The 144,179-nt window shown below is 33.9% G+C and overlaps 5 protein-coding genes and 2 long non-coding RNA genes across 23 annotated transcripts in view; 4 read left to right on the forward strand and 3 right to left on the reverse strand.

The window, feature by feature from the left end:
- Positions 1 to 1,091: 1,091 nt before the first annotated feature.
- LOC105327229 (echinoderm microtubule-associated protein-like 2) lies at positions 1,092 to 28,857 on the reverse strand. 8 transcript variants are annotated; one of them, XM_066089224.1, is made up of 23 exons: positions 28,707 to 28,857; positions 22,011 to 22,160; positions 20,906 to 21,131; positions 20,636 to 20,779; positions 18,696 to 18,719; positions 16,659 to 16,684; positions 15,834 to 15,960; positions 14,756 to 14,905; positions 14,301 to 14,373; positions 13,644 to 13,691; positions 12,999 to 13,100; positions 12,315 to 12,416; positions 10,663 to 10,797; positions 10,465 to 10,564; positions 10,189 to 10,346; positions 9,161 to 9,286; positions 8,701 to 8,832; positions 8,266 to 8,422; positions 3,266 to 3,363; positions 3,018 to 3,105; positions 2,820 to 2,915; positions 2,599 to 2,729; positions 1,092 to 2,486 (listed from the first exon to the last, which is right to left on the reverse strand). In XM_066089224.1, exons 1-23 carry the CDS (start codon positions 28,756 to 28,758, stop codon positions 2,361 to 2,363), a joined length of 2,571 nt encoding a protein of 856 aa, XP_065945296.1. In that variant the 5' UTR covers positions 28,759 to 28,857; the 3' UTR covers positions 1,092 to 2,360. The 8 variants fall into 8 exon arrangements, with proteins under 8 accessions (XP_065945296.1, XP_065945293.1, XP_065945294.1 ...); XM_066089221.1 differs by lacking the exon at positions 28,707 to 28,857 and adding an exon at positions 23,521 to 24,628; XM_066089222.1 differs by lacking the exons at positions 18,696 to 18,719; positions 28,707 to 28,857 and adding an exon at positions 23,521 to 24,626.
- Positions 22,067 to 45,012, forward strand: LOC105327228 (uncharacterized). Of its 2 annotated transcripts, none has more exons than XM_011427567.4 (14): positions 22,067 to 22,207; positions 29,380 to 29,550; positions 31,037 to 31,203; positions 31,281 to 31,365; positions 31,933 to 32,080; positions 32,243 to 32,277; positions 32,850 to 33,096; positions 33,212 to 33,285; positions 33,408 to 33,521; positions 33,785 to 34,271; positions 37,027 to 37,138; positions 43,516 to 43,635; positions 43,922 to 44,011; positions 44,457 to 45,012. In XM_011427567.4, the coding sequence occupies exons 2-14, from the start codon at positions 29,425 to 29,427 to the stop codon at positions 44,557 to 44,559; spliced, it is 1,908 nt and encodes a 635-aa protein (XP_011425869.3). In that variant the 5' UTR covers positions 22,067 to 22,207; positions 29,380 to 29,424; the 3' UTR covers positions 44,560 to 45,012. The 2 variants fall into 2 exon arrangements, with proteins under 2 accessions (XP_011425869.3, XP_011425870.3); XM_011427568.4 differs by lacking the exon at positions 22,067 to 22,207 and adding an exon at positions 28,987 to 29,066.
- Positions 45,013 to 49,580: 4,568 nt separating this feature from the next.
- On the forward strand, positions 49,581 to 99,961 carry LOC105331810 (alpha-mannosidase 2). 7 transcript variants are annotated; one of them, XM_034470509.2, is made up of 5 exons: positions 49,581 to 49,692; positions 60,412 to 60,537; positions 83,186 to 83,309; positions 94,851 to 95,461; positions 95,851 to 99,961. In XM_034470509.2, exons 4-5 carry the CDS (start codon positions 94,919 to 94,921, stop codon positions 98,620 to 98,622), a joined length of 3,315 nt encoding a protein of 1,104 aa, XP_034326400.2. In that variant the 5' UTR covers positions 49,581 to 49,692; positions 60,412 to 60,537; positions 83,186 to 83,309; positions 94,851 to 94,918; the 3' UTR covers positions 98,623 to 99,961. The 7 variants fall into 7 exon arrangements, with proteins under 7 accessions (XP_034326400.2, XP_034326398.2, XP_034326401.2 ...); XM_034470507.2 differs by having other exon boundaries at positions 83,186 to 83,295; XM_034470510.2 differs by lacking the exon at positions 83,186 to 83,309.
- Positions 99,962 to 101,432: 1,471 nt separating this feature from the next.
- On the forward strand, positions 101,433 to 111,801 carry LOC117689426 (uncharacterized). Its single transcript, XR_010714490.1, has 2 exons — positions 101,433 to 101,483; positions 111,467 to 111,801. It is a non-coding gene; the product is annotated as an uncharacterized lncRNA (long non-coding RNA).
- On the reverse strand, positions 104,188 to 107,668 carry LOC105331811 (uncharacterized). 3 transcript variants are annotated; one of them, XM_034470511.2, is made up of 2 exons: positions 107,540 to 107,668; positions 104,188 to 106,580 (listed from the first exon to the last, which is right to left on the reverse strand). In XM_034470511.2, exon 2 carries the CDS (start codon positions 106,571 to 106,573, stop codon positions 104,369 to 104,371), a length of 2,205 nt encoding a protein of 734 aa, XP_034326402.2. In that variant the 5' UTR covers positions 106,574 to 106,580; positions 107,540 to 107,668; the 3' UTR covers positions 104,188 to 104,368. The 3 variants fall into 3 exon arrangements, with proteins under 3 accessions (XP_034326402.2, XP_011432451.3, XP_065942634.1); XM_011434149.4 differs by having other exon boundaries at positions 104,188 to 106,573; positions 107,540 to 107,635; XM_066086562.1 differs by lacking the exon at positions 107,540 to 107,668 and having other exon boundaries at positions 104,188 to 106,091; positions 106,184 to 106,303.
- A 12,936-nt stretch (positions 111,802 to 124,737) lies between the features above and the next one.
- LOC136276499 (uncharacterized) lies at positions 124,738 to 130,432 on the forward strand. The gene is made up of 4 exons (XR_010714973.1): positions 124,738 to 124,871; positions 125,987 to 126,072; positions 127,015 to 127,110; positions 127,842 to 130,432. It is a non-coding gene; the product is annotated as an uncharacterized lncRNA (long non-coding RNA).
- Positions 130,433 to 134,082: 3,650 nt separating this feature from the next.
- Positions 134,083 to 144,179, reverse strand: part of LOC105332228 (aldehyde dehydrogenase) — a 14,581-nt gene continuing 4,484 nt past the window's right edge. Inside the window, exons 7-14 of the mRNA XM_034470505.2 lie at positions 141,464 to 141,577; positions 141,047 to 141,149; positions 138,785 to 138,969; positions 138,344 to 138,508; positions 138,047 to 138,204; positions 137,812 to 137,886; positions 137,610 to 137,649; positions 134,083 to 134,963 (exon numbers count right to left, since the gene is read on the reverse strand). Coding sequence (XP_034326396.2) covers positions 134,931 to 134,963; positions 137,610 to 137,649; positions 137,812 to 137,886; positions 138,047 to 138,204; positions 138,344 to 138,508; positions 138,785 to 138,969; positions 141,047 to 141,149; positions 141,464 to 141,577 — 873 coding nt within the window. The 3' untranslated portion in view covers positions 134,083 to 134,930. The remainder of the gene's footprint in view (positions 134,964 to 137,609; positions 137,650 to 137,811; positions 137,887 to 138,046; positions 138,205 to 138,343; positions 138,509 to 138,784; positions 138,970 to 141,046; positions 141,150 to 141,463; positions 141,578 to 144,179) is intronic.

Consider the following 144,179-nt stretch of genomic DNA (forward strand, 5'->3'; position numbering starts at 1 on the left):
GACTTCGAACACAAATTTACAGACCTGTATTATTTTTGTAAAACGTTCATTTGTGTGATACAAAATGACATTTTTTAAGTAAAGTCGGTTATCTCTGCACATTTTTGTTGATTAATATCAATTCTATATCCTTTAAACCTTATATAGACTATGACAAAAATATGGAGCTCAAACCCTCTCTACAAAAGAAAAGACATTGAAGTTCTCTAAAAATGACACATCTAGAGGTTTTGACACAAATACACCTGGCCAGTTTAAATCAACCTATTCCAAGTATTTAACATACTTAATTAAGGGTGATAAATCGATGTTATGATGAATATACATTATTTTAAATGAAATTTAGAAAAAAATGATCAGATTTGTTGATATTTTAATTTTATGGTGTCTTATCTATTCTCATATAGGCATTTTACACATCTTAATCACCCATCTTCTTTCGAAACTTAAAAGTCAAATTTTTATAAACATGTGTAACAGGATGGGAGAATTATTATGGACAGCAGAACCATGATTTGAACCTGCATGGGTCCCTTAAGTTGTTAAGTCTGATGAATACCAACTAGCTGAGCTATTTCTGGGACCAGAAATCAAACCAGTCTGAACATTATAGATAAAATTCAAAGGTTCTTATCCCCAGCAGAAGTTAAATTTTTAGTTCCAGGGGTTGGTCAAGGCACCAAATCCAAAAAGATTCGAACCCAGGTCCCCTGAATCTCTAGTTAGATCCTCTACAATCTGAACTATAGGTTGCTGGCAGTCTGACCATCAAATCATTAATGTGCAAGTAATATTTATTTATTTAATATTTTTTTATCTACAATAATTTATCAAATAATGGCCAGCAAATCACAGAATTGACATGTTACAAGTACTTTATCATCTCAATCTTCTAATATTCAATATGAACCCAAAGATAAATTCATATCCCAACATCAATAAGACAGCACATCTATCCACTGAGGAATTGTTTGGTATATGTTTGGCCTCATGTACACAGTACATCATACCTTTGTTTTACAAGATACCCACTACATGTACTCATGTACCGAATGGAATGGTAATTAACAAAAATAAAAACAGCAGACTGATGATGCAACCAAATCTTTTATTCAAGACAAAATTTGTGTATATGATTAATAAAGAGAACAAAATTATATACGTATAATCTGTACATTTGATATAAGACACTATAAAAAGAGGGAAAAGAAGTTAAAGATTCAAGAGACCACCAAATGACTTGATCTGTAAATTGCCTATCATCAGAACTATTACATGAATATATATAATCCTAATGTTTTGATTTTGTAACAAGTTATCAAATTCAAGCACTTAAAAAAAACACATTAATAAAAGTAAAATAGTACTAATTAGTGTATTGCACATTAAAGAATACATTAATTTTACACAGTATGTTTAAATTGTTTGAAGATTTTCATTAATACAATCATTTTTACCAACATGATTTGTCTTTTAATTTTGAGCTCTCCTAATACTGAGAAGGTTTTATTAATTCATTATCTTAATTTTAATCATTGTGAAAACTACACATAACCTACACAGGCAAAATTAAAAAAAATAAATCCGATAATGAAAGCAAAAAGAAAAAAAAACATTAAAATTTATCAAAAGTTGAGAATTAATTATTAATTCATGCACAAATTAAAAAAAAAATAAGCAAAATCACTAACCACACTTGTACAAATTTCTAATTGGTTAATTATTCAAAAAACTATTAAGTACATCAAATCTTATATGAATTTTTCTTAAATATCTTCTATAAATTTCCACACATACACACATTGAATACATGTACCTACAATGTACACTGACTATGATAAATGCTGAAACTCATAATCTACATCCTGATACACAACTGTAAATCAATACAATTAACTGTTCTAAAAATCAATCTAAAACCCTGTTTGCAAAGTCTTTTATATTACTTTTAAAAATTGCTCCACATCAAATACTGTCTTGTTCATATATGAAATAGAAAGAAAAAATAAACATATGCAAGAAAAAGGTCACCAGACACAGAATATACATTTACACATTCAGATACATACATATTAAGACTGTAACAATACAAAAAGGTAGAAAAAGTTTCCCTACATCACTACACCTTGAAATTACAAAATATATAACAATAACATAGACCTATATGTGAAAACAACTGTATAATGCCTAACTAGGAAGTTGATATACAGTGCAACTCTCATTTACAATGTATAACCTCAAGTTACCATGTAACCCAATAAACAGTAGAACTTGTTTTACACTGCACCAGAGTTACAACGTAATCCCACTAAACAATGTAATTTGGAGTAACAGTGTATCCTACTTTACAGTGTAACTGTTTACACGACCTGCCATTGCATGATTGACATGTCTCTTCCTCCCGTGGACAACAGGCGAGAATCGTCAAACAGGAAGCTGACGTTGGTCACATGACTGCTGTGTCCCTTGTAAACATGCTTCTTAGCCTGCAACAGTAACATTAACCACCAGGTTTAAAGAGTGATGAATAGCAATGTGTGCTTGTTTTATACAAGGCTATGAGTGTGAAATGACTGTATTGGGGTTTTTTTCTTATACCTTTGGTTGACAACATGGATACTGGTAGAGATTGACTTTCCCGAAGTCATCAGCACTGGCCAGGATCTTCTTGTTGTTGGAGCGGCAGACATTGTTCACATCCGTGCCATCAGCTCCTTCTGGCCAAACTCCTGGAAAGTTCAAAATTCCATAAAGTCTCTGTTTTTAGTGGATTAAACTAGTATGGTAGGCTTGAACAATCTAGAAGGTAAAAGACATACCTGCAGCATTGAAAGTTAGAGTACAATTTCCGGTGGCCCATTCAAGGTCCCTGACAGCAGAAATTGATGTTTCTTGTTTGCATGCTGGAACTTTCCCTAAAAGAAAAAAATGTACATGCAGCTATTATATTCAAAATTAAGCTCATTTACTTATCAAAGATGAGAAAAAGAGAGAGAGAGAGAGATGAACTGACTTACAGTACAAGACTTCATAGTCTCCTGAGTTACTGCACAAATATACACCATCGGTTGACCAGTCCAGGTGTGTTACAAAGCTGCTATGACCCTTTTAAAAATTATATCTAAATTTACACTAAGTCAAACAGTATCTTTTAAAGTTTAGTAGTAAGACAAATAATATGTGTGTGCAAGTAAATTTTTTCCTCATTTTCAGAATCAACAAAATTGTAGATTACAGATCATCTGAGATGAATATATATACTGACTGAGCATTTTCCAATCCTGGAATATTTCTTGCCTCCCTCTGTCACCTCATAAATATAGATATGGTTGTCTCGAGATCCAAGAGCTAAGTATTTCCCATCTGCAAAGTCCAAATTTACAAGATGTGTATAAATTATAAAGTATATAAAACTAAAAGTATAAAAAACATGATAAAAAAAATAAGCAGGGGCACCGCAAAGCAGAGCCTACCCTCGCAAAATGAAATATTGTGGGGGTAAATGCATTATTTAGGATCTTTGAATTAAAATATTTTGATTATTCCTATCTCCATGCATGCCTAGCAAAATGAAATATTGTGGGGGTAAATGCATTATTTAGGATCTTTGAATTAAAATATTTCGATTATTCCTATCTCCATGCATGCTCTGGGGTGTATCCATGGATGAGGGGGGTAACATTTACATGATTGTACAATTCCTCATATTACTAGCGAAAACACACCACAATGTTTTTTACTGAAGAAATATAATTTCATTCCCTTCATTCAGTGACATACATTACACATTAAGACAATTACTGGGGTAGTGTAGGTAAATTTAAGTTTCCTGATGACTATGAAACGAAGCTTAAGATCTAACTATGGGAAAATTCAAATTAACATGTCAGTTTCAACCCCAATTTTTTAAACAGAGTAATTTATCTACAACAATGAATATGAAATGAATTCACAGTTAATAATGTTGATGATATTCGTCAAAGTCTTTTCTGAATTAAGAACCATTGTTTAATAACACAGGAAATGTAGCTCAGACAGCTGCTTGTTTTGATTAAATTGGGATGAACTTCATCTCCAGCTCGCTTCAATTTATCACTGTAGACATCCTTCTAACTCCCCATTTGTAAAACAATGTTTGTTTCTTATCTGTATAATTCCCTAAGTTCAACAAAATATCAAGTTCTTGATTTGAAATGTTTACCTTCGTGAACAGAAATGTCTATTGTCTAATCGAAAATAAAATTTCTATTTTAAATGTTGTAATTTTAACAATATTTTAATAAATATTCAACAGAATTACTTGGAAATGAACAGGGTTTGTCCTTAACTATGCTTATTAAGTGTACTAAGTTTGATAAACATGCATGTGTGGGTTTTTTTAAAAGGATAACATAGGTAATCATAGATTACTAAGCTCACCGAGACGGAGCATCACCCTTAAGAGACATCACCTTCATAAGACCACCTTTATCATTTTATATGAAAATCATACTTTATGATCTTGGATATTCATGGATTCTGTTTTGACAAAATATCGTATATCATCTGATAAACTTTTTTATGATAATCATATGTTCATATGTTAATCAATACAATGATATAAAATTAAATATTGCATCATGTCATATTTCTAATATAATATATATCATATAATAAATAAAATACTGTAATAAACAATAATGAGATTTGATATTGTAACGTATGATATGACATTGTATTGTGTTATACCTTATTGTATTTGATCACATAATACAATATCATAAAATATAATACAATATAGTATCATATTACAATATCATATTACATAATACATCATAACACTGAAACATGATATTTTGTTATACTTTCATGTTAAATACTGAAATCTGATTGGTTAAGACGCAGTTAATAATATTTACTATTACCCTCAGCGTTAGCAACGCACTTGGCAACGGGTAACATTAAAAAATGTTACATGCGCGAAAATTATGCGCGTACGGTTCGCTGTAGAATTCACGTTATTCCTATATAAAAGAAGTAAAATGTTCTTAAAAATTTTAAAAAAGACATTCAGTATAACAAAATAAATAGTGCCTGTTTGGGAGGATAACAGTTGAAATTGACACCCCTCGAAAACCATTGTCAACCTCCGCTTCGCGTCGGTTGACAATGGTTTTCTCGGGGTGTCAATTTCAACTGTTACCCTCCCAAACAGGCACTATTTATATAATATTGTATAATATAGAATGATATTGTATTGAATGACACTGAAACATATTTGATACATTATATGATATTATATCATATAATACAATATAATTTGATTCCAACATTGTATCTTATCAAATGATACAATATTATGTGATATGGTAAAATATTATAAAATACATTATTATATTATACATATTGCATCATATGACACTATATAAATAGTGCCTGTTTGGGAGGGTAACAGTTGAAATTGACACCCCGAGAAAACCATTGTCAACCGACGCGAAGCGGAGGTTGACAATGGTTTTCGAGGGGTGTCAATTTCAACTGTTACCCTCCCAAACAGGCACTATTTATTTTGTTATACTGAATGTCTTTTTTAAAATTTTTAAGAAAATTTTACTGCTTTTATATAGGAATAACGTGAATTCTACAGCGAACCGTACGCGCATAATTTTCGCGCATGTAACATTTTTTAATGTTACCCGTTGCCAAGTGCGTTGCTAACGCTGAGGGTAATAGTAAATATTATTAACTGCATCTTAACCAATCAGATTTCAGTATTTAACATGAAAGTATAACAAAATAAAATATATTACAATATCATATAATACAATTTCATGTGATATGACAATATATCATATAAACCAATATCATATCATACAATATCGTATAATACAATATTATATAATATTACAATATCATATAATACAATTCCATGTGATATTATTCTATATTACTGAAACCAATATCATATTATACAATATTGTATGATACAATATTATAGAATATACAATATTGTATCATAGGATACAATATAATATTTTGCAATATCTTATGTAATTGTATCATGTGATAAAATAATAAATTAAAAATACAATATAATATTATACAATATTGTATCATAATATACAATACTATACATAACAATATCATGATACATAATCATATCATAAAATATAAAAAAATTGAAACAATATCATATCGTATCGTATAACTTTTTATAATATAACATATGATATCATATTGTATCATATCAAACAATATTGTTTCATATCATACAATACTTTATCATAGGAATCATGTTATATCATTTATCAACAAACACATCTATCTATCGAGCTGGTTTGAGTGAGGTAGGAGATTTCTTTAGCATCCTTGATAATGGAGATCAGGCTCTGCTTCTGAAGCAACCTCTGCATTTAATTTATAATAAAGTTAAATCAACTATGCAAGCTATCATCTATAAAACATGTGACCTGTTCCAAAAAACTAAACCTCATCCAGCATCCGAAACCTATGGCTCAGATTCAGCATTCAAGCCCATCAGGTGCATTTGTATCATAAGACGCATCATCCATGCAATTTTGGTGAAGTTTGGACCAGTAATAACTAAGATATCATCATCAGAGGCACTAGCAATTAAAACCTTAACTTCCTCCAGCATCCGCAACCTATGGCTCAGATTCAGCATTAATGCCTGTCAGGTGCATCTGTATCATAAGACACACCATCCATTCAAGTTTGGTGAAGTTAGGACCAGTAATAACTAAGATTTATTTTTTAGCATCCTTGATAATGGAGATCAAGCTCTGCATCTGAAGCTACCTCTGCGATTCATTCATATTACAGTTAAATCAACTATGCAAGTTTGAAATAGTACTATCATCTATTAAACATGTGACCTGTTCCTAAAAACTTAACTTTATCCAGCATCCGAAACCAGACTATGCATTCAAGCCTGTCAGGTGCATCAGTATCATAAGACACACCATCCATGGAAGTCTGGTGAAGTAAGGACAAGTAATAACTAAGATATCATCATCAGAGGGCACCTGTTTCAAAAACTTTATCTAACCAGCTCTTAAAACCTTAACCTCCTCCAGCATCCGAAACCTATTGCTCAGATTCAGCATTCAAGCTTGTCAGGTGCATCAGTATCATAAGACGCACCATCCATACAAGTTTGGTGAAGTTAGGACCAGTAATAACTAAGATATCATCATCAGAGGGCACCTGCAACAAAAACTTAACCAGCTCTAAAAACCTTAACCTCTTCCAGCATCCGAAATCTATTGCTCAGATTCAGCATTCAAGCTTGTCAGGTGCATCAGTATCATAAGACGCACCATCCATACAAGTTTGGTGAAGTTAGGACCAGTAGTAACTAAGATTAATCATCAGAGGGCACCTGCAACAAAAACTTTAACCAGCTCTAAAAACCTTAACCTCTTCCAGCATCCGAAACCTATTGCTCAGATTCAGCATTCAAGCTTGTCAGGTGCATCAGTATCATAACACGCATCATCCATACAAGTTTGGTGAAGTTAGGACCAGTAGTAACTTAGATATTGCTATCAATGGGCACCCGCAACAAAAACTTTAACCTGCTCCAAAAACCTTAACCTCCTCCAGCATCCGAAACCTATAGCTCAGATTCAGCACTCAAGCCTGTCTGGTGCATCAGTATCATAAGGCACACCATCCATGCAAGTTTGGTGAAGTACAGACCAGCAGTAACTAAGATACTGCTATCAAAGGGCACCTGCAACAAAAACTTTAACCTGGTCCAACAACCTTAACCTCCTCCAGCATCTGAAATTTAGGACCCAGATTCAGCATCCAAGTCTTTCAAGTCCATAAGTAGGTCCAGATGCATCATCCATGCAAGTTTGGTGAAGATAGGACAAGTAATAGCTTAGATACAGGACCTGCAACAAAAACTTTAACCAGGTCCGGACGCCGACGCCGACGCCGACGCCGACGCCACCGCCGACGCCGAGGGTATAGCATAAGCTCTCCTTGACTTCGTCTCGGTGAGCTAAAAATGGACGACCATACACACACAAGCACAGCAGCAATGCAACAAGTTGCACAAGGGAATAAAAATGGCAGAAATGCATTCAAGAGAAGAGGAAACAGGTGCATATAGTACACAGAAATAATTTTTACTTTTCCATTTACAGAAAATTTTACAAAGAGCACCTATTTTTTTTTTTAATTTGCCTCTAAATTAAGGCATGAGGTAAAAGCATCAAAATATAAAGATGCTGGGCAGAGGCTTCATGTACATACCTGGAGAATACAGAGCACACTCTATCTGTTCGTTACCATCTGTGTGACTGGTAACAATCTCATGAGTCTCACAATCCAGCACCAGCCATCTTCCAGTCTCTGTTCCTATGGCAACCACACTGGCATCTGGGTAAAAGCTACAGCTGTGGGCTGGGTCCTGTTGGACAAAAAAAACCTCAAACTGATTTTAAAATTACATTTTATTGTTTACTACCTGGTACATGTATTGATATTTTTCTTGTTGAAAAGTTGTCAAAACAGCAATGCATTTCAAATGGTATTTCTATCAGTTTGGATGCAACAGACAAACAGCTGGAAAAATATTTTTCATATTCTAATCCAATGAATCTGTTCTTTCTTGTTTTTTCTGACAATTGTAACAAGACATTTAAATTGACGGACATTTAGAGCCAAAGTAATAGACTCAGTACTCACCGAGAGTTCCTTGGACCAGACGACAGATCGACTCATGCTGTCCCACATGTGTACTTGTTTGTCGGAGCCACTGGTCATAAACTGGTGCTGACTGGGGTGAGAAGCTAGTCCCCACAACTCATCCATGTGACCCTAAAAAAAGAACAATTTATACAAGTACCTTGATAATAGGATGTTCCATCTGAAGTATGGACTTTTACTTTCCATTTCAGCAACAGTGTGAATATCACAAAGAAGTATTGAAAATTACTTGAAATGCCTTTTTCAACATATTTAAATACTTTTTCATGATTATTAGGATTACAGCAACAGAAAAGAGCAAAAACAATGCAATTCATTGATAATTCCATTCGAATAGGACATTTTACACTCTATCATTCTTGCAATGAGGTTTCCTTTATAAGGCTAGTAACACCATTTAAATCAACAGTACATAAGTTGATGGGGTTGAGATACTTACCTGTACAATGGGGTTGAGCTGTAGATCCACGGTCCCCTGGAGGATACAGTTCCTGGTGGTCCCTACAAGAACCATGCCTCCCTTACCCTGGTTAAGCATCCTCACCCCTCCAAAGTTCTCGGGGATCTTGAATAAAAAATATTGTAAATTAATTCGAGAGTCTTAAAAAATAAATTAACAACAAAATAAAATATTGTTACAACTCCTTTTAAAAATCAGAAAAAAACCCAAATCCTGGTACCATAGTAGCCAAGGGTGCTAATCCACTTCATCACCCAGAGACTAAATACTAATTAAATACAACCCACTTACGGAATTACATTAGGATCAATCTATTATGCTAAAACTAAAACTTTCAAAACTGCAGTCATTTCTGAAAACACCCCGCATTCATCTAAATGTATGCCAAAGTAACGTAAATGCACTTGCACTATCATACACTATAATTCTCATATTATTTGCACATTTTACAAATCATAAAACAAATTTTTGACAAAACTTGTAATTTGTAATTTGATATTGTTGACATTATTTTATGCTATTTCTAATACCTTTATAACATTTTCACATCCATTTCTCAATGATAACGTTCACACCTTACTTATAATGATGTTTTTCTTTTTAATTTTATCCATCTTATAATGATATACTTTGAACTTATAGGTAAAGATGGTTAAAATGTAAAGTCGATTGTGGCTAAATCGTCCAAGTTCAAGAAAGATAATAGGGGCCCCTTCTAAGTCACTTGAACCGAGAGAAAATGGCGGACTGTGAATGTTTACACCATCCCGGTGAAGTAGATTAGCACCCTTGGAAGCTGAATTATGCAAATACCGGGTACATTAATATTTATGACAGTTTTGTAAGTTTTTCATGAAGAATAATGGTTAAAAGACAATTTAACAGAGAAACAATAAAACTGAAAAGATTTTTCATTCACAGAATCAAATTTGTAATGATATGCTGCATGAATTTTTGTGTGAAGGGTGAGGAAGGAGGGATTCAATTCATTAGACATTCACAATCACCTCTGTCTCGACCCCGGTCTTGGTGTAGGAGCTGTCAAACTGGACAATCTTCCTGTCCTTTCCCCCTCCAGAGAGCAGGGTGCCATCCTTCATCACACACACAGAGAAAATCCCACCTTCATGGACTCCCTCAATAGCTTTAGATATTCTGTTGTTTCCTGTTGATAAAGTTTTCTCAAGCGTGTTGATAACAATAAAAGGGTACAAAGACACATATTGGGCACTTGTTTTATGTAATGAAAATTATACTTTAGAAACAAAATTTTCAAATCAAACCTTTGGGCCAAATAAAAATGTTTCCGTTTGAATCTCCAGATATAACGTCTCCATTCTCGGCAAATGCTACACACAGAACAAACTTTGGTTTATCATGTTTCTGTAAAATATAAAACATGACATTCACTTTACTGTCTCAAAAACCCCTTACCAGACAGAGAATAATGGGGCACTAAATGTAAGTAAAACTAGACTTACATCAAAGATGCCGGTCTTCTTGGCCAGTGAGCCTCCCTCAAGGGTCCAGAAGGAGATCTGACCTTTCCCACAGGTGATGATGTTGCCCTTTTCCAGGGGATGGAACTCTGCAGCCAGCACTGGCTCAGTGGAACTCTGAGGAACAAATCAGGCAGTAATAATCTATGAAATTAATATCTCACATGTTAAGACTCATCTTTTGATGCCTATAGGAAAAACAAGAGGCCCGTGGGCAACAATGCTTACCTGAACAACAATAGCCACAATAAAATCAGCTTTATGGAGTCACATACAAAATATCTTAACAATGTCGTATAATATATTCTGCATAAAAAAAATTCCCCTGCATATTCTTATGTATATTATTGACCCCCTTTGTATAAACAGGATGATTTTACAGTGATATTACATAGAGCAGTGCAGTCCTTGAGTTGATGATCAGACTTAAACAACTGTTTATATATAGATCGTAAAACTACATCAGACTTTGAACTACTTGTGAGGCCCAAGAATTGTCTAGGGGCCAGAGTCTAAATAATTTTAAAGAATCAGAACATTTAAGTTTTTGTGGATAATGTAAATACTTTCCTTTGTAAAATTGAAACCCCTCCCCCTCCCAATGGGGCCCAACCCTACTCCTGAAGATAATGATTTTGACAAATTTAAATCTATACTATCTAAACTGACTAAAGTTACAGCTTTTCTAGGCAAATTGGGTTTAAGAAAATGATATTTAAAGATTTTCCACTTATATTCCTATGTAAAAGTTTCACCCCCCCCCCCACCCATTGTGGCCCCACCCTACCCACAGGGATCATGATTTGGATAACTTGAATCTACACTACCTGAGGATGCTTCCATACAAGTTACAGCTTTTCTGGCTGATCAGTTTCAGAGAATATGATTGTTTTAAATTTACTCAATATATTCCTATGTAAAAAATTTGACCCCCCCCCCCCCCAATTGTGGCCCCATCCTACCCCTAGGGATCATGATTTAGACAACTTGAATCTTAACTACCTAAGGATGCTTCCACATAAGTTAAAGCTTTTCTGGCTGATCAGCAGGGTTGTCTCTATAACCCGGGGGGGGGGGGGGGGGGGGGGGTCAAGTCAAGTACAAAACTCTGTTTCTCCAAAGCTAAGTCTTTATCCTTAACAGCCTTGCACTGTCAATAACATTTTGTTTGACAAAACAATTAATACACATCAATATTCCCCTCTCCAGGCTGCTACCACTGCTGCTGAACGATTTTCCTAATCAGTGACTTGTAAATTCACTTGATGTCCTTCTAATGCCCTTGTTAGTTCTAGCAGAAGTCTCTTGCAATATCACTAGATGTAATTAGTTCTAGCAGAACTCTGAGCTTAAGATAGTTGACAAAGAGAGGAGACTATCAGTTAACATAGCCAAAGGGGAGAATTCTAAGCTCAGCTGAGGAAAATTGACAATTAGGGGAAAGTCCTGAGTTGTTCTAGCTATGAGACTTTCAGGCTCAGCTAAGGAGTAGTCAATTAGAAGGGAAGCATTTGGGGTGGGTTCTGAGTGGGACAATTCTAGACCCAGGGGACCCCCTGGGGTTAGGTTCTGTCGGGAACAATTCTAGACCCAGGAGGTCTCTGGGAGTGGGTGTTTCTGGCAGGGTCACTGACCTTGGTCTCGGTGATCTTCTTGGGGTGAGACTTGCTCAGGTCCCACACAGACATGACGTGGTCATTAGCGTCATCCACCACCACCAGCTGGTTCCCTCCGTCCTGTACGTCACAAAAAAAATACAGACTATTTCTCTTCTCAACGAGATTCAATCATAAAAATCACAAGAATTCTGGTCATCTTAAAAAAAAGATCAGATACAATTATAGATTCTCAGAATAGGTTTGTATTTGAAGTGTGTTTGTAGTTTTAATTAACCTGGATTTTCTGAGATAACGAAAATGGTCAATTTGTTTCTATAGCTTTTGTCAAGCAAACTTCAAAGACAAGACACCTGCAGCAAAGATTTATTTCCTATTTTTAACTCACTATTTTTGCCATACAAAGCTGATCCTAAATATGTTATTCTAACAGATTTATTGATTATTTATCGGCATGCAACCATGAGCATTTCTTCATATGAAAATGCTGTAAAAAAAATGAAAAGCTTGACACATCTATATCATCGGAGCAAACAAGATCTGTGAAGCGTATATAAAGTATGGTATCAAAAGTAAAAATGCTTCTGAGATATCAATAGCTCTTTAGGTACCACTGAAATATTCAGATATCTCTTGAGCCACAGGGATGTCTGTGGACCGCATTAGATACAGGTTTATACTCAATGTTCATTATTTTCTTACCAGCCTGGAGAAGGAGAGGCAGCTGACAGCCTTGTCGAAGTCTCCTATCCCGATCACATGGAGGGTGTTCAGGTTCATGGTGTCCCATATCCTCACATGGGGCTGTTCATACAGAAAGAGGGTCACAGAATGTCAGAATCAAAGTACTGACGATCACAACAGCTGTATGTTAATGTTATAAATTCGGATTGTGGTAGTAATTAGTCTACATTAAGGGTATAAGGAACTGAGTAATCATATTTCCGAATACTTTGAATAATTCATTGAGGTATATATATAACTACAAACGTATATGGGTAAACACATAAGGTAAAGTTAACGAATGATTAACATTTCCTTGCATCGTCATTTACAATACCGTACAATACAATCATGCAGTGAATATCGCAATATACATCCAATATATCAACACCTGCAAGCTTTCCAGGGGGAGAGTAATTAATTTAAATTCTTTATTCAATGCATTGTTTGCATCTTTTTAGCAAATGCAAAATTTTCACATCATTACAGCAAAATCAGTCCCAAATAAGCAATTAATTGCCAACAACTGATAATGCAATAAAGTGCATGACTGTGATCTGCAATGGGAATCCAAATGCATTATGCAACATGGCACACAACTGGATAGTTGTTAGCAAGTCTTACCCAATGATCTTTATCTGCATCAGGGATATCTTTTTTCCCAGCTTTTCTCTAATCATGCAACAGAGCACAAAAAGGACAGGTGAGAAAAAGAAAACAGTGAAATGTAAAACCAGGGCAACAAAAAAGGTCCAACTAAGCAAAGAAAATATAGAAGAATTACACCATTCCAATATCCACCATAGAATTAATTACAGAAAGTTAACATATGTACCAAATACGGAAGAATGTTAAATGTTTTAATATACATGTATCTTGCTATCATATAAATCAAGGTTTATATTATTTCTATAGTTATAGATATACAGTTCATGCATTATTACTTCCAGGTACACAAATGATAAGATAGTTACATATAATTTATAAATTTCCATTTAACAAACTTGAAGTTTGCACAACTCACTGTCAGGCCTACATTGATTAACAAAATACATGAAATACAACATAGACATTCAAAATTCAGTTAAGAAAAAAATTATGAACACATAAAATATTTTTTTAAAGATAAATGTACTAAGCAAATAGATGATAGAATCGATCTTTAATGAATATATGTGCAAGCAGACCACCAAGCAAATTGAAGATAAAATTTTTTTTACAAAACATTTTTTTATATCCTGACATTGTGATATTTATTGACATTGAACTTTGACCCCCTACCTTGCCCTCTTTCTGGTCATGACCTGCTACTTGACCTGTGGCAACTCTCACTTGGTCAGGATGAATGGCGAGACTACAAAGACATACATGTACATAGAGTGACATTAAATTAGTAAATTAAACCAACTGGTATTTGTATGTTTTAATGGTACTATCAAAATAAATCTTTGTTTATAAGCCTCATAAGTATATGAATAGTAACAAACTAACCATTAATAAACTCTGTATTAAAACATGTACTTGTATATTTATTAAAGAAAAAAGTCCAGCAGGGAAATATAAGAAATATTCAATTACTGTGTATTCCAAATCTGCATTAAGTTACAGAGTAAAATGCATTATAATTGAAATAAATGTAATACAATCCTTATAACAATGTTAGACTGCAACTTTTTCATTCAAAACTGGGTTAAGTCTTGCAGCATGAATGTGTATTAAAGCCAAAAGCGACTAACCACTTCACGTCGTCGGTGTGACCAAGGTAATGCCGTTGGGTATTCTCCTCCACATTGTGGAGAACAACTGCTGCTGCTGCAAAGTAGATGATTTCTCCAGTGGAAAGGTAGTACAAATTGGAGCGACAGTCTCTGCCTCGGTACCCATAGCTTGTTACAGTCAAGAACGCAAACAGTCAAATGTTCTCAAAATATTTACATATCCTTGATTTATATTCAAATGCAGTCTTAATTTAAGGACTATACTCTGTCCCAAAATATCCTCGATTCACATTTTGCTTAATTACTCAATATTTATAAATACCTCAGGGTTCAAATGACGTTCATTCCAAAGTATGAAAATGTATGAAGACTTCCAAGATTTCTCAGTTGAAACGCCCGTTAGCTTATCAGGTTTCAATACATGGCTAAAACATGTGATGTCAACGAGGATTTTGTATTGCAGCAGGCCCAAATGATAACATTGAAAAATTGCACGAGTGACTTCCAAATGGAGAAATGATGTAAACATTCCACATTATAAATCTCCGTAAGAAATCAGTTTTAGTTCCTGTCAATTTTTTCGAGTGAAAAATGATAATGTGTGAATGAAATTATCATGGAAATTTTCCCTTTCATCTATTTCAATTGTACTACTTTCACCGGTATGTATATTTTTATTAAAAAACCGTCCAAACGTGCAGCATAAATATCTTTACAAGGCAATATCACTGTTTATCATGTATTTGGCCTTTTTTTTTATACAGTTGTATATATATAAAACATACATTGCATTTTAAAGAGTTGGGGGCTAAAACATTTGTTTACTATACTATGGAATCATTAGAATTTTAGGAGGCTCACTATTTATAGAATTCGTGTATTAACATTCTCTACCTAATGTAAATCACAACCATTATTATTGATCAGTTTCAAATCCACAAAATTATGACCTCAAAACCTCCAAGAAGTTGATAATTCACCAAAAAAATAGGCCCCAAAATTTCAAATGACTACATCATGTACATAACAGCTTATCAAAAGCATCCAGAAAATATGCACTATATAATAAATGGTGAATATATATTGACAAGGATACACCCACTCCAGCTGCAGTTTCTCTGAGGGTGGATCAGCCACACTGGTCACATCCACATTCTCCACCGAGGTGGGGGCATATAAATTGATAGCTCGGCCCCTGAGGTAGATTTTCACATATCCTTCCTCTTAGAAAATGAAACCAGGAAACATAATAAACACATGGACTTGATACATACTTCAATTCATTTATATTCTGGATACTAAAATCATGATGACCTTGAGTTTTTGACATAGGTCAAGGTCAGTTAAGGACAGGAAACAGTGACACTTTCACTATGAAGAATGTAGTGTGATTATTGGTCTGTTAGTTCTAAATAGAAAGTTGAAGTCCTTATAAGATACACTCACACTGACCGACTTTTTTAAGTGTGCTGAGGTAAGTGAGGTTTGAAACAATTTCCATGAGTTTACTCTATTCTAAAATAAATACATTTTCAAAGATACTTTCAGTGACGCTTTGGATGAGTACAACAACAACACAATTCATTAGTCCCAAAAAGCCAGACCATAACTAACCTTTCAATTGTTCTGGAGTTTGAAAAACAGCAAAAATAGAAGAAAATATTCAGAGAGCTTTTCAGTGACATTTTTGGGTATTAAGGAGAGGAAATGTTGGAAAACTCTGTAGTTCCCAAAAAAAGTCCCCAAAAGCCACACTAAAACTGACCTTTCAATTGTGCTGAAGTTTGAAACAATTATATTTAAAAAATTCAACATCATTATCATTAACGGAGAAAAAAAGTTCATTGATTTTGTTTTTTTTTAAAAGAATTATTATTGATACTGTATTAAGGAATGAAATTTTATAATTTGATCAAATTACCTGCTCTCCACTCAGGATCTCGGCTGCTGCAATTAAAATAAATGAGAGAGATTAATCATTTGATGAAAAAATAATTTTTCTAGTCATTTCATGTGGAGGTAGTACAACACAAAATTCAAATGTAGTGACTACCTACTTCCTGAAAAAAATATTTCAATAACATACAACAACATAACATGAAAGAAAAAAGAAATTGATTTATCATTTATAAAAAAGAAAAATGTCAGCTAGGTTTTAGATGCTAAATTAGAAAGACTTTAGGGATTAACTCTTGTCATGTATATTGACTTATGTTTATTTGCAAAATGGTCTAAATGCAATTAGTTCTAAATTATGTAAATAGATTTAGCAGACATCATTGTCAGTTGTATTAGCATCTTGGGAGAAGTCAATGTATAGATTCCATTGTTATTGTTTCACTAGAACATGTACTCCCTTCCCTTTGAGGCATTGTGGATGCATTCTTTTAACAGTATAAGGCACGATTTGTTTTCTGGGTTTTTTAGGGGGGGGGGGGTGAAAAAGCAACACAGAAAAACTTAAATATAAACAAGTCTGTATCAAAAAAATTCAGAGTGTAGCATACATGAGCTTAAAATAGCTTGATTTCGCTTGAATTTGACAATGATATATTAATTTGGACAAGTTATATAACTGTACAAATTGACAAGAAGTTTAGCTGGTTTAGTGTGATAGGTGTAGTTATTATTCAGAGGCAGGCATGCAGGATACCGTAATTGTTTGTTTTTGGTTTTTTTGAGTGTGTGTAAATCTTATCTCTATCATGATTAATTACACGAAGAGAAACTAAAGATCATCCCTCCCCCAATTATGATGGATGTATGAATTGTAAGGTCTTGTAAAATTGCAACACAGCAAGCATAGAACGGCAGGTGTTGCCCATCAAAATCTTTACCGTAACAAAGGAATGTCCACAATATGTTACACACTGTCGCAAAGTTACATATATATATCTCAAAGAGACCTTTGTTGGTCCAGTTACCATGGCAATTTATTAATTTTGTAGCTCATTGATTTTTCAGTAGTTTGAGTGAGAGGATGGCTACCACAGCATTAGCCATCAATGGTATTGAATGCATAATTAATGCCTGATGCTTTAATAGATCTGGGTGAAAACAAATAACACCATTTGTCAAATGGGTTCTCTCACGTCAATGAAAAGGAAATTCCCTTTTTTTGTAAATTCAAGCTTTAATCCATATGTTCTCTATACCACTGCAGTAGAAATTAAGGAAAATAACAAAAAATAATTTAGGTTTGAATATTTAAAAGATATATACAGATACTATCACATATTGTAATATTTGAAACATTAAATCATATTGCTACTTTAAATCAACAAATAAAAAAGTCACAAAATGCACTTTATTCTAAAAAAGAAGCCTCAATACTGAAACGCTGATTGATACAAACCAGGACATATATATTATATGTAGAGCATGCATTTTTAAATGCTATATTGTACATTATATTAATTCATATGTAAATAAGATAAATAGAGCATTCTAATGAACTACGAGTAATTTGAATAAAACGATTGAAAAGATATTAAAATTAATGAATTAATGTACAATAAATACAGTATATACCAAAGATATTTTAGTAGACAGTTTATACATTGAACAAGCTATATATAGGGTTATTATCTACACCAATTCAGACTATCAGCGAAGAAAATGAGTCAGTATATCCTTTGTATGAACAAAAAACACAGTATGAAACAGAAAATTAAGATGCCCGAACAATTTCCTCATTCATAACAGATACATCCTTCATGTTAACATCATGCACAAAGACATGACTCCAAATGCATTGATAGAAAAGAAATGACCGATTGTCATAGTGCATATAATGCTGAAAATGAACTATTTAGAAAGTGTCCAGCTAGGTCAGCTCAATAGTTTCAAAACACAAAACTCTAGGCCACAAAAAAATAGTGTAGAGTGTAAATAATTCATGCATGAAACAAATAAAAGCAGAATTGTTTGGAGTAAATCAAACGAAATTTGTCTTTACCGTGGCTTGGACCCTCTCTTTCCTCTGGAAGCCATGAGTAACAATTTGTAACAGTATATTGATGGTTGATAAATACAAGGTCCCTGCCCACCTTCGATAACACTCCACTTATTATAGAATTACACACAGTTACACATGAATTAACGCACAGAATGTTACTATGTCAACAACAGTTCCGTAGCCCGAGAAAGCAATAAATATACATGTACATATATTGTGGTATATAAGGGCACCAGTCAAGCGTTACTGCTGGCAGTGTGATGTCCAGTCAGCTGACTGTCATGTGACTGATGAAGACGTTAGCAGGTTGTCAAGGAAACCATCAATAATTGATTTAACCTAATGCATTAATGTCCATCTCATCTCTGAATGACCTTCATCTTATTACTAAATATACAAAATAGTGCAATCTCCGACTTGAATTTACACTTTAATTGAAACAACTGACACTCAATACACAGATTATTTCCAAAAGTAAAACAGAACTAGCTGTTACATTTTAATTTTTCTTCCTTACGTCTCATTTCTTACAACCCACTTACACATACCAACACAAGCCTCGGTAGTAACACAGTGATGCATCTTCCTGCATACATGGAGTGGTTTCTTCCTATCACATTAACCAACTTTATAGTCTTGTTTTGGGTGAGTTGTTTTCTTTTAAATACATGTATTTCTTTCAAAGGCAATTATTTATTTTATGGTTGTGCAATAACTAAATAATAATTGGTAATGAATTATTTTCATGTCGTGTTTCTAAAAAATTCAGCTACGGGTAGTTTTCAAGAACAAAGTTTCGAGGTCACTCTACAGAAATGAAATGAGTGTCTTAACAATTAGGTTAATTTTATGTTTCAGAAATTGCTTGCTTTAATTTATTCAATTTACATTTAATCTACTGGTGGCAAGATGTAGTAACTGATAAAACAGAAAGCAAGCAAGCTGAAAAATATCTAGGACAATTTTTTTCTTACCCTGCAAATAATAGCACCTTGACTTCTTACTCTAACATTCTGAACACTAGGTCTAAATAAACAAAACTAAAAACCCACACAGCTAACCTAACCGCGCCTAGCTATGCAAGCGCATACATATACACTAGTATTTAATCAACTTTAGCAGACTCTTGCAATCTTCTAATGCAACTACACCTTTTCAATATGTATTATGTTTATCATACAGTCCTCTGTCAGATCTGATCAATCCTCTGCTGACCATTATGAATTCATGGTCTGTGTGAGCTTGATACCCTCACATTTAAGTCCTCTGCCATTGGACCCTGGAGACCTCTCTACTGATTTAACGCTTTCAATAACATTACATCACCGTTATTCTTGATTTGTTGCTGATTTGCTAGTTAATGGAGATCTAAATATATTCTCTGTCGATTAACCAGTTACTGAACAAGAGTTACAGCTTCAATTTGCAATCATAGATCTTTTTGAATCACTGTTATTTTAAGATATTCATGTATGAAACATTTTTTTTAAAAATAGAGAACCTTTTAAGTTCTCCAAATATTCCTCTATTTTACCATGTAATCTTTCATCAATTCTGTGATTTAAACCTTGAAATCACGTTGGATAATGATAACGCTATATCCTTCATCTCTCCTCTCATTTTCAATTTTTTTATGAACAAGCTAAAATTGTACAAGGTTTCACACCCACCCTGAACAGAAGCAGTGCACTGGCTCAATAATTAGAGATAGGCAAGATTTTTAAAAAGTTGAATGTGTTTGTTAATAAATAAAATATATACAAGGGAGCTAGCATTAAAAGTTATATTGTTAAGTTGGTTTTAACATTGTATAGAGGATTTTTAAACCTTTATAAAGAGCCATAACTCTAGACAAATTATTCTTCACTTTGATCAGCTACAATCCTCTATATAATGTATCAGTATAAAATTGGGTTTATATGGCTACCACCCAAATTTACCTCCGTTCATTAGAACTCTGTCTCTCAAAGCTTTTACTAGTACGTTTGGTTTCAACAGGTTTGCTAGATTTTGGTTCAACAGGTTTGCTAGATTTCGGTTCAACACCTTTGCTAGCTTTCAGTTCGACAGGTTTACTAGCCAGGCTAAATTTTTTTTTCCACAAATAAAAAAAACCAAAAGATACAAAAACAAAATTTAACAAAAAAAATAACCAGAAAATAAACTGTATAGCCAAAATAATTAAGTGTGTGTTTCAATGGATAACTTACCCGTCCCTATGGAGAGTAGAGGAATCCAGGGAGTTAGACATGGAAGACCACTTTTTACTGGGGGTGTTGGTCCGAGGGGAAGCAGCAGAGCGATGTGTGGGGGTAGTGGGTCGTTTGTTGGGGGTGATGTGGGCATTGTCCAAGGGACTGCTGTAGGCCTTCTCTGCCCTACGGGTCGGAGTCCCCCGGAAATTGGGTTTACTGGGCAGCGCTGAGGATGATTGTGCTGCAATAGAAAAGCAAATATATCACTACCTTTTCATTATTATTTATTACTTTGTTTTTAGAAAGTTTATCAATTCTTATAGAACATTCATTTTCATTTACAGAAAATTAATGCTAAAATGAGACATTGAATAAGTAAACCCAGGCATCCTTACCGAATACACTAAACAAACTATTATTTTCCAACAACTTTACTTAGCGATTTACCTGAGATGTGTTGGTTTGCGGTGACTTAATTTTGGGACCAAGCCTTATCCACACCTGGTTTTTTTTTTAACAACTATATGGCAAATACTGGTATGCGGCAAGAAATATTCACAGTAATGTGACTTTCGTGAACTTCATGAAAAATTCTCACACACGAATAAAAGTTGGTTTACAGTACCAAACTTATCTCTACACTTTTATAATATACATGTGAACAATTGGATCTTCCACTTTACTTTTTGTTAACTTCACATGATATCTATTGGCCCATATTCCTTTTTATAATTAGGCAAGTTGTCATGAGATCTTTCACTTTACCTTCAATGATCATTATCTTTATTTTTATATCATCCAGCTTACCTTTGGTGGCCTCCACATGACCCAGCCTGTGGACGACTATTAATGAGATCTTCCAGCCTGCTTACCTTTGGTGGCCTCCACATGGCCCGGCCAATGGACGGCTATCCCTGAGATCTTCCAGCCTGCTTACCTTTGGTAGCCTCCACATGGCCCAGCCTGTGGACAACTATTCCTGAGATCTTCCAGCTTACTTTTGGTGGCCTGCACATGGCCCGGCCTGTGGACAACTATTCCTGAGATCTTCCAGCTTACCTTTGGTGGCCTCCACATGACCCAGCCTGTAGATGACTATTCCCAAGATCTTCCAGCTTACCTTTGGTGGCCTCCACTTGGCCTAGCCTGCGGATGACATCGGCCAGTGCACTCTTCAGACAGATGATCTCATCCTCCTGCTGCTGGACCTTCTTCTCCAGACAAAGTACCCGCTGACACAGCTCTCCATGGTCCTGGCTCAACAGCCCATCTGTAACACCATCAAAGGATCAAAGAAATTACAAAGGCATCAAGCAGGTATCATAGAAATTTCAGTGTGGTAAATTTTGCAACAGAACAACATTTATATACACAGCTAAAACTACCTACATATCAAAAGTCCTTAAAATATCTATTATATCTATTAAAGTATCTATGTGGTAATCATGTTACATCATTGATAGCAATTGTATAAGGAGGATGCATACTTCTGTTGCACATGCAAAAATGGCAACTCTAATAATACAGAAAAACTGATTCGTGCGAAAAAAGGACTCTTTGGCCAATAAATGTTAACTTTCTGGCAACTCTGTCCAAAAATTATAACATGAAATTGTTTATGAAGAATGACCAGATGTCACAATTATTAAATAAAGTGAGGAGAGAAATCATTACTTAGCTTTCCATTCAAGTCTTATAATATTTCAGGCCAAAAACTTTGTTTACTTTCACCACAAAAAAAGGTATTCAATTGTGTTTCAAAAGATTAGAAAACCCTGGCACAAGTGTTTACACAATTATGAAGGACCTCTGAGGTATATGCCCCTGAACATCAATATAGTATGGGATCCCTGTATGTATACAGGTACACTGTATTTATATGAACATAGTACAGATCAGCAGTGTGTGTTGTATTTATTTGTGGTACATGTATTGATTTTTACCCCCATTAGCCATGGTCTGTACATAACCAAAACCACCAGTTACGGTTAATTTGGACATTCAGAGAAAACGCAGGCCCCACCAATCACCACAAATCCATTGTGACAATGCCCTGCATATAAATTGTCACTTGAACCCAAAGACAGGCATTGCACCGATGATAAAAAACTACCGACATTTGACACAAGACCGTCAAGCTTTGTCTATTCTGAAGGAACTGATAAAACACTGCATACTAACGATAGTCTACTAATGTGTGATAATTCAAACCTTATACATATTACTCAAGAGTTGATTTGGTCTTTGTTTATATATCCAGAGCTAGAAATTAACAGAACACACTGTGCATTGTAACATCTGTATACAGTTATTACCTTTATAAGAGTTTATTACATGTTGTTGAACATGCACATCATAGGCTTTTGCAATGTGTATATAATTATAATTCAAAGCTCCCTACAAAACAATTACTGCAACTGCTCTCAAATCTTGGGAGACTACTACAGCTAAATGCTTTTAAAGTAAGCAATTAATGATCATCTTGAAAGTGAAAGTAGCAACATGCCTGCCGCTTACTCATCGCCAACAGCCTTTCTCATAAATGAAATATTTAGCATGTGTTGTTTGTGGCAAACGTAAACACACATTTTATCAATTGGAGAAATCAATTAATTCAATTTTCAGCTCACCTAAAACATCTTTATCATCAGAAACATGAAATCCAAAATCAATACTGCTACATTCAGTGGAGCACACTTGCGTACTGGGCAGGCTGTCAAGACAACTAGCAGATAGGTGGTTCTCCATTTTTCAAAAAAAAAAATAAAAAATTCACGTTTCAATGAGAGAGGAGAGACACTAGCCTTGACAATGTGGGCATCTCTCATTCTATTCCCTAGCTCCTATATTTAGGCTATAAGCACAGGTATAGGATTAAGTCTTCATTTATGGAACACATTTGCTACCAATAAATCAATATCCTGTCTGAATGCACTTCTCTAGTAATACACAATGGTAGTATTCTTCTTCCAAACGATGACCTTGACAAGCTGCTTTCTTAGTCATACTTTGAACTGGCAACCCTAATCTTGCTTTTTCATCATGTAACACAAAATTTTCTTCATTCACTGATGAAAATAATGATTGGAACTTAATTAACGCTTGAGTAGCAATATTTGACAAAATCAACTACAGAGCCACTCCTATTATTTCTACTTCTCATCCATCACTCAAATTATTTTTTTTATTTCCCCCAAAAACCTTGTCATTTTAGGAACCATTCAAAAAAAAGTTCAAGTGTGTTACTACGAAAGCCTCTTTAAATCCACATGTGCTTTTTTCTTCTAAGAACAGTCAGTTGTAAAATTTTTCATTTCAAAAGTAAATATTCGACTCTTTGTCTGAAAAATGTGCTCATCTCATAAATCAACACTCCTGTCCCAAGATCTCCACAGTTTTATCGAGTCACCGCAAAAATGAGATTATTCAGGATATTACGTGATTTTACAATTATCAAGGAGATGATACCTGAACATAGAAAACGTGAATCAAATACACGAAAAAACAGACTTTAAACTTTGCTTGTAACAAGCATACTAACATTAACAGTTGAATTTATAAAAATATAGGCCTATCTACTTATCACTGCAGCAAGTTTGTATAGGATCTACATATTTTTCTCCTTGATAAAAAAAAGATACACATCCCCCAAAGTTCACAGATTTCCTATGGTTATCTCTCTACATGTACAAACACCTCACACCAGATATAATTATGAAATCCCGAAACAACCACTAGCTGAACTTCAGAACTCCATCAGCAATTTCAACAATCTTGAGCGCTAAGAATCTACCGTTTGCATACAAAACCCATAAAATCTCTGGTACATGTACTTGATATACTACACACATGTAATTCTTTATCTAGACTTCAGTGTATATTTTGTTGTATTTTGTTACACAACAGGGTCGATTGCTCACTGCAGGCACTGTTTTTGGCTCTCCAACAAGGAAACATCATCACTATATACAGATGTATCTGTTTAACATTAGATATTTACCCTAATATTATTTTCTACGCATAAAGAATCAGTTTACAAGCACATATAGCATTTTTTTCTGACCATCCTACATTTATAGCATCTGTAATAGGAAAAAACATGCATTGATCCATGAAATAATTAATAATACAGTTGTTCCCTTGTATATAGAGGTAACTCATAATTTATACACAAGTAATTAACAAGACTTTTACTGCCCAATGCAACAATCAGAGACGAGTTACTTCCCTTAAAGTTACTTCATTTCATAGAAAGCTTTAATGATATAAATTATTCTATTCATGAAAATAAAAACAGTTCTTTTTAGAGATCGGAGCCAGAGATTCTCATTTCATTGACAATTTCTCTCTTGCCCCTTTTAGCTATATACAATTTTTCACACACATCAACCAAGCACAATTACTTTAAATGTCTGGGAGGCATCTTCTCAGCTCCTTTCTTGCAATGAGAGAAAGAATTGGCTGCTTTGTTTTTGTTTGCTGGATGGTAAAGGGTAAAACTGGATAAAATACCCAACATTTAGTTAAGTACTAAAAATAAAAATCGAAAACTGCCTATTGCAAACTACTGGCTGACATTGAAACACTTTGTTCATGCAGCCTCAATATCAGTTGCATCTATTACTGCAATTTCTATAAAACCTTTACAATGGAGCCTTTTTCCTGCATTATTCGTGTAAATTTGATTGTGTAAAATAAAATTGATTTTAGATTGTTAGTAATGTAAATTTCATCAACCTGTTGTACAAATTCAGAACTACGTAAATTCATCAAACATAATCTTGCCAATCTAGCTATTGATAAGCATTCGTTTGGGCATTTAAATTTTTACTTTTTTGGGGGGCTGGTTTAACGATTTCCTTAAAAAGTCCTGGCAGTGTTTGTTGCATTATTCAAATAATGTTTTGTCATTAATATTCAAAGGTTTACATAAAGAACTACAGTGGAGCCTCAGTTATCCGGACGCTTTCGTTCCCAAGTCCAATCGTCCAGATAGGTGAAGCGTCCGGATATCTGAAATATGTCTATTGTTGTCATGAATTATAATGTATTTGTATACAACGGCTCTCAGTGTTGATACTAGTTTTTTGTTTTGCCTTTCATACCATATAGCAACACATACTAGAGGTGTCTGTTGATATGAACGTTTTTAGATATAAAGAACTCTGCTTTATTTTATTATTTTGTCATGAAATATTAACCGGACAATAATGATAACCGAATCTAGCTAAATTCTTTGTGTCCAAGTGTGATATGTGTGTGATACACTGTTGTTCGCAATTTTCCAATTTTTGAAAGTGATTTGGGAAGTCAGTGTGTTTATACAAGCTACTAATGAGGGTTTAGCACGTAAAAAAGGTGTGAAACTTAATTGACAGGGGTAATCTTTTGTACTGAGTAGGGTATCATCAAATTTAACCGTCTGGTTAAATGAAGCAAGACTAGTAGTAAATCAGCTTTTTGTAGTAAAAACAGGCCGTCCGGATCCGGAACGCGGAATTCCGGATAAATGAGACGAAATAACGTATATAAAAATCTGTTCCCAAATAAAATCGTCCGTAAACTGAAGCGTCCGGTTATCTGGCGTCCGGATATCTGAGGCCCCACTGTATATGCGATAAGGTTTAATTTCTGCCCCCGTGTTTTATAAATTTGAGAAAAACATATCATAAACAAAAAATTTAATATGCTAGTTACAGAAATCTAAAAGTTTTTCAACATCGATCATTCCTCATGCTTCTATGATGTCACATAAATGGGCCATTTCCCGCATTTTCTCAAAAGATGAAAATTTTATCAGTTTTCCTACTTAAGAATAGCTAGGAGTTATAGAGCGCAATGTTGCTCCAAAACCATTTTAACATATATTACTGTTCATATTATTTTGCATATCATATTTAAAAATGGTGTTGGAGCAAGCATGCACTCGATGTTTCCTTTTCAAAAAACTGATAGAAAATCCCGCATTTTTGGCTAACATATATACTTTTTGTGAACTTAGCTCATTACTAACATATCATATTATTTCTGTTACATTTAACTTTTAGATAATTTAAATTAGCTGAATTTTAAAACTTTAATGTAACAATTCTACTATGACTTCGATCAGACAATTTATCTTCTTAACTAGATATATATATTAACCTATCTTAACACAAATTTCTAAAGCTCCGTTGAAACTCATAACTTTCAATTTTGGGGCATAAAAACACTTTGTTTCGCACATAGCTCTTTATCAAATTTCCTAGCTGTTCTTTAACTCACTTTACTGATTTTAAATTTGCTCTTGAACAGAGTTAATGTCTAATAGTATCCTGTTTTTCCATCTTGTTTGTATTTGAATATTTCCATACACATCTAAAAGATCTTAAATTTACATATATTTTATCGACCTGTAAAGCAAATACTCTTACATACATATCTATAGTAAGAAAATATTGTTCAAGCAGTTGCAAGTGATTTTTGTTAAAAAGTCAAAAAGTGTAACATTCAAATACATCACAGGACACTATTGGTTCAATGGATTGGATCAACAAACCCCCTGAAATAATGCGTCTTTCTAATTTATCAGTTGACATGAACTGACTGACACGCATAACTCTTTAAATGCCACCTAAAATACAGTCTACTTTTTATCCTATCAGGGATAAACTAAAACATTAAAGGCCTGACCCTGCTTGACAGCAACCTTATATATTTCCTAGTTAGCAGGTTTAAGTCTTACTGTATAGTTCTTATCTATCATTGGCAGTTGTCCATTAATCCTTTCTAGACTAATTCATAATTTATTTATTTTTTTGATAATTGAAAAAAAAAATTCAAATGCCAAAAAATTATGTCATTCTATGTCTCATGGAGGACAGACTTTTGAAACATGCAGAAGATTGCAATTCACGCTGCATCGAATAGAAGCACACTTATTCATTGTAACCCGTTTGTTTTCTCATTTCTAATGGTGACTTTACAGGCATGTTTGGAATAGCTTGAAGCAAGGCATCTCAGGGGTAATAAATGACAGTAAAGTGTGTCTTTCCTCTATCTATGCAAGTAAAGTTATTGCATTTGAGACTTTTATGAATCCCCTGGTTTAAACATGATAATTTTATGTAGCCATGCATTCAGTGCAAGTTTTTTTTTTTATTAATTATATATTTAAGAAGTCGTATATTTTGTTTTAAATGCATTAATGCGATTTTAATTTAATTAGAAATATTTTAATCAGCATTTGTAAGATAATTCACAACTGATAAGCTGATAAGGATGTCTTCACATTTTATTTCTGTTGGAAAGTTACTTGAAGTATTCATTTTCTGGCACATCTTATGTTTCAAACCTAAACATCCCTGTCAGTTCTTCAAAAGTGCTATATTCATTGGAAGCAAGAAGCTAGAGCCCATCAATTAGATTTCCCTTTACTGTGTATATGCAAATATCAAAGATATCATTAAAAGAATTGAGAGGGTTCCAAAATACCTATAACTTTTTAATTTAAAAATTATGCACACTGTAGTAGTGAATTAACTTCACTTGTCAAAACATGCATATTAGGTTAGGCAACACAAGTTATCAAATCTTTAGAATATATGCATTAGAGTAATTATTCATGCGAGCAAGTTGGTCCAAATGACCGACAGTTACAAATTGATACTAGCAATTATGTACGGCACTGTAAAGTGAACATTGTGAAGTACATAAAGAACAACACCCAACTCAGCGGTCGGTTCTTCGGAAGCAGTTTTCAAGAATATCGAATGTTGGCTGAGGTGCAATGAATTAAATAAACATTTTGCTGTCTTACTTTAACATTATCACTCACCGACACTGTCCGAGAGCATGCCATTTGACAAGTCCGTGGCAGTACTGTCCATCTCTGAAACTTGCTAAACTGGTCACAGGTGTGAGAGGACCAGCTACAAGAATGGTGTAAAATTAGAACTTATTACAACGTGTATTTCATAGTTATCTCATATTTTTATTGTAATTAAAATGGCCACAACATAACATGTCTGAGATTTGTTTAATCGATGAACTATTAGTTAGTTTTATTGTAACTTTGTAAGCTAACATGCATTTAACCTCACGAAACATTTTACCACTTCCTGTCGCCATACTTTTTGAGGCGGGAAATCTTGAAACATTGACAGCGTGCAAAAAAGTTGATGTTTTCGTATAAAAAGTAAATATTACAGTATTTTTTGACATGTTTTGAATTTTTTATGAGGCATTTTATTTGAGAAATGATCTAAAAGGCTTAGTTTCTAAAGGGACAGAAGTCTTATATTGCTATGTGGGTCTTTAAAAAATATCTGATCCCGTATTGAGCGAATGAAATTATTTTATTTTTCAATTTTGTAAAGGTAAATAAGAACAATATGCATGTCTATAAAGAAACTAATGATGAAATTAAAAAATTACCAGAAACCTAATTTTTATTGAAAAATTATGCTGTAGTTTTATTTCCTATACACGTCTGTAAATTTATTCTACAGAATCCTAATTTGTTCATAAAAAAGGGATATCGTCACAAAAAATCGATGCTTCCATACCTCAGTAGAAGTTTACGAACAAATGAAGTCCAACTTTACAGCCATTCCCATGACTGTTTTGGATCAGTAAACCAATGCTTTTGTCAAGGAGATTCTTCTAATGACAACTCAATGGTAACCAATTAGCGTTTGAAGTTAAGAAATAAAATCTAGCAAACATTTTATAATATATATTACGGTAATTATTATCTGCATGTTAATCAATTTCCACAGAGCCCGAATAGTATACTTTCAGAATGAGATAACTATTATGTTATATTTACATTCAGTGTATATTTCCCCTCATGTTTGCATTGGAAGTCTGCGACATTCAATTTTCTATGATTACACTTTGCTAATTCATGCGCCATGAGCACAAATATGAACGTCTTCATGTGTTTTGAGTATATTAATTTTTGTAAGATTAAATGAAACTTTTAATCTTACATAACCATTTTGATACATATGTATGTCCTTTTGAAAAACAATCATTATACTCTGTCCCAAGATATCCTGGATTCACATTTGGCTTAATTGCTTGATATTTATAAATACCCCAGCTTTCAAACGATGTTCATTCAAAAGTATGAAAATTTTCCAAGATTTCTCAGTCGAAACGCACCTGTTAGCTTATCAGGTTTAAATACAATGCTAAAAAATGTTATGTCTACGGAGATTTTGTATTGCAGCAAGCCCGGATGATAACGTTGAAAAATTGCGCGATGTATTCCGAAGGGAGAAAAGATGTAAACATTCCCCATTATAAATCTCCGTAAAGAATCTGTTTTCGTTCCTGTGAATTTTTCCGGGTGAAAGATGATAATGTGTCATTGAAATTATCTTGGAAAATATCCCTTTCAACTATTTCAATTGCACTTCTTTCAGAGGTATGAGTATTTTTATTAAAAATCGCCCAAATGTGCTGCTTAAATATCTTGGGACAGACTATAATACTGTGGCATCATTAAATTTCGTGGGGGCCAATTTTCGTGGATCGCTTAAATTCTACAAGTTCGTGGGGACATAATTTCATGTATTCTGTTAAACTTACACAGGAAATATGACTTTATAACACTTATTTATTAATTCGTGGAGGATGTTAATTCGTGGATGAGAGGTATCCACGAATTCCATGAAAATTGAGCCACCACGAAATTTAATGATTCCACAGTATATATCTTCTACTTAAAAGAAAAGACTTTCTCCAAAATGTTTCCGGCACCATATTTTTTTTCGCGGAAGCTGACTAAATGTTAATATGGATGTTCCATGAAGTTTCCATCCCTGACTAAGATTTTAAATAATGGTTATATAGCAGCAATATACAATATTTCGTACAAATAGACATCAGTATGAGTATATAAATATAAGCATTGAATGCTTATTTTTAGATGTCGTTGGACCTATGACACACCAAATGGTTCAGACAAATTATCATACCGCGTTAACATAGGACCGACGACATCCAAAAATAATGTGCGGTATTCAATTTGAATACACACCGCTTGGTGTGTCATAGGACCAACGACATCCAAAAATAAGCATTCAATGCTTAAATCAATTAATTTTTTTTGCTATGAGTGATTTTATAACCTTCTGTTTTTCAAACTTTCATTTTAAGGGCTTTGTTAGTAACGAAAGTGGTGGACTTCCTAACACTGTGACTATACCGATGTCAAGTTCCATGTTATCGCCTGTCTCAGCTCAATCAAAACCACATAAACGGACAGGAGAGAAAACCCCCAAAACATTACTAAAAATGATGGAAAGACATAGAGAAAACGAAAGGTAAAAATTTAAATGATTTAGAATTGATTGACACAATTGTTGAATTAAAGGCTTATCTTTCATTAAATTTTTCTTAGGGTCCGGCATCATACACTAAATGAATCTATGAAGAAGGTCTGTGAACGTGTCCCAGGTTACTCTGATGTCATGAAAGAAACAAAGGTAATGGTACGTTAGGCCAAAAGAATATGATAAACAATACCTGGTAGTTTCTCACACCAAGATGTAATGTTGCAAGCAGGTGTCTCTTGCTGTATTAGAGTGGGAGTAACTCAAGTTTTATTTCTTATTAAAAATAAGTTTTTTCACTATTCCATCTGGCTATAAATACCGGTATATATTTCAATTATTAATGCAGCATCATTTGTCCTGGTCACTGGACCAAAGAACACTTATTTTTTTGACTTTATAAGATAAGTTATAAGATAAGTTATTATTAAGCAGAAACTTTTTAGATTTATAATTGCATACTGTAAATTCCTTATTTTACGCTAGTACATGTACTTAATTCCGCGATTCCGGTGTTTTGTATCAAATCGCGAGAATATAAAATCACGATCAGCAAATTTTTGTTATAATTTCCTGTAGTTCAAAACTATCTGAAAAATAAAAGCGAGATTTTAAAATCTGTGAGGGTTGCTTCTCGAGATTTTATGCGGAAATTAATTCCTCTCGTTAAATTAGGAATCTACAGCACTACTACGTTAATGTTTTTCTTTTATGTAATAGGTGGTAATGATGCAAAAAATCATTGCTTATGTTTGTTACCTGGAGAACACTGTCCATGACCTGTGTGAAAAACTTGACCTTAAAGTTGGCGATCTTCTGATGTCCACGGACTTCATCACTGAGCAACTGCGGACTAAAAAAGCTACTAGTACATCACATATGTTACTTCTTGTCATTCAGATTTTCCTGGCATCAAATTTGTAGGAGATAGCAAGTTTAAAAAAAAACGAAATATGGCTCAAAATTGAAAGATGTATGTTTCTTCATGTAAATTGTTATTTTATCAGCAGAGCATATTTTTTTTCATTAGCTTTAAAGAAGGATCCTCCTGTTCTGAGGCAAAAGGTAAGGGGGCACACTGTATAAAAGAAAAGACAATTTTGCTTTGTTCCAGTGCAGAATGTTTTGTGACTTTCAGGTTTGTTTGCATGGATACAATAAAAAAATAACTGGGGGAAAATTCAAAACTCAATAGTCACGTCAATTTTGTTTCCAATGAGGAGGATTAGGAAGATACAATCATGATAATTTCTCAATATGATTAAAATCAGATCCTTGATCCGCTCCTTGTTTTTCTATTGTCGCTACATGAGGATGTTTTTTTATTGTCGCTACATGAGGATGTTTTTCTATTGTCGCTACATGACGATGTTTTTCTATTGTCGCTACATGAGGATGTTTTTCTATTGTCGCTACATGAGGATGTTTTTTTATTGTCGCTACATGAGGATCTCCTCATGTAGAGACAATAGAAAAACAAGGAGCGGATCGACGATCTGATTTACCGGTAATATTCAGATTTTATGATTTCTATATAAACCTTGTTACTATGTGTGAAGTAGGAGAAATAAACCCAATTTTAGCAAGATATTAGATAGCTCTCAAGATTGATGCAGATCAATTTGACACTATTTCAGACCAAAATTAAGTCTGATCACAAGAAACATCAACTGGAGCAGAGAAGGCTGAAGATTTCCTCCCCGACCATAGACTCCACCACTGACCACCAGCTGGTGGAGGACTACGAGTCTTCCCAGGAGTCAGGGGTCGGGACCAGTGTGGGGATGCATTCCTTCCCCTACCTGAGGGACCACAAGTGGCTGACATCCCCCATTAAAAACCTGATGGACATATCTGTGTGTGGAGAGTCCAAAGATGATCCAGGTTATTAATTTTTTGAAAGCACTGCTTCTCATTTTTTATTTTCTTTCAGTTGTACAAGTTATTTTTTATCTTAATTGCTGAAATAGTTTTAAAATATTGTTGGTTTTTGTTAAAGATGAGGAAGGATTCTTTAGCCAGTCTACACAGGGTATTCTGAGCCAGTTAATAGACACTCCATCCAAACTGATAGTAAGTTAGAACTGTCTTATTCAACAAAGATATGTACAACATCAGATGTCTGACTCTTAAAAGTTTTTTGCCAGAAATACTGCAAAATTGACAGTGAGTTAATCAAATAATGTTGATAATAGTTTCAGAATGATGACTTCTTGCCTTCTTCATCCTGCCTTGACAATTTCCCAGATGCCTTTGATCTCATGTCTAGTCCTATTGGTAAACGGTCATCTCAGCTAAACAGTCCGAGGGTGAGGGTTTGTACTAGTATTTATTATGAAAAACACGAAACCACACACATAGAAAAAATCTAAAGCTTATAATAGGTTAAGTTGTTCCAAATGAAAACTTAGCTTATAATTAAGTCAATTGTTTGTGGAGCATTTTAGATTGCCTTAACTTTGAGTAATGTTTCCAAGTGCATCGCAGACGTATTTGATGTTATAACAGGAAAGAAAACAAAGTGTTGATTTACTACAATGAATTTCAAATATTCATATGTTTATCTATGAAGGAGAGAATATTGCTGAATTCCTCCTATGGGATCAAAAACGATGTACAAGACTATACTGAGGCTGCTGAGCACACAGATGGAGAGATGAGAACCATATCCCCCGAGAGTATACTGCAGACCAACGTATACAGGGAGGACGTCTTCTTATCCCAGGCATCCGAGCCCCTCAGTCAGCACAATACTTCAGGACTCTCCGATATTTCTGTCTTCCTGTCAAGTCCAGAGAGGCCAAGCATGCAGAATACTCCAGTGAAAAGTCCATACTGGCCAGGGAAGAACAAGCGAAAGCAGTACACCCCTAAAAGGTCACCATTTAATAACATCACAAACCTCAGGCTGCAGCCATCTGTATCAGAGGAGGAGGAGGAAGAGGATGAAGAAGAAGAAGAAGAAGAAGAAGAAGAGGTGGATGAAGATTATGAACCAGAACCAGCAGCAAAAAGATTCAAATCTGACTCCTGTGGAAAATTTTTGCGAAGAAGCCCAGGTGAAGTAAAGAATTCAGTATAGTAGGATGTTTGTTGTTATATGATAGTTGTACTTGTGGTAAAACAGTGCATGTACAAGCTAGTACATGTACTTAGTATACCTGGTAGTACAAAAAAAATATTAAGGGTACTGCTCTGGGAGGTGCCCTATAGTGATCAGTCTGTCAATTTGTTCATTGGACAACAATTGTTTAGAGCATATTTTCTCTCCCTCTTGCCCATTTGACTCATACATATTGTACTACATATGATGACATGAAGAATGCTTGTAGGTAATTCTAAAGGGTGTTCAGTTACATAAAACCAAGTTTCTAGGTCAATGGTAAATAAGGGCACCGCTAAGTGGAGCATCCCCTCGCTACATTACTTATTGTAGGGGGAAATGCATTAATTAGGAAAATACATGTAAATTTATCAGATCAAAATATATATGACACAAGTATTTCTCTATTTTATCCTAATCCCCAAGCTTTGTGATGTATAAATTGGGGGAGGTTTACATTTACGTAGTTGAAAAGTTTTCATATTCCTCGCAGAAACTCAACACATATGCTTTAAAGTTTAATAATTTTAATTCATTTAGTGAGATTCATTTTTATATATTTACATCTACCAAGCATAATTTCCTCTATTTCTTACAGAAACTTATAGTTAATTCATAGCTCTATAGAAACAGCCAGACTGAAATCTACAGTCGCCCTATTTATCGATAGGTCGAAATCTAAAACGGCTGAAAGTGACAGGAATGAAATTGACACGCCCTGTTTATCGATTGGTCAGAACCTACGGCGACCTTAGTAAAATCCCGGACTGCACGAAATAATCATGATGATGCCAGACTCAAAGTCTCACAGGAGACAATTTGGCTGTTTCTTTTAGCTAACGTACTTTTGTACATTAACAGTAAATTAGTGAATTTTACTAACTTTTCATAATCAGTTTATTAATTAGTTAAAGAAAGAAGTTAATATAAACAATAAAATGCTCTCTTTGATGATTCATGTGGGTTATGAAGGTAGCGATCATTGCAGGAAAAATTTACATAACCCGCTAACGCGGGTTATGTATTTTTCCTCCAATGTCGCTACCTTCACATCCCGAATAAATCACCAAAGAAAGCATTTTATTGTTTAAATAAGCATGTACATAAACGATCCATATACATTATGAAACGTAGTTGAAGATCTAGCGATCTGTAGTCTGCTTTGATGGACAATTCTAGTTGCTTGTCGTATGTAAACCAATAGTAGTAGATATGCAGCTATTATTAATCTGAAAAAATGTTTATGTGATAAATGTGCGATATCTGTCAAAGTCTCTTATGAATTTTTGACTAGTTGTACTATAAGTAATACGAGAAAATTTGTCCGAAAGTCGACTGCTTGTTTCTATGTAAATCAGATGACTTTAATCTCTTGCCCGCTTCAACCTTTAACTGTGGGCAAACTTCTAACCCTCTAATACTACAAACTGTTTGTTTATTTTTACCTTTACTAGATTTAATCCCAAAAAATGTCAAGTTCTTGATTTTAAGTGTATACGGTAGCGATTTACTTCAAGTCGTACTAAAATTACCGTACAAGAAATGTCGATTGTCAAGTCGTACATATATTCCTGTTTAAACTTCGTTTTTTACAATGATTTAAAAATTATTTAATCAATTGACTTGGAAGTTACATGTTATAGTGTTTGTCCTTTTAACATGCCAAGGAAGTGTACAAAGTTAAATGAATATTCATGAGAGGGTTTTCTTGGAATTTTGCTAAAGAGCTGACAATGGACACACACACACGCACAGCAGTGATGCTATATCCCCCTTGCAACAAGTTGCACGAGGGGACAATAAAGTATCAGATCTCTTCAAAAAATCATTTCTGGGGCCATATTTTCTCTCTCTTTGGCCAAATCTGGCCAAGACTTTACCAAAAGCCAGCTTGTAGGTAGAGAATGTGTAGTTGCCTTGAAGCAAGTTTCAAGGTCAAAGTCATAACAGACCTCTGAATATTACTTACTAGGTTTGTTACTGACCGTTTACTGGACTTTACCAACCCAACAAATTTCTGTAAACAGTCAGTAACAAACCTAATAAGTATTTTGTTTTGTCAAGGACCTTAAGTTTGGTATGTAAACAACAAATGATAATATATAACAATTAAATTCATAGCTTAATTCTCAAATTTTTTACCTTCCTTGTCAGTCGTCAGGGGAAACCTGGCCTGGATGCCATTGTAGGATCATAATATGACGTCACGGGCAAAGGGGGGTCAATCTAAATATTTCAGGGCTAAAAATTTAAAGGTATGGTTGAACCTTTGTGTAAAAAACCAGCTCGAATAACATTACGTCCGCCATGTTGCTGTATAAATTTTGACACTCGCCATGTAAAGAAATTTATAAGGCAATCAAGTGACACAATTCACCCAATGACGTCGAGACATTCTAGTCCGAGGCAAAACAGAAGTCCTTATTAAGACCCTATTTCTTTTTCTTTGTCCATATCTGTTTTATACTACACCCACAGAGTGTTTTTTTAATGAAAAGTGTATAGTGATATTGAAGTCAGTGGCTAAGATCACTAAAATGCTTTTGCGTTACAATAATGTCCTTCATGAAAGTGGGGCCCACCATCTCAGTGATATATGAGTTCTCATTATAGTAGTCACTATTAGTAAGTGATAAAGATACCTATTTTGGGAGGCATGGTGATGTGTTGAAGCAATTTCACAGTATATATTCAATGATTGTTAATTGTAGTTGATGAGGACTTTGTATCTTATGTTCCATACATTTGGAAGTTCCATAATACATCTCGATCTCGCCGACAGAAAGCAACACCTGTTCCAGAAAAATGTAGTCAGGACTCTCAGTAAGCCATCATTTCTTTCACCAGACCTTGTGCTTGTTGTTGTGATGCTCAATACTTAACTTTCCTTAAATACTCTCCAAACTGGACTTTTATTCTGCAACCACATCAACTTCTGACCAGGCTGGTCATTGTGATAGCTAATGTTACCTTTAATTTCATTGGTTAATATTCCCAATTCTCCTGTCAGAATCAGTCTTTCTCAAAGACTTCAAAATGGCCGGCCTTGTCAGAAGTCGACGTGGTTGCAGAATAAAAGTTCAGTTTGGAGAGTAGTTAAGGAATTTCATCAAAGTTGGAGGATGTAAGTAGCGTGCGTTTGATGCGAGATTTTAAAAAATTTGTGCGAATGCTTCTCAACTTGTCGAAAAGCTGTTGTTGTCATAGGCAAACATAGGTAATCACAGATTACAAAGCTCACCGAGACAAGACATCACCCTTATGAGACTTAACCTATGAGACCACCTTTATCATATTAAATGAAAATCATACTTTATGATCTTGGATATTCATGGATTCTGTTTTGACACAATATCATATATCATCTGTTAAAAAATTGTATGATGATCATATGTTCATATGTTAATCAATACAATAATATAAAATCAAATATTGCATCCTATCATATTTACAACATATATCATATAATACAATAAAATACCATAATAAACAATGATGATATGATATTGTAATGTATGATATGACATTGTATTGGTTATACGTTATTGTATTTGATCACATAATACAATATCATAATATATAAAACAATATAGTATTATATTATAATATCATATTACATAATACATCATAACATTAAAACATATGATATTATATTGTATAATATAGTATGATATTGTATGATACTGTATCATTTTTGATACATGATATGATATTGTATCATATGATACAATATAAGTTGATACAACATTGTATCATATCAAATGATATTATGTGATAAAGTAAAATATTGTAGAATACAATATTATATTATACATATCGTATCATATGATAAAATAATATATTTTACAATATCATACAATTTCATGTGATGTGATATAAATATATCATATTATAAACCAATATCATATTATACAATATCGTATGATACGATATTATATAATATTACAGTATCATATTATACAATCTCATGTGATATAATTCTATATTACAGAAACTAATATCATATTTTACAATATCGTATGATACAATATTATAGAATATACAATATTGTAACATAGGATACAATACTATATTTTGCAATATCTTATGGAGTAGTATCATGTGATAAAATAATAAATTAATAATACAATATAATATTGTATCATAATATACAATACTATACATAACGATATCATGATACAATATCATAACATAAAATATAAAAAAAAATGATACAATATCATATCGTATCATATAACTTTTTATAATATTACATATGATATTATACTGTATCATATTAAACAATATTGTTTCATACCATACAATACTATATCATAGGAATCATGTTATATCATTTATCAACAAACACATCTATCTATCGAGCAGGTTTGAGTGAGGTAGGAGATTTCTTTCGCATCCTTGATAATGGAGATCAGGCTCTGCATCTGAAGCAACCTCTGCGTTTCATTTATGATATAGTTAAATCAACTATGCAAGCTATCATCTATAAAACATGTGACCTGCTCCAAAAAAACTTAACCTCATTCAGCATCCGAAACCTATGGCTCAGATTCAGCATTCAAGCCTGTCAGGTGCATCAGTATACATAAGACGCACCATCCATGCAAGTTTGGTGAAGTTCAGACCAGTAATAACTAAGATTTCATCATCAGATGGCACTAGCAATTAAAACCATAACCTGCTCCAGCATCCACAACCTATGGTTCAGATATAACATCCATGCCTGTCAGGTGCATCTGTATCATAAGACACACCATCCAATCAAGTTTGGTGAAGTTAGGACCTGTAATAACTAAGATATATTTTTTAGCATCCTTGATAATGGAGATCAAGCTCTGCATCTGAAGCTTCCTCTGTGATTCATTCATATTACAGTTTAGTCAACTATGCAAGTTTGAAATAGTACTATTATCTATTAAACATGTGACCTGTTACAAAAAACATAACCATGTCCAGCATCTGAAACCTATGGCTCAGACTCAGCATTCAAGCCTGTTAGGTGCATCAGTATCATAAGACGCACCATCCATGGAAGTCTGGAGAAGTTAGGACAAGTAATAACTAAGATATAATCATCAGAGGGCACCTGTTTCAAAAACTTTAACCAGCTCTAAAAACCTTAACCTCCTCCAGCATCCGAAACCTACGGCTCAGATTTAGCATCCAAGCCTGTCTGGTGAATCAGTATCATAAGATGCACCATCCATGGAAGTCTGGAGAAGTTAGGACAAGTAATAATTAAGATATAATCATCAGAGGGCACCTGCAACAAAAACTTTAACCAGCTCCAAAAACCTTAACCTCCTCCAGCATCCGAAACCTTTAGCTCAGAGTCAGCACTCTTAGTCACCCTTATGAGACTAAACCTATGAGACCACCTTTATCATATTAAATGAAAATCATACTTTATGATCTTGGATATTCATGGATTCTGTTTTGACACAATATCATATATCATCTGTTAAAAAATTGTATGATGATCATATGTTCATATGTTAATCAATACAATAATATAAAATTAAATATTGCATCCTATCATATTTACAACATATATCATATAATACAATAAAATACCATAATAAACAATGATGATATGATATTGTAATGTATGATATGACATTGTATTGGTTATACGTTATTGTATTTGATCACATAATACAATATCATAATATATAAAACAATATAGTATTATATTATAATATCATATTACATAATACATCATAACATTAAAACATATGATATTATATTGTATAATATAGTATGATATTGTATGATACTGTATCATTTTTGATACATGATATGATATTGTATCATATGATACAATATAAGTTGATACAACATTGTATCATATCAAATGATATTATGTGATAAAGTAAAATATTGTAGAATACAATATTATATTATACATATCGTATCATATGATAAAATAATATATTTTACAATATCATACAATTTCATGTGATGTGATATAAATATATCATATTATAAACCAATATCATATTATACAATATCGTATGATACGATATTATATAATATTACAGTATCATATTATACAATCTCATGTGATATAATTCTATATTACAGAAACTAATATCATATTTTACAATATCGTATGATACAATATTATAGAATATACAATATTGTAACATAGGATACAATACTATATTTTGCAATATCTTATGGAGTAGTATCATGTGATAAAATAATAAATTAATAATACAATATAATATTGTATCATAATATACAATACTATACATAACAATATCATGATACAATATCATAACATAAAATATTAAAAAAAATGATACAATATCATATCGTATCATATAACTTTTTATAATATTACATATGATATTATACTGTATCATATTAAACAATATTGTTTCATACCATACAATACTATATCATAGGAATCATGTTATATCATTTATCAACAAACACATCTATCTATCGAGCAGGTTTGAGTGAGGTAGGAGATTTCTTTCGCATCCTTGATAATGGAGATCAGGCTCTGCATCTGAAGCAACCTCTGCGTTTCATTTATGATATAGTTAAATCAACTATGCAAGCTATCATCTATAAAACATGTGACCTGCTCCAAAAAAACTTAACCTCATTCAGCATCCGAAACCTATGGCTCAGATTCAGCATTCAAGCCTGTCAGGTGCATCAGTATACATAAGACGCACCATCCATGCAAGTTTGGTGAAGTTCAGACCAGTAATAACTAAGATTTCATCATCAGATGGCACTAGCAATTAAAACCTTAACCTGCTCCAGCATCCACAACCTATGGTTCAGATATAACATCCATGCCTGTCAGGTGCATCTGTATCATAAGACACACCATCCAATCAAGTTTGGTGAAGTTAGGACCTGTAATAACTAAGATATATTTTTTAGCATCCTTGATAATGGAGATCAAGCTCTGCATCTGAAGCTTCCTCTGTGATTCATTCATATTACAGTTTAGTCAACTATGCAAGTTTGAAATAGTACTATTATCTATTAAACATGTGACCTGTTACAAAAAACATAACCATGTCCAGCATCTGAAACCTATGGCTCAGACTCAGCATTCAAGCCTGTTAGGTGCATCAGTATCATAAGACGCACCATCCATGGAAGTCTGGAGAAGTTAGGACAAGTAATAACTAAGATATAATCATCAGAGGGCACCTGTTTCAAAAACTTTAACCAGCTCTAAAAACCTTAACCTCCTCCAGCATCCGAAACCTACGGCTCAGATTTAGCATCCAAGCCTGTCTGGTGAATCAGTATCATAAGATGCACCATCCATGGAAGTCTGGAGAAGTTAGGACAAGTAATAATTAAGATATAATCATCAGAAGGCACCTGCAACAAAAACTTTAACCAGCTCCAAAAACCTTAACCTCCTCCAGCATCCGAAACCTTTAGCTCAGAGTCAGCACTCAAGCCTGTCTGGTGCATCAGTATCATAAGACACACCATCCATGCAAGTTTGGTGAAGTACGGACCTGCAGTAACTTAGATATTGCTATCGAAGGGCACCTGCAACAAAAACTTTAACCTGGTCAAACAACCTTAACCTCCTCCAGCATCTGAAATTTAGGACTCAGATTCAGCATCCAAGTCTTTCAAGTCCATAAGTAGGTCCAGATGCATCATCCATGCAAGTTTGGTGAAGATAGGACAAGTAATAGCTTAAATACAGGACCTGTAACAAAAACTTTAACCAGGTCTGGACGCCGACGCCGAGGGTATAGCATAAGCTCCCCCTGACTTCGTCTCGGTGAGCTAAAAACCCATTAGGAGCCCTGGACTTGTAAATGTCCGAATAAAAATAAACTGGCAACTTTGAGAGAAGAATGACGTATATCTCTGCTATTTTAAGACCTATCAACTTGAAATTTGGCATGAATGTATCTCAGACGACAGACATCATATTTACTTAAAACTTCATGCATATTGCGAATGTTGTAAAAATTTATTAGGCTTTTGAAGTGAGCTGGTAGTTTTTTATCCGGCTCGGAGTTTGACCCCTTTCTTTATTTATGGTTACATTGAAATTGATTCTAAAACGAGATTGGCTCCTCTGATACAATGAGGAAATATAAAATCTTCTCCAGAACCAAATACATGTAGCTCATAATAACCGAACTTTTACATCAGCTTTCTGATGTATGGTAAATTTGAATTTCTTCAAATCACGACCCCAAGGATTCAGGAAGGGGCTCTAAAAAGGTCATAAAGAAATAAGTAGAAAACAACACTTAAATAATTCTTCTGAAGAATCATAAAAAATCTTAAGGCTATTATTTGAGAAAATAAATCAGAATAAAGCTATAATACCATACCAAATTATACGTTTATAAGTATTGTTTTACCCTTATGGATCATAATGAAGCAGTTGGGGGGAGGGGGAGTTTTAGGATTATTTATTAAAAATTCTTCTGAGGCAAACAACTAGTAGCTGGGGGTGGGGTGTGAGTAAACAATGCTTGAAATTTTTGTAGATTAGGTTTGTAATGATGAATTTTCAGTGTTATTATATATTTAAATTAAATACATTAATGGTATATGTTAGGAAATTTTAAAAAACACTTTTTTTTTGTACCAAACATGTACTGGTCATTTGGACTGTAATTTGTCCTTGGTTATTTTTATCGGTTGTTGCTGGCAGGACCAAAAGATTTCTAGAACTCTGAGTTACATTTTCTCAAGTTGAATGTTTCATTTTGGTAGATACACAAATAGAATAATTAGATTGAATAAAACTGAAATGAATAAGCTAATATAACTTTATTAAGAAGAAGTTGATGGCTTGTTATCAGCTGAAACAAATAGATTGAGACTGCATTTAGATTCCATTGTTTGTATGTATTAGTTAGTCTTTGATTCCAAATGCTGCCGCTTCCTGATAAGAGTTATGACCAATATTACTCACTCAGGTGAGCAAGGTGGCCCCTGGGCCTCTTGTTGTGTTTGTAATTAAGCTATTAAATAGATTTTGGTGTCAATACTATGGTTGTGATTTATTAATAATTACACATGATTTAACCTTCCCTTTTGTTTGAATAGAAATTTCATTGCCATGAATCAAAAAAATATCCTTGCAAGAGAGACATGTATGTTAGATTCTGTAAATAAAGTAAAAGGAAGCAAAACAGTGATGTTTGATATTGAACATAATCTCTTAGTGGAATGGTCATTTACAGGGAACCTGAAAGTGAGAACAAGAGCTCTGTTTGTAAACCAGAAAAAATAGACCACAGGAAAACCACCTGGATGAATGGGTTCATGATGTTCAGTAGATACAATCGCAAGAAATTCATTGAGTGAGTTTCTTTGCTATTTATACATTTATTGCTTTACTTATAATTCTTTTAATATTTTAAGATTAACATCCAAAGGAAAAAGTCATAAACAATTTTTTCAGTTTTGTGTCAATTTTTTTTCTTTACATATATTACAAAATTCATTATTACCAGTAAATCATGCACAGTGAGGAAAGTTTAATATGATTCATTTGAAATCAGCAAGGGGGCATTATGTCCTATAGATTGGTTTAAATGGTTCAAATCCAAATGTCATACCGTTGCCAACTTTTCTTGTTTCCTGTAGGGCTAACCCTGGGGTACACACCTCTCACATCAGTAAAATCCTGGGCCACACCTGGAGGAACATGTCAGCTGAGGACCAGAAACCATACAAGTAAGAGGGGGAGTATATATAGATACTGGTAGCCAGTGAAACTTGGCTGTGGCAGTCACACCATTCCTCTGCTATTGCAGTCTAAAAATCATACTTAACTTCTAGAGAGCAGCAGTCTGATATCAGTACTGTCCCATTATAATTCTTCTATAAGAACTGGTACATCTTTTAAAGGCATTCGGTGTTATCGATAAATAGAATGTATTAATTGCCTCATACAGTTCTGTATGAAAATATCTAACAGATAGTTTCAGATATTGATCGATCATTTTTATCAATGTAGAAAAATAAACGTGAGTGTTATTTGATATTAGATTGAACCATGAAAATGGTTTCTTCATTACATACTTTGTAGGTGTAGTACCCCAGTACATTTATTTACATTTGTATACATGTGTATCATCACATGCTGTTATTATTGATCTTACAAAAAAATGAATTTCAGGGATGAGGCCAAAATGTATGCCAAAGAAATGAGGAGTGATAACTTAACATGTCAAGAAAACAGTGGGAATGTGGAGCTGTCCAGCCCAGCAAAAACAGAATGAGACCATGGCCCATTATAAAGAGCTGCCTTTTCATTAAAATGGTTCAAGAAACCCCACGGGTGGTTGTGAAAATTTCACCATCAACAAAATGCAACATTGCATAATGAATGGGATACTTTACTGATACACGATATTATATTCTTATATCTCGGTATACATTTTTAAAACTGTAGTGTCTGATATGTTAGGGTGGTTGAATGCAGTGTACATTCCTTATGTAGAAGTAGCAATGTGTTACCTGTCATGGACCCTGGTGGGTATAAAGACTGATTTTATTTTTTATACTTTTTTATTACAGGTTGATACGTTGTTACAGACATTATTTGTTTCCTATTACTTTGAATTGTTATTGTTTTATTACCAGTCCACATTGTTATTCAATCATGTTGCCAAGATGTCATGCGGATATATGTTTTAAAACTTGGAACATTTTAATAAAACATGTTGAGGATATTACAACTTTGCTTAATATTTATATAAGAGCGCTAATTTTAGTATCCCTGCAAATCAAATTGCAGGATATTCTCATTTGCATTAGCCATCAAACAATTTAGCCAATAAGCATGAATATTGATATTCTTTAAAAGGACTATACGTGATGAGGACTTAAAATGACCCCCTTAAATGAACATCATTTTACTGCATTCTTTTGATTTCTTTGTACAGATATACATGTGAAGTGTTTTTAAAGTTTTTATTTTGATACAAATGCCCACAATTTAGAAAATTGACATCATAAAGTTAACATTTTCCTGCTTTATTTATATTTTTAGCACAATATGACTTTTTTTTATGTTAAATTTTTTTTCGGATGAGTCCCTCCCTTCACTTTAAAAAAGATGCTCCATGTGTGAAATTAATGTACCTGAATAACTTAAAATAAAGGCGAGTTAAGGGAGCCAAATTCGACCCATATCATATACATTTATATAGTTATTTCAACGAAAAAAAAATGGTTGGTTAAATGAGAGTTATCCACCCTTGCCCACAATGTTAAATATCTGATGCAATTTACTATTTTTTATTTGCAGATTTTATGTCTGAAACAAATGCCTTAATAACATTTATTTCATTGAAATAAAGAAATGAAACATGCAGTTGGTTAGGCACGCTTAAGCCTCAGATATTAAGTCACAATGGGTGCGGAAGGGGGTTGTAGTTGATCTAATGGGTAGTAATCACCCAATTAAAAAATATTTAGAGTTTCTATACTACAATCCTTTGTATATATGAACAGACTGGCTGGAAATTAATCAAAGTTTTCCAATCACTGTTAGATTCCTGATTAATTAAGAAGTTGACATTACAATCCTAAATACATGCATGCATGTACATCAATGAAATTCCAGCTTTAACCTAAGCTGTTAACTGAGACATTTTCACTAGCCAGACCCTTGGCTAGTTATAAGCGAAGAAGTTAATGAGAATGAAATGTTACTTGTTGATATGTACAAAAAAAATTTCCGTATGAAAATTGGATGATCTATTGATAATCAATCATTAGTACAGGTAAAATATATCAGAAAGAACAAAGAATATCATGTACAGCTGATAGAGTTGTCTTCATATAAACTACCGTATTTGGTTTGGGGGGGATTTGGGTACCTTTTTTTAGCTCACCTGAAATGAAGGTGTAATCCAGCGGTTTTTGTTTTTACTTTTGTTCCAGAACCTTGGTCATAATTTCAGCCATGTTTGGCACTTAACAATTTTTTGGTGAATAGTGTATACAATGAACCGGTACTAAAGCATGTTCAAAACATGGGTCATGTTTCCTCCAATCATGAATAGGAGGGAAACGAAATTAGATTTGTGTTTTTAAAATCAATGTCATCTCCAGAACCAAAAATTAAAAAATAATAATGTTAGCTTCTATATTATAATCTACAGAAAATTGTAATTTGTTCATACCTATGAGCTTTGAGAGTGTGAAGGGGGGGGGGGGGGGGGTTGAGGATTTTAAAGCTTGTTAATATAATACTATATTTAAACCCTTTAAGCTCACCTGAGCTGAAAGCCCAAGTGAGCTTTTCTGATCACTTTCTGTCCATCTGTCTGTCCATCCAGCTGTAATCTGTTTTTATACCCCCGCTCCGAAGGAGAGGGGGTATACTGTTTTACCCTTGTGTGTCTGTCCGTCCGTCCGTCTGTCTGTCTGTCTGTCCGTCTGTCTGTCCGTCCGTAACAAAAATTTCTGTCACATTTATCTCAGCAACTATTTATCGCAGATGCTTGAAATTTTAACACAGTGTTTGTTAAGGCATGCCATATCGTGGGATATATTTTTGTACCAATCGGACGTCAACTTCCTGTTAAATGACGACTTTGCTTATTTTTTAACCAAAATTTTCAAACAAATTTTCGTCAAAGATTTCTCAGCAACTGTTTATCGCAGATGCTTGAAATTTTTACACAGTATTTGTATAGGCATACTATATCGTGGGATGTATTTTTGTACCAATCAAACGTCAACTTCCTGTTAAATGACGACTTCGTTTATTTTTTGCCAAAATTTTCAAACAAATTTCCGTCAAAGAATTCTCAGCAGCTATTTATTGCAGATGCTTGAAATTTTAATACACTATTTGTTTAGGCATGCCATATTGTGGGATATATTTTTGTACCAATCGGACGTCAACTTCCTGTTAAATGACGACTTTGCTTATTTTTTAACCAAAATTTTCAAACAAATTTTCGTCAAAGATTTCTCAGCAACTGTTTATCGCAGATGCTTGAAATTTTTACACAGTATTTGTATAGGCATGCTATATCGTGGGATGTATTTTTGTACCAATCAAACGTCAAATTCCTGTTAAATGACGACTTCGTTTATTTTTAGCCAAAATTTTCAAACAAATTTTCGTCAAAGATTTCTCAGCAGCTAGTTTTCGCAGATGCTTGAAATTTTAACACACTATTTGTTTTGGCATGCCATATCGTGGGATATATTTTTGTATCTATCAGACGTCAACACCCTGTTAAATAATGACTTTGTTTATTTTTTGCCAAAATTTTCAAACAAATTTTCGTCAAAGATTTCTCAGCAGCTATTTATCGGAGATGCTTGAAATTTTTACACAGTGTTTGTTAAGGCATGCCATATTGTGGGATATATTTTTGTACCAATCGGACGTCATCTTCCTGTTAAATGAGTACTTTGTTTATTTTAGCCAAAATTTTCAAACAAATTTTCGTCAAAGATTTCTCAGCAGCTGTTTATCGCAGATGCTTGAAATTTTAACACACTATTTGTTTAGGCATGCCATATTGTTGGATATATTTCTGTACCAATCGGATGCCAGCTTTCTGTTAAATGTCGACTTTGCTTATTTTGCATATTCACATCAGAGCGGGGGTATCACTAGTGAGCATTGGCTCACAGATATCTTGTTACATTTTTTTGACTTCTCCAGAACTACCAGGTCAATTTCAACCAACCTTGGTACAAGGTATCATTTAGTTTAGAGGTTTCAATTTTGTTAAAATGCCCTCTTTCAAGGGGAGATAATTAAAATTTATTGAAAATTTGTTGGCATTTTTCAAAAATCTTCTCAAAAACCATTTGGTCAGAAAAGCTGAAACCTGTGACCTCAGGTATAGTAAATTCAAGTTTGTTCAAATCATGATCCCTGATGGTAAGGTGGGGCCTCAATGGGAGTGTAACTTTTGCATAGGAATATATAGAGTAAATCTTTAAAAATCTTTTTCTCAGAAATAAATCAGCCAGAAAAGCTGTATGTATCTTGTGTGGAAGCATCCTCAGGTAGGGTAGATTCAAGTTTATTCAAATCATGATCCCCTGGAGTAGGACGGGGCCACAATGGGTTGTCAAATTTTTACTTAAGAATTTACATAGAGAAAAATATTTAAACATCATTCGCCTAGAAAACCTCAATTTTAGTGAAAGCAACCTCATTTTAATAGTGTTGATTCAAACTTGTCAAAATCATATAGACTCAGTAAGTTGATTTTATTATGTCTATTGTTGCTCAGGTGAGCGATGTGGTCCATGGGCCTCTTGTTGGTCAAAGAGGGGCACAAAAGGGGTGGTGGCAATTTTACGCTGAAATATATCGTAAAAATTATTCTGAAGTAGGTGGAGATTATTTGTAAAACCAACACGAATGCAGAGCAAGTAAAAAAAAAATAAGCCTGTCAATACTATATTCCTTAGGAGTAACGAAAGTCAACATTGGAGTGGGGAAGGGGCGAGTCGTAATCTACAATGGAAATGGAGGCTATGATTTATTCGTAAAATGATATGAAAGCAAATTGTTAAGAGCAATTCATACCAGTATCCATGTTGGTTTTGGTACATTTTATTTTTTTTATTGAAATATAGACTACATTTTAAAAGTTTAAATGGGGGTAACTAGCTAGCAGGAAGAATTTTAAAGTTTTACTTTATACACAATACGGCTCACTTTAGTTTGAGAGGGAAAAGAGGTTGTTTCAAACATTGCAACTTTGAAATTGGAGGGTCAAATTTGTCTAATTGATAAGTAAGGTTGTATGAAGATTGATCAAGTAATCATACCAGATTAAAACTTAGATAGGGCCGGGATTGGGGGTCACGATTTGGGGACCAAATTTTATACTTAAAAAATTTTTTGTACAACTTAAATTTTGGGAGGAAAATATGCCAGCAGACTACAAGTACAAAAGTAGTATTAAGACTGTGCTTTGCAACGGCTAAGACATGTAACATCGAAATGTATTTAAGAAAAATCACCTTTTGAGAAACGTGTGGATAAAATGTGTGACTAATGATATATTTGCTTGCTACATTGTTCATTAAGTGTTTAGGTAAGTAAATACTTACATTTTTATTTTACAAAGACAGCAACCGTTCGGTCCAATTGATTTGATATCATTTTCGATATATATACATGTATAAATATAGTCGTGGTTATATAGTTACTCAGGTGAGTGATATGGCCTATGGGTCTCTCTCTTTTTTGAAACCCCTGATATTTTTAAGATATAGTGGCCCTAGTCCTTTGGTTTATTAAATTACGGTTTAAATCTCTACCATAAGCGCGCAATTTTGTTTTTTCACTTCAAACTAGATCGGGATCGGCATTCCAATGTAGGATGCACACAGGTATTGAATTCGTCAGGATACTAATACAGGTGAGATGTACATATTTTTTGTATCTTTATTGTTTTTTTTGTATATAAATGCAAACGATGGAAACACAGAATGGCTTGGTCCGTTACTCTGTACAACCCTAAGTAAAAATTCGTGTGCACAAAGTCGGACTTAATTTTGGATAAACTCACCTGCATATTTTGATTTATCCGATTATCCCGTAGGCAGGAAATCGGCAGACAATTTTTGTGAATATCATTCCTTTTCTTTGGTTTATTAAGAAAAATTGAAATTTAGAATATTGCAAATTATACGCTTGAAAATCCAAAGTCAAAATTCATACCATATATTAACCTGTTCATATTTGTCTACAGTCTAGTGGCTGTAGAGTTGGAAAGTTTCATATTACATGTAGTCTATATTTTATATAACCTTCCTATAGTCTATCCCAAGGTATTTATGTAGCATGTTTGGACGATTTTTAATAAAAGTACACTTACAATCCGTGAAAGAAGTTCAATTGAAATTGATGAAAGGGAAAATATCTATAAGAGATCTTCATTGACCCATTATCATTTTTCGCTCAGAAAAATTCACTGGAACAAGAACAGATTTCTTATAGAGATTTTTAATGGGAAATGTTCACATCTTCTCCATTCGAAAGTCACTCGGAATATGCTAATTTAACTGGTATAAACAATTGAATAATTTAATTTGCATAGTTTTACCTACAGTAGAACTGTTTCACCAAACTAAGTTATTAAAATCTGTCCCAAGTTACTGTTTTTGTAATTTTTTAATGATTTTTTATGAAATTAAACACACCTGTCAATAAAGTACTATTAAAACTGATAAAAGGGAAAAATTTCAATATTTCTTCATTGACACATTATCTGTCTTTGCCCAGAGAAATTCACAGGAACAATTAAATCAAAATTTCTTAGTAAATGGAGATTTATAATAAAAAAATGTTAGCATCTTGTCCTTATTTGATTATTTGATATTTACAAAAATTGTTTGCTGATTACCTGACTACGGGATACCCAAGTAAGTACCAGGTTATCCATGTAACAACATTTAGAAACCTCATCCGTACTAAATATATACTAAACGGACAGGTGTTAGAAAATACCTCATCAGCTCGGTATCTGGGTCTTGATATATCGGATGACCTAACTTGGAGAACACACATCAGCCGGGTTACAAATAAAGCCAACAGCACCCTTGTCTTCCTACGTAGAAATATCCCAACCAAGAACCAGGGGCTTCGGTCAGCAGCATACAAGGCCGTGGTACGCCCACAGCTTGAGTATGCTGCCAGCGTTTGGGACCCTCACTTGGCCACACATATTAACCAAATTGAGCGCAGAGGAGCGAGGTTGGTGATGTCTGACTATAGCAGGACATCAAGTGTAACAAGTATGCTACATACCCTAGGTCGGAGAAGCCCACAGTTAAGGAGGGCCAATGCCAGACTTCGACTTCTGTACAAGATCATCCATGGCTTGGTAGCCATTCCCTCAGTTCAACTGTCCCGCCTGGTAGGATTACTTGCTCAATTCACTCCTTTACCTTTCGGCAGATCCAAACCACAAAAAATGTTTACAAATATTCTTTCTTCCCTCTTGCTACCCATAGTCCAATGGAACAGACTGCCAGGCAGTGTTGTCTCACTTCCAGATGTTGATCATTTCAAACTTAAAGTGGGCAAATTGAACCACCTCAGGCCTTCAATATGTAAAAGTGCTTTTATGTCTTTTAATTGTAAATACTATTTTTCTAATCTTTATCTTCACTAAAATGTAATAATATTACTATTCCCTTTTCATTCTTTTGAAATTTTACTCTACTCTGATTTCTTTTATCTTTTAACAAGCAGCACACACTACTCAGAGTACTCAGAAAAGTACCGAGAGTTAGATAGATTTGGGAGTACTTAATTGGGACATCTTGCACATTTTTTATACGTTAACATCTGTGCTACTTACATGTTTGCAATGTGAAATCCTTCTAGACTTTCTATTTTGGGCTATTTTTTTAAATCTGAGGCAATGGAGGAGCTTTTCAAAACAGAAAAACTGGACTTTTCGTATTCCAGTGGATGAATGTAGTACTTGTAATTGGGAATTTATTTATAAATGATTTTCAAAAAAAATTATTCATAAGCAAAAACTTGGGACAGAGTAATCTTAATGGAGAGAACTAATATACCGGTAGGCTATTTGTCACCTCATGCATGTTATTAGAAAATTATCCAATTCCAAAATACAACATTTACATGGCCTCTCTCTCTCTCTCTCTCTCTCTCTCTCTCTCTCTCTCTCTCAGAGTTACTTCCCTTTCCAAAGTTATTATTTAATGCTCTGTGAAATGGATGTACCAGTATAAATGAAATTGATACCTTCATCTAAAGAAATGCTTTTCTTTGATACACAATATTAACATCAAAAATGAATTTTTCTAAACTGACCAAGTCTTAAAAGTCTTTTATGTATATATTGGATTACCTCACGTGTAATTTCTACAATTCTGCCTATTAATTTGATCTGAGAGGCAGCTAATTCAATTAAGCATTAATTTGGTAATTACAGCTCATGCAAGGTCCCTTTTTCATGAAGATAACGCACTTACTGAAATGCGAAGCACATTTTGAAAAAATGTCCGCCTTCATGCCTGCTATTAGCTGATAAAAGCATCAAAGAATTTAGAAAAATGAAAGGCTTGTCATTTTCAGTTACTGTTTCCATTTCTATGTCATCATTCATTATTGAAATATTTTTTCTACAGCAAGAATCTGATAATTGGCATATTGCGAAAACCTTTGATAAACTTCTTACTTGCATTTTTGTGCACAAATGAAATCTTTATAAGATGTAGTAATATCATGCAAATATATGTTATGAATCAGTCAAACTTCTTTTTTTACCACAAAGGAACAGATGAAACTAAACTGCTGAAATAGCCACTTAATAACTTATTGACATCATTATTACACATGAATTTAAATTTTCGATAGGAAGGATTGCATCTTTACCAGTAATAGTCTCAGCGGTATAAATTTCTTGTATGTAACATAGGGCACCTGTCTATAGATTTACTTAATGTCGTACTATTACCAATTATCTTGATGGCCTTCTCATCAAAGTACAGCTACACTCTTAAACATCGTGCATTATTTTAGTAAAATTAATTGAAATCAAATGTCAAATTCCTAACTTACTCACACGAGCTTGAAGAAAAAAAAAATATTCAAAACTTGGTAGCCTATATTGTATTTCTTGTAAATAATTTAATTATAATAAAAAAAATATGACAAGATCTATTGAGATATTCGTTTCAGAAATTTTGAGATATCAACGGAAAATATCCTAGTGTTGATGGGTACATAAGTATTGTGAACTACATTTCTCAAGCTAGCTAACATACAATTTCATATCAATCACTCCCCATTTTTTACATCAGATAAGTGTGATCTTTCATAAATTCAACTTTTTTATCTGGCTAGGAACAGGGAATAGAATCATATTTTTGGTGTATCGTTCATCGAGATGATGTTGCACTAAATCATCCGATGAACAGACTAGAGAGTTTTATATACAGGCATCCAGGTTTGGGTTTTAATAGAACAGAAAGATGGCAAATCAACTCAGATATTGGGAGAAAACAGTGAATCAAAAACCTAATGTCTAATCAGTTTCATTATTTCTGCCGATTGAAGGGGAAATTGCTGATTTCTCTGCTGTAGAATTGTAGCAACACTATTCTGTATTGTTTTTTTGTCTACCCCATTACGTTCTCGGCATGGGGGGTTCTAATCCTTTTGTATAGATGTATCGACTTTGAGCTTCAGTAAAAAAATTTATACTGATCTGATGGGTCTGGAAATTGTGATTAAAACATTTTTATTTGTGTGTAATCCAATGCATGTATATTTCAAAATCCTCTGAGATTTCAGATCTTACAATATCTTTTTTAAACCCGAGTTAGTTGCGTTTCATTTTGTAAGCAGACTATTTTTATCATTAAGTTTCTGCAAATAACCCGCCTATTACATTGTTTATGTATGAGTAATGTTTTCAGATGTATACATGTGTCTTCCTTCATTGCGAATGTGTGCGGACAAGATTGAAAAGAAGCAGCCTTGTTTCTGATTATGAATCCTACCCTATCTTTTAGAATCATTATTCAGTATGATGGTGTGCACAATGGTATTACTAACCTATTACCGGTACACACATTTTCTCAGCTGATATGAATAATATGAGTATTTCAATGGTATTTTTTCTTAACAATAAACAGTATCTCGATCAGCTTTTTGTTGGGTTCTTTTAAGTTAGATAAGAGAATATCTAGTAAGTCACTGTAATAATAGCATATACATAAATACAGAACTTGTCATATTCTTTATCAGTGTATTAATAAAAGGGCTGGATAATTAATTAATTCCATAAACGAATAAAACCATCATTTTTAAATCCTTGACTGTATTTCAACCAATTGCTTCTGCATTTTCTGTCTTTCAGTATGTCAGTTTGCCCTAAATTCTTGGATTACTTCTGGCCGATTGATGTGAACATTAAAATCAGCAGATAATAATGTTTCCATTAATTTTCAAAAAGTATGCAGAAAGATGCATTTATTGCATTTCTGAATGTATGAATTTCACAGAGTATTTTCTTCATTTGATAATAAAAGAAATCAATTATGTTTCGGAACATATTAACATTGTAAAAAACAATCATGGATCTAACTTGCTTAAATCTATTTGTCCAGATGCCGGTGTTTTATAATATTTTGAACCCAGGTGCGATATATTGAACCTGGGCTAAAGATATTGATGTGATATGTCATGGTGTGTCATTTTGTGTAAATATGTTAAAGAGTTTACTCATGTTAAATGACAAGTAATTAGCTAGGGTCAGTCTGCTCTGCTAATTATCCCCAATTAATCTATATAACTGTTCTGAGTTGTGTTTAAGCTTTTTAGCTCACCGAGACGAAGTCGGGGGGAGCTTATGCTATACCCTCGGCGTCGGCGTCGGCGTCGGCGTCCGGACCTGGTTAAAGTTTTTGTTGCAGGTCCTGTATCTAACTTATTACTTGTCCTATCTTCACCAAACTTGCATGAATGATGCATCTGGACCTACTAATGGACTTGAGAGACTTGGATGCTGAATCTGGGCCATGAATTTCAGATGCTGGAGGAGGTTAAGGTGTTTGGAGCAGGTTAAAGTTTTTGTTGCAGGTGCCCTTTGATAACCATTTCTAAGTTACTACTGGTCCAAACTTCACCAAACTTGCATAGATGGTGTGTCTTATGATACTGATGCACCTGACAGGCTTGAATGCTGAATCTGAGCCATAGGTTTCGGATGCTGGATGAGGTTAAGGTTTTTAGAGCTGGTTAAAGTTTTTGGAGCAGGTGCCCTCTGATGATTATATCTTACTTACTACTGGTCCTTACTTCACCAAACTTGCATGGATGGTGTGTCTTATGATACTTTTGCACCTGACAGGCTTGAATGCTGAATCTGAGCCGAAGGTTTCGGATGCTAGATGAAGTTAGGTTTTTCGAGCAGGTTAAAGTTTTTGTTGCAGGTGCCCTTTGATAGCCATTTCTAAGTTACTACTGGTCCCAACTTCACCAAACTTGCATAGATGGTGCGTCTTATGATACTGATGCACCTGACAGGCTTGAATGCTGAATCTGAGCCATAGGTTTCGGATGCTGGATGAGGTTAAGGTTTTAAGAGCTGGTTAAAGTTTTTAGAGCAGGTGCCCTCTGATGATCATATCTTAGTTATTACTGGTCCTAACTTTACCAAACTTACATGGATGGTGTGTCTTATGATACTGATGCACCTGACAGGCTTGAATGCTGAATCTGAGCCATAGGTTTCGGATGCTGGATGAGGTTTAGTTTTTTTGGAACAGGTCACATGTTTAATATATGTAGGTAATAGCACTATTTCAAACTTGCATATATGATCTAACTATAATATAAATGAATGGCAGAGGTAGCTTCAGATGCAGAGCCTGATCTCCATTATCAAGGATGCTAAAAAATATATCTTAGTTATTTCTGGTCCTAACTTCACCAAACTTGCAAGGATGGTGCGTCTTACGATACTGATGCACCTGACAGGCATGAATGCTGAATCTGAGCCATAGGTTTCGGATGCTGGATGAGGTTAAGGTTTTAAGAGCTGGTTAAAGTTTTTAGAGCAGGTGCCCTCTGATGATTATATCTTAGTTATTACTGGTCCTTACATCACCAAACTTGCAGGGATGATGCATCTCATGATACTGATGCATCTGACAGGCTTGAATGCTGAATCTGAGCCATAGGTTTCGGATGCTGGATGAGGTTTAGTTTTTTGGAACAGGTTACATGTTTTATAGATAATAGCTTGCATAATTGATTTAACTATAATATAAATGAATTGCAGAGGTAGCTTCAGATGCAGAGCCTGATCTCCATTATCAAGGATGCTAAAAATTCTCCTACCTCACTCAAACCTGCTTGATAGATGTGTTTGTTGTTAAATGATTTAACATGATTCCTATGATATAGTATTCTATGATATGATACACTATTGTTTTATATGATACAATGTAATATCATACATTATATTGTAAAAAGTTATATGATATGATATGATATTGTATCAATTTTTTTGTACATTATTATATGATATTGTATTATGATATTGTTATGTATAGTATTGTATATTATTATACAATATTGTAGAATATGATATTGTATAATATATTATTTTATCGAATGATATTGTTTCATATTATATTGCAATATATGATATTGTATCATATGATATGATATTGTATATTATAATTATAGCATATCGTATGATACAATATTGTATAATATGATATTGGTCTATATAATATATTGTTATATAATACATGAAATTGTATTATATGATATTATAAGATATCATATAATATGATATTGTATAATATGATATTGTATCATATGATATGATATTGTATAAAATGATATTGTATTATATAATATCGTACTGTATCAGATGATATTGTATCATATGATATGAAACAATGTTTTATCAAATTATATTGTATCATATGATACAATATTGTGTATCAAATATGATACAATATCATACAATACAAAATTATACTATATTATACAATATAATATCATATGTTACAATATTGTGATGTATTATGTGATATGATATAGTATCAAATAATGCTATATTGTATTTATATTAGATATTATGATATTGTATTATGTGATTAAATACAATAATGTATAACACGATACAATGTCATATTATATGTTACAAAATCATATTGCATCAATATTTATTACAGTATTATATTGTATTAAATGATATATATTGTAAGTATCATTGGATGCAATATCATATTTTATATTATTGTATTGATAAACATTGTATCTTATAATAATGTATGAAATGAACATAGGATTATCATACAATTTTTTTACATATGATATACGATATTGTGTCAAAACAGTATCCATGAATATCCAAGATCATTAACTATGATTTTCATATCATATGATAAAGGTGGTTTTAAAGGTGATGCCTCATAAAGTTGATGCCTCGTCTCGGTGAGCTTTGTAATCTGTGATTACCTATGTTTGAGTTATTATCATGAGTAATATATGTACCTCACTTTTATTAATTATCTTTTAGATTATAAATACAGTTAGAGATTTATTCAAGGCAGTCAGACACTTTTGGCCACTACCTCATGTTGCTTATGTCTTCATACTGACTGTCTAGTTGATTGTCCACCAGTCTGTCAGTAGACTAAGCAACATCGAGCTAAATTCAAAACTGACTCATTTGGCATTTTAAGAAATAATTATTTTTATCCTGTTCTATTTTACTTTATTCTATTTGATTATTGTTGATATTTCATAGTGAATTAAAATCACTTGATCAATAAATTGTGAAATCTGCCTTCGAGTTATAGCTCGATCTATGCATATTCGACTTAGAGGTCAATTTAAGCCTAATAACTATAGGCTGATCCCGTTTCTTGGGTTGGGCCTATAAGAGTTAGTTCCCCTTATCCTATTGTGCCCTTTCCTCTCGGTGACAGATTTATTGAACCCCCTTGTGAAATACTGAACCCTGAGTTCAATATGTTACAGCCGCAATATATTGAAACCGGGGCCCACCTGCTTGTCAATTGCTACAGCAGAGGGTGTTCAAAATGTTATGGCCGTGATTTTTTGAACCCCTTACCTTTTGATGCCCCCCTTCGAAGAAGGGAGGGCATATTGCTTTGCTGCTGTCTGTTGGTCGGTCGGTTCACCAGCAGTTTCCGTTCATTTTCTTCGCAAAGGATACACATATTGAAATGAAATTTAGTATACAGGTTTATCATAATAATATCTAGGTCAAGTTCGATTTTGTGTACTATTGAGCAATTTGAAACAGAGTTGTGCCCCTTGGACGTAGAAAAATTCCAATTATTTGAAGTTTCCATTCATTTTCGTTGCAAAGGATGCTCATATTGAAATGAAATTTGTTATACAGGTTTATCATAATAATATCTAGGTCAAGTTTAGTTTTGGGTACAATCGAGCAATTTTCGACTGAGCTATGCCCCTTGGACGTAGAAAAATTTCAGTTATTTGCAGTTTCCGTTCATTTTTGTCGCATAGGATGCACATATTGATATGAAATTTGGTATACAGGTTTTAATTATCATAATAATGTCTAGGTCAAGTGGTACAATTGAGCATTTTTTGACATAGTTATGTGCCTTGGACTTAGGAAAATTTCAATTATTTGTAGTTTCTGTTTATTTTCTTCGCACTTGTTTCCAAGGGAGGGGTGCATAAGTGTTCTACAAACATCTCTTGTTTTACTTACCATTCGAGAGGGGATTTAAAATATTATGGCCGCGATATTTTGAACCCCCTTTAATTTTCATTACTATTGGAGAGGGGGTTTAAAATATTATGGTCGTGATATTTTGAACCCCCCTCTTATTTCCAATTCCCATGGGAGAGGGGGTTCAAAATAATATGACTGCGATATCCAAATTACCAGGGGCCGGGGTTCAATATTGTGAGGCCATAATATTTTGAACCCCCTCTAGCATTGAAAATTAGAAGGGGGTTCAGATTATGGCTGCGAAATATTGAACCCCAATATTTCGCAGCCATAATCTGAACCCCCTCTCCAAAGGTAATTTAAAATAGGGAGGGTGTTCAATATAATGCAGCCATAATATTTTGAATCCCCGGGCTTTCCAATAGCAATGAAAACTGTAGGGGGTTTAATATATCATGGCCGTAATATATTGAACCCGAGGCTCAATATTTTAAAGGGAGGTTCAATACTTCGCAGTGATATATTGAAGCTGCATTCTATGTATCGCATAATATCGATATTCAGTATTTCGAGGTTCATGCATCAACACATTATATGACACATGTCTTCATATACCTGTATGCATTCCTTTCACATTTTCAAACAATGATTTCATCATTCGTTGGTGCCTTGATTTATACTTAATCATTACCCTGTATACCAGCATGTACATTTGTATTTTAATATTATTGATCCTTAGAATTAGTATTTTTCTGTTGAAGGAATTTGTGATACTGGTAAATTTTATTTTTGATATTGCAGTGTAAAATATTTGAAGGATATACGAGGGTCAATCAAAAAATACGAAGACTTTTGTCATAGCTATGTTACTTAACGTCATATCATTACTGAATTTGGTAGGCATAATTTAGCAATAGTTTCAAACAATTTACAAGAAAAAAGTTAATAAATTCCTTTATTTCTAAGAATTATTTAGAATCTAATCCTGCAAAAATGAGGTCACGGCGCACGGTCAAAATTTGTGTTATGTCAACAATAAACCATATAATGTTGAAAGTAATATCTCTATGAATTTGACTTAAAACCAAATTATATTGAAATCTCAGATTAAGTTTTGTCTTGGTATTCTATGTTCCAAATAATGACAGGATGCATTGTTTTGTCGAACAGATATTAGTAACTAAAGACAGATAATCCTCTTTAGAATAGACTAAAAACATCGACGTCGCCGGACGTCACGGCGCAACGAGAGGTACAAAAAAAATGAATTTAACCCAGTAAAAAGCCGACACAAGCTGTGAAAATGTTCAATGGTGCAAAAATTCAGTCAACAATTATTTGCAAGTTTGTGTTTAACTGTAATAAATTTTGTGGGGGTGGTGGTAATTGTATTTTGAATATAAAACAGTCCGAAAGAGAGTCGAATATCTGTAAATATTTGGTCAAAAAATAAGTAACGTCAACCGACATTTAGGGTTATCCTTACTGTAAACTAAGAGATACACGGTTAGAAAATGAATACTTTAAAGAACTAACTCATGATTCTCGAACAAATGTGTGCAAATAAGATGCTAAGTGGTTCAGTGCAATTTTAAATTGGAAGGAGAAAGGCACAAGAGACTAAGCGTGATATAAAGATGGGGTATATCTATAAACTGTGCGTGTTTAATCTTGACGTCATGTTTTGAACGTTACCTTGCGCCGTGGTGACAAAACATGTTGTTTTTAAAAAGGGGTAACAAAATTACCGTTTCATCAAATGGACTAAAACTTCGCATATCAATAACATAAGTGTTGGTGCGCAGATTAATCTGTTAAGTATGACTTTCATGAAAAATGTATGATAGACAGCCACATTGTCTTCGTATTTTTTGATTGACCCTCGTACATGTATTTTTGCAGTTTTTGGAAAGAAAATTGGAACTAACTTAATCATCAGTGTCTCTCACATGAAGAAGAAGGAGAGTCTCTCCATCATCAACCAGATTTTAACGGACTTGTGATGGCTGAGCCAAACTTGACATAGAGGTAAGAAGATCCTGGGACACCCTGGGAGTTGATCGACAAGAGGAATTGACAAAGATGCTTTATAGAAAAGTAGAATTACGTGTAAAGGCAATTCGAAAATACCGGTATAAGGCTAAGTCTTCAAAATATTTACATGCTATATAAAAGGTTGAAACCTTTATGTTAGCTTTTTAACTGTGTCAAAGGAAATGAATCAATCCCAACTGCAGCCACCCCACTCAAATTACTATTGAGGTCATCAGCAAATAAATAATTTGTCTTCTCTGAGAAATTTAATTGATTATAGGTATATTTTTACATTTTTTTTTAAAGCGGTAGATCAAAATCAAGGATGATTTTTTTTATGTCAGCATAAAGTTATCAAGAAATTATAGGTTACTGAATTTTGTTGATCCAATTGATAAATTAGTTGCCACCATGAGGATCAAATACAGACGAAACCTTAATAACCAGTTTGATTCTTAGGGAAGTAATTTATAGTTATTTATTTATATAATATTCCCCACAGATATGAATCGTCTATTTTTTTTCCTCTCTCCTATCGATTTTGGAACAAAATTATCTTAATCAGAAACCAATTAGAATCCTATTAGTCAAATGATTTGCACGTTGGGATTTTTTCCCTCCCCTGTAACCAATCAAACTTGATCGTTTAATGTTCTGGGGTTTAAAAATCTTTTCTTTTTTTTTACAATGGGTACCAGTATTTTAAAAAAATGCAGCCATCATTCTTTTACTGTCTTATACTGTCTTTTCATCCCAAGATAATTTCAGTTTAGTTTATCATTCAAGTACTTTGAACTAATATATTTACAAGACTGTTCCAAAACAGGAGAGTATTAGTCATTAAAATATTGATACAAATCATAATGCAGCAATAAGAGTTTCACAGATGTTGGTAAAACCCTTCAAGCAGGACATTGACAGAGTACTGATTCTTAATCAATTGATCATTGGTACAAAGTGCCGAGATCCTCACAATTTAAAAGGGAGACAACATGTCCCCTTGAGGATGGAATCGAAGTGCTCATCCCAGCAAATGTTGCTTTTACAAAACTTAAGTTTATATATACACTCATTAATGCCTCTGATTTTTGCAGAATTTGCAGGAATTCAAGTTGCAAAGATTGTTTTCTTTCAATAAAAATGTTTCTTTTTAGTTGTTCATATGGAAAGTGTTATAGCATGGTTTGGTTATCTTGGGATTCTGTATAAATGGTTGTCATATCTTAAAAGCTTTAATGAACAATCAAAGAGAACATTTGAATTTCTCTACATGTACTGGGTACTTATAAATACATCAATCTCTCTTCAATTATTCATGCTTAGCTTTGAATCAGTTTGATCTAGATTTGGCTTTTGTTAGTTGCAGTATAAATGACTTATGATTTCTTTCAGAAATAAAGGGGAAAATACTCAGCTAGGGGATTTAAAAATTTAAAACTATTTTCATCAACATAAACTGACAAATTAAACTGATTATAGACATTATTAAAATTTAATTAAAAATGCCTAGTAAGCAGAACATTTTTTTTTTGTATATAAGTCTTGATTGACTTAAGAAAGAATGTTGGCCTTTGAAGTTAATAACCCAATAAAAAAGGAGAAGAAGCAGAAAGGAGATCATGATTTTGCTTTTTCTGAATTCTGGGAACGTTCTACAGAAATGGGTAAAGGAATTGGGAGTATATGCATCACATCTTTGGATTTAAAATTTGATGATATTTTCAGAAGAATACAAAGAGTTGGGTAATTAAGTTTGCAATGAAGCTTAGATTAAGAATTTGGAATGCTAGCTTTTTTCTTTAATCAGTGCTGAAATAGCTAATAAAATCAAGTAAGCTCTTGTGCATTTTCAAACAGTCAATCAGATTACATTACGGTCACTTTCTCAGTTTTTCTGTACTTAATTGCCATACCAGGATAACAGCATATTTATTAATTCAAAAATGAGCTGAAATAGTTGGAATAAAATTTTGCAAAACAAATCAATATAACATTATGAGTTTCTTTCCTGGGTGTTCAATGAAAAATGCAGTAGTGTTGAAAATCTGAGGGACTATGAACAATAGAAGCTACATTGATAATATGCATTTTTTTGTTATGTTCATGATTGAAACAATGTCTGAGGTAGGAATAATGCGATTATTATATTTCCCTCATTGAGTTTATTCAGAAACTGAACACAAATCACTTGACTCCCTTTTTTTTTAGTTTATCTATCTGAGTCTCGCAATGTCAAGATAAAGGCATCTATTTGCATTATCATGCTAACAGTTCAGAATATATTGTAATACCCCCGTTTGAAATGTTCCATTTTTGTTATTCATTATCTCAATGTCAGTTAGTTTTTTTTTTCTCTCTCTTGTGTCGAAAGAAAGGGTTATACACAGATATTGAAAAAAAAGTTTTCTCAACTTATCCTTGTGCTTAAAAATAAACATATTTATATATATTTATTTCAAATTTGGATACAAAATCTTTGCACGGTTTTTTATCCTATGTTTTTTCCCCTCCACTGCTAACCTGCCTTTTATATTATATATGCAATCTTAAAATTGCTTTGTGCATGTAGAAGACTGAGTTCCTTAATAGCTGCAAGCAAAGGGGCCAAAGATTGTATCAACTCAATACCCATCGACAGGAAATGAGATTAATTGATATGATTGTCAATTTTTTCTGCTGAGTTTTGTCTATGTTAGATGCACCAAGGGTCTTTGATTAGCCTGAATTCGTACCGACATGCACATCAAATATATATAAACCCTCAACCATATTACATCAAATTAGATAAAAAAGACTGAATCTTATATGAAGCATTTCATGGATCTTAAATGATTACTGTAATTTCCCCCTATCAAACCCTTCTATACAGGAGTCCCTTTGCTTGCTCTCTCATCTAATTTGTGAGTGCTTAAAACTGTTCTCTCTTGGATCTGGCTGTAGCCATATTATCCTCCCCCTTTCCTTTGATCTATCCTGTTGGGCAAATTAACTTCTAACTGATCGGCCACCATATCTTGTCAGATGAAGTGTGGTCAAGGGAGATAAGCCAATGGTCACCTCCCTTGCCCCTTTGAGATAAGGGCGGCCATAAAATCTCCAAGCGGCATTAGTTTAATTGAAACAGATAGCAACAGTTTCAAAAGTCACAAGTATCGATGGCCATTAAGCAAAATTTCCTAGAAGATTTATTCAAGCCATGAGTGTTTCTCGAAGATTTTCGAAGCTGGCTATCATATTTTTGTTTGTGGTGATGGAGGAATGGTATTTTTGTATTGCCTTATTAGATCTCTAAATAAAAGTTTATCAGACATCAGAAGATGATGCTGTTGGAGGTACATGTAGCAATCTGTATCTCATCTCTCTCCTAAAAGTATTAAAGTAAGCATATTCCCTCTCTCTCTCATTAAAGTATAATCACAGAAGGAAGAAAAAGAAGGAAAAGTTTTTATTCAAAGAAAAAAGAGTACATGAGCTATATGCTAAGCATGTACATACATCTAGTGAATGCATGCTTACAATGGATGTGTAGTCTGATCTTTATGTTGTTGAGTAGATTGAAATGTATGAATTCAATTTCGTAAATAAAATCTTCAGTTCTCTTTTCAGTAAATAGATAAATTATTTATTTAAAACATGAAATATCAAAATGCAAAATAATCAATAATTTAACATTAGAATTGCTATATTACCTAGTCACTTCAATTTATGAAATACCTGGTAACATTCGTTACTAAGGACTTCTCTTCAATTTTCTACTGATACAATTCTTCCTGACTCTATTTATTGGCTAATTTGATTCTCCCAGTAACTGACCTCCGTATGTCTATTTATACTTACTATACGTAACTAGGTCATAGCAATACACATGTATAAATGTACAATAATAACTGTATAATCTTAAATATAGTAGTATATTTCCAACAATACTTATTTACAATACATAAATATAAGTTCATGCTATACAAATACTCAAGATTTACAATATTCATTAAATTTTCAATTAATTAAGAAGTCAAGATTAGGCTCAGAATTACAAAAGTAAACAATGGGCCGGATTTCACGGTAAAAGTTAAACAGATGTTTGATGCAGTTTCCCACTAAATATACATTACTATGGGACTAAAGGTAAATAAATTAACATCTACAATGGTCAACCATCTCAAAAATCCATTAAACAAAATACAAATTCAAAGCAGAGCAACACAGACCTCTAAAAAGACAGAGGTAGGATCAGGTGCGTAGGAGGAGTGAGCATCCTCTGCTGACCAGTCACACTCGCTGTGTGCTCTTTGTGGTAATCGGGGGGGAAAAACGGAAAAAGTTCATAGACAATTAGGTGATTAATTATGGTCCAACAATTAGTATGAAAAACATCAGACAGCATGCGACCCAGTGGAAGATTGTATTTGCTGACAAGGTCATTGTATCGACCATAGAACTTACGAAAAGATGACTTCAAACAAGACTGTTGATTGTCCTGCTTTATCAACTTGTTTGTCAGTAGCTTGCCTTGCCTTAGAAACTGTTCATACGAAGACCATGCAATACAATATGTATGATTATAACAAAAGTTATTAAGATAATACTAAAAGATTGCATAGAGATTGAAAATAGACAAAAACACTAAATCTGAATTTTCTCGACGATAACAAATACAGGTCAATATAAATGATTAACAAAACACATAGTTATATATTTATTTCACATTTACAACATATGCTTTGTACCATACTCTTCTGTACTATATGCACACAACTGTTGTACATGCACAAAGAGTGCACACAATTTTGTAGAATCAAACACTTAATTTCTAAAGATTTCTGTATTGTAAAAATTTTATGATGAGAAAACAATAAAGAGGCTCTTAATTCAGTTGCATTGATTCAAATTTTTATCAGATCATTGCCATGTAGTGGTAAATATTTTACTGTTTTATCACTAATAGGACCTCTCTGTATACTTTGTGTACGTTATACTCTCTCTCTCTCTCTCTCTCTCTCTCTCTCTCTCTCTCTCTCTCTCTGTGCACTTTGTGTCTCTGAACCCTATATACCGGTAAATATCATTAATGATGATGGAAAATAAGATCAAAGCTTCTTGTATTGTAGGATATCCCACATAATCATGCATGATGGATTGTGCATGCTTCTACATTTTTCATGGTTTGATGGTGGATGAATGAGGTGTTTTTTTTATACAACAATACTTCCCTTTTTTTTCTGAAACGCACCCAAACTCTTCTGAAATTCATATTTAATAAATTGCGTCTACATGACTTGCATGTTAGTGTTTCGTAATCTTCACAAAACATGGCATTCAAACAAAATAGATAAAACTGAGTCTTTCATCCATCACTTGTTTTAAACAACCTTTTTCTAATTAATTAAAACAAATGAGTTTGGCAATAAGTTGAGTGCATGCGTTCAGGACACTGCTCAAGGGAGCTTTATGGGGATTTAAAAAACACCACTAATTGCTGGAAACAACGTAAAATCGACTCTTCAATTGCCTTAATATAGCTACTGCTCTTTTACAAATTAAGCTTTTTTGCTGTTTAAGAGATTGAAATTCCAATTTAGTGCTCCCCAAAGGAACACTGTGGGATTCTGAAATAGTTACTGATTGTATGTGTAATCAAGATGTACGTGTTTCTGTGAAAAATTTACATTTTATTTTTTTTGTTCAAAACCCGCCCTATTTGTTGCATCATATCTTATCATTTCTGTTGAAAAGATAAAAAAACATCAGATCTGATTAGTTTGCTCTAGATTTTGTCGTGTTAAGAAATCTACAAACTTATACCAATAATCATTAGAACAAAATTGTATGTTTATGAAAGATTTTTTTTAGGGGGGCCTGATTTCCCAAGTAAAAAGAGAAAAAAAAAATCATGGAACGATCTTGTAGAATATGGCTGAGCATTTAGAGTGACAAGTTTGTTTACCTAGTGTTCTTTCATCTCTGAGGTATTACTCACACGATGTAGAGCACAAGAATGCAAGTTCTTACTTCTAGGTTCCAGTGTGCTATCACCTAGTAACAGTTGTGTTCATATAATATGTTGTTTGTTCTATTCTAGTAGCTCTTAACCATATAAAAGAAAAAACGACCCTTTGTGTTATTAAATCTACTGTAGATGTTATTTGTCAACTTTGTCACGGTCTAGTCAGTATAGCCAGCCTGCACATTGTTTTTTAGTCAATCTTTATAAAGATGATGCTGAAAGTTTTGGAAGATGTGAATGGAATTAGTCTCTCTGTGCACATGGTTTAAATGCATCTAGACTGATGCATATCCTGTCACAACTGGTACGCTAATCTAATTATTGTGGAGAGAAAACGTCAATGCTGTATCTATGCTGGGTGATCTAGGGACTGATGGATATTCAGTAGCCTTTATACCTATCCGTCTTCTTCAGATCTTAGCAGATTTGAATCTTCCAAACCATAAGAGCAGGTAATTGTAGATTAATGTTAAATGATACCACAAAATTGGATCCTACAAATGACTGGTAATTTTTTTTTTACCACAACAAGTCATTAATAACTGAAACTGTGCAAGAACATTTTCCCATAGATGGTTCATTATAAATTGTTTTGTATATAAGAGATTGAAACATTTTAAAAATCTGTGCACACAAAGATATGCTTGCATGATTTCACAAAACATGTTTTGAAACTAGATACAGGCACAGGTCTTCATATTCTAATCTTGCTTTGCACAGATTTTCCTCTCAGGCATAAAGACTGCTATGAAAAGTTGTGTACTATAACTTTTTTTAATGTTTTTGTCACCTGGGCAGCCATACGGAGGGAGCCAGATAGCAAAAATGTCAACAGTTGGCCAAGCAATTTGTAAGAAAGCGTCAACACCCCCAACTGGAACACAGTTGATTTTTGTTGGATGTCAAGGCCCAGCTTATTCCTGAAGTCTTCCCTCAGCAACCTTCATTTGACATAGCTATTTGTTCTGTTAAAGTGATTGCCTTGATTGATAGCCAGTCTATCACATCAGCCATGTATGTTTACACTTACATGTCTATCTGCAGAATTCCAGATGCTAATAGATATAAACAATTTCCAGTTTTCTTGGTGAGCTGATTTATATGCCACACTTTTGACACATTGAAGATTTTTGAAAATAGTGTGTTATGCTTGGAGGTAGACAAAATTAATAAGCGGAAGGGAAAACAACATTACATGCTTCTGTTTGTCTGTTAAAACAAACTTGATGAGCACTTTGGATTACGCAGGTTTTTTTAGTTGCGATTCTTGAATGTTTTTGTGTTTAATTAGCTCCATTATCTTGTGTATGCCTGGATCTGTGAACAATTTTGTAAATTCCAATCTCAATTTAACGGAAATTTCAATAGCTTCTCTTTTTTTTTTGTACCACCTGCAGAGTCGGGGAATGTGTTTTACTGTTATATGCATGTCTCAATCAAATTCAATTAATTAAAAATAGATATTAATAAAACCCAAAATAATATTGGCTGTCAATTTTGAAATCAATTATCGATGCATGCATATTATTTAAAGAAGAATGCTTATATACACGTAATGAATGTTTTAAAATTGATTTTTAGATAATTTTGTTGCCATAATCCATCCCCTTATTTTATCATCTATCATCATATTTTGTGTGTTGTTCGTGGCTTAGAAGAGAGTTTATATTAATAATTCATATTTTTCCTCTGTTATGTTCTTGTTTAAAATCTGTATTGTATTTGAGTGGCTCCTTAAGATCTGTAGAGATGAAAAATATGGTTTTGACAAATTGAAAGCTGAATAAATCATAAGTTTTGCTCTCAAGAGTCACCCTTTAATTAAGTAAAATTTCAAAAGAGACAGGAGGGTTTTTTATATCAAGTACATGTATAAGCAACCATTTAAGTTATTCATTGAGAAATGGATTGATTTTCTACAAGGACGTTATTTCTTGTTTTCATTAAGGCTGCTCAAAGTTAATTCTATGTTTGACGTCACCTTGTAAATATAAAATCTATCTGGGAGTCGAAAAAATTAAAAGGAAAAATTTTTTTTAAAAGTGATTTTGATCAATTTACATCAATACAAAGACCGGTACAGTAAGCGTTCAAGTTACATGAAGAATAACTGTTTTAATTATGATCTTTCTTGTTAGTTATAAAATAAAGACAATCCCAATGCGTATTTCAATGTTTAATCCATAATATGTCTGAAACATTTTGTATTTCTACCAATTGCAGAATTTTAGTCGCAAGAAGTAAAAATCAAAATGGAAAATAGAATATTTGGGTTTGTTTGTTTATTTTAAAAGACAATTTCTTTTTTAAAAAACCCATGCATGCCGGTGACCTTAAACATATTCAAAAGATCAAACGAGTACATAGTACCAATCATGGCTTTTTCTGAAAAAAAGTTTGTAATTAAATTATTGTTTATTTTTTTCATTGAAAGATTTAGGTATTGGACTGTTGTAAAGGATCTGTTGGAGAGTGTAAAAGCTAATTGAATTAATCAAGGATTATACTGCATCTTTATATCCTTAGTCCTTTATTTTTGAATGATGACCAACCAATAGCATTTTTCTCAAAGTCAGACATAACTGGGAGACAGATAAAAGCCCTTGATGCATTAAAGCCATTGAACAGCCTGTCTTCTGCTGTAAAGAAAACCTAGACTCATACTTGTATTCTAGTATTTACCCTTGTCATTATGAAATATCAATTGGTTTGACCAGATCTTTCACTAAATTGTCTGACACCTACAACTTTTGGGTCATGTAGTCTTGAAGGGAATGTTCTTGATGGGACATTTAACAAAAGTTTACCATCAATCATTCCCCACATATCTAAAGAGGAGAAAAAGAGATTGTTATCCATGAGGATGAAAATTTTGATGTCTCAGATCCTGGTAATTGAGAAAGACATTTATTCTCCGACCAGACAGATTTCTTTGCAGGAAGGCAATATTGCTGCACAAAATAGTAAATTGACGAAAGGTATTGATTTCATTATGACCATAAGTGGCAACCTCCATAAGCCTGGTTGTATTGCCTGTGAAATGTTTGCTCTAGATTTCAAAAGCTAGCAATGGGGATTTTGAGAGACTGACAGACAGACAGAGACAGGGAGAGAGAGAAAGAGACAGAGAGAGAGAAACTGACAAACATACTGATGCATTGCAAAAATAGAAATTACATTTTTATGTATATATTGTATGTGTATTAATTATGCCTATTCTTAATTTTTAAGATGCAAAGATATGTAATAAATATTTATAATTTTTAAGTAAGTTAGACTAGGCAAAGTAATTTTGTTAGAAATTGATGTTGCCATTTTATGGTCATAAAGGGAGAGTTTGGTTCATTACAGAGCTGAAGTTTCAATCCAATTTTTTGGTTTGATCTATTCAACAAGTTTTTATCAATCCTCTGTAGTTATTGAAGTTGGTCCCATTCTGCAAGACTTTTGTGTTCATAGAGTAATATAATAACATAGCCTTTATGATTAATGTGTAAATTTCATGTAGACTTGAGAAGAGGGGAAGAAAAAACCAACAAGAAACCTATTTGCATTTTGTAAATTGATACCATCAACACCCAATTTCTTGATAATAACACGTTTATGACAGAGTTCAGGTCTGGAAATATTTACACCTGCATGCAAAACAGACATTTCTACGATAGTTTTCAAGATATCCAGACAATCTTCGGTGAAACGTTGACGTAATTTATATACGCTCCTGGATTACAAAGGAGGAGATGGGATCAACATTGGGATGAATTTTTTTCACAGTTTTTATTCCCAAAATATTTACTACTGATCTTTCAAAATAATTGATTTGGCCAGGATGTGTAGAAAATGCAAACATTGAGTGTACAAATGGCATATTTTACAAATTAGCAATCTTTTTTTTATTGGTATTCTAGAAATTTCTGATTAATTTGCAGCTAATGCATTGTCTTTGATCAGTAATACAGTAATCTCTTTTCATCAGAAAGAGATTACTGGTAAGTGAATTTTGAATTTCAACCTGAATTTCTAAAACCATGGTATCATCCCCTTTTTTGTATATTGCTGATAATGTGGCTACCAGTATTACTGGTAGTCAGAGGGGAGGGTTGTGTCAGATAAGTAGGTAGGAAAAGTGAATTGTTTTTCATCTGAAGTTTCTGGTTAAATTTTGTCCCATTTGAATGAGAGTTAAAGAAAACTGGTTATAGATGATGTCACTATACTGTCTTTAGAACCCTGATGACCTATACATTCAGTCAGCCTTTGATTATTTGAATTTTGGAACATGTGGCACAATTTTTTTCTCTAAATTTAAATGGATTGACACAAGAACTTAATTTGTGAAAGTTTCGAAGCTCAACTTAGCAAGTACCTAACGTACTGGGGTCATTTATGAAATTGCATCTGTGTGTTCCCTAAACTAATTGTGTGCAGTGGCTGTGGATTATTTACTTCATTTGTCTGTCATTGTCAAGGAAGTCAGCCTAGAGACAATCTATTGTTTGCTTTTGATTAGATGTGATTGAAAAATAAATTGCTGTGTTTGGTTCCAGTGTTTTCCTATTTAATTTACAAAATATCTAGAGAGAAGCAAGATTTGCACTGACACTCTGGGACTCACAATAGACAACAGATTGCTGACTCCTGCAAAGAATGCCATTCAAAAATGGATACAGATCCTAAATGCTCTTACATTTATCAAAGGAAATCTATATTCATAAGATACAGATCAAATTTAAGGTTATGCAAGAAAAATTTTCTCACTTAAATTGCTACAGAGCTGCATGTTCATGGCAAATTATAGTATTGCCCTGCATACTATTTCAAAAATACAAAATAGTGCAAAACGTGAAATTGCAAAAAATACCCGGTACAAAATAGTACATGTAATACAATTGTATTTATATCACAGTGTCATAGAGACAGTGCATATCCTTGAGCAAAACTGAATATACTGTTAACCAATTTCAATGCATACACATCTTTATAACATAACAAGACAGTTATGTAACTCATTTCCATACTGCACATACAGCTGTGCAATACCTGGCAGGGGAGATCATGCAGAATTAAGCAGATGGCTCCATATTAGCATCCATCCCCAAACTGATAGGGCTTTAATCACCGTAAATTAGTAGCAGCCAGGAGACTGGAGATTAGGTGTGCACAATAACAGCTTACCACTACCACACCATGGAATGCATCAATAACTCTGTTTGGCTTCCCTGTTGTGGAACCAATTGCATTTTTGCAGCTCTTAATTGCACTCCATGATGAAGTCAGCTTGGGGCATTATGATTCTGCTGATTCACACTGATGGATCTGCCATTAATGTTACTGGATATGCCCTTTTATGAGTTTACCTTGATCATTGGAAATTGACATATTCTGCTGCTATAATGTCCACTGGTTCCTTTTGCCAACCACTACCTGTTGCAATAGATCAGGAATAATGTTCTCTATTGCTGTTTGTTAAAATTAAGAATTTACTCCCCAAAGTGTCATGATTTGGTTTGAGTTTTTAATGTCTTGTCCTTGCAATACTGTCTAATGTATATTGCATGTCTGTAAATAGCTCTGGTTACATAAACATTATAGGTCTTGGCTGCAACCTATCTTAAGTTAAACTCATGTTGCTGATGTTTGATTTATTTGATGCATTGTGCAACTTTTTGTTATACTGAGTATATGAATATATTTTATTGTTTCAAGCGAAATTAATCACATTTTTTAGCTCACCGAGACGAAGTCAAGGAGAGCTTATGCTATACCCTCGGCGTCGGCGTCGGCGTCCGGACCTGGTTAAAGTTTTTGTTGCAGGTCCTGTATCTAAGCTATTACTTGTCCTATCTTCACCAAACTTGCATGGATGATGCATCTGGACCTACTTATGGACTTGAAAGACTTGGATGCTGAATCTGGGTCCTAAATTTCAGATGCTGGAGGAGGTTAAGTTTGTTGGACCAGGTTAAAGTTTTTGTTGCAGGTGCCCTTTGATAGCAGTATCTTAGTTACTGCTGGTCTGTACTTCACTAAACTTGCATGGATGGTGTGCCTTATGATACTGATGCACCAGACAGGCTTGAGTGCTGAATCTGAGATATAGGTTTCGGATGCTGGAGGAGGTTAAGGTTTTTGGAGCAGGTTAAAGTTTTTGTTGCGGGTGCCCATTGATAGCAATATCTTAGTTACTACTGGTCCTAACTTCACCAAACTTGTATGGATGATGCGTCTTATGATACTGATGCACCTGACAAGCTTGAATGCTGAATCTGAGCAATAGGTTTCGGATGCTGGAAGAGGTTAAGGTTTTTAGAGCTGGTTAAAGTTTTTGTTGCAGGTGCCCTCTGATGATTAATCTTAGTTACTACTGGTCCTAACTTCACCAAACTTGTATGGATGGTGCGTCTTATGATACTGATGCACCTGACAAGCTTGAATGCTGAATCTGAGCAATAGGTTTCGGATGCTGGAAGAGGTTAAGGTTTTTGGAGCTGGTTAAGTTTTTGTTGCAGGTGCCCTCTGATGATTATATCTTAGTTACTACTGGTCCTAACTTCACCAAACTTGTATGGATGGTGCATCTTATGATACTGATGCACCTGACAAGCTTGAATGCTGAATCTGAGCAATAGGTTTCGGATGCTGGAGGAGGTTAAGGTTTTAAGAGCTGGTTAGATAAAGTTTTTGAAACAGGTGCCCTCTGATGATGATATCTTAGTTATTACTTGTCCTTACTTCACCAGACTTCCATGGATGGTGTGTCTTATGATACTGATGCACCTGACAGGCTTGAATGCATAGTCTGGTTTCGGATGCTGGATAAAGTTAAGTTTTTAGGAACAGGTCACATGTTTAATAGATGATAGTACTATTTCAAACTTGCATAGTTGATTTAACTGTAATATGAATGAATCGCAGAGGTAGCTTCAGATGCAGAGCTTGATCTCCATTATCAAGGATGCTAAAAAATAAATCTTAGTTATTACTGGTCCTAACTACACCAAACTTGAATGGATGGTGTGTCTTATGATACAGATGCACCTGACAGGCATGGATGCTGAATCTGAGCCATAGGTTGTGGATGCTGGAGCAGGTTAAGTTTTAATTGCTAGTGCCCTCTGATGATGATATCTTAGTTATTACTGGTCTGAACTTCACCAAAATTGCATGGATGATGCGTCTTATGATACAAATGCACCTGATGGGCTTGAATGCTGAATCTGAGCCATAGGTTTTGGATGCTGGATGAGGTTTAGTTTTTTGGAATAGGTCACATGTTTTATAGATGATAGCTTGCATAGTTGATTTAACTTTATTATAAATTAAATGCAGAGGTTGCTTCAGAAGCAGAGCCTGATCTCCATTATCAAGGATGCTAAAGAAATCTCCTACCATACTCAAACCAGCTCGATAGATAGATGTGTTTGTTGATAAATGATATAAAACGATTCCTATGATAAAGTATTGTATAATATGAAACAATATTGTTTGATATGATACAATATGATATCATGTGTTATATTATAAAGAGTTATACGATACGATATGATATTGTATCAATTGTTTTGATATTTTATGATATGATTATGTATCATGATATTGTTATGTATAGTATTGTATATTATGATACAATATTGTATAATATTATATTGTATTTTTAACTTATTATTTTATCACATGATACAATTACATAAGATATTGCAAAATATTATATTGTATCCTATGATACAATATTGTATATTCTATAATATTGTATCATACAATATTGTATAATATGATATTGGTTTCAGTAATATAGAATTATATCACATGAAATTGTATTATATGATATTGTAATATTATATAATATTGTGTCATACGATATTGTATGATATGATATTGGTTTATATGATATATTATCATATCACATGAAATTGTATTATATGATATTGTAATATATTTTATTGTGTCATATGATGCAATATGTATAATATAATAATGTATTTTATAATATTTTACCATATCACATAATATTGTATCATTTGATAAGATACAATGTTGGAATCAAATTATATTGTATTATATGGTATAATATCATATAATGTATCAAATATGTTTCAGTGTCATTCAATACAATATCATTCTATATTATACAATATAATATCATGTTTCAGTGTTATGATGTATTATGTAATATGATATTGTAATATGATACTATATTGTATTATTTTTTATGATATCGTATTATGTGATCAAATTCAATAAGGTATAACACAATACAATGTCATATCATATGTTACAATATCAAATCTCATTATTGTTTATTACGGTATTTTATTTATTATATGATATATATTATATTAGAAATATGACATGATGCAATATTTAATTTTATATCATTGTATTGATTAACATATGAACATATGATTATCATAAAAAAATTTATCAGATGATATACGATATTGTGTCAAAACAGAATCCATAGATATCCAAGATCATAAAGTATGATTTTCATATAAAATGATAAAGGTGGTCTTATGAAGGTGATGTCTCATAAGGGTGATGCTCCGTCTCGGTGAGCTTAGTAATCTATGATTACCTATGTTTAAAATATCTAGTTGTAATTCATTTATTATATAGCTTAATATATGTATGAAAATGAGAAACAAAGTAAATGATAGATTTGTAGAAGAAAGAGTTTCATTTATTGCTGCCATTTTTAAAGCCATATTTTTAGCCTTGAAGCGGTTAGACGGTTTTCAGAGAGCCACTTCAGCTGTGTTGTACTGTACCTATATCTGATATACATAAGGGCCATCCATCACCAAGCCTCTAAGTGGGAAGTAGCCAGAACTTGTAGTGTTCAGCCATGGCTTCTGAACATATAACCAAGTGTGCAATTATTTCACTCTTTGTTCAGAACCTTTTGATGCGCAAGTTTATCTCCCATACAGAACCATTTATCTTCCTTTCTGTCAGTTTGGAAAAAGCCAAAAATGTAATGGGAAATGTCAATTGACAATCTGAAGAGACTCAGGCATAGGGAACTGGTGATTTGTAATACAAGGATAAACGTTTCTTCTCCAACTTTTTGGGTCAAGAGTTATTGTTGCCAAGAAAGTAATACTTTTTTGTGTCTTGCACATAAGCTGACTTGTGATGTTCTTAAATCCATGATGGTTTTTTCTCATACTTTTCAGGTCAAGGGTTTATATTGTTAAAGCCCCTGTCACACTGTCATGAATTTGAGCTACGATATTGTACGAATTCAATAATTGCACTTGTTCAGGGTTCATTGTAGATATAGTCATAGGCCCTCTTCCTTCATCTTAGCAAATCGCCAAACGCGGTACGTTCTTTAAGTATCCATAGAATTTCGCATGACATTCGCACTGCACTCGTGCACATAGTCGCAATAAATCTTCTACATTCATAGGAAACTCATGAAACTTTGTAGCACTTACGATGCTACGAATATTCTACGATCTACTCCAAGTATTCTACGAGTTCATATGATTGTTTCTCAAGTCTTCCCCAAGTGTCCTCTTGGATGGGAATGTAGTTGGATTTGATGCAAATAGTACGAAAATACAAGACTAGTTAGTGTTTCGCACTTGTATTCTTTTTCTTTTTTTATTACTAAGTACATCATTCAGTAATTATGTAAGTTTATTTGCAGAACATTTTCTTTCATTTTACATATACTTGTAATTTTTTTATTCTAAAAATTTGTTCTTCATTGATAATCTTATCCATGGAATAGATTAAATATTATTTTGTTGGTATAAACTTAACTCACAAATTTACTTCTACCTGTACGTGTTTTCATACATCTTTTATAATCTACATGAATATTACTCTGATTGTATTATTCATCTTATGTTTGAAATTAAAAAATATTTCCAGCCAATTCCAGGTAAGTATTTTATGCAAAAATGCAATAATTAATTTGTTTAATAATCATTTTATAATTTAACACACCAAATATATAATCGTAAAAACTCGTATTTATTCATGGTAATATCATGTATCAATCGTACAATTTTGTACTCATTTGTAAGAGTATCGTATAAAAATTGTCTTCCATCTTACCTGCTAATAGGAAGATCTCTCAGCGTTCGTTACTTACGTACATGAATCGACACAACTTGTCCTGTTATTGCACAAACATTGTACATGGTTGAGCAGACATCGAAGTCAAGTCGTATTAGATTAGGAAAAAACACTGTCTGTAGAATTATCGGAAGACTGACCTGGCTAATAATGGCTATTTTTAAGTCTTATTAATTCGTAGGCAATCGAAGTATAAATCGTAACAGTGTGACAGGGGCTTTAGCCAAGAAAGTAATACTTTTTTGTGTCTTTGACATAAGCTGACTTGAAAATATTCATCAATCCATAAGGTGACATGCCATGCATGGACTTGATATTCCAGGATACATATTACTGGATACAGCTTAGCCATATATCCTGGAGTCTGGGCAATATGAACTTATATGGTCATTCAGCTCAAGTAAGAGTTGTGCACCCATGTCTTTTGGTTGGGTCACATGTCTCTTGAATGGGTTTACCTTCTCATCCTAGTCAATTTTCAAATCAATATTTTTTCTTTGAATTAAATCTTTATCAAAGTATGGAGATGTAGCTAAGAGTGGATTTAAAATGACTACTTAAGAAAGATCTATTTGCATAATTAATTTTTAATGAAAGTGCTTTTCATGTTTCTTACTGGTAAATCTTTACATATCTTTTGCAATGCACCAGTAGATGCAACATCCATAATTATGTTTGTATCATGACAGAGCAACATAAAGTCAGCAACAGCATCATTGTGATTTCTTCATTCTCCATAAAATTTCTTCTCCAATTTCAGTGTTGGCATTGGCATATTTATGGTGTTCTCACAAGTAAAAAGGATGTACATCAAAAATTTTGTCTAGAAAAAGTATCCGCATTCTCAGCGAATAAAATTAATTATCAAATTTCTTTGCAAATAAATTAGAAATGCTGACCTCAATAATCAAACAGTTCTTTTATACGAATTATATATAAAAAAAAAAAAAAAAAAACCAGGTCTGCAAAATCGGAATGTTAAACTCTTGGTAATTAAATCATTTTATTAAATCTGTTTGCTGAGATAAAGACCTCCTAATTTTTTGGCCGTGTGTTTGATGTGTAATAAGCCTAATTGAGTGGGATGAGAGAGAATCAACATCATGGCATATCCAAGCAATCTTTATGGTTTTTTGGTAAATCTTTGAGATTCACACTGTCTTCCCATGGGTGAAACTGTGAAGTTAACCAAGTTTGAATTCTTCTGAAAGCAACTTATTTATTGTGTCAAAAACATGCAGCGTCAATCTTAATTGTCTAGAAAACGGTGAAACTGACAAGGTTTAGAAAAAGTAATTTCTTTTTTACTCATCATGGGAGATTTTGCCATTCCTACCCTGCAGATAGGAAAATCAAGGCTTAAACTGTGAAAATTTATTTACTAATTTTACTGGCACTGCAAGGAATTCTGGTTTTGTGACAGAAACAGTCACATTGAAATCCCACATCGAATATGATGGGTTTATTTTTTCCTTTAATTACAGCATGTATTCTATTTTAGTTAGGAAGAACAAATATCAAATTCCTATAATAAATCATTGCAAAATAGAAATTGAGAAAATCTGCAGAAACTTAGCAAATAAGTACACTGTAACGCACTTTTTGCACTTTAAGTTTAGCCCAATGTTACACTGTACATTATTGCTTATAGTTATGGCTCAATCCATTTGAAAAGGCATGCAACGCAATTAAGGAGACTGGATGCTCAACAAATTACCCATCAGATCTACCTTAAAATTAGTTTTAGCCATAAAATATAATATTTAGTATAGGAAAAATCTCAATATTTTAAGTTCAAAATCTAAATGTAGTCCCCTATTTCTCTATACAGAGCTTTTTGTCTCAAGGGGATTGATAGTCTAAAAATGGCTGCACCCTCTGAATGTCATATCATTTTGTTTTATGCGTATTGAAATGATCAAGTTTTATGCCAGGAATATGTTGTTCACACCTAGTTGAGAATAGTCTCTTAATATGAAGGTTGAGCATGCATCAATTTTGGTTCCTGCAAACATTTTTTTAATTTCCATTTATGGAACATAGTTTTCATAGCACAAAAATCTTAACAATATGACAACTGACAAATAATATCATATAGACTTTGATTCTTTGACAAAATCAAATATAGAAATTCCCCTTCTGGATCATAGAATTGTAAATGCTTGAAATGGAAAGTAATCAATATGAGGAATATATGTACAAATGTTTTAAGATTTTAAGGTTGAATCGTGACCACAAACATAAACTACTGCTGTATCATTTCATTCTCCAAATAAATATTATGGCAGTAGCAGTATTTAATTTTGTATATTTACATTTTCCAGTGTCTTTGCCTGTGATAACACTAGGTATTGATTTTGTTCTATATAACCCATAATACAAATGACTCCAAATTAAGGGCCAGCAGGGTTTGCTTATTTTAAATATTCAATCATACGATGGCTTAAAATTATATAAATATAAGTAATAAGGAATCATTCTTTGAATATTATGAGGTGATAATTTCGGTCGGGGCGTGATCAAATCTATCATAAAGCCCTTCGGGCTTTATTGGATTTGATCACGCCCCGACCGAAATTATCACCTCATAATACTCAAAGAATGATTCCTTATTCCTTATTTAAGATTGACCCTTTCACATGATTTAATATACTTTGAGAAAAGTTAATTCCCATATTTTTATTTTCTTTTATCAAAGATATACAGATGTTCACTAACATTTTGCTATTCAGAAGGTTTTACTGCAGCAAGATGGTAAATTTACGGTTTGTTTAAGCTTGCAGTGAATTTGAATGTTTCCTTCAGATGCCAGACTTAGAAACCAAAACAAACATACTTTCTCAAAACTTACAACAGTTTTAAAATAAAATCAGATAGGTTCTCTTCTTTTTATGAAATTAGGCTGCTGCTTTTTCTCAATAGCTGTAGTATTTTTGTATGCTTCAACACCTTGCATTTTCTTATGATTCATGGTTATTTTTTTCTTATCCTTTCAAATGCAGCCATATGTATGATGGCATGATTTTCAAATCTCAAAATCAACTCCATAGATTTACTAGCTCATTTGTTTATCAAACAACAAACAATTGTGTCACGGAGTCTTGAGAAAAATTCCAGGAATCCTTTATTCCTAACAAACTTATCGTTGTCAAGACGATAACATGCATTTTGAGATTGATAGAGGCTGTTTGGAGAGTATATATTTATGCACTGACCTCCCTCCACTTCAGCCTCTCCCATCCCCCAACCCCCACCTTCCCAAAATCAAGGCAAATTTTCTTATAGGGATAATTAAATCCATAATTGTAACGATAGTTATACACATTCAGATCAACATTTAAAGATATGCAAAGTTTAAAATTGATCAATGCTGAAGCTCTCGATCTCTGCTCTCTGAAATATTGGAAGACCATTTTTTGAATACAATGAGATGGAACTAGAGGCGTGACATTATTTTTCCAATAATGAGTTGTCAGCCACTAATTCTGCATTTTCCTCTTCTGAAACAGAGGTATGTAGTATTCTCAGACTGAGACTAGTGTACTGACTTTGATCACCTTGGGGTATCTCGTGCAATTCAATAATTAATGAGCCGACTGTCATTTGTTACTGGTCTTAATGACTCTGTACAAGAATCTGGAAAATTAATTAGAATGGAGGATGCTCATTGCATTGTTCATTGCTTTCAACAGGTAAGGAAAATATTCGTTTCTTTCTCAAGTTCATTCTGTTGATTCATTCTCTGCGGAGATTCTTGTCCCTGACATGGTGGTAGAAATGTTTGACATATATCCTGTAGCTTACTCAAAGGGCCTATAATTCATCCTGTTGGCTATTATCTTCCTGGGATAAGGCATTATGCGATAATGATGCAACATCTGCATGCTAATTTTCACAGGGTTCCTGTCATCTTACCCCTGAAATCTAAATGATGGGATCATGAAATGTGTGAATGATACTGTCATTTTTATGCAAACAGATGTTTCTGATGAGCATATTAATAAAGATATTGGCACATATTGAGAAATTTTGTAACGGCAGACCATTGAAGTTGTACGTATCTGTAATTAGGATACAGTAAAAAATTGTGTTAGAATTTTTATTATGTACAAAGGAAAGTGGGAACAGATGTATCGTTTGTAATGGCTCCCACATTAACTTTCAAGTTTGTTCTTTAGTAGTCCTTTGCTTGACTTAGATCTTATCTAATGTGTTTGTAATAAGTTCCCAAACTTTCTAAAATCTTTGAAAACAAGTAATTTTAGCAACTTGTTGGCAATGTGTTTTTGCTCCAAAGTGCAAAGCAATAATTGCTTAAAAGGGAAAGTAGCCAGAAATGCATAGAACTGGGAAACAGTTTTATTTGTCAAGTTGATTTGAGAAAAAAGCGGTTTGATGGAATGGCTTGCAATTTAGAAACTAAAATTAGGCCTTAGTCTTTTATTTCTTAAAAAAAATGCATATTATTATAAGACTTTGTAGGGTGTTTTTGACAATTTTGATGTAAATGATTATATGGAATGCAGTCTAGACCCAGGTCAGCAGTACAAGACAGCTTGATCTGTCATGCTGGAGAGACTAGGAGTAGGAGGATGTAAGATAAAACTATATAATTACTCTGTACAGATATCGATGAGGAGCTGGGAATTAAATATGGTACTAGTACCTTTTTTTATTCATTTCAAATGAAAAGCTAATTTATTGTGCTTGCTCTCAAGATGCTCAATTTTTTTTTGCTATGAATATGCTTTAAATAGCATAAGAGATTACCAGAAGTAAAAAACAAGTTTGAGACTTAAGAAGCTTATTTACAAAGAGTTTCACGACTCCCATTCAATTTGCATGGTGCCATTTTGTTCACCATGTTTACCAGTACATGAGTCTAACATAATAATATAAATCCTCTGCTGCATTTCTATATCACCCATTGCAGTAATAATCAATTAGATGGTGCCTAAGATCCAATTATTAGGACTAATAACCAACACTAATTAGACTTCAGTATTGCCCTCCTGCTTATCTTGTTTGGTTAGGTTTTAGTCACATACTTCTTTGGAAAAGATTATACGAACATTTCAAAAGACCATTGATTTATTTCACTTTGCTTCTCCTCAGTTGCTATTCGTCTAGCTAATCCTTGGGGATTTTTAGGAGAACCTTGCATGTCATCATTAATTTCATAATTTAAGACTATTTTGATGAATGTAACACTGCTATTCCTCTGCCTCATTTTGATAACTATTTATTTTCACGAGGCCATATTGTCTAAGGCCAGAGGCTTCCAATTTCATTAAGTACATATTAAAAGGATTTCTTCCCCAAAGCAACAAAAATATCAAGCAGCGATCAGATGATCTTATTGTAGTATTTCTAAAGGGCCAGCCTGTTTATCTCAGTAAGTCCAGGGAAGATGCTGTCTCCATGCTTAGACATTTACTCAAGAATTAATTGGAGTAGAACTGAAAGATGTTTGTAGCAAAACTGTTAATTCATTTACCATGGAGCAAAGAAAAATTACGTGTCTCTGTATTTTTAGGATTTCCAATCAGAACCGACAACATTAACCAAATTGATCATCTCTGAATATCCCTTTTTCCTTCTTACACAATGCTTTGGAGTTTTTGTTGAGTTACGAAGTGTTGATGTATGTAATCAGAGATAGAAATAATGTACCGATAGATCTATATTTTCTTTGTTTCACCAGCCCTACGCTGTCTCTCTTTCTCATGATGAAGAGGGAAAAGAAAAACTAGTTTATTTTTCTGAGCAAAGATGGATGGATAGAGGAGAAAAATTCTGATCAGTTGGTAGATGACATGGCAGCAAAACAAACCAAAACATAATTTTACGCTGGTTTACAATAACTATGTATTTCTCCTGATGCATGGGTGTTAGAATTAATTATGGGGTGGTCCATAAGTTAGAAAAACAGATGTACTGGCAGGATTCTCAAAGAAAGAAAAACAGCTTCTGTCGAGGAAAAAGAAAAAAGAGACTTATGAAAAAATGCCGATCGGCATATATATCAAAGAAACTTCATTTCAAGAATCGTGGTCTTGTTTTTCTTAAAGCTTATAGAAAATGTAGGCAATGAAGCAGACGTTAAATTAGAACACAGGATCAAGATTTATCTGTAAAGATTTAGATTGCAATGCCAAGTATCTTGAGAAAGAATATGTGGCATCAAATAAGTTGAATAGATTTTGCACAAATTACCTTATTTTTTGAGCAATAAAATGTCACTTTCCGTGAACTTCAGGCCCTGCCAAAAGAGCTTAATGAACAAAGAAAGGTCTGTTAGGATTTATGGGATCTGTGTCTGTTTAAGAACTGTTTTGCGATTGGAACATGGATTTCTGTGTCATTTTGACACTTAACCATAGCAGAGCTGGGTTGCCTGTGGAACAGTAATGGCTGCAGATGTGTTTATTTCGGCCATTTACTCATTAAATCATAAAAAAAACCCTTTACACTTTGGAAGATGATAACCACATGCCTAGCATATTGTTTGATGTACTTTTGGTGGCGAAGGTTTATTTTCTTTTTCAGACAGTATAATAACCGCCAGGCTGGGTGAGTCCTGGGTTCAGGGTCGACCCGGGTGATATATGGGCAGTTATGAGACCCTCAGAATGCTGATGTTGGGCGAGATACCACCGGTAAGGATCTGTTGGTCAGTGCTATCTGCATGAGCAGACAATGAGAATTCTTGCAGACATTTCTTTCACTTTTGTTTTACTAGCATGGTGACCACACATTGAAATAAAAAGCCTTTAATATTTAATATATTTCTGTTTTCAAGTATCATTCGAGAGATGTTGTAGCCTTCCAACATGAACAAATGGTGGCATATAACTAAGTTTCAATAATTGAACAGATTGAACCACACCATTTCTAATTTCTTGTTCATTGGACATCTGCATGATGAAAAAAGATATTAAATTGGTGTCAGTCTTGTACATGACAATCTGAGCAGGCTATCCAAATAATTATATGAAGGTATTATGATATATTTTTGGCTCTAGGTGGAATTAACGAAACTTATCAAAGATAACTGACTTGAAATTTTATTGGCAAGTCGTACGTACAACATTTTAATTTTCAGATATTCAATCAGTAATGCTACCTGAAAATGATAATTAATTATTAAAGGTGAAATCATAGTCCTTTTTTAATGTTGCATGCATATAAAAGAAAGAAATGAAGAAAAAAATGTAAACTAACTTTAATGACACCAGAAACCTTTGTGTGTATATATTATGTTTGACAATAGTATGTCATAAAAGTTTCATGATATACCCTCATGGGAACAACGATGTCAGATAGTTTTGAGTGCATTAGGAAATGTGGGGACTTTATTATTTCCAGTGTTGGGTATTATGCAGACATATTGCATTGGGACATGTAACTGAAGGCAGCACCGTGACTCCATTTATTGAGCACAATTCGCTTTGATCTGCTGGGAGAATACCAGTAAGCTTTAATTGTCAGGTGATCTTGAGCAGTGTTGTTGTCTCTTTCATTGTTTTTTTTTTTTGGTGTGTTGCATTTATTGCTGTTTAATGAAGCTAATCTATTTCTACTTGTGTCTGCTCAAAACTTGTTCAGGTCAATATTTTAAGACGGAGTATGACTCCCATTAACGGGAAATCAATTTTTTGAGTATGATCAATTATTGATGCTTCTCTTAAAATTTGGTAAATAGTTTCTGAAAAGATTTGCTTTTAAAAATTATGACCAAAAAATAAAAATTATCTTGCAGTGTTGAGATATATTCTGAGGTATAATAATCAAATTTAATATCCATTTGCAAGGTGCTATGATTTTTTTTTCTTTCTACAAAGGCGTTTCTGTAAACATGAATACAGTAAGGGATACTGTTTATATTTAGCATAGTTTTATGTAACATCTTGAAATCTTTAATATGAGTAGATTATGCATATTGGTATATTGTTGAAACAGATGGATTCTTTGCTTCAAGGAGGTATATATGTACAGACTTCATTTCTAAGTTAATTTTTTGGAGATAACTTTTTTAGAACAATGCAGTATCAATATCTGGATTATGTCATGAAATCAGCAGATGTTGTTATTATTAGATTCTAATTTCATTTGTTTCAGATTGGCAGTCCCAGGTTACCCACTTTTTCTACATTTTTAGTAAACTTTTTTGCTGGAGATTTTTTTTTTTGCCAAAATTAGGCCTCAAATTTATTATGCTGCCAGTACAAGTTGTTGTATTTTTTACACAGAACAATATGATAATCTAAAGTAAATTAGCTCATGGCGAGAATTGTTGCATCACTATGATAGTATCAGAGCTAAAACACATGTAAAGCCTCATTTCCAGACTGGTAAATCCGAGAGGGCCAATCAGAAGCCTGACATGGCAACAACCTTATCTCTCCTTCCAATCCTAGAGAGCCAGAGATATAAATATTAAGGTTAGGGGTTTTTTAAAAGAAAAATATCCCACTAGAAAGATTTTTAAGACAGAGGGAGTGAAAATGTATTTTCCAACATAGAACAGATGTGCATTTGTAGGGAGAAAATACAAGTCTGAGATCTCTGATTGTTTTCCTCTACCTAAAGAAGTAGGTCTGGTTGTAACCCAATCCTACTCAAATAAATAACTGCTGAACAAAGTGGTATATATGTCGGGAGTGGGAAATATTTGATTTGATTGGCCAGTGGCTCTTCCCCAAGGTTGAACCGGGACACTGTAGCTGAGATTGCAGAATTAGACATGGCAGTAATGTGCAGAAGCTGATCAGCATCAAACTGAACATCATCCTCATTTTGTGATTTTAAAACGATTAAGAAAAAATGTCCTATTTGGAATACTTTGATGAATTTCCCTCGATTTACTTTTAAAAGATTCTCTAGTTGCTTTTTTAACCCTTTTTATTTGTTATCTCCATTAAGAGAGTGACAAATGTGTGAAGAGAATGATAAGAATTTTCAAGGATTTTTGTTGAGAAGGATTGCTACAGACAACATGAGATTATCAGGTTGGTTTACTAATATATTTTTTTATTAGTCTCTCTTGGAGGAGAAAAATAATTTCTTTTTGCAGCTGAAGCACATCATTATTCTAGCTATTATTGGATATTTTTGTTTTAAAAAAAGCAAATTCAAGAAATTATTATTGGAAAATTGTATAGCAAGCAATTTTGAGTTTTCAGTTTGATATTTCTACTTATAAGTATTTAAAGTCTAAAAATATCTAAGTGAATCTTTGTTAGTTTACCACTTGAAATGTGTAAATTGTCAAATAAAAAAGTAATATCAGAATAATGGATACTTGGATATAGATTGAATCGGTGTCAAATATATTGGCAGTTTTCAGATTTTCAACCATTAAATGTTGATCGGAAAGCCGTGCTGTAATTCCGTTCTGATCTAGTGCTACTTTATTCTCGAGTTGGGTCACCAGCCTTTAAATTAAAACTCACTTGAGATGATGTTTTTAAGTAATTGATCCACTGTTTTCCTGTAGGGTTGGATTAGATTTACAATTACCAACCCATGTAAACTTCATTCTGTTGATTGTAACAAGTAGATTGACTCATGTTAGAATTTCATGCTCCTAAAACAAACCGCTGAGGATTCCTCTTTCTCAATTTTTCAAAATTATTTTGTAGCAGAAGTTTTTTCCAACACAAACAGTTTAGCTAATAAAGTTGAAATTTAATCAGATCAAAAGATTAAATCAATAAAGACATTTTTTTCTTCCTTGATGTTTGCTTAATCAAGTCCACTCGGAATGAACATTCTATTTATTTTGGTTAAAAGGTTAAACTGTCTAATTCTGAGTGGTATCTATCAAATTATGTTTGGGGTGTTTAGGCTAATCTGTTGGAGATCCATGGAAAAATACTCTTATCAGTCATTCTGTCTTTTTTGCAAGATGTGCTATTGAATCATTTTCAAACGGTTGGCTTTGTTCTGACAAAAGTAAATAAAGGAATCGGTGAGTGTGAGAATTAATCATTGCAGAAAAAAGTTGGTTCAGTATAAGTCTATTTAAAAACTTGATTTATTACATTTTGTTTTTGATTCTGAATTTCATTTATAGTAATTAAGATAAAAAGATTCTTTTTTTTTTATCTTGCTTGAAAGTCAATTTAGATTTATGTTTTTAATGAATCGTGAGAAAAACTACTTAAACTGCAAAAAACCATCATGACAGAGCTATGTGGTTTATTCTGGACACTCGCTCACGGTGGCTTGGACAATGCAAAAAATCCCACACATTTAACTGGAACTATATATACTATAAGAAATAATAAAAGAAATATTCTAAGCATTATTATATATTGTTTTGTATTTTTTGAGGAACAATTTTTTTTTATGGAATATTTTCATAGATCCACACTTGTCAGTTTTTGACCCTTGATTGTTGCCAGAAAAACCATGTTCATCTTTGGGATTTATCTGCCCCCCTATCTAGCAAGAGTTATCTCCTATTTATATAACTTTTTATCAGGGCCGGTGTTTATCTCAATACCCCCAGGGGGCACTGTGTCTAATGGAAGGGCCCATCCTTTCCCCCTCTTAATCTCTTAACAACAAGACCAGTGTTCATTGCTTTGCATAATATCTCTCATCGTTCTCAGTATCTTCTTCATCACACACATGTCTGGTATAATTTCATATTTAAAATCTCATTCACCTTCTATCTATCTATATATACATATATATATTTTTTTTTTAGGATTTCAAATCTTGATTTATATTTGGAAAACCATCGTTTCTGTCTCCTGCTGTGCAAACAACTGAACATTGAATCTGAACATGCTCATTATGTAATAAGCTCGAAGGCCTTACAGTTACTTCTTTCATTCATCTATATCTGTGATCTAATCATTTTGTAATAATTCAGGGAGAGGAAAAAATATCATGCATGCACGTGGATGCGTGTATTCACAAAAGCCATTTAATAAATTTATCCCAGTAGGCAGGGGGTGTCGAATTTTGATCCACAGGAAATGATGTATGGATTCTCATCCCTGATTTATAATCTTTATATTTGCAATAAAGTGCATTTTCCTGAATCAGAAATTTTGTAATTTTGCTCCCATTCATTTTTAAAAAGTAGTATCCCAAGAAGTCTGCAATTTCAGCTAGTTTTCTAGAAGTCTGCAATTTCGGCAAGTTTTCCCACTGACTAGTTTGCTCTATGACTGGGTCTGCATTTTGGAGCAGAAAACTTTGCATGCACGTGGAAGCATTTTTGTCATTGTTGCTCATGGCAAATGTTAATTAATTTGATGAAAAGATGCCTGGTCTAAGCAGAGAATGGATAGTATATCTGAAACTTAGGTGCAATATTAATGATGCAGCACCGGGATGGAGATAGCACTCTCATGTCAAGCCTGCGATCTAATTAGCTCTGGTATGCTGAATAAAAACACTCCATTTGTTCTTATGCTCAATATGGGAAGAGATTAGGGATGATTTAATGATTTTATTGCTCTTCCTATAGCTTGTACTGTTCAAAGGAGTTGCTCTATTGGTATAATGCTTGTGTAGTGTAAATGTAATTACCATTCTCCTTCTTTCTTTTTCAATTTTTTTCTAGATTGACCTTTGTAACTTTTGACCTTTTGACAGTGTAGATGGGTCAACCCAATCACAGCTGGGCCTCTGGGATTGCTTTGATTTTTGTCTGATCGCACACAGCACTTATTGCCTTTGGTGTATGTTTTAATTAGTTTTTTTTTTCTTTTTGGTAGTAATTTAAATTTGCTCCTCACTCTAGATAAAATAGGTTGGTGTATTTGAGACCCAAAAAAAAATATAGATTAAAATAAGTTAACTGTATATCTCAAAACAATGTGAACTTAATTTGCTCTCTTGTTACATCAGGTAGGAGTACCAAGTAGTTGTTGAAGTTTCTTAACAAACATATCTTCAATGAATTACCTTTGTCAGAGACCCATGGAAGGTCTCACATACGCTTACTGTAAATGTATACAAATTTAAGCTGGCTTTGGTTGCTTCAATATGTATGTTGCTAGATGTAGAGGCTGGCCTCAGGTTTACACTTAGGATGCATAAAATAAAGCAAAAAATCACTATAAGAAACAAAATTTAGAAGGAATGTAAAAATAGTAGGTCACCAAAATGTAATATAACTTCTACTTATCTTGTGTGTTTTTGCTGATTAAACTATAAGCAAAGTTTATGGATCTTTTACCATCAATGCTAAGTACATGTGCCTGAATTTGTAAACACATAGCTTAAATATTTATTAATTTCTTTAAACATATCTTGTCAGAACGAGAGAGAGTAAGTGGATAGTCAAGTAATGGTGATTTGATCATCAGCAAGAAGTTTACAGCTCTATTTCCTACGACCCATGTGCGTTATTAATGATGTAGGTGAAAGGAGAGGATTTTTCCTGTCTTTAATGCCATTCATTGGTGAAGCATCACATTGCTTAGATATATTTAGTACTCCCTGAGAACCTGGTTTTTACATATCAAGGCTCATGAAATTTGCAAGTTGTTTCCATGTGCTACTTAATTATCTTGTTTTATTCATGTTTTTTTAAAATTCAAAATAAACCTGTAAATGCCATTCAAAGGCCTTTGTCTTTTTCTTCCTGATAGAAAACAAAATTATTGAGAGCAGGAAAATTTGCGAGCTGATCTTTGATTATCAAATGATGTGTGCTGATTTTCTTCTTTCCTGGCATGTTTTGCAAGATATTAAAAGTGCATCTCTTTCATTTTGATAATCTGCCCACAATTTTCGTGTTCAAGGTATGTTCTTAAAGATGATAATTTCGTAAACATCTAAAGAATGACTTAATTAATGTTATTAGACTAATTTTGAAAAGAGGGACCACCTGAAACAGGAATTACCTTGATAACCTGTAAAATGATCACACAGGGCAGATCAGGGCTTGTTTATCAGATTATATTTAAAGAATCAGGCTTTTAGAGTTCAACATTGGTATCAGAAAATATTCATACCCAGGTTTTTTTTTCTCTGGCTTTGAGATAAAAATAACACACATGCTCAGCCATACAGGCAAGAGTTGATTCTTTCTTTCAGAGAGAGGGACCTCTTTTATCTTTATACGATGTGCATCATTTCAAACCGAAACGATGTGAATCAAGGCTTAAGCCTTTTATTAAGTTCATTTTAAGTCTTGTTTCTGGTGAATTTCACTTCCTACTTTACTCTGACAGAGGATGTAAGGAAATAGCAATTACCTTGAGAGAATCCAACAGGGGATGAAAACAGGGGGGCATACGATCCTTTTACTTTTTTGCCCTCGTTTCATTCATTATTTCCTGATAAAATAGATATTCACTATAGGCAGTTACTGATTAAGTCATTTTCTGTGTTTAATGGGTTTAAAATTGGTGAAAGGTTTATCAAATTGAGTTTTGAAACATGGCATTATATCATGCAGATGTTCCTCATTATTTGCTAAAATGATGAGCATCTCTGATATTTCTTGAGTTAAATGATGATTAGATTATATTTTTAATAAGGTACCCTTGCAAATGGAAAACTGTATCACAAATTAAAGTCATACAAAATGTAAAAATACATTGGAAAGGAAACCTGACTACAGCATATGTATATACATGTACTCTCTATTTTAATCAAAACCTAAAACAGTCTTGCTATAGCTACCATCAAGGCATTAGTACACAAGAATATATAAAGTTATAAAGGAAATAAATATAATTGCAAATATGATATAAAGTGGTTATTGCATTGCCAGTAATATATATAGTCATTACTCATTACCAAGAATTGGATTAAGTCTGAGAGATGATATATGCTTATGGCATTAAACTTTTGCAACTTTTCTTACTTACTCTCACTCATAAGTCATAATCTCTTTCATAATTTTACTTTGTTTTTAAAGTAAATAAGACAAACCAAAGTCCAATTTTGTTCCACAAATTGAAAATGTTGTGAACTAATGATGAACTATAACAATTAAGGTTTGAAAAAAAAAATTACTGTACACATCACATCACATTCTTATACCGGTATTTTTATCAAAATGTCAATTGCCTGCATCAAGTCGACTTACCATCTTTGTACGTAAAAATTTTTGTATCCATTGCACAACTCGAAATGGATCTCTTTTGTTTTCTATACATAATCGGTGGTTATATGCATGTGATCATTAGGCTGCCACGTAATAATGTTGTGTTATGCCAAATTTTGCAATTTTTCTAAGCAGAGGAAGATTTTTTAAAAGCAACATTAATTTTATTCTCAAAGCATCAATCTTTTTTTAGCTTTTAGGTATTATTTTTATTCAGTCTCTGAAACCAAGTACATCATCATTTAGTCCAGAATTTTGTTAGTTTGAGTTTACAGTAAAACTGCGTTATAGCAAAGTCCTAGGAACTAATGGATTTACTTTGTTACCTGCTTAATTTGCTATATCCGCATAACATATTCGTAATAAAAACTATAGCGAATTGCCAAATTCACTACAAGTAGACATGTTTTCTTTCACCAGACTACTATTTTTGCTAATTGTGGCTTAGAATGAAAATACATTCTTTCACACCTTTAATAATTGGATTGTAGATTGAAGAATTCATGTAAAAATAAATTCATTCAAACAATTATGTTAAATGGTAGTGCAAAACTTTTCAAATTGTAAAGAAATTTGTTATAAAAGTGTTTATTATTCATCTCTATAGGACTCAAAATCTTTGCTATATCCTTTGTTATATCTGAATTCATTATAGTCATAAAAATTTGTTCAGAATTTTACCGGGGACTCGAAAAAACTTCACTATAGGCGAGATTTTGCTATATTCGCATTCGTACTAAATGAGTTTTACTATGTTAACGTAACCTTGTCCACATACATATACTTCAGGTGAAAATTTAGTACACTGATTCATTCTGCAAAATTGCTGTATCTCAACCATGAATTATCAGTATTTCTAATATAGATGACCCTTATTCCAATGGAAATTGCTCTCCATTGCCAAGAATATTTTGATAATGAACACCTACCTAGTTCTTAAACTTTTTTATGTAAAGTTAAAAAAAAAATGCAAGGTATAAAACAGGGAGGTTTTTTTTAGGAAAAAAATTGCAAAAAAAAAATGGAAAAGAGATGTATGAATGACTACACTGATTGTGGATCGAGTGAGAGAGAAGGGCCCAGGTAGCTGAAGTTTTTAATGGTTCTGTTCATCTCACATAATACCAGCAGGCTCAGATGTAAAGATGCTCTCCTCCGATAACTCCTCAGAAAGACACAAGTTGTTGTATAATGGCTGGGTCTGGTGATTTATAGGGAGCTTACTGGGATTTGAACAACCGGATGCAACACCAGTATCGCTTTATGTCAATTAAATAAAGTTTTACACAAGGTGAGCCCTTCAAAGATGCTCCAAGTGGTGAGCTCATCACAGCCATTAATCTGTTCAAATGAACCAATGATGACCTTGGATTGTGAACACGTCTGAGGCTTGTATAGATAAATAATAAAGTACTTGTTTGTATCTATATGATTTTATAAAGAAAGATACAGCTGATGGTGAATGAAACCTGAGACTTTTGTATTGCAAAATAAAAATCTATTACTGAGCTATTCTGACATATTTTCAATGGACCATTGTTATTTTAGACAGCTTCATTTCCTTCAAATTGTCCAAATTAGTATAGCATTAGCATGATTTTAAATCTTCAATGTATATTATTCTAAAATTTGGTTTTCCATAATTTTTTTAAGGAACTTGATAACTGAACCCTCATTGTATTTATAAAAGAAAAAAATTAAACATTCATATGTGTATACAATATGGATCTGATGTCTATTCACTAGAATGTAGCCATTTAGCAAAGAAAATAGTAGAACAAACAAGGGAGTTTTATAGGAAATTGGTTATTTAATTGCTATATGCTTCCTGAAAGTTAAGCCACCTGAATTTAAATAGTAAATACTTCTTTTGTCCCAGGACAGAGATATTTTTCTGTTAATTTAGACTTTATAGTGTCAAACGACTGACATATCTTCATTTTCAGTAATTTCTAATAATGAACTTTTGCAATACAGCATAACAAAACTAATGAGTTACAAAACTTTTATCAATTCATGTTGCTGAAATCCCCTGGAGTTTGTCACAATTGTTTATCATGTCTGTAAATTGTTCAGAAACTTCAAAATTATATCATATAACCAATTCTGTTAGCATATAAATTATTTTGTTCACCTCGATGGCTGGTCTCTGGTTTCATGTGGAGGAAAGAATAAAGAAACAAGTGCTATTATATTATCTTCAGCTGCCAACACATGAAACTTGTCTGGCAAAAATTTAGTACCACATCAAAAAAAAAAATAACTTAATGATGTCCCTGTCTTCAACGGCTGTATTCCCAGTCTGCTAGATTTTTTTCGGGTCACATTGTACTTATCTAATAATTGATTATATAAATTTGCAAAGTTACTATTTTTTCTGTAACAGGCATAGGGATTGGTCCCTTGTTATTTGCCGAAATGACACAATTCTAGGAGCTAGGTGTCAAACCGAATTGTCAAATCCGGGACGGAACCAGCAAAATTAAGTAAATTAGGGGTTAGACTTGTTGTCAATGCTCACAGACATCAATAAACTATGAATTTTATGAGCACAACTCTTACAAGAATATGATGAAGATGAAAAGAATAAGAAAATGGCTTTCTCGCATGTGTTGATAGTTGGAGGGACATAACAAGATACCCTGTACAATGTAATTACTATATTGACATGTTTTATCTACTTTCCCTTGCATGTACCACATCAATAATAATGGTTTTGTAATTGGTTATTCATAAGGATATAAAAAAAAAGAGTCTCCTTAATATTCTTTGAAGAAACTATTAAAGGTACCTCAATTAATAAGCTATATGGAAACTATGAAAAATTGCTCCAATATTGCCTTCCTTTTTCGACTGAGGAAATGGAGTTACAAGTAGGAGCTGTTTGATAATCATTGGCATCAGTCTAGAAATTAATGGTTTGGTGTTGCCTTTATAGAAAAGCAGTCATTTCTTAAGCTCTCAGAGAATGACTGTATGAAGGAGCAGTGTTATCAGCTGGGTACAGTTTGAAAATAATTCGTGCAAGAATACAATTACAAAAGAAGACTATCATTTCATTTCATTCGGCAATTTCAAACTGAGTCCTGTGATTCACCATCAAGTATTGACTGACCTTTCTGTGTATCTACAACATGTACATCTGATAATTTTGTTTGATTTTCTATGCTGTAGTTTTATCCTTTGGAAATTGATGTGGGTCAGTAAATAGCTAATTCTGGTATCATTTCTGAAGAATGATTGTAATCTTATAGAACTAGGTGGAGTAGGATCACTTTTCATAGTCAATGGCTCAGATGTAAAGGCACCAACTAAAAACGATACTCATTTTTGAGGTGCTTTGTGGGAGTTTGCATGTCCTCTTCATGCATTTATTTATTTTTATCAAATTTTAATGTTACTCATTTTGAATTGAAATTCAATGAATCTAAACAGAAAACGTGACTTGACAATTATCATTATAGAATAGATATATCAGCTCTCAATCTTATGAAATATTGATCTCTTTTCTGTGACTTGAATCAAGAATGTGTGATATGTTCTGTATCAAAGCGATATTTTTATCCCTCTCAGTAATCGCCAGGTTCCATGAAATATTCAAGGTTTGTGTTCCATCACAGATTACGAAGATGTAGAGTTTGTTCAATTCTGGTTCTCATGTCTTTGTTGCACCGAGTATTTTATCTTGTAAAGCATTACGCCACCACTTGCTTTCAGGGAAAGGATATTTAAGCCTCCAGTTTATGGCAGTCTCTACATCTCCTTGTCACCACTCAACATATGCTTTTTCTCTGGTTGATTAAGAAGGGAAGAAAATTTCAAAGAAAAAAAATATTGAAAACTTCTACATCTTTTTTTTTTTCACCAAGGTTATCTTTTCAAACTGTAAATTTATTTATAGTTTTTTTTCACATCAAAGACAACTAAATGAACTGATAGTTTTTATAGAATCACCATGTGGTTTTAACCTGCCTTGAATAGCCATGCATTTAGATTAATTGCCATAAAAACTTTAATTTTAAATGTGGTGGGTTATTTTATCCACAAGCTGAAAACATTGATTTGTATAAAGTGTTATTAAATACTTAAGAGCTTCAGTCTAAATTTAATTCATTGTTTCTTCCATTGCAGAACAAGAATTGTCTGATGGTAGTGCCGCAAATGTCCCATGGTTCCGTTGGAAAGAAAATGACGACAGGATGAAATTTCACCAGAGACTAATCGCCATCAGCGGTTTTCTGTTCCTTATAGCACTGTGTCTTTTGTTCTTGGAGGATTTACCAAGGAACCTTCAGGCAAAGCATGGCAACCATCACATATCCTATAGAGATTCTCCCCTAAGAAATCTTAAATATGTCCAAAACGACCCTCTGAATCTCAGCAACCAAGTTTGTTTCCAGTATGAACACTTGAAAGCAGAAACTAACATTTCCCTGGTTGGTTTGCGGCTCAAGAATAATTACAACCTGGGAGCAGGGGGCGACTATGTTTTGCCAACCTTGACCCCAGGAAGAGAATATGGGTCATCTATTCGACCCCTGAAGGTCATTGTGATGCCACACTCTCACAATGATGCTGGGTGGCTGAGGACCCTTGAGGAGTATTATGTGTACACGACCAAGAACATTTTAAACAACATGGTGGACAAATTGAGGTTGTACCCCAATATGACCTTTGTCTGGGCTGAGGCAGTGTTTCTGAACATCTGGTGGAATGAGTTGGAAGATGACATGAAAGTTCAGGTGAACTGTTCACTGAATTATATTTAAAACACAAATTGCACTACATATTAGTTCATATCTAGTGAATTAAGAAATGTTTGACAATAATGATATACTGATATATACCAGATCCCTCAGAATATTACTAACATATGATAAGTTTATCAAGTATCAACAATGTGTGAAGAGGAAATAAACATCACAAAACTTCAAACTTTGTTACCAATTCATAGAAAGTGGATTTGTCAAAATATAGACAGTTTAAAAAGGCAACTTCATCCAAAAACAATATCAATTTCTAGCATTATGATCAGATTGAAATTTGTGTGTTAAATTGAGAACGAGTACTAAGGTACATTATGTACATATGTACATGTAAAAATTTCACAAGTTTGTGTTTACTTTAACAGGTGAGAAGACTAATAAAGAACGGGCAGTTGGAGATAGTGAGTGGAGGGTGGGTGATGCCAGACGAGGCCTCCACTTCCTACTATTCCATCATTGACCAGCTGATGGAGGGCCACCAGTGGATCCTGGAAAACCTCCATGTCAAACCCAAAAACAGCTGGGCCATCGACCCGTTCGGTCACTCCGGAACTGTTCCCTACTTGTGGAAGAAAGCAGGACTGGAGAACATGGTCATCCAGAGGATTCATCAAGCAACCAAGGCCTCCCTGGCCCAGCAGAAAAGTCTGGAGTTTCTATGGCGACAGCCTTGGGATGTCAAAGGATCATGGGATATGTTGTGTCATGTGATGCCATACATGTTGTATACTGTGAAACACACGTGTGGGCCTAATCCATATGTTTGTATGATGTTTGACTATCAGGTTCATAAAAGGAAGTACAGAAAGACATTTGCAGCACCAATTTCTTTAGATAATATACAGGAGCAGTCCAAACAATTGTATGAACAATATCGTAGAAAAGCTAGTCTTTATAACTACGACACCATTCTAGTTCCACTAGGTGACGATTTTAGATATGACTCTGCCCAGGAGTGGGATCAACAGTACCAGAACTATAACATGCTCATGGAGTACATGAATGCTAGAGATGACTGGAAAATTGATGTACAGTTTGGAACACTCAAAGACTACTTTGAAATCCTCAGAAAATCTGAGAAGGAAAAAACTCTACAACACAATGATAAAAATTTTCCGACTGTGTCAGGGGATTTTTTCCCTTATTCAGACAAGAGCAATGCCTATTGGAGTGGTTATTTCACCACAAGGCCGCATGCAAAAAAATTCAGCAGAGAAGTGGAAAAAAATCTAAATGCAGCTGACATTTTGAATACATTGGTCACAGGCTACAGTAAAAAGTGGAATGTAGAATACCCAGCTTATCATGATATTTCAAACTTCCTACAACAGTCTAGAAGAAATCTAGCTTTATTTCTGCATCATGATGCTATCACTGGAACTTCAAAAGAATATGTAATGCAGGACTATGAAAATAAACTCTTTCACTCTTTTAATGCAACACAAAAAGTGATTTCAAAATCGGCCCAGTTCCTCATTAGTGGAGGAAATTCAGAAGTTCCCCTGATATTGGAGCCAGAGGAGGTCAAGACCTCGTATGATTCAGTGACTAAAAAACAGGTGTTACATGTCACTAAAACAGGGGTTCCTGTCATTTTATTCAACTCCCTGGCAAAAGCCAGAGTCGAACTGACTTCAGTGCTGGTAGATACTGATAAAGTCATTGTAAAAACAAGAGATCATGAAGAGATTCCCTATCAACTCAATCCAGTTTGGCAAAACAGTGCATCAGTCCATCAGAGTCAATTTGAGATAATCTTTCTAAAAAAATTAGCTGCCTTATCACTGGATGTTGTGTACTTGGTTAGAGTGGAGGAGGGGGAGAAAATTAAATCCGTTTACCCCGCAAAAATTTCCATCTTCAATTCTCTGCAGTTGAATATTGCTCCTGAATTGATATTTGAGAAAGAAGAGCCGAAGTATTCTGGTAACCATCAAAGTAATATCTCTCTTGAAAACGAATACCTGAGAGCGGAATTTGATCCTAAGACAGGTTTACTGAAATGCCTGAAGGATAAAAGAACAGGAAATACCACAAGAATTGATCTGACTTTCATGCAATACAGATCTCAAGGAAGTGGAGCGTACTTGTTCTATCCGAATGGAGAGGCCAGACCTCTTCATTTAGGGATTCCCATCATTCATGTCATGGAGGGCCCCTTCATGTCTCAGATAGAAGTCGTTCATCCGAATCTAAGACACAGTGTAAAACTCTTCAGTTTGGCCGCTGAACAAGCTCACGGACTCCATGTGCAGAACTTTTTCGACATGCATGCAAACAAAGTGAAAAATCTACAGGACACTGAGATAATCATGAGATTAAATTCTGACATTCAAAATACTGTTTTCTTTACTGACCAAAACGGATTCCAGATGATCGCTAGGAAAACAAATCCTAATCGCTATGTGGAGTCCAATTATTTCCCCATGACCAGTATGGGCATTGTGGAAGATGACCACAGGAGACTGTCTGTCCATAGTGCCCAGGCCCATGGGGTGGCAGGGCTCTCCCCGGGGCAGTTTGAGATCATGCTGGACAGAGAGCTGCTGTATGACGATGACAGGGGGCTGGGGGAGGGGGTCCAGGACAACCGACTCACACAGAATGATTTCGTTATACAGCTAGAATATAAAGAGGACATCTCAACAAATACTGATGTCCCTAATCAACAACCGATCTCAAATCATCAGCCTGGTAGCTTAGAAACTCACACATTCCCAACCATTTTAAGTATGCAAATCAATGACTTATTGCAGAAGCCCATCATTAAGCTCTTCACCTCTGTATCCACAGACCTTTTCAAAAATCACTTCCAACCTGTGGCTTCCGCTCTACCATGTGATATCAGTCTAGTGCACATGAGAAACTTGATCAATTCAGAGCTAGACTACACAAATTCCAGTCTTGTGTTGCACCGACGGGGTTACAAATGTGGCTTCCCAACGCGGGACGTCCAGTGTGCATTAGACTCCCCCGTATCGGTAGCTTCCATTTTCAAAGACTTGTCTGTGTACAGTGTAAAAGAGGTCTCTCTCACACACATGTACGACAAAAGAAAACTTTCTCCCAGCACAAAGCTACACATTCCAGCCATGGAGCTCCTCACTGTGCAATTTTCACTGGACAATGGCAGGTAGCAGATGACCGGAGCAATAGACTATGATTATCACTATTGTTCATATTCTTTATTTTTTAAATTAAAAAATTATGGGAATTTTGGGATCAAAAGAAATTTTAGGCACTGTCTGTATTGCTTTAATGAAACAACTTCAGACTAAATAGGAATTGTACTGAAAATTCATGGAGCATGAAAAAGTATGTTTTGTTCCAAATATCATCATATTGGAACAACAGTTTGAAGCTTTTTATTTTCTAAAATGAATTAAGGATATGATGAAACAAATAAAAAGTTAATTTTAGTAAACTGTTTAATCATTGCTATTGTGGATGGCTCAATTTTTTATATGTCGATACCCTTCACCACAAATTTCAACTCTGATTAAATTATGAAACTTTATCTGTATTGATGATGAAGTGAATTCAGGATTTTGAAATTAGGATTTTAAAATAATTATTTGTGTAACATGCATTTTTGCACATTTTCCCCATGCTTGGGAGAATATTATGAAAATCATGATAGTTATCGCAATATTGTTTTGAAGTAAAAGAAAAAAAAACATTGCTGTTCATCACATGATTTTCTACTGCGATTATAGATTTTTCTCTCTGTATCGCCAATATCCTTATATTATGATGCTTTAGTCATGTCTCTAGAGGTAGCCTTAAAGGCAGAAGATAGGTCTAGTGGAGCTCTAGGTACTGATATATTTATACACTGAACTAATGTGGCCAGTTTATTGTCTGTGGCAGCCATTTCCCCCGGGGAAAAATTGGCTTGCCACTGAATCCACAAGTCAGCAAAATTTTGTTAGATGCAGCAACATTCTAAAGTTATTAACAGAAGTAAAAAGAATTGGTGTTTAATGTTTAGGCAAATATTTACAGCTCAAATTTTTTTTTTTAATTTTTTTTCTCGCATTTCCTAGAATGTATTGTGCTATTTGTAAAAATTGACTTTGCATAAAATTAATGACCTGTGTGACTATAACTGAGGTATAGAAAGTTCTTTTATCGTATATTTATGGTGTTTGGAAATGTTGCAACATTGCTGTAGATAGATGTACATTTATTGCTAAAACTACAGCAAGAAAAAAATGTTATGAAAGTATGGATTTCATCTGTAAACGCATTTCCCATCATTTCAATGCTCGTAATTTGTACATTCCGTGTCATTTTAAATGCCGCATTTTTATAAGAAAGTTAACCTTGATTCATGTAAGCATTGTTTTCATGTCAGAGAAATTCACAACATCCTTTTCATGCTCATGTAGTGTACCTGTACATCTTATATGGTTGTCACTGGACTGTATTCATTTGATGGATTTTATGCAGAAAATAAATATATTCAAAAACCAGGCTACTGAGCAAAGGGCAGTAACTCTTTTTAAATTCAGTAGTTTAAATGTTAGGAGATTTTGTCCATGTAGCAAATCTTTCTGTTGAATGATCGCCAATCCCTAAATAGAATATTGAATACAATTTTGCATACTTCAAAAAAAGAATGGATGCTATTTTGCTTTAATTTGTAATATTTTATAGAAGATACCAATTATTTATCATCTTAACAATGATCAGCCCCATGTTATTCAGTTGTCACAAAACAGGCCAATGAAAAGGACGGAAGATGATTCGGAAAGTTACAATGCACACAACATGGATGTTCCATGAATTAATAATTAGGTCAACTCTCATGTCCTTATTGGTTGCTATTCCATAGAAGCCTATCCTATAATAAGGCGGAACGTGGCTTTGGAAAATGAAATTAAAAATTTGTTATGAAAGCTTTTAAAAGGTGTGTGGTTGATATTTTCAACGTTTATCAGAATATATTTACATCTACAAAGTATTATTCCCTCTATTTCTTACGGAAACCTATTCATAGCCAGACTGAAATCTACACGCCCCGTTTATCGATTGGTCGAAATGTACAGCTGATGAAACTGATAAGAAACTGACAGGACATATATAGACACGCCCTGTTTATCGATTGGTCCAAACATACAGCGACCTAGAAAAAATCACGGACTGCACGAAATAATCATGACGATGCCAGACTCAAAGACGATTTGGCTGTTTCTTGTAGCTAACGTACTTACGTACATTGACAGTAATTTAGTGAATAAATTTTTACTTACTTTTCATAATCAATTTATCAATTAGCTAAAAGAAAGATGTTAATATAAACAATAAAATGCTTTCTTTGATGATTCATTCGAACTATGAAGGTAGCGATCAATGCAGAAAAAATTTACATAACCCGCGTTGCGGGTTATGTATTATTTCTGCAATGTCGCTACCTTCATGTACCGAATCACCATTGTAAGAGGCCCAATGGGCAATATCGCTCACCTGAGCAACACTGGCTTTATATGGGCGTTCAAAGGATATTGTGCTATATGGCCCCTCGGTAGATTAACCAAAAATGAATACCTGAATTTTACACTTATTTTACGCATATACTTTATCTTCGACATATTTACCTTTATGGAACACCATTTTTACCGAAAATAATGTCATATGCAATATAAATAACTAAAGAGATATAGCGCACTATACGATTTGGCCTCATTTCCAATATTATACAATATCTAGTTTAAAGAGACAGTACAGCGCATCTTATAAAAAAACCGACTTAAAAAAATTTCCGATCGGGTTCGGTATTTTTGTACTACTCATGAATGTTTAAACTTTCAGAAAATTACAAAGTTCTCCATGCAATAAATCTAATTATTTCAATAAAATTAATAATTACGTATAACCTATCATAAATACATAAATACATCGCAACGTGTTCGGGGTTCAGCCTTCTATACTATTACGCATGCGTATTTAATGTAAACAAAACACATGCAGGGCTTGCGAAGAATCTCCTGGACAGGTTTGTTGATAAAAATATGTCTTTTCTACTTCTCATAGGTAATAACTGTTCAAAGTCTTTAAAATAACCACAATTATTATTTTGTAAGCCTGTATTTTTCGTGTTTATCATAGGAGTTGCTACAACCTAAATCTATTTTTATAAATGAGGCCCCTTGAGGGGTTATTTGACATATTTATGTCTATTCACTTTAAAATGAACCTAAATTAGTAAACCATTTGTAAATTATCGAGTAAGTAAGGATATGTTTCATTTAGAGAATCGCTTTAACCTCGTTTTTCATTATGACCGTAGTCGGACGAAGATCTTGTAGTTTTCAGCACGTGTCAATTACTGTCATTCAAAGTCCACGTGGTACAAATAAACGATATAAGATTATTCAGGTTTGTACGACCCTTGAATTTCTGGAAGCTCATAATTACGTTAATTAAGTATGTGAAAGGGAATTTCGTGTATTTCAACTATTACAATAAACGTTATTTCTTATTTCCTAACTATACAATAGGTAAATCTGAAGTTATTCACACATGTGTTTTCAGCTGTACTGTCTCTTTAAATATATTCAAAGAAACGCAAATTACAAAATCACCATGCTCTAAGAGTCTTAATTATCTTGCACGACATCATTAAAATATCCAGGTTTTGTTAGGGATATATAGGAAAGTAGTATTATTAAAATTATGTTCTACAGGTATTGTAGTACCCGTTTACATTGAATTAGTTTTGGTTTAACGTGGTCTTCGTAATGAAAATTAGACAAATATTTCAATTAGTGTCTTTTCTAATGATTTTGTGGTCGTTGGATCGAATCCACCAAGTAGTAATTTTTGTTTCACTTAAATTAAAACATGAACAGAATAGAGAGGTTAAGTTACATGTATCTATTCTTGTGGGTTTTTTTTAAATTATTTTGTTTAATTCAATATAAGTATGAGTACACCCAATATATATAGATCTCTTCATTAACACTATACATGTACTCTATTTACACTTAGATCCATTGCATTTTGCTTGAACTTATCACGGTTCAGAATATCAACTACTGTTATACACAGAGTTTCCCGAATTTATGACAAATCAGTTCTTACAGACACCATATAAAATAAGTACAGTGTATCCAGGATTGCAACAGCTAGGTACCTGAAGCTATTTTTAGTAATACGTACTTTCCGTCCAAACACAGGTGAAGGCGAAGTAATGGGAAAAGGCGCTATACACCTCTTTTCAGTTGGTATTCACGGTTAACTTCCAGTTCCCTATATTTTAGCCCCCCCCCCCCCCAATCACTTTATAAAGCGATCAGAATACATGTACTTGTACATTTTCTCCCTCCACTATTTACTAGTTATTGTATTTTATTTTTTTTTAAATCCTATATGTGAAAGAAGAAAAGTGTACCAAAATGCGCCAGAATGAATGCGCTCAATTCATCAAATTAAAAACATTGAAAAATTTAATTGGTCTTCTCCATTATAAACGATTGGTTTGAACATATTTTATTGCATAAACATATACAAATGGTTCGAACACAAGTTCTTACAACTTGCGAGGTTCTTACCATTGTCGTTTACAAGGCGTGAATTCATTTCGTATGACGTTTCATAACCTTAGTTACTCACTTGGCTGATGAATAACCTTGAAAAATGTTGTCACATTATATGTTAAAAAGCTATAATTCAAATAAATGTATTGGCATGCATGTCCCTCTATCGTACCAAAGCCCACCCATTATTTTCATCTTTATTAAACAATTAAAACAATCTACATTTGATACACCCCTTGTATCTCGGCATTTTTACAACCTGTTCTGAAACGTGTTATTATAACGTCTTAAAAAATACCGTTATTTACTTAACGAATCCTATTTGATATTATAAATTGGATACCGTAAAATAAAGAAGACTTAAGCGGATGGAAAAATATATACGATCTGACAACATTATCAACAAATTCGTTTTAAAATTAAAAATCAGGAGGCCCATGGGTCACATTGCTCACCTGAGCAGCAACAGCCATAATAAAATAAGCTTTATAGAGTCATACACAAAACTTACGGAAAATGTAGTAAAATAGATCATGTATAAAAAGATATTCAAAAATATTCTCTGGATATTCTTAAGATAAACTTCGAATCCCTTTTATAACTGAATTGCAATTCTCAAGAAGATCTTAAACAACTGTTCATATAATTATAGACATACATCAAACTTTGAACCCATTGTGTCACACACAAAATTCGACCACACCACCCCCCCCCCCCCCTCCACCTGCCCAATTGTGACCCAACCCTATCACTGGAAATCATGATTTTAACAAACTTGAATATAGACTACATGATGATGATTCCACCTAAGTAACAGCTTCTCTGGCCAATTGGTTTTTCAGATGAAAATTTTTGAAAAAAAACCAACAAATTTTCAATAATCCAAATCCTTTGAAAGGGGTCGCGGCCCTATATTAAACTAATTTTAATCCCCTTCACGCAATAATACCTTGTATTCAAGTTTTGTTGAAATTAGCCCAGTGGTTTTGGAGAAGAATTGTTAAAAGTTTACAGACGGACAGACAGACGGACGAGAGCTCTAACGAGCTTTAAATTTGCTGGTTTTTAAACCATGACGAATTATCATACAGCAAATATTTAAAGTACGCGTGTTTTATGGTGATGCTGAAAAAGGAAGGAAGCTCTTTCTTAATTCGGTCAAAGAATAAACAATCGTTTAATCATTTTGCTATTTCCTTTTAAAAAAAGATATATAAGAATACTGTGTACATATATTTCTGTTTACATATATAGAGGAGTACCGGTTTATCATGAATTTTTCGGCGTTAGTTCTTGTTTGTCTGATATGATATTCTATATTATCGTGATATCGATGAATGGGCTATCTTCTTCTTGTGTTTCTATTAGAGGGTGATTCTCTAAAACTGTTGTTGGGGGTTTGTCTCCTTCTTATGGCGGGGAGTTTCGGCAGTTTCACGTGGTGGGTATATCGTGGCGGCGGCTGATGCAGTTGTTCTGATCGTCTGCGATATACCTCTACTGCCTTCTCCCTAACTTGTCGATTTCTAAACATGCCGACCCTACCTTGTGAAAATGCGTTTCTGGGAAATCTCTGTGAGACAAAATTATTCATCTGTATAGACGGGAATCGTACGAGTTCCTTCCTACAGGAATCATCCGAGTCTGTGCCTGAAGAGTTGGATGGCGTGGTATCAGAAGTGATGTGGAACATTTCACTGGTGGTAACCGCGTACCCACCACCACTGCAGACGTTAGGTTGTCTAGTGAACAGGACGTTTCTAGAACTCAGCGAGGTTTTCAAGCGACGTGATATCTCGAGGTACGAATTCTCCTTGCGCACTTGTCTCTCTGCTCTTTGCTTGTGTATTATTTGATCCACTGTAATGGTGCTCTGAAATTGATTGCGCTCGTCTTCTTGGGAAGAAAGGGCAGAATCGTATTTCTCATCGCATTCAAAATCATCTTTATACTCGTCGACACTTTCATCCTGGGGCGGCTGAGTACTGGATTGGTCATCTTTTTCCAGCCGATCAAGATGGATCATTCTATCTATGAACGCCTGTTGACATGTTTCAGATTCCAATTTTACCACAAGTATTCTCCCTGGCCCGTTATAGATTGCAAGATTTTCCTTCAATGGCATATTTGCCACTTTATTTGCTTTGTATTTGAAAACTTTCTCAGTTGAGACGATTTTTGGCAGTTCTACGTTTTCCTGTAATCTTCGACGGCGCGATCTATTTCTGCTCATCTGTTCGCAAACACATTCTTTGTATTCCTCCTTCTTTGGCGTTTGGTGGATGTGTTTCCTCGTTTCAGCTCTCTGCTTTTCATCATAGGCTTTGCGAAGAGCTAGGGTGTTCACGGGGGCTTCTTTTATTTCTGTAGTTTGTTTCTTCCTGCCATGTTTGTCCCGTGAAATATCTATCGCCGTTTTATCGGAAGATTGATGTTTTCCATTTTTTATTTCTTCGCCACCATAACTGTGACTATTGCCTTCAAAGGCGTCTAGCTGGTGAACAACCACAGGTTGAGAATTACAGAATGTTGTCACTTTGGTGCAATTATTTCGTATTCGTAATAATTTGTGGTGATTTTCATTATTGTTTTCAACATCAAAATTGGTGTCAACGGAGTGAGTACCAACATCTTCTTTTTCAGCAGTGTCATCATCATGGTCAACGAGGCTCTCCATAACTCGGTGACTCGACCAAACGACACCACCAGAGGGCATCGCCTGCTTGCTTCGCTCGACTCTTGTGTCTTGGATTGGAGGTACAGGATTTCGTTGTGCAGTGCAACTTGATGTTGTTCTGGCGTGTGCAAGTTTATTGTTTCCGAGTTTAACAAGATCTTGTATATCGTAGTTTTGTTCTGAGGTGTGACGAACGGAAACCTGATCTACAGAACTAGAACATTTTAAATCGAAGTTTCCAGTGTTTGATATGCATTCTGGCACCAGAATTTCATCCTCCATGGTCTTTGGCTGGGTGTTTGCGTTAATCATCCTCTCTTCCTCGTACAGTTTACAGCTTTCCCCGTCCTCTTCTCTTCCATTTGGACGTTCTCTTGCTATCTGAGTACTAGAAAAAGTGCTTTCTGATGAACATAGAGAGAAATCTTCTTCTAAGGAATTGGAAACATCGGGGGAACCCGTGATATTATCGTTATTTACCGGCTCAGTGTTTCCTGAATTCAAATGTTGAAAATCCAAACATCTTGTTATATTCTCCATTTGCCACACATTTGGATGAAACCTCCACTGGATATCATAAAGGTTGTTTTGAGAATTAGAGCTTGAGATATCGTGCGATGTCTCATGCATATCTGCCGATTCACAATCCAAAGATGCAGACATTAGAGATGAATTCAGTTCTTTCAGTGATTGAGCAGTATAAGCGGGTATCTCGCCATAAATATCTGGCAGAATTTTATGGCTGTTGTTTCCTTCCTTTATGATTTGTGCTTCTGAAATTTGTCTCTTATGACCATCTAACGGAGTCGAACAAAAGAGTTGAAATTCACTCAAATTTGGAATACTCTCCTCGTCTTTCATTATTGCCATCTAAAACCTTGCAAAGAAAATGGACGAATCAAATTCGTGCAAATACTGTACACAGGGTTATTTTCGTCCCGTGTCGTGTTATTTTCGCCCCTCTTCACTTACCAACAGTTTCGCCCCGTCTTTAAAGAGAGATAATCGAAGACATTGGAATTCGCCCAGTCTTAAATTCACCCGCTGACAAACGAAGGCGAAAGGGCGAAAGTAAACGGGGGCGAATAATTCCCTGTATACGGTATAAAAATGCCAAAAGAAGGACGGGTAGATATGAAAAAAAGTGATTTACCAATAGACGTGTAACTAGTTTTTACTTTAAATACTGTATTCCTATTACGCGAGTACTTAATTCCCCGATCCCGCTGTTTTGTATCAAATGGCGAGAATATAAAATCGCGAACGCGGAACATTTATCCATATTTCTTATTGTTATCAACTCTCAGAAAATAATTGCGAGGTTTTAAAATCCGCGAGGGATGCTTCTCGCGATTTTACGCGGATATAAATTCCTCGCGTTTAATTAGGAATTTACAGTATTCGTTTGTGACGCATAGAGAGCTTAATGTTAGCGCTTTAGTAAGTTCAGCATTTATATTAAAAATATTAATTTTCTTTCTTTAACGGGATAGTTGCGTCATTTAATTCGTACATGTTCTTCCGGTACATTCATACCTAAAATAGGTGCAGTCACTGGATGCTATTTTACATTAAAACACAGTCGATTTTGATCTCTGTTACACAGATTAACCCAATTATGGGGTTATTTTCGTCACTGTCCTTTCTGAACACGGGAAAGTAACCATTACGTTCCGATTTCCTAACATATAAGAACACATTTCGATTTAAATTTTGCTTTCCCGACTTGAATGGTCAGTTAAAAGTAATTTCATGGGTGGACCAACCTTTAGGATAGTTATAGAGTATGAATGTAGTAGGAAACATCCCAATGAAGATGATAAAACTTTTACTTACTGTACAGTTTTTCGCATGCTGCTCTCTTGTGTACGCAACGTTACCAATGATGATGACGTTTCAACAATGGCTCAATACGACGTTGGAGATTAGACTCCAACGTCATAATGAGCCAAGACTCCGTATTTGTAGTGCCTCATAGACATTCAAAATATTTACAAAATACATCGTTCAAATCAGATAGATTTTTAAAATTGTGATTTATTTCAAACAAAAATTAATAGAAAATTTTAAAATGTTCATACTAGTAAATAACAAATGATTAATTGAAAATTATCATGAATGACTCAGATCTATAAAATCAAGGCATATAACGGTACAATGGGTATGACTTGTATATTTTGTCAACTTGTTATGCACACATCTGACTCGATATCCCAGGGTTTGTTTCGTTTTATTCGAGGAATGCACCGTTTCAGATTCTTATTCGTTATACATGTGTATGAATATATGTGTTCCGAATTTAATTCTGATTCTAAACAGATGTGACTTGACTTAACGACCGATTTTTTTTTTTATAAATGAAAGATAATCAGAATAAATCGAAAAGTTAATGTTAAAAAAAAAAATTAGTGCAGTGTAAGTGAGTAATTTAGTTATTTATAGTGACATGTGTAATACATTTTCAAGTGTAATATCAACAGCAGTAAGCATAGATTCAACACCCGGCCCGTCGGGCCTATATGCCACTTTGAACACATTATAATTTAAAAAAATAAATAATAACTCAGCGTCAAGAGGTAAACATAGAAGTGATGGAAAATATACATGTAGGCTATAATTTAATTCTGGCTGTAACGCGGCATTTGATTGGATAGAAAAAATTTAAATAAATTTGTATAACCTGGTTTGCACGTCACAAGACACGTCCCAATGCACCAACGTCAAAAACGAACTCAATATCTACCCAAGTTATACTCGTATAACCTGGGTTGGAGCAATTAACGCTTCGCGGATTATAAAGCGTATATTGCACCAATCCAGGTTATACGAGTATAACTTGGGTAGACTTTGAGTTCATTTCTTAAATAAGTATAAAGCCTCCTAAAAAAGTACATATTTTTTGTTGAATTGAATGTCTTTTTGTCATAACGTTCTATCACTAGAATGCTGTCTTAAAAAAGGGAAAACTGTGTTGTATTATGTAAGACAAAGATTTTGAAAAGAAGTGACCAAGCTCTACTGTTGGTTGATAATGTTAATAATCCATTATCTGTAATGTTGCATTCCCTGGCTTTGACTTTATTTAAGGTGGCTAGGTGGCCAACAGATTACTCATCAGATCTACCGTAAAGATCAGCTATGTCTGCTATGATAGTTTAGACTATTATTTGGGCAAAAAAACCCCATAATATTCTAACTTTACCATTGTATATTGTCCTATAAATCTATAAATCTTCATACAAGCTCTTCGTCCAAATGAGGTGAATAAAGTCTAAGAAAAGTCATGGCTATCGAGTCCTTTTAAATTTGATACACACTGTATGTAGGTATAAAAATATAGTGTAAGTACATGTACTGAATGTTAGCCTTCTGAAGTCATTCGGTTATATTTGGATATTTTCCCCCTTTTTACTTGAAACGATATGCAACAGAAGTGTGAAATCAGCATGGCTTTGTGTAAATTTTATGACATAGCTATGTCACGGAACATGTACCATAAATGAAAGTGCAGTTTTGGTGTAGCAAATTTGGAACAAAACTTGTTGGGGCGCAGTCAAATTGAATGGAAATGTACTTTACGTTTAGTTCACTTGTCAGTTGCAATTGAACTTTAATTTTTTTGTCTGGAAAATTGCTCCCGTATTTTTAGTGCATACATGATTTTTATACATTGGTAATAAATATCAAATGCGCAAAAGGAAAAAAGAATCGTATCGTAATCGTAGCTAGTACACCATTGATGGAGGGGTGTATATGTGCAATATTTCTCAGTGTCAATTATTGTATACAACTTATAATATTAGGTAAGTATACTTGTCATGTAAATTTGTAGATTAGTTTGATCGTAGACCAAGCACCACGAGTAAACATGTACATACATGCATGCAGGAAACATGTGCTTCAAATAATATTTCGTTCAACATTGTTTGCTCACCTAAGCAAAAGGGCCAAGTGAGATTTTTTATCAGAATTAGTCTGTTTTCTGTCCTCATTGTCTTCGCCGAAAATTTTTAACATTTTCATCATCTTTGCCGTTTGTGCTAATTTCAACCAAACTTGGCACAAAACAAAATGTCCTTCTTGTGTAAACTGACTTATTGTTTAACTACGGTTTGTTCAAATAAAGGGGCGTGTTGTCTTGAAAGAGAAAATATTTAGGTTTTAAAGACAATAGGATGGGGTGTTAAAAGATTCAAGAATCAAATATCCGGTAATATCAAAGTCTTTACGCTATTTCTTACTTAATTGTAATTTTGCTATTGTCCAGGCAATGACTCAAGAGTTCCGGTGGAGATTTATATCAGGATTTAAACTTCACAATGGAAAAAAAAAGAAAGAAAAAAAACCTTCTACTGTTTCTTTTGTTATGTCAATTAATGGGAGGAGGGGGGGGGGGGGGTGGTGATATTGGTCAGCCAAGAGCGTAGTTAGTCTATACGTCCCTGATATAACTACATGTAATAGCCCCTCATAGTGAATTGTCGAATGCCATTGGTTTAAGAGGGACATGTGACCGGAATATGCATATGTTCTATATTCGACAACATTGTGGATGTATGACCTGATCAACACGCCTGTATGCGTGGCCGTTTTATTTACTGCCGTTAGGTGTATTTACTTATCACATACTCGAAAAGGTGACGATACTTATCCAATATACTCTCATTGAAATCATCCACATTATGATTTTCTTTATGAAGAGAAGTAGTAATACACGTTTGATATTTTACCTTTCTGAGTTCTTGTGCCTAAGACTCCATATTATTTGCAGATGGTATTTATTGCTGTAAAGTGATATCACATATTCGAATAGGTGACATTACATATTCAGCCATACATTTGGTGATATTGCCGATTTGATTATTCAGACTGGTGATAAATTACTTATTCAGATGGAATTGAACTAGGGCACAAAAATGTAATGTTTGACAGAACCAGCGGTTTAACCTACTAAGCTATCCAGAACTTACATTTATTTTAAATGTAAATATAGATCCTTATGATAGCAATCAGTTTTGCAAAATTCGACCCCAGGGCCCTTAAAAATGATATTTTAATCTTTTCCTTTGAACAAACCCATGGAAATATCTAATATCTAATAATTTTCAGGGGCAGTGGGTCATGAATGATATCTAGGCCAAAACCATGCAGAAATATACCATTTAACTGAGAAAATGCTGTTTTAGCCAATTTTGAACATTAATAATAAAATTGCAATAGTAATATCATAGGTTCAAAATTGAAATTCGAAAAATTTAGAAATATGTACGATAGAGAATAATAAAAAAAACTTCGATTTTCAAAATTGATTTTTCCGGGAAAATCTCCCCTATTCGCAATAAATCCTTCAGAAATGTTCAACATCATTTTGAGTATTACATATCTGTATTTGTTCATTAATGCTGAAATAACATTGTATAAAATTCGAAAGCTATCTGAATATATGTATTTGATATCACCTTTTCAATTTCAATCGACGATACCACCTACATGTATTCAAATAAGTACAATCGCTTAATTGATCGAATAGGTTATAACACTTTTATCGACTTGGGGATATCGCTAAATGAAATTAAGGTACCCTATACTTATGCTGTCTTGTTAATTTCTTATGCAAACCGACTGCGATCAATGTAAAGAATTCAAAATCTTTTTACGACATATTTTTCTGCAATACCCGCAGCCGCCATATTTAAATGACCCACAGATACAGATTTTGATTAAAAATCTATTTTTTATCGAAGAGTTTTTTCTATCATCCAGGATGCGACCATCGATATGTAGCATATGGATTGGCCTTGAAAGAAGAAACAAATTTATCCATCCTCTCAACAACTGCATCCACCATTGTATTAACATCAAAGTCTGACATCGCTATCAGTGATTCCAATAAAACGTCACAGACAATGGCGGACGAGCAGACGACTAATTATAAGGACGCGGACTCTGCGGTTCTTGTGGCCAGTGTCTTTTTGATCTACATCGTGTTTTTTGTATGTGCTGTTATGTTGTACAAAATGTTAAAAATTAACAGCTTTTAATCACTTCACATAGACCAATTGTTTGTTCAGTACTATGTTAACGATCTTTAGATTATCTTTCATTTAAAAATAAAACTCTCAAATCAATGCAGTGCAGTGGTACTCATCTAACCCGGTTGCCCGATCATACAGTGACTGGGGTGTTAAAGTGTAATATCTTTATTTGTTATACTTTCATGTTAGATACTGAAATCTGATTGGTTAAGACGCAGTTAATAATATTTACTATTACCCTCAGCGTTAGCAACGCACTTGGCAACGGGTAACATTAAAAAATGTTACATGCGCGAAAATTATGCGCGTACGGTTCGCTGTAGAATTCACGTTATTCCTATATAAAAGCAGTAAAATTTTCATAAAATTTTTAAAAAAGACATTCAGTATAACAAAATAAATAGTGCCTGTTTGGGAGGATAACAGTTGAAATTGACACCCCTCGAAAACCGTAGTCAACCTCCCCTTCGCGTCGGTTGACAATGGTTTTCTCGGGGTGTCAATTTCAACTGTTACCCTCCCAAACAGGCACTATTTATATATTAATGTCTATAAAAAATACTTAGGTCTGTGAAATAACGTTTATACGTCTGATCATACACTTTCATGACTAATATTACAACCAATTACCCAGGAATCAATGAAGCGTCTGCGTCTTATTTCGTTAAAGCCCCTTTCACAATTGGCGCACGAGCACTTTACAACACTTTGCGATCAGAATGTTTAGATTCGCACGAGCTCTCGCATACGTTGCACGAGCTCTCGCATTCGTTGCAAGCGTTTTAGTACTCGCACCAAGTCTCCTTAAACTAGTGGACATGCACACTATTCAGACGCGATCGAATGCGATCCAAATCATCGCAGTGCAACGCACGAACATTAGTACGAACGTTTTACAACGTTTTGTGTAATCGCAAGAGTGACACACGATTTGTTAAGGTCGTATGATGAATCGCTGCTGTATATGCGTGTGATTTGCGACCATGAGACTGTTGAAATTCGTCCGTATTAGATATTATAGAATAATCATATTGAGGTATAATAATAAATGCTTCTGTATCTATGATTCTTGTTGGGCGGCATGTTCTCTTGCTTTCAACTATGTCTACTGAAGAGCGTCGGGAATGGGCAGTATATATACACTGTACCCTCTCTGACTCGCACGAGCATTCGTACAATGGAACGCATGATTGCACGTCCAATCGCATTGGCGCGCGTTCAATCGTCCGATCACCTGGTCTCTCGCGCGATCCTATCGCATTATCTTTCAACAGTCGCTTCCATAATACAACAGTCGCATATAGACGCAAGATATATCGCAAGATTTAATGCGTTTATATCGCACAACGCTTCCTTAGATCGTGCGAATTTTGTACGAATACTTTTTCAAATGCGATTATTTCGGCAACAGTTTACGATTCATATCTAATTTTTTTCGGTCGCACGAATATTTTGTCGCTTCTGCTCGTGCTCCAGTTGTGAAAGGGGCGTAAGGTATACCTGGTATATCCCAATCGCCCGTGTATAATACGCAGCTCGAAATTGATATACTAACGTGCAATCGTTTGCTATTTTTTGTTTGTACATTGAAACCAAAAGCTTATACCAAGACGCGCGCATAGAATTCAAAGTGAAATATACTTATTTTGTGGTTTAATTCACATCTTCCCCAACCCTATGCGATTGCTTTTTAATCAAAGTACTAAAGAACTGACGGGAGTTGATTTTATCGATCAATATTTATTTTAAAATCAACGATACGACTTGCTATTTTGCTTGGCAAGTAGTTTCCTATATGTATTTTAATTACGCACATTTTTTTATTATATGAATTCTCCCACAGGAATTTCGTGAAAACCCAATATGAATCATGTTGCGTAATATTCAAAGAACTAATTCCATCAAACTACATATCAGTAATCGAAATAGTTATGAGTAATTGTATGGAACTGTATCCATTGATATCCGACAAGCTCTCTGCTTGTCGGAGATTTACGGAGACAGCCGAGCGTGGGACGTCCTAAAGACCTGAAATACTAATGACTTGAAAGACCTGAAATTTTATATAAATGATACTTTTTAAAGATTTTGGTCAAATGAAATAACTTTGTGGGTTTTTTTCAATTATATTTCTAGGTATATATGTGTTAAAATATATCATACTCATCGTCTGATCAGTTGTTTACGTAGGAATACAAAAGACCTGAAAATTTGAGCCGTCTGGTTGAACGAAACTATATAGAACTCTGGCGTAGGAATACATAAAATGTACGATTTCAAAAAATATCTAAATTGTTCATAGCATTTAAAATCTGACTAATTACAAGGTATCTATAAATCCTTGAAAAACAACGCTTAAGAACTCATTACATCGAATTTATCGATTTGAACTAAATGTTGTCAGCGGTGTTGATTTGTGTTAGGTCCAAACACTGTTTCACTTCCGGTTTGCCTGAGTAACTGCATAGGGGAGTTGATTTAAATCAACTTCCAAAAACCTTCTTTGGTATGGTAGGCCATAAAACTTTCCTTTAATGATATACAAAATTCATCATGAAAATATTTCCCCTTTGATGTTTTTCTTGTCAAATTTGACACAGTTGACAAAATGCCCATTTTTAAAATAGATCGACAACTCTAAATGATTAAATAATCAACTCTCCTATGCAATTATTTTGGCAAACCGTTAACAAATCATCGACGCCGACAAAAAGGTAGTACTTGAACATAATCGATAATTTCGATGTTGTGTATTCAGAAGCACTGTTTGTCAAGGAAATGTATTTATAAATACCTTAAATATAGTCAGATTTTAAATGGTACGAACAATTTAGATATCTTTTTACAGTCGTATGTATTCCTACGCCAGAGATCGATTAGAGTAATAGTGCTTGGAATAAAGGACAAACTATCCAATCTAAAGATAGAACCAGGACTGGCGTAGACTAAACTTTTTAGGTTAATTTTCCATAATTTATTACAATTTTCAACAGCAATACAAACTAAATGTAGCTTAAATAATAGTTTTACACAATATATATAACGTATAGTATACAATCTTTTCTACGCAGACAAGGGAATTATACATAGTCAACTGTCCATTGTATCCTTTGTCATTCAACTGGAGGACTGCACCCCCAGAATGTGGAATAAAAAAGATGAATGCATAAACTTAAATTACTTATAATTACTTAAATTAAAGTACATATTATCCCTATATGTAATACTTTCAGCTTTTTTAAGAACACAATTTTCCACAATTATGTTATTTTTCACAAAATATTTCAAATTTTCTTGTGGCATTCTTTCTTGATTTATTCTACACGACATTTTGTATTTATAAATTGAAAAGCAGATAAATGACAAAATATTATTCAATATTCTTGTTTTGACATTATTTTCATAATGGAACCCTAATACTAATATTTTCCATGATATTCCAAAATTTAAAAAAATTACCACCTCTTTTTGTAATTTTCATATATAAATAAAAGATGTTCACAGTCTTCGATCGTTTGACAACATTCACATATGGCTGATACATCTTTGTTCTACTTACTAAGTATACTAACACATAAATTATTGTTGAATACACTGAACAATAACTTATAATTCAATTCAGCAACTTTCTTATCATATATGCATTTCATTATTTGATTATAGATATTTTTCCAAATAATTTCAGCCGATATACCAAACAACCTTTTCCATCTGTTTTCATAAACAGATCTATGAAATTTCATATTCACAAAAATAGGATAATAAAAGTCACTCTTTCAACATTCTGTATTTCTACTAAGGCTATCACTAAAGACAAACCTAGTATTATGTTGTATATTAATGTATTTTGCACATGAACAATCAAATCTATCCATGTAATTCTTGATACATGTTCTAAGCATAATGTACCCAGAAAAAATATTATTTTTCTTTTTCATGATGTTGGAAAAATAATTTATATCATACAAATTCCCATCTGCATCAAAAATATCTTTCATACATAGAATACCACTTCTGATTCAATTTTCAAAGCACAATGATTTTGATTTGAATGTAAAAAGATTATTATTCCAGATAAATTCTGTTAAGAATTCATCTCTCTTCAGGTGATTTACTTGTCTCCATTTTTTACATTTGTTTAGAGCAGTAAAAGCTTCGACATAATAGTGTGGAAGTTTTGTCTTTATAAAAAAGTCTGATTTACATAGATTACAATCACTTGTTTTTAACACATCATAAATCGACAGATTTGTTTTATCAAGAATATCAGACAGAATTCTGAATGTAATGCTTCTATCGTCTAAAATAAGAGAAATCCAAGATGCTAAATGGCAGCTAGTTTGGAACAAAACCTTTTGGAGCGCAGTGAAATTGAATGGGAATGTACTTAACGTGAAACTTCTGTGTACGTTAAAAATTTTTTTTAACTTTAGTGTATGATTTTTTTTTACTTGGTAAGTGATAACAAATGCGCACAAAAAAAATCGTGTATCGAACCTGGTAAGGAAGAAACGTATATGTATATTGATATAGTATCAATTATTTTATACAACTAATAATATTAGGTAAGTATTCTTATCTATACTACTAAATTAAAATAATAGACTCGAATTTTTGGGCTTTAATACCGATAAATCGGAAATGTACTGTCTTTTGTTTTATATATTTTTAACATCATTGGTATGTAACGCTCGGAACGCTTGCCTTGTGTTGAGAACAAAACGATGTAAAGTTTATAATTTATTCAACCATAAATAACATGACACAAATACATGTAACAACGCCGTACAAAAAGAAAATCAGACAAGTCTCAACCCTTGGGACGATGGCAAAATCGGTACAATTACCGACACAATATTATATTCTATACGTAAAATCCCCCGACCAAAATAAAACTTAAAGGCTCTCGATAAAATACGAATTAATATCTCCGCTACTAGTTACAACTACTAGTATACAGCGAAAATATTCCCTAACTCTCTATAAATCGAAATAACTAGTACTGAACTAGTAAATATGAATTAAACTAGCACTATCACTAGTAATAATAATTAATTAAACCCTATTACTATAAATGTACTTCAGTCACTTAGATACTGAAATAGTACGCACCTTATAATATGCTGCAAAATTTGTGTGTCCTTCCTGACACACAACAAAAAGGAGAGAGCACCCGTCTTTCAGTGTTCCGGGTATCCATAGAGTGCTAAAAGCAGACGACAAATTACAACCAATAAGATAAGTTAATCCCATCCCGTCAAAAAGACCATCCAATCACAGTCAATCCCCATCCCGCAAGAGAATCTCGGTCTCGTATCAATCAACGCGAAAACACCACAGTACAGCAAACAAGCAAAACAACCCAAAGTCAACCATTAAACACAAAAATAATAACCTACAAGTATTCCACAATCGACATAAACAAGCAAACCAAACCCATCCGCCAAAAGGCACTCCGCCACAAAAACAGAACACGGAACCATGGGCAACCCCGAGAAAGATGAATAAGAAAAATGGCGGCAACGTAAACAACCAAGGCATGTGTGAGAAAAACAAAGAACTACAGGAAGTGCACCGCCTGTCGCAACCAACTACCCCAAGCCGGAGATGACTCCCGATGGGCAAAGGTACTAATAAGAAAGATTATTTATTTATATGAAAATATTTAGGCCCTAAATAACAAATGCATAATACACAGGTCAAGTGCCACGCCACACCCGCCACCGGAACCACATCGATACACAAGCAAAACACTAAGACATCGAAAGCATTCACACAGAATTAAAATAAACGGAATCAGGGCACCATAATGTTACATTTTGCCCCTCTCTCAGAGTCCAAGTCCCTTTGGACTCAAAAATACACAAAGAAAAGAATAATAACATCGTAGACTGACAATCAACATGTCTACCATATTAAATACACAAGTACCTTTTTCACACACAGTAAAGAACTATATATACTGTACTTAAAATAATTATTTCAACTCATATACGGCATTGTTATAACAAAATACACTTGTCATTTATCAATCAAACAGAATCAGACAATGAAAAATATCATAGATAACCATCTACAATAATGCCAGCACAAAGAAAAGAAAAAGAAGACTTCCAGCAAAGATCAATTATTAAACAATTCAATACTCTTAATACATATTTCTTAACAATGGATAATATTAATTATTCATACATCAATTAACAATTCTCAATCAAATATACAAGAATGCCACCAATTACACAATCATTCCCCAGCATTTACTTTTATAATGTATTAATAAGTAAAAGATTACAATATTTATCCAAGCTGTATAGTACATAAAAAAAAATTCAAGAATGAAAAATACTGGCTCAAAATTAACATAAACAAATACCTACTTAACTTATCATTATATTCAATCACATATCTAATACCTAATGTCTCTTGTTAGATCTATGGAATGGACGGTCAGGCTGGAACAAGTCATCCAATGGTGATCTATGCCAGGGACGCTGCTGGGGCTTGGGGCGAATCGGTCTGGTTACCACGCGCACCACCGACTGTAGTTTCCGAGGAGACCTCCTGAGAGGAGCCGATGACCTCTGCGGATGCGGATTGTAGGGCTCACCCTCTCCCGGACCATCATGGAATGACTTAAAGGGTGCCTCATCCTTACCTCTCCTCAAAGCTGAAATGGTAGCCTGGTGCTCCGCAATAACTCGCCGTTGCCTCTCCACTTCTCTCTCCAGGCTCTCCGTCTTCTGATTCTTCTTCCTGGCCAGAACCAGAGGTGAGGCACACGGGGAGGTAGAATACTGAATAATGCCCCTCCCTCCAAGATTGAGTATAGCATCTCTTTCTTCATCTGCTAAGGCTATTGGAACTCTGCGTGGTGGCTGTTTTATTGGCTTACTATCCCCAGTGTCTATTTCATGCTCCATTAAATCTGTTTGACCCAAATCCCAATCGTCCTTAGAGAAAGTCTCTTGATATTGTCTTAAAAATTTTGTGAAGGTTTCCTTTTCAGTCTCACTCAGTAACTGTGAGGAAGCCTCATAAAGCGACATCAAATGGTTTGGAACAACATCTGACCTGGAATCCCTATCACCAGGTAACTCACTGGAACACCTCCGTGTCTCCGTCAGATTGTCGACCTGCTCAACCCGACGCAACACACCAAAGAACTCATCCACAGTACCCACAACTGTATCTGGATGAAGTACCCTAGTCTCGTCAAATGGATTGAGGATGCGAAGGGGAACAGTCATCTTCTTTCTGACATTCACTATAGACGGTGCCATCAATAACGATGTTCTTTCCATTAAATCTTCACTAGGCTCAAACAGTAGGTCGTCACATATATCCTCCTCATGTGCCCTCTGTATAAAGATAGGTATGATTACTTCCGTGTTGCCTGGTATCTCAGACCTCACCACACACCTGAGAGTAATACCTGCTTGCATACCTCGCTGTATGCACGGAATTTCATGACCTTGAAAGCGTATCACTCCTTTACTGAGTAATATATCAGCTTTTTCTTCGCCTAGGTTCTGTAAAATGTCAACACCAAGTAACATTTCATCCTGGATGTCAGCTACTACAAATTCTTTCTCCAAAGACAAAGTACCAAGCTGTAGACCAAACATTCCTTTCCCATGGACATGAATTGAGGATCCACCAGCTCCCTGCAAACTTGACTTTCCTTTAAGTTTAGGCATGTTAGTCTCAGCCAGGTTTTTATAAACATTATAAGACAGGATAGTGTGAGATGCACCAGTATCAGCTGTTATGTGAACATCCAGCCCATTTATTTTTCCCTCAATATATACTCCATCAGCATGTGGTAAACGATTTGAAACAAAATAACATTCTTGATGATTTGTTGTTGGGTCTAAACTGTTCGTCTGTCGGTCAGTTTTCTGGATAACCGGCTCTTGACCCTCAGAGACGGCTAATTCCGGTTTAAAGGTTTAGTAGTGGATTTCTGCAGCTCCTGAATCCCAAGGGGACACTCCCTTATAAAGTGGTCTCCACCTTTACAGTAGTAACAACTTCGCTGCATAGGACCATTTGGTATTGTGGTTTGATTGTGGGTCACACTAGTTGAAGGAGTAGAGCTACTTATAACACTTGGCACGGCCGGCTGATTGTTATAGTCCTTGTTTTTGACTAGGGCATTTAGACATTTCTGAATCTCCCCCATTTGTCGCTGTAAGACCTGTATAGAGTCTTTGGATCTGTGAAAGTTATCTCCCTTGTGAAAAGTGGTATTTCTAACTTTAGGCTTTGCTTTTGATTTCTGAGTTGCCTGTTGGTCATCCGAGCCTGTATCAGTATCAGCTCTAGATTTTGTCTCTCTAGCACATCTCTTTGGGGATGGGTGTCGACCAGCCTCCTCATAATTTGTAACTTGTAACACAGCTTCGTGAATGTCACGAGGATCCTTGACGTACTCAACATGAAACTGAGCATCTCTATCTGCTAAACCATCTAAAAATTTTCTGAGGAGATCCTCATCTCGAGTCTTGGAGTCTCTCTCTGGGTGTGCCTTTGTATACAGCCTTTTCAAGTCTGCAGCAAAATCCTCCACCCGCTCACCAGGCTTTTGAACTCGTTTGTTGAATTTAGCAAGGTAGGTTCGTCGTGTTTCAACAGCACGAAATCGATTGGTCAGTTCTTTGGTTAGTTTCTTGTAGCTGCTTCTTGTCTCCTTGGAAAGCTGACCAAATACAAAGTCTGCTGCATCATCATGTAACCGAGGGAGCAGTTGATCGAGCTTCTCATCAGTGGACCATTTGTATCTATCTCCTACTTCTTCAAATCTGCAGAACCAGACAGTCCAGTCCTCTTTTCCAGTGTAAGGGGGTATTTTAACTTGGGTGCGATTGCTAGGACGCCTCCGTAGGAGCTCAGGTCTCGACGTGTCGCTGTCGCTACTAACGTTCAGGGGTAAGGGGGCGCTGTCAGAGCTTGCTTGACTCTTTGAACTTTTGTCGTTTTCTGCCAGTCGCTCCACAGAGGTTTGTAATTGCCGTACTATATCTGTGAGTGCATTCAGTGCAGGATGATCTGTCACTCCAACGGATCCGGAAGTAGTTTTAATTGGTACTGGTATTTGTCTCGTATAGTCCTGGCTTGCCATTACAGGTTCAGAAACTGCAAGATGGGTTGTAGGAAAACCAACATAGTCGGGACGTTGTGCAAACTCTGTCATTGAAGCACAAGCTAAATTACTCGCATAACCTGCACATGAACTCACAGGCACTGAACCTGTAAATGAGCCCACAGGTAAATGGTTATTTTGACATCTGATATGCGACCACGTTGTTGTAACAGCACTGCTGGTAACTGTACTCAGGCGAGAAGCAGAATTATAACTTATGGGGGCGAAGCTTTGGTCAGACCACAGGGGTTGGTTTGAGGAGGCAGGCACAAAAACTGAACTCTGAGTTAGACCTGAAGTGTACGTATTGGTAGGTAACCTAAGCATAGGACCAGTTTTCTGCATCACGGAAGGAAGTGCAGGTGTCATATATGGAGATGAGTTTATTTCTGGGTATGATCCAGTCTGCATGACTCTCGTGTCTGTTAACATTATCTCAGGACGACCTGTACATGAACTCACTGTAAATGGAACAGTATCTGAGCTCACAGGTAAAACTGTTGTGTGATGAGCTGGTCTACGTACGCTTATGTGATCACGCTCTGACATAATTGTGCAGGCTTCGGTATCTGGCTGATTAACTGTGCTCACAGCCACTGAGACTGTACTTGAGACGGCATTTGTACATGAAATTGACCCATCGCCCGTAGTATAGGCAGATTTACTCACAAGTACATTACTTGCGTTTGAGTTATCTGGTATACACGTAGGTGCTGACTTTCCTACGTTGAATGATGTTTCCAAATTGTATCCTTGGCTCTCTTGATCGATAGTTTTACATACAGTATCTATTTCTGTTGCAGAATCAACGGGTGAACGAGAAATTCGTGACGCAGATCTGGACTCCTGTAAAGCACGTCTGTTTCGTTTGCTCTTCCGACCAGCCATTTGGATGATTTTAGATTTCTTTCACTGCACGAAAAGTCGCGTTTAATATAATTTTATAGATTCGTTTACCAAATTATATTTCTTGTTTTTAATATAATTTGTGTATAACGTTATATTATATGCAAAATATAATGTCATTTACTTGATTGGATTTTATAATAAAGTATAATTAGATTTAATGCGATATACAACAAGAATAATGTAGTTTAATAGAAAAAATTATACGTTTCGTTTAAGAAAATTGACATTCATACGTAAATACATCTATACATAAAGTTTATTAATGTTTCTGGTATTCAGGAAATATATATGATAATTAATTTGTCATTAATATGTTATTTTATACAAAATAAAATGCTGTTTACGTACTCATTATTGCAAATACACAAAATCGTCTATATGTATCAAAGTATCTGATATTATGTTCTGATTTAATCATGGGAGGGGTTCGAGACGGTAAACACAAAACATCCTAATGATTATTTTTTCAGACACGTATAAGTAGATTAGATACAATATACAAAAAAAGAATAATAAAGTTTAATAGAAAAAATATATAACTATGATAATTTTCGTTTGATCTTTATATGTAAATTTGCTTATACTTGAAGTTTAACTAAGTTTGATTTGCATTAAATATACGTGATAATTAATGTGCCATTAATACATCTTTCATTTAGAATAAAACATTGTTTATACACTAATACAAACAGACAAAATATTATAAAGCATCCAATATTACTATATGCTGCAGCTCTGAACTTACATGTACGTGGAAGGGGTTTGGGACGAAAAAAAACCCCACTAAATTAATCACTTCAAAGAAATATTTGATTTGTAGTAAAAAAAATAAACAACTCTCAAAGCAAGTAAAAAAGATTCAGGATGAGAGAGAGAGAGAGAGAGAGAGAGAGAGAGTTTGTTTAACCTCAGAGTCTACGCGCATGCGAATCAAATTAAGCCAATCAAAAATCGAGAGAATTCTGAACCCGCCAAGCTGCGTTTGAGATAACATGTCGGATTCGAGAGAAGTAGCGAAGTAGATCTATCAGAATTTAGTGCTCTTGGACTGATGAATCATCAGATTCGTACATCGACGAAATCTTTAGGAATACATCCATTGTCAAGTGCCGAAAGGGAAGAAAAAGTCACCACCATGTCAAGCAGGTAGAGCGCTCGTGAGAAACAAGATGGCGAAACAGTCCCACAACGTCACACATGGTCAGTCCTTTGCCTCAACTTCTGTTCTTACATGTAGCAGCACCTTGGAGAAAGGTTCGCCGGCCAGTAGTACCAGTTGTTTAATAGGTATGGTGGTGATTACGGTATCGATAAACAAGCGTCCCATTAACACATGCTCTTGTAATTTTATAGTTACTTCCCCTTGTGAACATGATTATTTCCCTTGTAAGAATTACAGTCAACTCGTAACCAAACTGATTTGTAATCAAATAGTCGGATAGTCCGAGTGAAAAATAACTTAAAATAACATGATTATGCCCACAGTCATAACTTTTTAATATTGATATTCATTTAAATAAATATTGTCGGGTATGTAATATTATCAAATTACCATATATTATCTACCGGTATAAGTATTTGTACTCACAGATGCTTGGGGACGGGACCCCCAACCCCCATATTCACCCCCTCCCCCCCCCCCCCCCACACATTCACAAGTTATTTTTTTACCATTTGACACCTTATGAAATTAAAGAGACCATCATTTCCAGCCGGTCAGTACTTTTTCAGTTATGAGCCCGTCCTATGATATCACGGTAGTTATATTATTTTGTCAAAAAATCTATCGATACGAAAATATTTCCAGAAACTAATGTTTTGTGAGTTTATATACCTCAGTAATGTTTAACGTGTCTGTTTACAATGTCTAAAAATATTCCGACGTCAAATGTCAATTTCAGCGCGTGCTACTTTAAGTAAACAGAAATACCGCGATACCATAGAACCAGCGATATGATAGAAACAAGTATAAATAATTTAAGGATTTCCTAGCGAGGTGTCAAATTTTACAATATGGTGTCTGCTGACATTGCAAAGTCTTTGCTTTTTATACCAGGGGTATATATTTTATTTCTACATAGCTTTTGCGTTAATTGCGTTTTTTAAATGTAGCATAAATCAACATATGTAGTTAAAAATAAATGATAAAAAAAAACTCGAGAATGGAGAGGGGGGGGGGAGCAATGATTAAACACACAAGTTTCAAATTTAATCAATGTTGATTATAATTTGTCCCAAGTTATTGCTTCCATCACTTTTTGATGATTTTTTATAAAAATACACCTACACTCAATTAGAAGTACAGTTGAAATCGATGAAATGGAAAATATATCCAAGATATCTCCATTCATTTTTCACTCATAAAAGTTCACAGGAAGGTAAATAAATTTCTTCCGGAAATTTATAATAGGAAATGTCTACATCTTTTCACCATCTGGAAATCACTTGGAATATATACCTTGCACAATTTTTCAACGTTATCCAGGCTATTTCATGGCTGGTGCAATGAAAAATCCCCATAGACTATTTTGAGTTGTATATTGAGATCTGAAGGGCCAAAAGCCAAAGGGGTGTTTCAAAACAGATAATCTGAAGATATTTCATATCTATTTTGAGGATGAACATAATTTGAGCACATAGGTATTTATGATTATCAGAATATCAAGAAAAAGTGAAAGGAGAAAAAACTCGGGACAGAGTGTAGCTATTAACCAAGAATTGCTACCCATTATAGTCACAATCTGTGACCTATTGATTAAGAGTCGGCTTGGGTATACGAGTCGGTTTGGGTACGACTTGACTTGATTCCCCTTTGAGGTCTAGAATAACTCTTCAATGCCTGTATTTTGATTTATTTTCACTATTTTGATGAATAGGACCAGCATCGTGGCCTCTTTTCAAGTTGAGAAAGATTGAGTTTCAGCAGGAAAAAATCTTGGAGGGGCACAAGAAAGATTGAGTTTCAGCAGGAAAAAATCTTGGAGGGGCAGAAGGAAATCATCGCTAAATACTCTCTGAAAGTAATCCATCGCAAAAGAAAGGAAATAAGAAAGTTAAAATATGTGTTCCCAGCGAAGTACATGTAAGTATATTTGATGTCAATAAAATATTGGTTTAACATATAACCGCAAAAAAATATAGGGATGGGACAATACACTAGTGCATCACAGTATATACTTTGACGATATTTGGATTGATACATTTACCATTAATACAGCGATACCGTAGCGAACTTTTTTTTTATTTTCCAAAAATATCCGAGCTTCATATATCAGCTATTTTAAGTCCGTGCGCCTAATATGAAAGTACAAAAATGGCAGAAAACCTCGTAAAGTTGTCAAATCGAAGCTAAATCTGGAGTGTGGAAAACTTTCGGATTACTTGTTTATGAAAAGTAGTGAATACAAAACGAAAGTAATTTGTAAATTGTTCAACGTTCATTTTAAATATAATGAAATCACTTTGGACATGTGGTAATACATAGACAGATTCAATTAATTTTAAGCCCTTATTCATGTTTTCATTAAGTTGCAATGTATCGTGATATGTATCATATCGCATCTCATGTATCGTGATTTGTACCAAATCTGCTAAGTAAAGTATCGTCCCAGCCCTGAAAAAATTCATGACTGAATTGAAGCTGCAGATTTTTTTTTCAATGACTAATCTATTGTAGCTTTTTGTTTAAATGTTTTTTGAATTAGGTTTTGCTGGAATCTTGTTTGGGGGGGGGGGGGGCTAAGAACTAGTGGATTGTGTGGTATATTCTCTGACAAAAAACAGGAATTAAAACAGTAGGCTTCATCTGAACACAACATTTTACAAAGCTTTGGCCTTTGGCTAAAATAAATAAAAGAATTGGGTGATAAAGCCTTTCATTTTTGTTGTACACCTGATTTCCACACCTAAAACTCATGATGTTCTGTATACCTTACTGATTTTTTTTTTTGCATGTTTGAATGTAATATTGCTGAGACATAACATACATATATTTGATAAGCATAAATGTTGTGACTGGCTTGTATATTAATATATAATTATTCAATCATTTGTACACATCTTAAATTTTTGTTAATTGTATTATACAGGCTTATACTGTAATGTACATGTGGAGCGTATTGAGAGGAGTTATCTCAATATCAGCAACTATATAATTGTATGGCCTTGGTATGATATTTTGTAAATGCATACTTTCAGATTGCTGTGCATGATGGATACTCCCATGGAATTACCCTAGGATTGTAGTGAAAAATGAAATCTGATGATGGAAACCAAATATTGAAGTAAAACTTTTTAAAGAATTAATAACTTAGACCACACCAATAAAAAAATTTGTTTGCAGGGTTCGACACTAACCTTAGTCCGTTAGTCACAGACCAATAGATTTTCATACGGATGAATAAAATTTCTGTCTAGTCTGTCCGGTCAAACTAATAAAAAGTTTTGCTTAAAAAATGTGTAAATTAACAATGTGTGATTGTCGACATTTTAATGGAAAACCCTGACTGTATTTTTATTATCTAGCATATGATACATTGCAGTGATTATAGAGTTACCGAGCGAAAACAAAAGAGGTATTGCAGGATATTATGGGTGACTTGATTATTTCTTTGCCGTAAGGGGATGTCGGAGAAAATTAATAGGTTACAAGCGCACGTGTTCACAACAACAGCTTCGAAAGGGACGCTTATGTGATTTAAAAAAATAAAGGTGAAACGAATCTCCTGCGAGTTGTTTAATTTAAATGAATTGTTTTACGTTAAATAATTTGTGATAAATTGCTTATTATTTTAAACAGATTTTTAAAGAACTTAGACAATGAAAAGAACAAGGTAGCTCATAGCCTGGATCTAATTTGCATAGATCTATTTATAACATCTGTAATGGCGGCATACACCTAGTACACAGAGATAGTGAATACGCAGCTCATTGCTATGTACTGCATAGCACAATACAACTAAACATGTGCAACACCTGTAAGAAAAACATTATAGTGTATATTAGGCACCCCTTTCTTACAAATGCTATTTAAAAACTCCATACTATATATAAGGCAAATACGGTAATGCTTTTTTATTTATTTCTGACGGGCACATAAAATTGCCTGCGGACTAGTTAAAATGAACAGGCACTAGTCCGGCTGGACTAATGCATAAAACAGATAGTGTCGAACCCTGTGTTTTTAGAAATAATATTATAATTTTTGTTGCAATGTTATATTTTAGATGCAATAAACAGATATTTCCTGTCTATGCAAGATAAAGGAAGGAGAGAGTCGATTCTTTCAAGAAAGGAACGGATCTGTATCAAAGGAAACAAGGGTATGCCCAATTATATGCACTGCATGTTTTGAGAGTCTAGACCATACATATGTTCAAATGTCCCCGTTTACAACTGCCAAAATCATGAACTTGTATTGAAGTTCTAATTTATGCTGTATTATATACAGTGACTGTTCCATGATTTAACTTACCTTTTGATATTAATAAGAAGTTTTGATGTATAAATCGCATTTGCAGATAAGGCAAGAATTAACAGAAATGTAAATACTTGTTATTATGCCCCCTTCAGACAAGGGAGGGAATACTACATTGCTGTTGTTGATCGGCCGGTCCACCAACAATTTCCTTTAACGCAGAGGTTGCTCCTATTGATATGAAATTTGACACACAGATTCATCATAATAATATTTTGGTCAAGTTTGATTTAGAGTCTAATTGAGCAATTTTTGACTTGGATATGGGAAAATCCCAATTATTTGCTTTTTCGTTCATTTCTTTGTATAGGTCTCCAAGGAAGAAGGGGACAATTGTGTTTCACAAATATCTCTTGTTTTTTGAAATATAAAGTCTCATAACTGCAATGGTGTGTGCAGACAAATTTTCATGATGCACAAACGCCTGTTACTCCTTTTTCAAAAAACAATGATTTAATGCTTAAATAAATTGTCTGAGGAGTTTAAAAGAAAAGCCTGAACATTTTACAATGTTGGCTTTTTAAAGGCAATATGTGTGTATAACCATGTGTATTTATGTGTGTATATATGTTGTAGAAAATGGAAGTTATACTATAGACAGGCTGTCAGGCTGTATTTAAACAAAAGACCTCCTGGGATGAGGAGAAAAAGAAACAAGTAGAACCTGTATTTCTTGTCAAGTACTTGATGATGTCATCAGAATATGAAAATGATTGGGAAGATGACACAATATATGAAATCACATCTCTAAAGTGGTGCTCTGACGAATGTTTAATTGGACACCAAAAGTTCTGCTCTGAAATCCAAATGTTCAAAAAGGCAAAGTATAAGACGTATAAGGACCAACAAAGAATCATCTAGAGACAAACCAGAAAATATATCAAATGAACAGAAATGGGCCATTTGAGATTTTTAAAAGAGTTGCTACTGTCATGTATAATTAGCTCACCTGAGCTGAAAGTTATTATATGGTTTTACTGATATGCAAGCATTTTGACATATACATTGTTGATTGTATAAAATTGTTAACTCCGTCCCATTGGCAATTTTTGTTTCTCGCAAGAGGTTCATATTTTGATGTAGGTTTATTATCCATGTATAAAGAGTTGTTTAACACTTCTTGAGAACTGCAAAGCTCAATATGTGATATGACTGTAAAATCATTGCAAAAAAGCTTGATGTATTGTTGTAGTATGATGAACCTAAAAATATGCTGGGTATTTTTTTAAATACAGGATCTGATATTACTTGTTCAACTCATACTGTTATATAAAAGAATATTCATTGTGTATTTTTTTATTGTTGAATTTTTTTTATGCTGATCAATTACAGATTAAATTTGGCCATTATGATTTTCAATTTTTGTCATATTGGCATGTAACCAAGTCATACTTTTTTTTATCTCAATTTATTTACAAATATGTTTAAGTTTATTTCAAGTAATTAGTGCATTCATCTTTATAGCATAATAGAACTGAAGACAATAGGAAGTTATTTATTTTTAAAGGGAGCTCTGTTGGCAGTTAGTTGCAGATCTTGATACCCAAGTAAGAGAAAGGTGGCGTCTCTGACCGATCCTTTTGCTCTTGCTTGTGGGCGAGTGAGGCTTCCCTGTCAAAGGCTTGTATAAGTTTAAAATCGTAGATCAAATTATAAACTGAACACATATATGAGTGATATAAAGTGGTTATTTTAATGAATATTTTATCATTATTTGTTTCTTTTGTTCTATGTAAAGAGTTAGAGACTAGATTTTTGATAATTTATTGAGTAAAGAGTAGTTTTTATGGACATCTAGGCAGTTATACCGGACTTTTTGTATGTATATCTTTCAGAGCTTGTTCCTGAAACTTGGGCGTAGACTAGAAAATTTATGGAAAAAATACAATTTTTATCTCAAGTTATTTTAATCTACATATTTATACAAGTTTCACTTATATAATTAATTAGCTTAATTAGCTCTATAGTGAACAAAATTTGTTGTTAAAAATATACAGGAGACAATGCAAGAGTGTTTTGAAAGGGCTTTGCTGGCAGTAAGTTGCAGATCTTGATACCCAAGTAAGAGAAAGGTGGTGTCTCGGACCGATCCTTTTGCTCTTGCTTGTGGGCGAGTGAGGCTTCCCTGTCAGTTTCTTACAGATGCAAGAAATAAACAAGACTTGATAAGACATTTCTGAGTAAAATATTGGGGAAACTGTTTTCTTTTTATGATAAGTAAGATTGAGTTGAATATTTATAGTGTCATAACTATATTTTACATTCTGTACATGCATATGCCAGGTCTTATTTCAGACCTTAATAGGATAGACTAGAAGAATTTTTATTGCAAGTGAATTTTAAGCAGGAGACAATGAACAAGTATTTTTAAAGGGCTTTGCTGGCAGTAAGTTGCAGATCTTGATACCCAAGTAAGAGAAAGGTGGTGTCTCGGACCGATCCTTTTGCTCTTGCTTGTGGGCAAGTGAGGCTTCCCTGTCAGTTTCTTACAGATGCAAGAAATAAACAAGACTTGATAAGACATTTCTGAGTAAAATATTGGGGAAACTGTTTTCTTTTTATGATAAGTAAGATTGAGTTGAATTTTTATAGTGTCAAAACTTTTTTAAATTTTGTACATGCATATGCTTGATCTTATTCCAGACCTTATTAGGATAGACTAGAAGTATTTTATTGAATTTCCATGATTTAAATTTACCATTTCGCCAAATTTTGATAATCAAATACGTTATTGTTTGCATTGGAAGTTTGTGTAAATTAAAATTACTTTATATATGTTCCAAAATGTTAACTGAATAGTTTGGTCATTAGAATATGTATTTTTCTTTTCTGTATAATAAATTTTCAATATTATAATGTAAAACCTAAGGAATTTTTTTTTAAATCACATGAAGTGTTTAAAATTAGAGATTAGAGATGCACATTTACATCCTATTATTGAACAATTTGTTCATTCAATTTAGTATAATTTGGTATTTGTATGCATCATATATATAAATGTATGGGGGTTTTCAATGCTATTCATATAATATGATTGTTAATATATATCTTCTCTGAAGTGGTTTTCATGGAAACTCTTATCTATTTGCAGTTATGAACTATAGAGTATGTATGTAGTATGTATGTTTCTATGAAAACATGCTATTTTCAAAATACATGTACTAGGAAAGAGAACAAAAAAAATTGATTACTTCAGTATTGTCAACTTTTCTTTATCCACATGCATTATATAGAAAAACTGACTTTGTCTTGTAATTTATGTTGTATATGAAAATACGCAAGTTAAAATAGAATTTATTTGCAGACCATGCAGCAATTTTTATGGCTCTGTTGTGTTTTTATTTCCTACTAGTCCATATAGATTCCATTATTTCCATTTAATGTGTATTAGCCTGCATTTGCTTAAGTCAAATGTGCATTTCACAATTCCAAATTTGGACATTTTACCTAAGTAATTTTTAAGAACTATATCAGAAATTGTAATGGCATCCATTCCATATGTATCTGATCATGACGTATATATTGTAATTTTCTAAATTGTGACTTTTATGCTTAAAACTTTGAAATGTTTTGCTCTGTAAGAATACATGTATTTTTTTTTTTACATCTTTGAGACTTTAACATGCAATAAAATCGAATCTTAAGTGGACTTGTGTGTGATTTTAATTTTCAAAAATGATAGCAAAAACAATTTAAAAAAAAACAACTTGATGTTTGAAGTTATATAAAGATGTATGCGGTGGTATAATTATTTAATTAAACGAAAATAATAATGACTTAAAGTATATACAATTCCAGTTTATATTGGCAGGTTTAATCAAAGTATTATCGTCGCATAAACAAGAGGTATAATGTAAGTCGATAAAAGCGTTTATTTGAATGTTTTAGGAAGTTTAAGATATCCGTATATAATTTAATTTTTGACAGTTTTATAATGTAAAATGTAAATTAAACGAGAACAAATAATGAATTAAAATTCAACATTAAATTTTATTAACCAAACAAATTTAATATATCCATTAAACTTAATTTTTTTAGCATCTTTAATGAAAATTATACGTTTTATATACAAGAGGTATAATGTTAGTTTACGGAACACTTAAATCTGTACGTATGAGTAAGTTTACAATTTTTCCGACATTATTAAATTTGTTCTTTTACGGAATCCAGTAAACTCATATTAAATGCTAATTATTATTAAACGTTTTCGGGCACACAATATGTAATACTACATACTTAAATTTTAAATAATCGTAACGTTTAAATTGCATTTAAGGTGAAATTAAACGCGACTTTTCGTGCAGTGTTTGTTTTAACGAATTAATAAATTTTTGTTTCTCAAACACCAAGACAGAGCGTTGTTATGATTCGATCACAGGACCCGTAAACTTTAAACAGATCCCGCCGTGGATGCCAAAATTGTAACGCTCGGAACGCTTGCCTTGTGTTGAGAACAAAACGATGTAAAGTTTATAATTTATTCAACCATAAATAACATGACACAAATACATGTAACAACGCCGTACAAAAAGAAAATCAGACAAGTCTCAACCCTTGGGACGATGGCAAAATCGGTACAATTACCGACACAATATTATATTCTATACGTAAAATCCCCCGACCAAAATAAAACTTAAAGGCTCTCGATAAAATACGAATTAATATCTCCGCTACTAGTTACAACTACTAGTATACAGCGAAAATATTCCCTAACTCTCTATAAATCGAAATAACTAGTACTGAACTAGTAAATATGAATTAAACTAGCACTATCACTAGTAATAATAATTAATTAAACCCTATTACTATAAATGTACTTCAGTCACTTAGATACTGAAATAGTACGCACCTTATAATATGCTGCAAAATTTGTGTGTCCTTCCTGACACACAACAAAAAGGAGAGAGCACCCGTCTTTCAGTGTTCCGGGTATCCATAGAGTGCTAAAAGCAGACGACAAATTACAACCAATAAGATAAGTTAATCCCATCCCGTCAAAAAGACCATCCAATCACAGTCAATCCCCATCCCGCAAGAGAATCTCGGTCTCGTATCAATCAACGCGAAAACACCACAGTACAGCAAACAAGCAAAACAACCCAAAGTCAACCATTAAACACAAAAATAATAACCTACAAGTATTCCACAATCGACATAAACAAGCAAACCAAACCCATCCGCCAAAAGGCACTCCGCCACAAAAACAGAACACGGAACCATGGGCAACCCCGAGAAAGATGAATAAGAAAAATGGCGGCAACGTAAACAACCAAGGCATGTGTGAGAAAAACAAAGAACTACAGGAAGTGCACCGCCTGTCGCAACCAACTACCCCAAGCCGGAGATGACTCCCGATGGGCAAAGGTACTAATAAGAAAGATTATTTATTTATATGAAAATATTTAGGCCCTAAATAACAAATGCATAATACACAGGTCAAGTGCCACGCCACACCCGCCACCGGAACCACATCGATACACAAGCAAAACACTAAGACATCGAAAGCATTCACACAGAATTAAAATAAACGGAATCAGGGCACCATAATGTTACAGGTACTTGAAGATTTCCCACTTGTTTTCTCAATTAAGCTTCACTAATTAATAATCAACGAAAATTCCTCAAAAGATCCCAGAATTCATTTGGTGTTTTCGGATTTTACAATCTTGCGCGTGCGCAATACATTCACGCTAACGGGATCTTTAGTCTATGTTTCAACAATATCATATTTTCATGAATAAACTCAGAAACAATATTACACATACGTGTACATTTTCATTGGGAATGTGCTTTATATTCTGTTCATATATATTTATGATTTCTTATGTGAGAAATTGTAAAATAACAATTATGCATATCAACTTATAGTACTTACTTTTGTCTTCGTGATGGCAAAAAAAATATTTGCCAGTGATTCCATGCAAAAAATTCACATTGTATTTCTTAGGAGAGTGAAGATAGAATGTTTTATCATGTCCTACGGACCTGGTTTTATGATAGAATGCGTTCCGTGTATTGTCTCTGTAGCAAAGAAAATACGTGTACGTTGGTGAAAAGGTGTTGAATTCTTCCATTATACATGTATGGATTAAAATTTTAGATGAAAGGTATCTACAGTCTAAAATTTTTTATTAAGATTAATTTATTTGACTGTTATTTTCAATGCAACTTCAATTTTCTGTTACATTACGGGTATATGTGAGGCATTCTAACTGTGGTGAGGGCCTTTCCCGAGACACAGATTATTCTAACTAAGGAAAGTATAGTGAAATTAATAGCATTATTGCAGGCTTATAGCTTTGTCATGTTAATGTCAACAATACGGTGTGTCGATGTATCTATTTCAAGAAAGTCCGATATGCAATGTCAACCCGTGCACGCGCGGGTCAAAGTCTAGACATGTATAAAAGATATTCATTTCTTATGCATTTAACCGACCGCAATCAATGTAAAATATGCAAAATCATTAGACGACATATTTTTCTGCAATACCCGCAGCCGCCATGCCCGTATGAACCCCAAAGACAGTATTTGATTAAAAATCCAATTTTCTATCAAAGACTTTTTTCTGTCAGTCAGGATGCAACCATCGATATGTAGTATACGGATTGGCCTTGAAAGAAGATACAAATTTATCCATCCTCTCAACAAATGTATCATGAATTAATTATGTGTATTTATGAAACATTATGATACATAAAGTGGCGACATTGCAGAAAAATACATAATCCGCGTTAGCGTGTTCAACAGTAAATTGTGTATATTTTTCTGCAATGATCGCTACCTCCATAACCCACATGAATCATCAAAGAAAGCATTTTCAATTTCAATGGTTTATTGACATCACCATGTTGGCATACAGTCAAAATGAAATCAAATGACAGACAAAAGAAAATTATAAAATGAAGGCTACAGCATGCAAGACAGTTTTATACAATACTTCATAGTCCCTGGAACTGTTTAATTGTTTATATTTACATCTTTCTTTTAATAAATTAATAAATTGATATAAATTGATATTAAAACGCATGAAAAATCCACTAAACTGCTGTTAATATACATCATTACCTTAGCTAAAAAAAACAAAACCCAGCCAAATCGTCTCCTATGGGAATTTGAGTCTAACATTATCATGATTATATCGTGCAATCTGTGATTTTTCTTAGGTAGCTGACGGTTTCGACCAATCAATAAATGGGGCGTGTAGATTTTAAGTCTAGCTGTTTCCATAGAGCTATAAATTAACTGTAAGTTTCTGTAAGAAATCTAAGCAATCATATTCGGTGTTGATGTGTGTGTGCGTGCGTGAGGTTTTTTAGCCAACATGTTTTTTTCTTACTTACAGGATATGTCTCAGAAAATGTAAAAGACTAAAAAAAGTACCGGCATATAAATTAAGTGACAGGATACCCGTCTAATATACATTCACAGCAATGCATGACGGGATACACATATATTGTACTAGTCTAGGCTGATGTAGTTCTGAATAAATACATTGTATGTTATTCCTTCGTTCATTCAAATCAACATACACAGAAATACATGAGTACACAAGAACAAATTATTTACAGTTACATTTTCTTACCAAACTAAATAAACCCTAAGCATTTAATACTTTATGCGATGACTGTATATTGTATAAAATGTCACAGAACTCAGTCACGTCTACGAATTCTTCTGGGGAATCTTTATCATGACCTAGAAGAAAAATAGTAATGTAAAACAGAGATAATTCCGACTATATCTTATAAATCTCTATTCTTGTTCTCAATAATGTCGCTTAGTCCTAATCACTGATCCATTTAAGTCTTGTCAATATATAAATGGTGCCTGTTTAGGAGGGTAACAGTTCGTTTTATTATACCTCAATATGATTATTCTATATAACGCGTCACCTGGTTGGTCTAGAGAGTCACGAGACCGGGCGAACAAAACGTCGTGTCTCCCGGGGAGTACATATCGTGTCTCACCGCTTCGGAAGTCTCCGGATTTTTCATTCCAAATGTATCAAAAAGCCAATATGAGCATACGATGTTAACAAATATGATCAGATCATAAATATTTATTTTAAAAGAATTCTCTTTGTGTCACAAAAAACCAATTTCACTATATTTGATTCAAATCTATAAAAGAAAAGAGAGACAACAAGTAAAAGCTTTTCAAAAAGCTTGCCTGACTAAACAAAATTATTCAATGGAAGCATGCATTAATCAATTAGGCATTTCTTATTCTTATTGTTCAGATTTCTTATCAGAAATGAATTTTAATTTTCGCTGCTGATCATAAATTTATAAACGGAACGTGCAAATTAAAGACGAAATGTCAGTCTTTTCTTCGATCTAGAACATGTACATATATATACTAGTATCACTTGAAATTCAATTATTTTAAAATTGAAAGCTGGAGATTAAATAGTCATTTTTGTAAAAATTGTATTTGTTATATTAAGATGCAAAATCAACTGAAAGACGTTTTTTTTTCAACCATATGAAAGGGTGTACAAACACGTTTTGTTTTTGAATGTGTGTGGGGCATGCGCAGCTTCATCAAAATCATCTTGACAAGCAATTAAAAAAGGGTGAATTCTCAAATTCATGAAAAAACCCTAACTGTAACTTAAATTCAATTAGAATTCCTTATTTGCAGTTTTATTTATTACATACTCCTACAAATGTGGGGGGGGGGGGGGGGCAAATCCATGATATTATATAAATCGGAGGTTGACAATGGTTTTCGAGGGGTGTCAATTTCAACAGTTACCCTCCCAAACAGGCACTATTTATTTTATTATACTGAATGTCTTAATTTTAAAGAAAATTTTACTGCTTTTAAATAAAAATGAAGTGAATTCTACGGCGACCCGTACGCGCATAATATGCGCGCATGTAATAATTCTTTGTGTTATCCTTTGCCAAGTGCGTTGCTAACGCTGAGGGTAATAGAACGGATTACCAACTACGTCTAAACCAATCAGATTTCAGTATTTAACATGAAAGTATAATAATTCAATTTATTATATAAAGTTAACAAAAGTGCCTGCTGCAAAAAAAGTGGGGAGGGGGAAGCAGCCCCCCCCCTCACCCCAACCCCCGATGCTACGTGCTTGTGATAAAAACACGGTGTGCTCTGGGGTATTCGCATGATCCCAACGGACTCGTCCACTAATCGGCGAGCAAAAACTATGAATGAGACATTATGGCGCGAAGTCCTGCTTTACCATTCACACAACGGCTGAGATTTTGAATTCGCCCAGCTGAACGAAAATCGGGTCACAACCCGCTTTGGCGATTTAGTTCCTCCAGTAAACATTCCAGCTGTATAAATATATATTTGTTTTAATCCAAACTGATGACTCTATGTAATAATGATAATCCAACACCAATTATCACCAATTATTACTGACGTTGTATCGTAATACGCAATATGTTACAACTTGTTGCGATGACCCCCCTCCACACTTTTCACCGTTCAAATATGGTGGAATGCTGATCTATTTTTAAATCAGGATTACACACGTGCACTGCATGGTAAACATCCCGTTTACTTGAAAACTCTTGCTCGCTGTTGTTAATACATCCCATTTAACATTTTTATCAATTGTGAATGTAAATGCTGACATCCTAAACATGCATCGGTTAATCTTTTTTGTGAAATATCATGATATAGTTTGATCCCATTGTCTGTACTGTTTCGGAGAATGTAACTTTTAAACCTTAGATCGATATGCCTGATGTCAGGCAATTACAAAAAAACCCAAACAATCACGACGTTACTGCTTTCGACAGTCGCAAAATTATTAGAATATTACAAATCGACATATTTTGTGTAATCATATGCTGTTCGGTATAATAAAACTTTTATTGCATGAATGTTTGGGAAATATGAAGATTTATTCCCCCAGAAAAATCATATTTCGCTCGGGCAAAGCCCTCGGGAAATATAATTATACGGATTATCAACTGCATCTAAACCAATTAGATTTCAGTATTTAACATGAAAGTTGCTTACGTGCTTTGATATGATTCTTGTAATGATTTTTAATGTTGTCCATTTGCATTGCTTCATATTGTATGTTATGATAACATAGTAAACTAACAGCAACATTTCATTTTTCAAATATTTTCTCAATATCAAATTGCTCTAATGCAGTTAAGTGTATTTGCATTAAACTCGCTGTTTTGACAAAATACATTTTTTAAATCGACATCACTGTGCTGAAATTGTACATTTTAACAGTTCAATAAAAAGAAAAAAGGTGTGAATATTTTTAACAGAGTTATTGATAAAAAAAACCCCTCCAAAACAATTCTTATATCTATTAGTTCTATATGAACGGAAACTTACCGTTTTAATCTCTTGATACTGTGACAAGTTGTATTCTCCCCTGTGGAAAGAAACGATAAAGAACGTGTGATTAGCAGATAATATTTGTACATATAGTACATATACACTTGAGAAAAGTATAGTGAAAAAGACCCTCTCTCTCTCTCTCTCTCTCTCTCTCTCTCTCTCTCTCTCTCTCTCTCTCTCTCTCTGGTTTACTTACATTTCTCTTCCTAGTCCTGACATCTTGAATCCTCCAAACGGGGCCTGATAGCATGGCGGATTGTAACAGTTTACCCTGGTTGGAAAAAAAGTCAGAACAACTTTTGTGAATTTTGAATAACGTTAAACATGTAAACTTGTAAGTCCATTGGCTTTTGCGTTTCACAACGAGCAACACATTCTAAGACGTTAATTACATAAACAACTCTATGGCCAGAAAGCACGGTGGACTTTACCAAACAGTGCCAGCTCTGACTCCTTGGACAAACATCATGGCTGTGTCAATATTACTGGTAAAAATGGCGGCGCCTAAACCGTAGTGTGTTGCATTGGCTCGCTCAATGACTTCATCCAGCGAACTGAATTTGAAAATCTGCTGGACTGGTCCAAAAATCTTAACAAAAAAGATTATTTGGTGACATTTATGTCATTGATTAAAGACAGTTTTATCCGTTATCTGAAACTTCAGCAATACAATTGTCTGAATCAAGGACAAAAGTCTTTTTTAATTGCCAATTTACCCAACCACCCACCTCTTCTTTAGCAATCCTCATGTTGTCTTGGACCCCAGAGAACACCGTGGGCTTGATGAAGAATCCGTCACCCCCCGCGGCCTCCCCTCCACACTCCACCCTGGCGCCCTCTTTCTTGCCCGCGTCAATCAGCTCCAGAATCTTGCTGTACTGCTCCTTGTCCACCTGTTGAAGGTTAGAAATTATGGGTATACATGTACAGCCATCCGACAATTGAATAGATTTCTACATTGGATAGTGGTATCTAGAATACAAGACAATTTGTTACTGCTCTTTGTTTCTTTCTTCTACGTCCTAAAGACAAGTTCTTGATATCGTTGATGTGCTAAATGTTAGATGATACACAAAGATTTCACTTAAATTGGTACAGAAGTATTCCCGCCGCATGGATGACCAGACCTTAATTAAAAAGAAAACGCCAAGTCACACGGCGTAACGTACCTGTGGGCCGTTCTTTGTGGTCATTTCATACGGATCTCCGCAGGTTCTTTGCTGCGCTAGTTCCCGGGACTTGGCCACGAACTTGTCGTAGATTTTCTCGTGCACGAACGTCCTGCTTCCTGCCACACAGCACTGGCCCATGTTGGTCATCACCGCCTCGTGGGACCAGGCGGCTGCTGAGTCAACTGTAGATACAAAGCAATCGTATCTACTCGGACATTTCCGTTCTCGAAAAAATAATACTTTCGCGACGGAAATGGCAGAGTATAGTTAAGATTGAGCGAAAAATTCAAATCAAAATCTTTGGTACTTTTTACAAAGAAAGGGGTTCTCTAATGTGCTGTTGACTGAAGCGTGTTCAGCAAAGCAAATGTTCGCGAGCGCTCGCCAAAATTTGAGTTAGAGGTATAGGGAATTATTGGCAAGCGCTCGCGAGCACCAACATAAAACGCTCTGATAATTTTAAGTGTAAGTTGGTCTTCAGAAACTTTTACAGCTGCTTGGTCCGATTTTCTATCAAATTTTGTGAACGCTTTTTAGGACGTTGGATCCTGCGATCATAAGTCTTTAAGTTTTTTTTCTAAAGTATTTTTTAAAAATCTACACACATAGCTAAACCAAATAAAATCTTGGGGTCTATATGCTCCTTTCAGTGCTACAGTGTATTTGATATGACCTTTCTGCGCTGAAAGTACAAACTGCACATAAATCGCTTTTCCCTCTATAATCTATAATCGGAATAAACCATAGCATCAAATACAAATTTATATTACTGTGGTTTCATTAATATTCAAGAGTATCAATTTTCGTGGATAAAGTGAAAATCAGTTTCAAGGACACGTAAATTCGTGGCCAATGACCCTATCAATAGAAAATGTTAATAGAAATTTTATTTCAATGAATACTTAATTTCAAGGATCAACTTAACAACGAAATACACAAAAATTTGTATTCAATGAATATTGATGAAACCACAGTATTCAAAATTAGTAAAATTAAAATAATCATAAAGAAAAAGTTTGCAATTCACCTAATTAATATTTTGACCTTTTTTGCACTGATAAAAGGCTATTTTTATCCAATAACGATTCAACATGCAATAAATTATTTAACCTTTTCTCAAATTTTAATAGACTTGTCAAAAATATCTTACAAATTCAGAAAATAAAACAAAAGTATGGGTCTATGATATAGATTTTGAGATGTAGCATGAAATGAGCTAATTTGGGGCAAAAATTGGAGTTCATTTTTTCTTGACTTTTATGAAATATTAGTTAAATGTGCTAATATGTGTCGATAGAAATATTTAAATATTGTTAAGATGTGTTTTTGAAACAACACGAATATAACCCAATGCATAAACTAGTTGGAAATTTGGTCTGCACTGAAAATAAAAGCTAAAATTATAGTACTCTAAAACAATTGAGTTATGAAAAATGTTCATTTTCTTCTTAAATACCTTCCGCCGCAAAATATAGTCCCTTACTAAACTCTGTAATTATGTAAATTACCCGTAACTATTTTATTCGATATAGTTTATTTGGCATTGTAAAATAGGAATTTACAAGTAGAATTAAAATATGTCACAGAATTTCCAGACTAGAGGTGACCTAAAATGGCTACCCAAAATCAGAGGAACGAACCTCTTTAACCTATGCTTATGCTAAGTATATGCATAATAAAATATACTGCAGTAGTTTTTCCTGTCAATTCAGCCATATTCTAATAAAAAAAAAATGATGAACAAAATTTGTTAACAAAACAAACGACATAAAGAAGTACCGCGTTATTTCGCCTCATATCACAATTCGCCCCCGATTTCAAGGCTGCTGTAATTGTTTTACGACTTAGACATCGCTATTTATAAAGGTTAAACTAATTTGGCCAATTAAAAAAAATTCATTTTGTTCAGTAATATTTATAAAGCTTGTTTTGTTTAGTCGATGCATAACGTGCGGGTTGAATTAACCCAATCATTCGAGGGACGAAACCAAACGGTTCCTTTTCTGAACATTCATATGATGCAGTTTGGTTTGTTTTTTTCTGTATGCCCATAAAGAAATTATTTTGTTTACTTTGAATATTTTTAACTTTGAAAGTAGACCAATTCTGCTAGTGTTAATAGGCGAATGCATTTCTAAAATAATTGGTTTGTATGGAAAATTATTTTGATACCGTAAGAGCAAAAAAGTCGGACCATGCAGATTTGTTTCACTCCGCGCATATTTGCAGTGGTTTTATTATTGTAAACTTTATACAAACTGTCAGCATCGTCCATGACGACATTTGGACTTTTTCCACCAAGTTCCAGAGTTGTACGTTTAATGTTGGTGGCCCCAGAAGCCTGTAGAATGATCTGTCCCACCTACGTGTCATAATTTTACATATACTGTACTAGTATTTCAAACAAGAACGACACAGTTTTAAAATCATTATCACATATATTTATTGGAAAAATTTGCCAAAATGTACCAAGTCGCATGTGTTAAAGAAACACCTATATCTAAAAACACTAAGGTCTATTTGCTATATCAAACGTTATAGCTTGAAATTATCATAGGCCCTGTGCATAAAAGGCTGTAGTTATATCTTTACACCAGACATACATACAAAATGCTAAAATTTATATTTTGACCAGCGATAAAAAAGCTTAATGATAAACTTAAAATTACATCCCACCTCTGTGGATCCTGTGAATGCGATTTTGTCCACCTCTGGGTGTGCTGTAATGGCGGCACCAGCAGTTGGCCCGTAACCATTGACAACGTTCACCACTCCAGCGGGAATTCCAGCCTAAAATAGTATCATAATAACCTGCTACATTGGAATGAAAATAAAAGAATAAAAATCATTTAATATATAGAGGATATCTATATTGTGTGATTTTATATTTGCTTTATCCAACGAGTTGAAATGGTGTATATATTCGCGAGGCTTGCCGAGCGAATATAACCATTTCAACGAGTTGGATAAAGCAAATATAAAATCACACAAATATAGATGTCCTCTTTTTATCTCATACAATTTGATTTATATTATGAACAGAAGCTTTTGAGACAGTCTCTTAGAAATATGACCCGAATTGATTTTTCAAAGATCAAAGACGATGATGCAACGTTGTGTTTTATATACGGTTATTGTGACCTTGCGCAATACAATTTATAGCACGTCATTTCTGATATAAATCTGTTTTGATGTAAAGTTTCACTGAAATAAACCTTGAAATAATTGTTTAGCTCTAAATAATTTTTCTTAGAAATTATTTACTTGATTGAATAGAAATACTGATCAGAAGAATTGAAGAATGAAGTTTGTTGACACACACAAAGTTGGGAATGCTCGTTAGTTTGAATTGACTCGAACGAGGAACAGTTGTTGATGTTTAATAAAACAAACACTAGGCCTAGCCTAATTATTCGAAATTGAAAATAGTGAATAAGGATGCTTACTGGTGGTGGAATAAAAGTCTAATAAACATTTTCGGTAAGTTCTTGTAGATCTATAATATGAACACAACCTTCATCGCGTCGTCAGGATGAACTCCTTGATAGTTAACGTAATTTGCAGTTTTATAAACTACACAAAGCAAATTGAAAGTTGAAAAGAGGCTAACCTTATAAATAAAATCTTGACAAACAAGAAAAAAGGGTCTTTTGGTTACGGGTATGTATAACTTTGCAAAGAAGTGGGGGGAGGGTGCTAAGCCCCCCTCCCCGGTTCCGACGCCTGTGCTACGCAGTTATGTGTTTCCTTCATATTTGAATCTAAATTTTTGACAAAATCCATTTAATATCAATTTTTGGAGTAGATATAGTTATTTTGAAAGTACTAGCAAATCTTCGAAAATAGGTCACTGAAGCGTTGAAGCGAGGGGCTGTGTCAAAAATAGTTCGGACCGGTGTTGTATAGCAGTTTTTCCCCCATAGTAGCTTTTCCCCCCGGAAAAGCTACTATATAGTAGCCTTTCCCCCCGGGGGGAAAAGCTACTATATAGTAGCTTTTCCCCCATAGTAGGGTTTCTCCCGCACGTTTTTGGTTCAGATTTTATAAAAAATATTTATGGAAATCCAGTAAGGATTAAAATCAATGTTTCTACACTCCCATGTTGCATACATGTATATCTGCATTCATCTGTACAGGTTAAGTTTCGTTTTGCCGATTTATTATCTTTATAGACGATGCTGAAAGTTGAACATGTGTGTAATGGAATTACACATAGAACTTAATTTAGGTAATTTATTGAAAAAAGTTTTACAAGTTAAACACTTATATTCATAATTCTGTGTTCTGAAATTGTATTAAACGAGAATGTTTTAAGAATTTCTTGATAAATCTATCAGACTGTTTGTCTGTTTGTGAAAAATTCATCCAGGCTAAACCTCTGTTTTAGATAAATTTTGTTTCCGATGTTTCAGAGCCCGATTTTTAAAATCCTATTATAATATTTATAGTGCATATCTTTTAGGGTCCAATGTCTCGTAAACTAGAGATGACCATATCACCATATTTTTATAGTGGCAAAGGTTTACCACTTGAAGAGGACTCTGAAAATTTCAGCCCTCAGGGTAGGGGCCCTTAATGTTTCCGGGCCCGATGTTTAAAACCCCATTATAATGATTGAATAGTGTTCTATGAGTGGTGACCCGAATCTCAAATTCTAGAGATGACCAATTAACCATATTTTCAGTGATAGTGGTATACCACTAGTAGATGACACCGAATATTTAAGCCCCCATGCAGGGTAGGAGCCTTTGTTGTTTTCGAGCCCGATGTTTGAAATTCAATTATAAAGAATATGTATTTTTAGGGCCCCATATCTCAAAAATCTATAGATGACCACATGAACATATTTTACCGGTCATTTAAAAGTAAAACCATCATTTAAAAATACACAACCACTCATATATTTCTTTATCAAAATGATTGAAAATTACTTTAATTTTGCTGCTTTTTTTTAAATTTACAAACAAATTTTTTTAAAAAGGTACGCGGGTAAAATTCATTATTCTTCAAAACATTTAATCAATTCATAAGATGACTAATGATATGATAGATAATTAGATAAATAAATCAATACGACTTTTTTACTTGTTAGTTGATTAGAAAAACAAGCTAATATTAAAAAAAAAGTCAGCTCATCACAATATATGTGTTGGTTGTTTTTTGAGGTTTTGTTTTGTATTTTTAATTACCCTTGTTTAATTTTTTGAAGAAATAATATGGTACACAAGTAAATCTTTATTGCAAAAATATGAAACAAATAGTATAAATTTTTAGGTAATGAAATCGTACATCTTGATTTATATGGCATCGTTTTCAAAATTGTATATTTATAAATCACGTTGCAAACTTAAAAGTGGAAAAATTAGGATCCATTTCACATTTTCCAAAGTAA

This window comes from Magallana gigas, chromosome 6 (assembly GCF_963853765.1).
Source record: "Magallana gigas chromosome 6, xbMagGiga1.1, whole genome shotgun sequence".
NCBI classification, from domain to species: domain Eukaryota; kingdom Metazoa; phylum Mollusca; class Bivalvia; order Ostreida; family Ostreidae; genus Magallana; species Magallana gigas.

What these genes read in the sequence shown, in the direction of transcription:
- LOC105327228 (XM_011427567.4), top strand. Translation starts at nt 29,425, where the DNA reads ATGCTTCCATACCTCAGTAGAAGTTTACGAACAAATGAAGTCCAACTT. An exon ending in CTTCTAATGACAACTCAATG is followed by an intron (nt 29,551 to 31,036) that starts GTAACCAATTAG and finishes TTTCATTTTAAG; the next exon opens with GGCTTTGTTAGTAACGAAAG. An exon ending in CTCAGCTAAACAGTCCGAGG is followed by an intron (nt 33,522 to 33,784) that starts GTGAGGGTTTGT and finishes TTATCTATGAAG; the next exon opens with GAGAGAATATTGCTGAATTC.
- LOC105331811 (XM_034470511.2), bottom strand. Translation starts at nt 106,573, where the DNA reads ATGGCAATAATGAAAGACGAGGAGAGTATTCCAAATTTGAGTGAATTT.
- LOC105327229 (XM_066089221.1), bottom strand. Translation starts at nt 23,638, where the DNA reads ATGGAGAACCACCTATCTGCTAGTTGTCTTGACAGCCTGCCCAGTACG. An exon ending in CAGAGTTCTAATGAACGGAG is followed by an intron (nt 18,720 to 20,635) that starts GTAAATTTGGGT and finishes CATGGCTTCCAG; the next exon opens with AGGAAAGAGAGGGTCCAAGC. An exon ending in AGAAGATCACCGAGACCAAG is followed by an intron (nt 10,798 to 12,314) that starts GTCAGTGACCCT and finishes TTTGTTCCTCAG; the next exon opens with AGTTCCACTGAGCCAGTGCT.
- LOC105331810 (XM_066086559.1), top strand. Translation starts at nt 85,572, where the DNA reads ATGTGTGAAGAGAATGATAAGAATTTTCAAGGATTTTTGTTGAGAAGG. An exon ending in AGACAACATGAGATTATCAG is followed by an intron (nt 85,648 to 94,850) that starts GTTGGTTTACTA and finishes CTTCCATTGCAG; the next exon opens with AACAAGAATTGTCTGATGGT. An exon ending in AAGATGACATGAAAGTTCAG is followed by an intron (nt 95,462 to 95,850) that starts GTGAACTGTTCA and finishes TTACTTTAACAG; the next exon opens with GTGAGAAGACTAATAAAGAA.